This window comes from Pteropus medius, unplaced genomic scaffold, assembly GCF_902729225.1.
Source record: "Pteropus medius unplaced genomic scaffold, Ma_sr-lr_union100, whole genome shotgun sequence".
NCBI classification, from domain to species: domain Eukaryota; kingdom Metazoa; phylum Chordata; class Mammalia; order Chiroptera; family Pteropodidae; genus Pteropus; species Pteropus medius.
This window is the reverse complement of record NW_024350319.1, coordinates 9990593-10112488: the sequence shown is the minus strand read 5'-3', so window position 1 is coordinate 10112488 and position 121896 is coordinate 9990593. Positions and strand designations below refer to the sequence as shown.

General features: G+C 38.1%; 1 protein-coding gene, 2 long non-coding RNA genes and 1 pseudogene across 3 annotated transcripts; all 4 read right to left on the bottom strand.

Moving 5' to 3' along the window:
- Positions 1-7422: 7422 nt before the first annotated feature.
- On the bottom strand, positions 7423-24479 carry LOC120583245 (alpha-N-acetylgalactosaminide alpha-2,6-sialyltransferase 5). Its single transcript, XM_039838625.1, has 3 exons — positions 23988-24479; positions 17781-17888; positions 7423-8821 (listed from the first exon to the last, which is right to left on the bottom strand). The coding sequence occupies exons 1-3, from the start codon at positions 24386-24388 to the stop codon at positions 8590-8592; spliced, it is 741 nt and encodes a 246-aa protein (XP_039694559.1). The 5' UTR covers positions 24389-24479; the 3' UTR covers positions 7423-8589.
- Positions 24480-34929: 10450 nt separating this feature from the next.
- On the bottom strand, positions 34930-84893 carry LOC120583247 (uncharacterized). Its single transcript, XR_005647742.1, has 2 exons — positions 84498-84893; positions 34930-35150 (listed from the first exon to the last, which is right to left on the bottom strand). It is a non-coding gene; the product is annotated as an uncharacterized LOC120583247 (long non-coding RNA).
- Positions 48325-48443, bottom strand: LOC120583389 (uncharacterized; annotated as a pseudogene).
- On the bottom strand, positions 63005-64282 carry LOC120583246 (uncharacterized). The gene is made up of 2 exons (XR_005647741.1): positions 64204-64282; positions 63005-63255 (listed from the first exon to the last, which is right to left on the bottom strand). It is a non-coding gene; the product is annotated as an uncharacterized LOC120583246 (long non-coding RNA).
- Positions 84894-121896: the final 37003 nt, after the last annotated feature.

The following is a 121896-nucleotide window of genomic DNA, read 5'->3' as shown; positions in this document are numbered from 1 at the left end:
AAAAATGGTACAGAATTCAGAGTCAAGAAATAATCCAACATATATATGGTAACCCGAGTTATCACCAAACACCACTCTAATTCTGTAAAGAAAGGGTGGTATGTACAATTAATGATGCTGTGTCAATTGAATTTCCTTAAGGGAAAAAAGAAAAAAACAAAACACCTTGACCTCTACCTCACATCATATACCCAAATCAATTTGAGGTGGATCATAAATCCAAATAAGGAAAGGAGACAAAAAGAAAACTTCTAGAAGAAAACATCAGTGATTACCTTTTTGACACTGGGCTACACAAAAAGTTCTTAATTAAGATACAAATTCTATTATATATGAAATATGGATTAATTAAAATTAAAATTATTAAATTAACATTGTTATCAAACTATTAAGACATCTTGAAGATAGTGAAAAGACAAGTCACACACTGAGGTATATATAACAAAGGACTTGAATCTAGACCATAGAAAGTGTTCCTATACATAACAAAAAAACAAGACAACCCAATTTAAACAATGGGCAAAAGCTTTGAACAGGCATGTCACAAAAGAGGATACACAAATGGTTAATATGCATATGGAAACAAGCTCAACATCATTATTCATCAAGGATATATAAATCTAAAACCATAATGATTTACCACTTTATAGTCAGCAAAAGGATTAAATTTATAAGACCCAAGCATTAGTAAGCATGTAAAGCAACTGGAGCTCAGTTATTGCAGGCGGGAGTGTAAATTGGTGCCACTACCTTGGAAAACTGGCAATATTTAGTAAGGCCAAGCACAGGTGAATCCTGTGACTCGGCAATTCCATTGCTTTCTACATACTCAATAGACTCACTATGTCCATCAAAATACATATTCAAGAATGTTCATAATAGGTGTATTCATAATACCCCTAAACTAGAAACAACCCCAAAGATCACCAACTTTAGAAATGGTAATTCTAATGCAGAGTGACACTACACAGCAATGAAAAAGGAACTACCGCTATATGCATCAACAGGGGTGAATTCTATAAATATAATTTTGACTGAAATAAACCAGACCAAAAAAGTACATACCACACATGAAATTTAAAACAGGCAAAAGAAATCTACATTGATGGAGGTCAGAGAGTGATTACCCTTGACAGAGAGATCGACTGAAGAGAGCACACATGAGCCTTTGGGAATGCTAGAATTGTACTGTATTGTCATCTTGGTAGTGGTTACATAAGTGTACAGATATATAAAATTTCATCGATCTATGCACATAAAATTTGTTAAATGAAAATAATAAAAATGAATGACTTAAAAAAATAAGCAAGACAGTCTTCAGGAAGAATAAAGTGAAGGGGAAATTGCCCTACAGCATATCAAGACTTATTATAAAGCTACGTAATTAAGATTGTGTGATATTAGTACAGGAATAGACAATTCAAATGGTGCAAAGAAACAGAATGCAGAGAACAGAAGTAATTACCGACATACATGGAAATGTGATTACAGATCATAAAGAAGAAAGAATTTTCCAAGAAATGGTGCTGGTACAGCTGATATCTATGTAAAACAAAAGTGATTTCTACCTCATTTTATATAAAAATATAAATCCCTTACTGCCCCAGGAAAGACAAAAACTTGAAAACTTTAAGAACAAAATATAGAAAAATAATTATTGATCAGTGGAAGATTTATTAAATAAGGTATAAGATACATTAATTAAATAAGATGAGAAATATGACTACATAGAAATTAAAAACTTATCTGTTCATCGAAAGGCATCGTAGAGAAAAAAGACAAGCTGCAAATTGGAAGAAGATATTTGCAATGCATACAATCAACAAAACTTAGTATCTAGAATATATTACGAATTCTTTAAGAGAAGAAAGAAAAAGTAAAGTAACCAGTAGAAAAGTAGACAAGGATAAATAGCCATTTCACAGACGAGGTAACGCTAATGGAGAAGATGTGCTAAATTTCATAGGGAATCAAGGAAATACAAGTTAAGATCACAATGAGATACAATTTACATGTACCAGATGGGTAAAATTTGCAGTCTGAAAGTACGAAGCCAAGTGTTAGCAAGGGTGTGGACAACTACTGTCAGGAACATAAAGCGTCCAACCACTTTGGAAAAACAATCTGGCAATGGCATGCACATGTGAACCGTTTTTCTCTATTGCGCAGCTATTTTATTCCTCGGCAAATACTCTGCATAAAAATTCTTGTGCATGTGCACTAAAAGAACTTTTCAAGAATGTTCATAAAAGCATTGTACACATTAGCCCCACATTGAGAACTCAAATATTTACTGAAAGAATGGATAAAAATAAAATATGGTATATTTACATAATGGCATTGTACAATAGTGAAAATAAACAAATGAGTTACATACAAGAGAAATGAATAAATCTTGAGGGAAAAGCAAGTTTTAGAAGACTATGCACAATATTGTAACAATCTTAATGATTATTAATATGCAAAACTAAACAATAGATTATTTATTGATATATCTGTATGTAATAAAACTACTTAAAAGCAAGAAAATGGTAAATAGAAAATCCAGGACAATAGAAGAAACTCTCAGGTAGCTTCAAGGCTAGTGGTAATATTCTCCTTATCTTTGTTTCATAATTTATATATTTGTCACTTATTATTTGGTATATAGTAAATATTACATATACTATAAATCTGATATGATAGAATATGATAAATATTCTAATGGAAATTGCTTCCTGTAGGGTTAAATTTCTGCCAGGAGGTACATGGTGACTGAGGGCAGATTTTGGAGACAGACTTTGTGGCTTCTAACCTGACTTTCTCTCTTCCTAGATGCCTGACCTTGGGAAGTTACCAAAGGTAACTTGTGCCCTGTATCTCAGTTTTCACATATATGAAAGGAGAATAATAAAAGAACCTATGTATTTATTGGGATTATCGTGAAGATTAAATGCATTTATACATGTAAAACACTTAGGATAGCGCCTGACGAGCCATGAGTCCAGCCTCACGTTCATCAAACCTGAGGGCCAAATACACAAACTCCCTTAGTCTCTGTGTGCTTATTTGGACAATGAATAATAAGGTTACGGTGAAATAATACACAAAGAACAAAATGACATTGTGCAAAGCACCCAGAAGATATTCAGTAGATAAAATATGATTGAAAGATTTTGATTTGACCTAATGGATTTCCTATATTTGGTTTTGAAATTAAAGTAGTTGGTAAAGAACTAAAGATGCTAACCCTTAAGATGGTTTATATGGTGAGCAAAGACACTCTTTTAAGTCTACTTAGATATGGCATATACTAGTTTTTTCCTAACATCCCAATTGGGATTCCATTTGAAATTCTGTTCTAATGTTTGTCTTAATAGTTTGTGAGATAAAGTTATGTGATGATAATAAAATTTTTGAAAATGTGGGAAGATCTATAATCCTGTCCATTCAGAAATAAGCATTCTTCTGTTTCATGTAGTGTCTTCCAGTGCTTTTCCTACATTTAAAACAATGAAATTGAGATTACACAATTAAATAAGTATGCAGAAGGGTAGACAATGAAAAAAAGAAATTCTGTGCTCAAGAAAGTAATGACTATGGTCCCTTGTAGAGGCAACCATTGGCAGCTAACTCCCTTTTAATGACTTTATGCCACTTTGCCCTCTCCTGTAACCAGGAGGTAATTGCACACCAGGTGCTGGCCAGATGGTGACTTAGGAGCGTAGGATGCTCCCCTTGAGAACACCTTTCCCAAGTGTTCTTTCCTCTCACATTCTGGTAGAGATAAAACCATTTTGGATCTGCTTCATGACAAACAAAAGGGTTTCTGTTGTTGCTGTTTGTTTCATTTTGTATTTAAAATAAACGTATGCTTAATTGTTATAGATCCTCTGTATCCCCCAGTTGAAATACTTGTAGTGTTTGGAGCTGTCAAGTTTCAGGCAGGCTATAACTTATCTCATTTTAGTTTCCTTTTTGTAGTTGAACCACAGGAGTCAGAGCCCAAGCTGCCTTTCTCCTTTCTGCATATGGTATAGCATTTGTCAATATTAAATTTAATTTGTGCTATGAGCAGCTCACTAACAGCGAGGCCCACAAAGCTTGCTGAACCTCACTTTGTCTGTGTGTTCAATACAGCCAGCATTTGCAAACCTAACGACTTCAGCAACATTATCCTGCCCAAATTTAGGTCAGCTCAGCTGATTAAAAATATTATAAATTTAAGGACTGCCCCTATAAACACTCACTTAAAATTTCACTATTTTGTCACCTATTCTGTCTCCTGTACCTCTTAAACAAAAGAACATATATCAACCAGAAATCCAGTAGGTCGCCATTAGGAGGTTATCATGAACAACAAACATTTATTGAGTGCCTACTGTGTGTAAGGCACTGTACTGGGCATGGGGTTACAAAGAAAAGGAGAAATAGTCCCTGCTCTCAAAGAGCTTACAATCCAATTAGACTAACAGGACACATACATAAAAAGACAAAGGACACCCCCAGGGTAGTATATAACATTAGGGCACTGAGTAAGAAAAAAACAGGAGCGCAGCCTTTTTTTTTTTTTTGGAATTTCTATGGTGGCTCAATACCCTGAGTAGGTGGAGGCAAGAATAGAGAGGTTACTCCTGTTCATTTTTAAGCCTGTAGACACTATCTCATCTCTTTCCATTCCAAATTATCATTTTTCATGTGCTAGAACCTAGGCAACTGGTTCACTTTTTCCTCCAAAGTCTTAATATTACAGTTCTTTTGGAGGTGGCATTTTGATAGGGTGATCCACTATCCCAGTTTGCCTGGGACTATCCTGGTTTTAGCATCGAAAGTCCATGTCTCAAACCTCCTCCCCTCTCTCTTACTTCAGCATTGGGGAAACCAGGATGGTACTTCTACAGTATCTTGTCCTGTAGCCAAATGTAGGTCTCTAAGTTCCCCAGATAGATCTCTAGTTTAAAAACCTACAAGGGAGACCTTAACAGCCCCCGAAGACTGCTGGTTTAAGAGCATGCTGTAGACAAAAAAAGACAATCAGGAGGGACTGATAGCAACAAGACAAAATGAGATTCGAGAAAGAAGCAGTGAGGATGGAAGAAGTGATTGGGTCGGACATGACATGTGAAGGCGTGTTAACATCACCTAATATTACAGAGAGAGAGAATAGAGACATAGGTCTTTTTCTTACAGTAGGTCTATTTGACAATCTGAATCATGGCCCCAGTGGAATCCAGAGGATATTTCTGAAACGAGGTCACTCCTACATAAGGGCAAATATTTGGGTCTATTATAAATAGGTACATATGCATTTAAGTAACACTGTCTTAATCCTAACAGAATTTCAGCTTTTCCCTTCCACTTTTACCTAACATTCACTTAGCTTCCAAATCAACATTTTTAATCTTTGAGGGAGGTTTTGATTTCAAAAAATGAGATTATATTCTTCCATGTAAGTGTAATTCAAAAAGATGAGTAATAGAATTTCAGAAAACAAAAGGTACTCTGACTTGAGAGGGGTTGTTTGGGATCTGACATAGATATATAGTAGTAGCCTAAGGATTCCAAGAGGCCACTCATAAATTTCTCTTTCAGGGACGGCCCTTTATGCTTTGCTTTCATTTATTTTTTGAAGAAAAGCTCTAACTCTGAAATCTTAGGACGTTCCTGAATTGCTCCGGTTTTATGCCTAGCCCTTAGGAGCACATCCCACGGTTAGTGAAGCAACGGGACTTAGTTAGCCAACACCCATTAACTGTAATGGAAATCACACAATGAAGTCCCCACACAGCACACTGAATGTTCACCCCCTAATGTTCTTTTAATGCACGCTTTCTTGGGCAAATATTTACTGTAGAATATTAAATGCAAGATTCCTCTTTTATGGGCCATTTGAAGTGATCGATTTTGTTTGTGAATTCTTGTATCTTTGCCCATAATGGCTATCTATTGTAATGGCCTCTACCAAATGTTCTTGTTGAAATAACAGACGCCATGGATCGTCTAGCTGTGGCTTTGTGTTACTGTGGTCTTAAAGCTAGGAGGAAGCTGATGACACAGCTGGGGAAAAAGAAAAAGGTATGTAACATAACAAATATGACTTAGGCTTCAAACACAATCAGATATTGAAAGTGCTGAAGTCTGTAAACATGGTTTTGTAGTCACCTTTTATATCAGAGTTGATGTTTAATGGTGTTGAATGGTGTTAAGATTGATAGTTATGAAATAGTGGTGATATAAGAACTCAATTGCCCACAACCAGGTCTATCAGCATGATCTATCAGAATTCTAGGCATTTTCTTGAAATGCTGTAATAAAACCACTGCCTAAGCGATAATTTCTTACATTTATTTATATCATGTTTTAAAAAATATAAACACATACTCACATATCCTAGCTACATATATATTTAAAATATTTTCCAGTGAAGCCAGAAATTTCAGAATTTCATTGCTTTTCACTCTTTTGAGTATTTGAGAGGGAGAAGTTACAAAAAAGATGGAGCTATCACAAGGTTTTTTAAAAACAAACAAATGAATCCTAAAAGTTGAAGATAACACAGACATTTGAGATATTAGTAGATTAGGTAATATGATTACCTCTTTGCATTTCCCAAGTATGCCTTCCCAATTATCCATAAAAATAAAAGTAGTTAAAGGTGCTACTTACATCTGAATAACAATCTCTTTAAGTTATGGTAAGGGTGGCCTATGAATCAATTATATAAAATTCATACACTTTTCATACATTCATAAAGTACTGTGTATTCAGAGTCCATGCTGCAGAAGAGACTGTACTAGAATAAAATTCTTTTTACAAGCTACGAGAAAATTTAAAGAACACATTCCAGTGTATTTTGGACAGACATTTCAATCGTACTGGCTTTTAACAGCTCAAGCCACACCATGATTATCCAACTTTGTTTTTGTATGTAAATATCTAGACTGTTTTCATCTCAATAATAGTACTCCATATAATTAACAGTACCAGTTAGTGCAAAGGAATGGAATCTTAGTACTAATTAAGAACAGGGGAAAAAAGTGGTAATGTGAGAAAACTTCTTTAATCACAAGCCAGGTCATGTTCTGCAAAAGAACGTCAGTCTCTATATGACATATTTGCTGGTGCCATCAAATTTGGCATTAGAAAAACTAGTGCTTCCTAAGCCATGTGTAAAAAAAAAACCACTGCTGTATTTTTTAAAGACCATTTTTGAACAATATTGTTTGCTTAAATGAAAATCTTTCATACCAACTGATCTTGGCTCTGAATAAAATAAATTCTTATACTCCCCTAGACCAGGGAATGGTAATGTTTGTTCTCTTCTCTCTCTCTCTCTCTTTCTTTCTCTCCCTCCTGCTCTCTCTCCTCCCTCTTCTCTCCCTTACCCTTTCTCCCCACTCCCCTCTCTCTCCCTCCCTCCAGCCCTGCCTCCCTCCTTTCCTCTCTCCTTCTCTTCTCCCCCTCAACCCCTCTTTTGGTGCAAAAAGCTCCAGAAAAGCAGGGAGTAGATTTTAGCTAATGAGGACCAAGGAGAAACTATGTTTTAACCACAAAAGAAAGTTAGGTTGTAGGGGAATATAAAAGGCCCCCTAAAAAAGGCTCCTGCTACTACTATAGGAGCCCCATCATTCCAAGTGCAAAGTCCTCAAAGGGTTCAATGAGAAGTTCACATCATTCTGTGGAATAGGAAACTAGGGCTTAAGTGAAATGACCTACATAAATTATTACTAAAGAAAACTATCTTTAAGTTTCTCTTGTTAGTATCTTTTTGTGTTAATGACACAGTTTTTGGTTTTCAGTTTTGTCATTTGGAGCATTTCTGCACCTTGGAAAATGTCACAGCTTTTCTTGAAGCCTAAGGGTTTAAAAATGCAAGACAAAATTTTCAAGCTAAATACCAACTGCATGCTACCAATGAGCATGGTGGATACAGTAACTCATCAACCCAATGCTAGGCCTTTTCTGACCGTCATTTGGGATCCAGGAGTTGGAATAAATTACCTAAATAAATATAAAGATAAATTACCACATAATAATCTATAAAAATACTGGCCTAGAGTACACTACAAAACTGTCAATAAATAAATACCGGGCATTTGCTTTATGAAAGTCGGTGGAGATGTGCTCTTTAGAAACAATGTCCACACTTTCAGGCTGCGTTTTACAAATCACACACACAGAGTTCAACAGGTGACAAAGGTTATAGGTCAGGTTAGGATACGACTTGATAGAAAAGTGTCTTTTGACATGGTATTTCTATAAAGGAATATACAACTAATATTGTTGAGTTGCTCATGTTTCTGTTCCGAAGGCAACACTTAAGGAGATCCAAAATGTTTTTAGCCACAGCAGCATCGCTGAAATGAGTACTCAATTCCGAAGATAACCCCTTTTGAATGAGACAACATTCATTAAGATATGTTAATTCTAGAATTCTCCCTATCAGCCAACTAACTGCACTGCTTTGTAGTTATGTCTTATGGGCATCTGTACATAGTACTTCTTGAGGAGTGAGGCTATTTCCTGCTACAGGTTCTGTTCCTCTTTTGTGTCTGATGGCCCAGGGAGTTTAGCAGCTCGTTGTCTGATTTGGTCTGGCATGCTCGTTCCTCAGAGTACAGGTTTATTCTCAGGATGACTTATAGCAAGTGGTTCTGGTTTCCAGTCTGGTTGAAAAAAGTGAATATTGAATGTCCTTGCCCAGTTCTTAAAGACTCGTTTCTCTGTGATAAAGCGGTGGTGACTACCCTTCCGTCCTCGCTCATGGGAGAGGTACATTGTACATTCATCTGGTCCAAAAGGTTCATAATAATGATAAGGTACCGAAGGATGATTGGGATCCCTGTAGGAGGAAATGAGATAACTGATTAACGCAGAAAAAAAAAAAAATCCTTTGACTGAGGAGGTAAGGTATTATCTTTAAAAAGCTGATAAACACAACTCATATTTTCAATTTAAATAAATTTCAACAAATATTTTTTCCATCAAACAAATAATAAGCAAGTGGAGGGGTTTTGAGGGTATGAATAAGTGCAATGAATGCCATTACCAAACAGAGAGATTAAAAGTGTGCTGTAGGACGTTCAGGCTTTTGGGATTCATATTTCTAAGGCCAACTATTGTTCTTATTTCTACTCTTGCCCCCATACAGTCTATTTACCACAAGCGGCTCTAGAGATATTTACAAAACAAAAACAAATCATTCTTCTTCACCATTTCTACTCTCAAATCCTTCAGAGACGCCCAATTATACTAAGAGCATGGCCTACAGGGTGTTATGTGATCTGACCTCTCTCCAGAGCCTTCTCCTAACCCACCCAGCTTTGTCCTCTATGCTTCAGCCTTACTGGCCTTTCTGGTTGTCATCTCCAAGCTCATCCCTACCTTGAGGTCTTTGCACTCAAAGGCAGTCATCTGGCTCTAACACTCTCTCACCAGTTCATTCTTCTCACCTTTGGGGATCTCAAATGCATCCTCCTTAGAGAGATTTTAGCTGATGTCTGCTCCCTTCACTCCCTCTCACTCAAATCTATTTTTATAGCATCAATCACTCTCTGAAACTGCTGTTGTTGTTTCTTTGCTCATTGTCTTTTCATGACAGCCGGCCTTTGTCTTGTTCCTAGTAGGTGCTCAATAAATAATTTTTGAATTTCTGTTGTTCAAAGAAATTTACATGGAGTTAGCAGTTACACAGCAAGCCTCTAAAGACAATTCTCCTCAAATATGGAAAGTTGATGATCTTAGTTTGATTCCACAGGAGAGAAAGAAGTTAGCAGGCACGATGCCACCGGTTTTCTCTTGTTGCTCTAGATAGACAATGTATCCAGAAATACCAAATCCTCAATCCCTGCTGTGTAGCCTGACAGTCTCCAAATTTTCAATTCTCTGTATCCGCATCTCCACCTCTGATAATGAACACTGGCTCATTTCTTCAAGATAGTGTGCACAGGATAAACGTGGGGGGTGGGCAGGTACCTTTGTTCCTAGGTTACTGAAGATTTACTAAAATTCCTTAAACCCAAAGAACTCTTGTCTCAGGTTGGTTTCCATCTAGGTCAGTCCACTCCATCTCTTCTGTCTTGAAGCCTCAATGATAAGCTCAGTTAAGATATCCCAGCAGGTAAAACTTGCTACTTTGAGCTACACTCACTAACTGGCCTTGCAGCAGAGACTATGCTCTTAGTCTCTTCTTAGCTCTTCTCTCAAAAGGCTCAGGCATCCCAGCAAACTGCCTTTTAGCGCCTGATGCACTGGGGCTCCCCCTCTGATCACTAAGGCTCTATTCTAAGTACAGTAACTTGGCATCCCAAAGATGCTCAACCTGCTAGACACCTATTCGTTTTCTTTGGAGGAGATCAATACACAAATGGTTTTTAGAGTAGCAACTTTATTGGGGTCAGAGATCGAAGTCTTTTATCGAGAGGGGTGTTGAGTCTGTGGTTCTGACAACAATAAACCTTTGAGCTGCTTTTCCTCTGAGATTAAAGTTTTTCCAGAAAGAGAGATTTATTTTCGTCATGCAGCATTTAAACCTGCCTGGGTTGGATGCTGTGCTAAATTAATACTTTGCATCTCTATTATGCCTGTCTCGAAAGTATCTCTATGTTCCACAGTAAAACATTAGAAACTGTGCTGTCTAGTTATTATAGATGATCACTTATTTACTTATCATAGAAATTGAAATATTTTAATAGAAGGTATTTCAATACAGAAAATGCATGCTAGGAAAAATTCAAGATGGAACTCTTATGAAAAAAAAGAATAAACGAAGAGAAATAGAAACGTGTGAGACAAATCTCCCAGATTCAAATGGCATAATTTGTGGAACTGTGCCAAATTCATGCGACCATGGTACACTTGAGGTTAAGCTTTTATGCCAGTACAGATCGAGTTTTAAATTTGATTCATCAAAGTTTTGGACATATTCTTGGCACCAGTCTGACTAAAGAAACAATTAGGTTTCTAAAAATAATCATGAAATTGATTTGGCATCTAGGATAGAGGGAAACTGTAAACCAGCTAAAAGATGCTAAAGGATCAATTTCCTTATTCAGGATGACCATCTCTTTGAATGAAAACTTATCTGGCTCTGTATTGATCACCTAAAGGGAGAACTAAATTTACACAGTTGGTAAATATAATTCTTGATTTCAAAGGTGTCCAAATAAGTGGAGGTTGTTTTCATCCTTTAAAACTTTGTCCAGAAGTGAACATGCAATGCTATGTATATATACCTTATTGTTGAATTGTACTCCTGAAACTTAGTGGATTTCGTTAACCAATGTCATCATAAAAAAAAATTAATTAATTAATTTCAAAAAAAATTTCCAAAAGGCAGAAACATGCTTTGTGGGACTGAGAAAGCAGAGCTGAAGCATCTGCAGGAACAGCCCTCTGGTTGTGAGCCTGCCATCAGCTGTAATTCACTGTTCCGTTCAGAAAGCCCTTCTCAATTTAAGGTCATAATTTCTTAGTTCTTTTCTCAAACCTGACTTTGTAAAGGCTGCCAAAGCCTTTTCTTCCTCCACCTGAGCCCAGTGAAAACAACAATAAATATCAGCAGAATTTTTACATCAGGAGGCTACTATTATAAAGGAAGGGTTCTGGCATCAGGTTCCTGTTTTGGACCAGGGAAAGCTGAGGGCGTGAAGGTGTGAGAGCAGAGGTGGGTATGATAATCACAGAGCCAGTTACCCCAGTGGCTGCAGGCTGTCATCAGCACACCAAGGGCCAGAGCAAGAACAAATTCTGCAAAACAATGTGAAGGCTTTTTTTTTCTTTATGAAGGAAGCAGGTGCAGAGAGTGAAAGAACTAACATTTAGTGCACACAGGGAGCTTTAAAGAAATACCATTGCCTGTGTTTCATCTCCATAGATTCTGGTTTAATTGACTTGGAGAGAGTTCCAAGCATGGGTATTTGAAAAAGTGCCTTAGGTTTGAGTATCAAAATAAATAATGGCAGTACTGGATTATCAAACCCACAAAATAAAATAAATGAGTTCGTGATGATGTCAGTAAATAACCGAATAATTAAATGAGGGAGAAGAAACAGGATTTTCTTACAGAAGAATTCCAATTAATAAATCTAGAAAGAATGAGGGAATAGAAAATCTCCATTACAAGAGCAGAGTAATTGTGGTAGGCAAGATGCACCAATGAATAGAACATCAGCGGGGATAAAGATGAGGCAAAAGAGGTTATTTGTGTATAGTATCTCCCCCAAGATACTTATAAATAACAGAGGGAAAATAGTAACTTTACAATGAGTAAATCCAGCAGACACCACCTCAACTAAGTGATATAGGTTAACTTGGCCAGTAATAAGACATTTTGACATCATGTACCTCTGGATATGAGAGGCCTAGAAGGGCTTATTGCTTCTGTGGTATCTTTCCTAGTAATGCATAACCTCAAACTAATCATGAAAAAACACACAAATCCAAAGTGAGGGACATATATCCTACAAAAATGACCAGAATTATTCAAAAGCATCAAAGTCGTGAAAGATAAGACTGAGGAATTGTCACGGACTGGAGGAGACTAAGGAGATTCTAAGTAAGTGCAAAGGGATCCCAGATTGCGTTCTGAGGAGATAAAGGACATCAGTAAGAAAAGTACTAAAATCTGAATAAAGTCTGTAGTTTGGTTAAGAGTGTTGTACCAGTGTTAATTTTGATATTTAGACTATAATTATGCAAAATGTTAACATTAGTGGCAGCTGGGTAAAAAGTGTACAGGAACGCTGTGTATCATTTTTTGCAACTTTTTCTGTAAGTCTAAAATTGTTTCAAAATAAAAAAAACTTAAAAATATAATAATGTCCAAAAACTCCTTAGGAGATTTTAATACGCAGCCAGCTTTGAGATGGCTGATTTAGTTAAATATCTGTTAAGCCTTAGTGCTCAACTTACATTATCTCCTTTATTTCTCCATCAGGCGTCTAAGGTGACTATCACTATTTTGTGTGACAGGTGAGCTTGCAACATCCAGGTAAAATCTAGTGCCTTGCTTTAAGCACACAGCCTCACTTATGGACCATCTGAGTGCAAGACTTGTCCCTTTCAGCCCAAACCCAGTACTTAGCACTTCACGCAGACTAACTTATTTAATCCTCACAATGCCTCAGTGAGAGAGATAATGTTATTACTCTTATTTTACAGATGAGAAAACTCATGCATAAAGGAACTGAAGAGTCATGGTCCAGTTTTGTACCAAAGCTGTCCTCCGGAGTGACGCTCTATGTCTTGGAAAAACTCCTGTCCCACTAGGTGCGTTTCCTTACTAATGGCACTCCAGGTTTCCACTGGAGTTGGCAGCACATGGCTGGGAGGAACTTTGTCCTTGCTGCATTTTTCCAAGCACCCATCTATAGAGTTGCCCCGTGCTTGGAGTATGCAGCTGGTCAGAGTGAGAAGCAGAGACCTCACGTTTATGTACAATCCTGTCCACTAATGTTAATGGCAGCAGGAGTTGGTAATGTTCCATTTTTGAATCTTCTAAAGTTAAGCTGTACAATTGGAAAGAAGTCTCATAATATTAACAAGCAAGAGAGGACACTTCTACATTCAGGTACAATCTCGGTTCACTCTGCTCTCTGGGTTTGGGGCTGGACTATCTATAAGGAAAGAATGGTGCCTTTGCCTTTCTCTAGAGCTCTCAGACACTCTCTAAACACATGTCTATTTTTGGTGTGGCATCTGGCATAGAGTAGGCTGTCAAGAAATGTTTGAGGAATAGAGTTGAATCAATAGCTGTCAAGTGTCTACATTGTTCTGAAATTGGCTTGCACAGGGGGTCTTTGAGAATATTATGTAGCATTCAGAAGAAAATGTTCCTACAACAGGCCCTTCTAAATGTCTGCCTTGAGCCTATGAGACCCACTGAGCCACCTTTATTCTGCTGCTTGATTTCTTGTCCTTGGAGCTTCTTTTGGAAGGAAAACTGCTGCATATCTTGGAATCTGTTGGAATAATACTTGTGTACCTGGTGCAAACTGAGCATCAAGAACCTACAGCTGTTTATCTTTCATGGGGCAAAGAACCAAAGTGAGTCACCTGAACGCATGCCCTACCACTCAGGCACCTCAGGTGGTGCCATCATCTCATAAGATACCAATGGTGCCCACCCACGGGAGAGAGAAGGATGTAATGAAAACACCCAGTGGCTGTTATGAGTTGGCCAAATTATGGCAAAGAAATAAGAAACAATAAGCATGTAGGAGGAAATACAACAATACATTTTAAAACGACTTCATAAAAGGTGAACCACATGGGCACATTATGGCTCTATAAGCGCCTGATTCCACACGGTGAACTGTTGCCGTGTAGAAGCTTTCCCCTTTATGCTAGTAGCTTTATTAATGTTCACTAGCTAATAATTCTAGCAGAATCAACTCTCTGATATTCATGATACCTTTGAGATGTCCTTCACATTATGGATGAGATATTAATTTACTTCCATGACAGTGATCACTCCGAGTCATTACTCCTCTAATTAATACTCAAGAAATTATGAGTAACTAAGAGTTGTAAACTTGGTAATGTATTAAGTATGACCAGAAAAAAAGATTATTAGATAGAGTTTAAATGCGTGGCCCATTATTATTGCAATAATTTACAATGGGAAATGAGATTAAAAATACTCACCATAATTTAGTTTGGTAAGCAATGATAACAGATCTTTTCACTGCAATTTATAGTCCACCTAGAGAAAATGGATTTGGTTTCCCGTATGTATATGGCATAATTTAAGGGTCTACTGTCTACATAATATACTAGATGCTGTCTCGGATGCAACATGGGACTAATTTTCTCCAGCTTTCTGAACACCAATGAACCTGGAGTCTGGTGATGAAGGCAGGATGGAGACTGATGTCTGATGCCTGAGCACCTCTTTTAGGACCCTGTGCTAGCCCTGATTGAGAATGAAACAAGCGGCCACCACTGACTTCTGAGAATTCTCAAAATCTGAATTTGCCATTTGCTGGTTACACTTTTCATTCACCTGATCCTTTTGGTCTTAAAATAAGTTTAGAATCAGTCTCTTAAACATGGCCAAGGAAAGAAAGGCTTTTAAAGTTTATTTATTCATTGAGTGCATCAATACTGAATACATAGTATGTGCTAGACACAATGACAAGTGCTAAAAATATAAATGTCGATTGAGACACAACTCCTCCTCTTAAGGAGTCTACAGGCAAATGGAAGAGATGGAAAAATCAATCAGTGACATGGGGGCAGGGATGGAATTCACACAGGGCCCAGTAGGGGCACAGGTAGGGTCTGACTCAGACAGGAGGTCAGAGAAGGCTTGGAGGAGGAAGACCTGCTGCCTGTGAAACAGTGAAGTGAGGGATTAGGAGTTTTGGCTCTTGAGCCCTCCAGATCTGAATTCAAATCCTAGCTCTGTTCTTCAACCTTGGCCAGCTGTTTCATGTCATTAAGCTTCCTATGTAAAATGATGATAATAATAATGTTCACCTCATGGGATTATCATAAAGTTTCACGGAACCGGCACATGTATTCATACTGAGTGCAGGCCTGGCATATGGTATGTGCAGAAAAAATATCAACCATCGATATTCTTAGTAAAATACTAGTAGTAATCACCACGTTAAGAAGGAAGGGATAGTCATTCCAAGCTGAGGGCAAAGGGACAGGTATCTACAGGGCGAGTCCCTCTGTAAGTTTTTCAGTGGCTAAAATAAGTTTGTGTGAGCAGAGAAGATGAGACTAAAGTGGACCCCTGAAGGGCTTTTGTGTGCTAAGCTAGGGAGTGTGAACTCTTTTCTAAAAGCTTTTGGGAGTGACCAAGGGGTTTAAGTGACAGAGTCAGATTTGTGACACTCAGGCGACTGAGGCAAAGACTGTCTCATTCACCTTTGATGACATCCCCAGTGCCCAGTATAAGTTGGTTGAGTGAATGACAACCTCCCTGATTAATTTAGTAAGAGACCTTTTTTTTGAGGGTATCAATTGTGCCTTAAGTTCCAAAAAGATTAATTTACCAAAAATGAACAGTTGACTCTTTTTTGCTTGCTGAAATCTGGTGCCTTGTGGCTAACTCTTTATTCTCATGAGGAACTGGACACTTGAAGGAAGCAATGGAAGGGGTAGGCACACAGTGAGCAGCCCCACGTGATGTCCTGCCAGCTGCTGGAGGCCACATGAAGCCAATTCTCCATAGTGAAGAGGAATGGGATCTACTTCATATAGGAGGCCACGCATGTCCTCCTCTTCCCAGCAACAAGGCCTCCTCACCACGGAGCACCATTCCTTAGTGCTCTTTAGACATCTCTTTAAAATGTGCTGATAGGTGTTGGACTGCAGATCAGTAAGTCCCTTCACCTGGAAGATTTGTGCATGCTTAACTTATACCAGGGCTGTGCCAAGCACTCCTCATCTATTACTTCATGGAACTATCATATAAACCCTAGAGGTAAGTATTATTGTCATCATCATCATATAGATATGGAAGCTCAGGCTTCTGAGACCGTCATTAAGCAACTTTCCCATGGTCACTAAAGTTCAGTGAGGTCAACTAATTTTCTCAAAGTCAAGAACTTCTGAGAGGCAGAGATGGTTATTTTCACCCATAGCAACACCTTTTTACTACAGCACTAGAGAGAGAGCAGAGGACAGGGCCATTCATTCACTCGATATTTATAGACCATCTGCTGTGTGCCAGGACGGTAAATATCTACTATCCTTGCACTAGAGCTCAAATAGTGCACCAAACACTCAAAACTCTCTGCTTTTGGGGAGTTTACATTCTGGTTGACTCAACAAGTGAGTCCAGGCCGTACATATCAAAGTCCTGCTCTGTCCATACCTTTCCTTTTCTCCTCTCTGACCTGACTCTTACATATAAACTACTATTGCTGCTGTATTTGGCCTTTGGATTAAAAAAGGTGGGAGAAAAGTGGCCAAGTGGTAATAGCATGATTAAATATCCTTCTTATCCTTGCTTTAAACCTCCAAATTGCAGATTTTGCCTAAAGGTCCATGGCCTTTGAGAAGTTGTTAGGTTTTAAACATAATGCAAGCATAAATTTTAATGAGCAAGCTTAAAATAATGCCACCTTAGGTTTTACCATTTGAAGATCAGGATTGAGGTCACATGCGGCCCATCAGACATTCCTGAACTAGGGTACTTTCTGAATGTATAGGCATCACGAAGAAATTACATGTGAGTTTTCAATAGGGCTTCCACAAACCAGTGCATTTGTTAGTACACACCAAGCTCTCCCTGGGCACATGCCAGAAGGTAACTTAAGGTAGTAACAGAGATGTGTATCTGTTCCCTTTAAAGCAATACATCAAAATAATTATGCCTCTGCTTTGGCCTTAGAAGCATAAACCAAGGCTACTGATATAGTGAGAGAAAGAGGCTCAAAGGAATATTTTAATTTTAGAAAACAGGCATTACTGTCAAAGAAATTGCCCTCTTTAATTCATTAAAAATTACCACATTCCTTTCAAATGAGAATAAAACTAATATTTCTTAATGCTTGTTCACTGTTAATATTATGCCAATTATTGCATTACTTTTGGTTGATAAATATTCAGAGGATAAATGAAGCCCACAGGATGGATTAATTCTCCAGCAGCACAAACAAAAACTTTCAATATTTTATATCACACAATTAAATGCTGTTTGTTGTTTCTAGAACCAGAACTTGGGACATGTTAATTAATTGCTTCAAGAAGACAGACATATTTTGTGGTTGACATTTGGAATCAGATATTTATAAACGCTGCACAACACTGCTGATGAATTACACTTGTAGAATAAATCCTACCTGCAGAAGTCTGGGGGCACCATGCCATAAACATTGATCCTGTCACACAGCTCCAGTGCAATCGTCATTGTGAACCAGCCAGTGCTGAGCCAAGTGTTGGAGATCTTCCTGGAAGGAACAATAATTAAGTTTGCAAGCTGGTAAAATAATCATTGTACCCAACTACCTTCTTAAATCATTTCTGGAGAGAGGCTGACTAATCTCTCTCTCTTTTTCTCTCTTCCTTCCTCCTCTTCCTCCACCTTCCCCACCCCTCCGCTCTATGTGAGAAATAGCTAGAACTTTACCAGATAGATATCTCTCACCAACAGCACCACTATATTCCACTGTACAATGAAAAATGATGTTGATGCACCATCATGCCAGATCTGTGACACTAAAGGATGCTCAAGGGACTTTTGCATCATCAAAAATGATGATCGATGTTCAATGTTTAAGTGCATATTACCACAACTCAATTTCTTGTAAGATGATAATGCACTTGTGTCAACCCTTTATTAACCAGAATACTTGACTAACTAGAACTATTCCTTGTTCTTCAAGCAGGGTGGATAATAAGGAGCTTATTAAATATGAATAAACAGATGTGTCTGACTATGTATCAATCCATCGATAGATCAAATGATCTTAGGGTAAAGGCTTGCTTCCAGCTAGACTAACACCAATGTCTTGACTGAACATCTTTTCTTGGCAGTTTAGTAAGACCTCACTTAACATCATTGATAGGTTCTTGGAAACTGCCACTTTAAGACAAACGACTTCTAAGAAAACCAATTTTACCATAGTCTAAATGATATAAACAAGAGTGAAGTTCCTAAGACATATTTCTGTTAATAAAAACATCACCAAACTTCTAAATAAAGATCCAGAACATTTCTAATATTAAACACTGAAATAAATGTGAGTTATACATACATTTAAGAAAGATTAATAAAAAAGTAAGATGATTATTTTCCAACCATTTATTCCAGTTCAGGGTCACAAGTGGCCAGATCCTATCCTGGCAGCTAAAGGCACAATGTGGGGCCAACCTTGGACATGATGCTCTTCCATCACAGGGCGCACTCACACCCACACTCACTCAGACTGGGACAATGTAGACACGCCAATGCACCTCACATGCTCACCTTTGGGATGTGAGAGGAAACTGGTGTATCTGGAGAAAACTCACAAAGACATGGAGAGAACGTGTGAACTCCACACAGACAGTGGCCCCGGACAGAAATCCAGTTTTTTCATCAACGTTACAACGAAGCAATGTTGAACATAACAATGTTATTTGAGAACCTGCTGTACATTCATGTGAGAAGGGGCTAATGACCAAAGGAAAAGGACCACAGAAATGCTTTGTTTAAATGAGCATTTGCTTTATTTTACCTCAGAACATTTAGAGGCCTGAAAATTTTTATTAGAAGACCAAAATTGACAAAATTTCAGAAATGAATCTGTGCCTTCCAACATTTCTTCATTTACCCATTCAAATATCTGTATTGAGGTCCAACCACGTACAAGCCTAAGGATAACTGTGGCGACACAACGTCAGGGTCTAATTTGACCACAACTATGCAATGCTGCTGTGAATATTAATTCAATTCTTTGGGGATTGTGCTTTTACGTTTCTTTTTTTTTTTCAGTGCTTACGGCATTCCTCATTAGCCAGTTTCAAATGCCTACCCCCCAAGTCAGACTGTCTGACTTTGCCTAGCCATAGAAACATATGCAGTGTAAATGACAGGACTGCAGAAAAGCTTTTCTACTTGCACTGTATAGCACTCTTCTTTGAGAAGGAAGAATTTTTGTTAAGCAGTTTGCATTATTTCCATTTCACATATGAAACAAAAGAAAAAGAAAAAAGAAAAAAGAGGCATTTTGTTTTGTCAAGTACCTGACAGGAATGAGTGATTTAGTCATTCCTGAGTTTACTGCTTCAACTTTCTAGTGCTTAATCCCTTTACTCATTTTCTTTTTCCATTCTAGTAATAGCCCAGAAAGTACATATAAAAGCTCTTAAAGATGGGAATACCATGGGCTTGCATCTTACCAGTTTCTATCACTTACTAGCTGAATGACCTGAGGCAGGTTTTGCTGGTCTTTGAGACTTGATTTCCTATCTATAAAGTGGGCATGGGAAGCTCCATCGTCCTGGGCTCTTTTGAGACTAAATGAGAGAACACCATAAAGAGTATCTAGTCTGTTATAGTGATACATTGAGATCCCTTCCTCCTTTCTTCGTAGTTAGTTTGGAGCAAATGAAGTAAATAATTCAGCCATCCCTTTCAGTGCTTTTTGGCACCCACGAAGACCTTGATATCCTTCCTATACTCTGCTACTGTCTCTAGTGTTGGAGCCATCATCAGTAGTCAGGACGGTAATTACAAAATCCTGGAACCTCTGGCTTACATAGACATTAACAACCCCCTTTTCTTCCTACCAGGACTATATATTCATAAGACCTTTGAGAATGAAGGAGGTGGGATGGAGCAGAAATGACCGAGTGGGGAAGGGTAAGGGAATGAAGTACCTTTCTCAAATTATAGCCTGTCCTTACCTATGTGGCTGTGACTATATGATGGCCAGTTGTTCTAGACTTACACAGGGTGAGTGAATAACTGGGATGTAGAGCCCAGGAAGAGAATGACGGCTCACATATACACCCAGATTCTTGATCAGGAAATCACGCCTGTGTCCCTGTGCTTTTATAGTTGTCAGAAACACCAAAAAGGCTTTCCCACTGGCAGGAACTCCCCCATAATTTTGGCTTTCTTTTGTGTGATATAGTAGAGATCACAAGCTGCAGCCTGAAATGCAGGAGGATGTGACTCTACAGAAAAAGGTTTCATGGGTAAAAATGGGAAGAATACAAAGTGGAAGACTAAAGGTACTAAAATGAAGAGTTCTTTAAAATGTCACTTAAAATTCCCCAGACTTTCTAAATAATAGTCTTTTGGGATCACATGCTATAGAAATGCAACGCTTTGTGCTGTCTTTCTTAAAAAGATTTGAACTCTTTTCCAACAAAGGAATATCTATTGTTTTTATACTTAATCAGCTGTAATAAAGGAATATGAAGAGCTGTCATGTGCTTATTAGGGAAAATTATCAGATATTCTTTTATATGATGAAGTAACACACTGAGCTGATAATTCTATAGTGAACACTAAATTACAATTAAAGGCCTTTCTGCTCCACCAGAATCTCATTTATAATCTCTATGGAAATATTCTTCCTGCAGTTATTTCATTTATGCTTCCTTTATCTAATTACTATAATATTGGTTCTGAATCATATTTTCCTAATGTACCCTTATTCAATTATAAAGTTATTTTCAAGTACAGTTACTTTCTAATGTCAAAGAATACCACTTGGCCATCTATGTCATTTGTCATGCTTCTTAATTGTAGATTGTTCCTGAGCCATTTTTACCCTCTGCTTTTAAGTAGGGTGAAACTTCTATAAACCAGAATCTATTGAATTATGCTATTTCTTTAAAATATTAGCCTGATATGAATGTCCTGATCATGAGATGTAGATGTATATTCAGTACATGCTACATTTTTGTTGGGTTTCAAGAAAAGCACTCATATTGTTGGACTCCAAAGGAGAGCTGTTTCTGACTTAATTCTTTCAGCTTGGAGTAGGTTGCAGGTTAAGAATATGGACACATGAGAATATCAAGTCAATACAACGTTAGCTTCTTTAAGATAATTTCTTAAAGGTAAGAGACACAAAGATCCTAAAAGTGACAATATACTTTGGCACTCTACAAATCCATAAGTGTGATTTCCTTGAGTAGGGACTATGTGGACTCGTGCAGATGGATGTCTGCACATGTGAGGCCCAGTACACGACCCACAAAGATTTGGTTCCCTCCTTACTAGCTGGGCTCACCAGAGGGAGACAGAGCTATTGAGTAAAAGGGTTCCACTGGTCAAAATTTAAGAAATTTAGTGAGGGGGATTGGTCTCAGTGTGAGATTTTTCCTTAAAGATCTAAGTGAACAAAAGGTGGAATGACTAGTCTCTAAGTTTCCAATTTAAAATAATTTCTTAAGAAGATTCAGAGCAATGTGTATTTACCTTAAATAGCTAACACTGCAGCAGTGTTTCAGGAATACTTAAATTTAGCAAAACCTCTCAACATTTGGCTAAAATGAGAGAAGTGTTTTCTGTTGAAAAGAGCGTGTCTACTTATTTTGGGTTTTCCAACCAGTCAAAAGTAAAACTAAATAATTCCCCTCTTTCTTCTTCCTTTATAAAATGCTCTCTTGGTTAAATAACTCATTCTTGAGTGACAGTCTCTCTTTTTTGTGTTTATTAAAGGGCAATAAATGACTGGATTTCATGGCACCTTGTAATAAGAACCAGGATCCCCTATGTAATCTACTGGCTGAGCTGACCATGAGGTCCCCTGTGCCTCCAGGGAAGGAGGCTACAGCACCAGCAGCCAGCTCCCCCTTCCCTCACTCACTAGATGTCATGCCCACTCCTGCCTGGCCCAGCCGTCAATGGTCATAAGGCTTCTAGGACTTAAAAAGAAAGCTCTTCCAAGCAAAGAGTTTGGGGACATTGGGCTTTGGTCTTTCTTTAAGATTCTGTTCTCCAATAACGAGCTGCCTAAACTTACCAAACAATGCATTTAGTACTTTATAGTCTTTATTTTGCTTATGATATTTCTTTAGTTGTAAAATAAGAAAACAACTCATGGACAGTTGTTGTAAGGGAGGGCGGTAAATTATATCATTAAAAGTATGTCAATTATAAAAGTACATGTTTTAGAATTAAGGAAACAAGGAAATGTAATCATTAGACCAGTCCTATGAGTCCTAGTCACTATGCCCTTTTCACACATGAGGTCACTGAAAGATTAGGTAATATACCCAAGGCCACACAACTTGTGAGGGACAGGGTAAGAATTCCAACCTAGAGCTGTGTGTTTGGAATACACTGCACTGCTATTTTCGATACTTGACTGTCCTTTTCTTTGTCTAGATCTGGCCAGTTTATGAGTCTGCATCTCTGCCTCATCTTGGGCCACACACCCCCACTGCCCTCCTGACCACAGCCATAGGAGACTTTTCTCCAATCCACTGCACATTCTCCTACCTGTGATCCCTTGTACTCACAAGGAGGTTTCTCTCTCCCATTCCCTGGTTCTCCTTTACCTGAATAAATACACAGTGGCTTAGGTCTCAGATTAAATTACAGATTAAATACACCTTTTTGAGAAAGGCTTTCTCTCATTCCCTCATCTCCTAGACCAGTGCTCTTCAAAATAGTTCAACCTATAGTGAGAAATACATTTTACTTCATGACTGGGCATATATACATATGTGTGTGCATGATTTTAATTTAATTTAATTTTCTAAAGTGTATAATTCAGCGGTTTTTAGTATATCATGGGGCTGTGCAATCATTATCACTATCTAATTACAGAACATTTTTAGCATGTCAAAAAAAAAACAACCCTTTCTATATATGTATATTTATATGTAAAAACCGAAGTACATATTATTTCATGAGATCATACTTTGCCTTATTTACTATGGGAGATGAATGTTGATATTGTCTGTTCTATTCCATTCTATGACTTTTTAAAAAAACCTTGCAGTGACCCACTATGTTGATTTCATGTCCCATCATTGAGTTGTAACTAACGATTTGGGACAATTTGACTGTGGCAGGATTTCTGTTCTACACGTCACAGAACCAGTTTCCTGCCCACGATGCTGAGCACACTGCCACCCTGTAGGCTTTACATTCCGGGAGGGCAGGGTCTAGATCTGTCTTGTTTTTCACTGTATCCCTGGTGCCTGGTGCTTAAAGTAGTAATTATTTAATAAATATCGGTCGAGTGAATAAATGGTTGCCTTTGGTTAGTGTTTACACAAGTAAAATGAAATGCAATAAAGCTATTATTACCTTTCACTTATTACCTGTGTCATCCAGCAGCTGTGTAGCCTCTTCTTCTAAAGTAGGGATTTGTCCCTGAATTGCCCATGCAATTGTCTCAGTGATTCATTTCACTTTGTCTTATGTATTCAGCTGGAGCAGCCCAGATTCCAGGAGGACTCTACACATGAACTCTGCCAGTGGCACGAGCAGTGGGGCCACAGCAAACCCCTTGGCAAAAGCTTTGCTTTTGGCGAATCAGCCAGCTACGACATTTCCCCACCCTCCCCTGTGCTCCTGCCACCCCGCACCTCCGTACCTGTCTTTGCCAGTCTCCTGCTTGAAAAGCTCATCAAACTGCAGCATCTTCCGGCGTGTGATCATGAAGGCCTTCAGCCGAGGCAGCACCTGGCTCAGGAGCTGCAGGTTGTTGTACACCCGGCCCTTGCCATCACGCCGCATATAGCTGCTGGGGCCCCAGAAGATGAACACGGTGCCCTGGCTCACGTTGAGCAGGTCGTGGCGGTTGCGGAGGATCCTCTGGATGCTGGAATGTGCGATGACCCTCAGGCTGGTGCGATTTCCCACGTCCCGCCCATAGCCCCGCGTAGGGGCGTCATTCATGCGGATGACGCACTCCGTCTGGTCAATCTGGGGGCCTCGCCGGCTGCGCAGGAGATGCCCGGAGCTGGTCACCAGGGCACAGTCTCTGCAGTGCATTTTCAGAGGCTGAAAGGCAGGAGGAGAAGGACATCATCAGCTGACAACGAGCAAGTCACTTCCTTGCCTCGGTAGACTGCCCAACTCCCATTTCTTCCCTCCCATGAAAGAATATATTCTGTCTGCTATACCCTCATCAGCATTCTCTTCCAAGTTGGTGACAGGGAGCAGTGGACAAGAGGGAAAGAGAACTAGCATTGACCCGTCAAACACTGGGCTCAGGGCTTTGCTGACATTAAATGACCAAGTCATCACATCTACCCAGCAAGGTTTCTGTTACTCCCATTTTACAGACAAGGATGCGCAGGATCAGAGATGTTAAGAAAGGATGCAGAACTAGCAAGTAATGAAGTCATGCTTTCAAACCTAGATCTTTCTGAATTCAAACTTACCCTCAAGTCGAAGAAAAGACTACTACAAATTGCTGTGATACCAGCTTTAATACTCTTAATTCGCTTTATTGAAAGTTAAGCATTTATCAATATTCTTGCATGCTATACAAATAAGTTTATCCTAAATAAACATTATCTAAGAATCACATGGGAAAAGACATGCAAATTGTAGTCCCTCAGATGCCATAATTTTGAAATGACAATTAGTCAGTTTCTCCCATTTTGAGGGGAGAGGGAGAGAGATTGAGCTGATCCATCTTTAAAAATGTAAAGAAAGCTTCCAGCTCAGAGCCACAGACATCATCCGGTGAACAAGTGCATGCCCTGCAGAAGCCCTGGCCTTGTAGTGCCCGCCAGGGACAACTGCAATGACAGTGCTCATTTCAACACCCCAAACCAATGATTTACTTTCTGAACACCTGCGTGCTAACAAATTAAACATTCCCCTGTTCATGTTTAATGAGAAACATTTCTTAGTTGCTGTTTGAAGATAATGTAATTAGGGCCCGAGGCCAAGGCCAGCAAGTGCACAAGAAATGACAATCAAGAATGTTTTAAAGGAAAGTTGCATTGTTAGATTTTCCCCTAGAGCCTCTGCCCTTCTTCTCCGTTAACTTTGAACAGGACACACTGGCTTCCTGCACAGTCTCAGGAAATCAGACCCCGTTTAGTGCTGCATACATTCAGTCTTATATTTACTCTGTGAGTTTCCTGAGTCATAGCTCTGTCACCTTCCCCAACTACGCAGTGGCCAAGGGGGATTCACAGGATGGGTCCAGCCTTGTCTCCACCACCTATTAGCCATGGGACCTTGGTAAGCTACTAACCTCCCCAAGTCTCAGTTTTCTCATCTTTAACTGAGGATAATTAATGCCCCATTCTACCTTGGTAAAATTAAAATATACACAGTATTAGATTGAGTCATTTGAAATTGCCATTATTTGACCTGCAAGAATAACAATTGCAGGGGGTTGAGCCCAGTCCTTACCATAGGACCTGGCACAGTGATCATTCAATAAATGATAGCTGCTAATGGGATTATCAGTCCAAGTGGAGCACATTGTAGGTACTCACTAAATCAGTACTGATCACTTTGTGTCGATAATTGACATATGGGCTTATGAAATGGAGGTTATACCATTGTACATTCTCATCATTCATTTGACATCTAATTATTCTTAGGTGACAGGTACTATGCTGGGTAGTAAGAATGCAAATAGAATGGAAAAACAACCCCTCAAAGTGAGAGACAGTGGGTCAGGAAAGGCGTGCAATAAAGTATAACAGGATGAGAAAGGTGGCTGTGCTGAAGTATCGGTAAAGGGGGTACTTAGAGCAAAGCAAGGCTGGGGGTTCAAAGGAAGGAGTTTTAACTAATATTTTTAGATGTTCTCTATGTGCCAGGCACTGTTCTGGGCTTTTTCTACAATTGCATTAATTCTATCAATAACCCTTTCAGAAAGATACTGTATTGTATCCTCTATTTTACTAATGAGAGTATTGAGGGATATTTAGAAAAGTGAAGGGACTTGTTTAAGACCATACAGTTAGAAAGCAGCAGAACTGGGATTTGAATCCAGGAAATTGACTGCAGAGTCCATGAGATTCACCATTATGGGTTACAATGCAATAGAATGAATAGAATAACTGTCATGGGATGTTTGCTTAGCTCATCATCTATCTCCTTTCCACCCTCTCAGAAACTCGGTGATCTTATTTCCTAATCAATAGTGTTGCTATTGCACTTAGGGCACTGGGTTGGGTGGATGCAGTAAAGTGGCAAGTGTCTTCTATTCCAGGAGTCCCCAACCCACAGTTTGTGACCTGTTAGGAACTGGGCTGCACAGCGGGAGGTGAGCAGGTGAACAAGCAAAGCTTCCTCATTAATTGCAGCTGTAGCATCACTGCCTCAGATCCACCTAAGATCATCAGGCATTAGATTCTCATAGGAGCACTGGTCCCTGGTGCCAAAAATGTTGAGGTCCACTGTAATCTATCCAACGCCTCCATTCCACTGAGGCCCATTCGTGAAAGGCTCATCCAACTAAAACATTAAATTAATGATGAAATGTGGTTAAGATTAAACTTTTCCTTTGAAGAAAGTGGCTCCTATTCCCCTCAAGAAACTGCTGGAACCTAGAGTAGGGAAACCTTCTGAATTCCCTGGGTGAGCTGTTGGTGGTGAGGTCTCAATAGCCAAAGGCAGAGGGAATACTCACTTTTCCTTTTCTGTATTTACCTGCTCATCCATACATAAAGGATGAAGAAGAAAAGTTCAATAACAATCTACTCAACAACAGAATTCCTATTATGTATCAGGCATTGAACTTGGTGATACAGATAAAAAAAGAAAGATAAAGCCCTCTCAATCTTCTTAAGGGACATACGGTCTAGGGCAAGGGTGCCCCCAGACAACAATTACAGGACTGTGTGGTAAGTACTATAATATGATTGGACACAAGGGGCCATGAGACCAAAGATGAAGGAATATTTGAGCCTATCTAGAAGAGCTAGAGGGGTGGGAGGACAACCAGGAAAGAACTATGCGAGGAGAACCAACAGCTGAGATTTTTAAAAAGAGGGAATGCTCTATGCTGATAGGACAAGTGAAACTAGACGTGGAAAATGTGCTTAGGATTTGAACATTTGGCCAAAATAGTCTCAGTAGAAGAGGCGAAAGCATCTGATTATGGATGGACATGAGGAAGTAGAGGCTGAAGCTTGGCTGCAAGGGGCTGATGGAAGGTTGATGATGGAGCAAGGCAGGTCCCCGGGACAGACTCTGACACTTAGGGTGACCACCCGACCTGGTTTGTTAGGGGCTGTTTGGATTTTAGCATTGAAATTCCTACATCCTGAAAAATCTCTGCTTATGGAGAAGCCCACTAAAAAATTCCTGCAAAGATGACGGGGGCCTTGCAAGTGGCATGTTACTCAATGATGATTAGGGTCAGGAGAATCAGCATTTAAGACAAAGTTTATCACAAATCAGGCACTTAACCTTCTCACCTGTAAAACAAAGAGATGACCAACTAGATACCTGTGGCCAGATGACATTCATTCATTCATTCATTCATTCATTCATTCATTCATTCAAAAGACATTTCCCAAGTACTTAATACATCCCCGAGGTACTGTGTAACTCAGTACATTTGCTTAATAAGGTCACTTTTTAAGATTTCATTCCACTGGACCTTAAGGCCACTGGGACCTGCTTTTTCTCATCAGACTCACCTATAATTATCATCCTGAATTTTCCATTTTGATTTATAATTTGAAGATATTATGCTCATTTTTACAGGGAAAAACTTTCCGAAGATCCCAGCATCTCCTTCACCTGTAATTAATTACTCTGAAGTGATTCTTAGAGCACAGGCTGGCTGATAGGTGAAACCTGTGTCACCTTATGGAGATTCCATGGCCTTCTGTCTGTCTCTTTCTCCTATGCCCATGTGAGTCCAGCTGAAGAGTCTTCCAAGGAAGACCAAGGTTCCTGACTGTACCATACTGGCCTTCTGTGATTACTGGGCACCACGAGAACGCACTGGGGTCCACCCAGTCCCAGAAAGCCCTCTCTCATGATTCCTTCCCATCTGCCTTAGCTCTAAGGTATTAATTATCTTGGGCCCCAACAACCTCTCTTTGAATTGTGCAGATGCACCAAACAATGCAAAAGAGAAGGAAGTCTGAATTATGCCTTAAGTGCCCTTTGGTAAGTGGCGCCAATACAATAACAATAGCTATTCTACACAGAATGTTACACATTCTGCAGCTGACAAGAGCATGTACCAAAGGCTGAATCACTTCCAAAGAAGGAAATGTAGTCTGGTTTCTGCATTTGGAGGGACTAATGATTTCTTGGGAGGCAGAATGATCACAAACTATACAAACGGCGTGACTGCTTTTTGGGATGTGTTACAGTCCTCTGAGAGAGCCATGGTCCTTCTCATCTCAGCATCATAATCCTCCGTGTCCTAATAATATGGGTAAAGATACTCATGCTCTGGTGAATTAAGATTCCTTGCTATATTTACATGTTCTTCCCTTGAGCACTCAGATGCTGGGTTGAATCACTCACTCCATGGAGTATGGGAAGGTGAAATTTGAGCTCTGCTAAGCAGTCTAAGAGATAAAAGTCCACAAAGACAAAAGAGGGAAGGTAGCTTCCAGTGAACTCCCACCCAGAAAAGCCTCTCTCGGACTTTTTACTTACTGTATTCAGTGTCCCTGATTCTTGGGGGACATTTTCCTTAAAGCCCCATTTAGTGAGATATTTCATCCTTTGGCAGGAAACACGGGCACCCACATTAAGTCATTTCAATCTTAGTCATCTTTCTTGCTCTCTGACCCATAAAAAGCACTCAGTTAATATTGAATAGATGAATGGATCAATAAATGAGTGAATGAAACTCAACCTCCTGCCTTCTCTGTCCTCTGAGAAAACCTGCCTCCTGAGACATAAAAAGAAGACATAATGTGGTGTCCTAACCAATAACTTGCCTGCAGACCCCAGTCCTTTGTACTAATGCCATGAAGAGAAGGGGAAAGTGCTCTGTGGAAGCCTCTGTCTGCAGAGAAGGAGGCTCCAGCCATTTGCCTCAGGGCAGCCACTGGGCCCAGGGAGCCATAATGGCCAGAGCCCAGAGCACTGCTTCGAATTAATGGCTGGCTGGGAAAATGGCCCAGGACACAGTAAGGGCCATTAAGCCCAGCCAGTTATTAATCCCCAGTAAGAGCTTGATGCCAAGGTCATTAGAGCTGTTGTGAGGTGAAAAATGCCCAGGAAAATCTATAGCACACGTAGGAGTTACCCGTTCTCCAGGCCGCTGATGCTCAGAGCAGCAGGCCAGGCCCCAAGAGCGTGAGGTACAGAAACCTGTGGGAGTCAGGCCGGCTAGCTTTCTAGAGGGCACGCGCGTGCACACACACACACACATGCACACATGGAGCTTACCATTTTATTTTTTCTGTCACTTTTGCTTTATAATGACCTGTAAGCATTTGTCATCATCCCGGTACCTAGGACAGTGTCCTCAACTTAGTGGGGGGGGTTCATGAATATTTTAGAATGTTTTAAAAGGTGTGAATGAGTCTCTTCTTCCACCATCCCCTCCTCAATTCCCCCCAGCCCCCAAAAATCAAGGAATAGGGGAGCATGACAACTTTCATCAGAACTTATTCCTTTGGGCTGTGGCGAGAGGAGCCATCCCTGCTTGAGAAAGCACGCTCAGGGAATCAAAGTCTGATTTCTGTCACAGCCCAGAGAGCCAGAGCAGACAGAAGGAATTCTCCCTGTGACCCAGCTGACGCCTCCGGAGCCTTTTTTAAGAGAACAGAACAGACTGAATCAAATTAAACTTGACACCTAAAACACCCAGTGATGTCCTTGCGAACGTTTGCAGCACGGCAATCTCAGGTTTCACTTTTCAAAATTCTGATTTATTTGGCAGAGGGAAAGGTACCTCAGAGCATAATGCCCATTAGTTGAGTAATGAGACCGGTCTTGCTCTGGGAGCTGCCTGTTGGTCTGGAGCAAACGTAAGATATATTAAATGGCTTCAGGTGTTTCGAGAATCTCTGTACCTTCTAATTTGATGTTTTCCTGTAATTACTGGGTTTTCATTAGCTATCAATAAAAACATTAGCTGTCAGTCTGGTTCAGACTGACACTGGGTATAAGCCACTGATTATTTAATGTGATTCACTAGAAAAATGTTTCTCTTCTAAGCTGCTCCTCTCCCTCTACTGCAATAACAAGCCCACTCACCAGCCTTCACTGCCAAAAAGTCCTCTCTCCACCACCTTCCATGATTTTCATCTACTGGCTGGTAAGGATGAAAGTGCTCTGTAGGCAAGAGGCAGCACTGAGCAATGTTTAAAATACAGCCTTTGGAGTCACTGGCTTTGAATCTGCTTCTTCCACCCTTAGGTGGATAATTTTGGGCCAAATGGCTTAGCTTTTCTGAGGCCCAGTTATTTCATCTGTAATCTGAATATCGTAAAGCCCATTTCAAAGGGAAGGTTTGCCATCTCAGTTAATGGCGCAACTTCCACCCAGTTACTCAAGACAAAATTTAAGGATTGTTTTCAGTACCTCTCTTTCTCTACCCCCTACAACTCATCCAATTCTACCGGATCTATCCTCCTACACATATCTGAAATCCTAGCACTCATCATCTCTGCTGCCACCACCTTCACCAAAGCCACCATCATCTCTCTTTAGATCCTGCTGCATGCAAACTCTTAACTATACTTTCCTCATTCTCTCCCTCCTGACTCCATGAAGTTCCTGGAGTGTCCTTTAGATCAGATCAGTCACCTGCTTAAATCCTCCAGTGCCTTCTTATTGCACTGGGGATAAGAAACCAGACCCTAAATCAAACTCCTTATCACGGTTCTTAGGATCTGCAATTTCTATCCTTGTCTCTCTCACCAATATCATCTTGTACAGAACTCTCTATGATTACACTGGCATTTCTTCATCACTTGCTCTCTGATGTGGTTTATATTAGCCATTCCCCCATCCGGGCCACTCTTATTCTGATCTTTGCATGACTGTTCCTTCACCTTCTTCAGGTGTTACCTTTAGTCTCCCAGGTAGGCCTTTCCTGACCCCTTAATCTACACTGCCCTCCTTTTCCATTTCTTGTTACTTTCTGTTATCTAGATTTATTTTTTAAATAAATGTGTATCACTACCTAAAATAATCTTAATTATGGCTTGTGTATTTACATGTTTATTGCCTTTCTCCCTTACTAGAATCTAAGCTCCATGAAAGCAGGAGTTTTGTCTTATTCATGCTGTATCTTTAGCACCAAGAATGATGCCTAGCATAAGGCAGGAGTTCACCAAATATTTTTGAATGAATGACTGAATGATAAGGCATATAGAACTTACCACAGTGCTTGGCACATCAAGAATATAAAAGAGATATACTTATTGTGTTTAAGTGTCACCATTCTGCCACTAACCAGTTCTTGATCTTTTCTCTCTGGGTAACCAGGTTGATGTTTTCTAAAGCACAGTATTTAAATCTCCTGTGTATGTCATAACCACTTGCAGCGTAGGTGACCTTCAAAGAGAGGCCCAGGAAATCTCATTAGTTTTCTTTTTACTTATTTAATTACATTCTATTTTTCAAATGTGTTTTTAACAACTTTATTGATATATAACTTACATTCCATAGAAGTCACCTATTATTTTAGTATATTTACAGAGTTGTGTAACTATCACCAGAATATAATTTTAGAATATTTCCATCATCCTGAAAAGAAACCTCATGCCCATGTATAGTCACTGCCTATTCCCATGGCCAGCCCTAGGCAACCACTAAAACACATTTTGTCTCTACGGATTGGCTTTTTCTGGACATTTCACATAAATGGAATCATACAGTCTTTTGTGTCTGACTTTTTTCACTTAGCATAATAATTTTGAAATTCAACACAATATATCCCATTTTTGTTTACACATTCACCAGTTAATGGATATATAGGTTGTTCTAGTTTTTAGTTACTATGAATAATGGTATTATGAGCATTCTTATACAAATCCTTATGTGGACATGTACTTTCATTTCTCTTGCATAGATACCTAGGAGTAGAATTATTGGGCCGTATAACAACTTTATGTTTAATCTTTTGAGAAATTGTTAAACTGTTTTCCAAAGTGGCTATACCATTTTACATTCCCACCTGCAATACATAGTGGTTCCGAATTCTCTACATCCTTGTTAGCATTTATTACTGCCTCTCTATTTGATTATAACCATTCTATTGGGTGAAAGGAAGTATCTCATTGTGCTTTTGATTTGTATTTTCTTTATTTTTTTAATTTTAATTAGTTTCAAGTATACAGTACATTGGTTAGACATCTATATAGTTAGTAAAATGATCCCTCCAATTGCTCCCTCCCTCCCCTGACCCTCCACCTAGCCAATGTATTAATGCTAATTGCATTCCCTATGCCATGCTCCCCATCCCCATGACCATCGATCAACTACTAATTTGTACTTTTTAACTTTCACCCCATTCTCCCAGTCTCCCAACCCTCCCTCCCTTCTGTCCATCACCAAATTGTCCACTATATTTATGAATCTGTTTTTGATTAGTTCTTTTTATTCCTTACATTCTACATATAAGTGAAATCATAGTGTTTATCTTTCTCTGTCTGACTTAAATACCTTCTAGGTTCATCAAAGTAATATCTTTTTCCATCTCCTTCCTTTTCATATGTAGGGGTCTTGTCTTCTTATCCTCGCAGCCACTTTATCTTTTTGTTGGAATACTTAATTCTTTTCCATTTAAGGTACTTATTGATAGGAATGTAGTTGTTACCATTCTTTATTCCTGTTTTTGATACATGTTTTTTCTTCTTAAATAAGTCCCTCCAACATTTCCTGTAATACTGGCTTAGTGGTGATAAATTCTTTTAGCTTATTTTTGTCTAGGGAGCTCTTTATCTGTCCTTCAACTCTAAATGATAGCTTTGCTGGATAAATTATTCTTGGCTGTAGATCCTGGGTCTTCATCCTGTCGAATATTTTTGCCAAGCCCTTCTGTGCTGCATAGTTTCTTTTGAGAAATCAGCTGGCAATCTTATGCGTGTTCCCTTATAAGTAATTATTTCTTTTTTTCTTGCTGCTTTTAATATTCTTTCTTTGTATTTAACCTTTAGAATTTTAATTATGATGTGTCTTGGTGTGGGCCTCCTTGGGTCCCTGATTTTTGGAATTCTCTGAGCCTCCTGGGGTTATATGTCCATTTCCTTCACCAGTTTGGGGAAGTTTTCCATCATTATTTCTTCAAACAGCTGTTCAACACCTTGATTTTCTTCTGTTATACCAATCAGATGAATATTTAGAGCCTTAATAGTGTCCCATATCCTCCTTGAATTATTTTTATAGTCTTGGCATCTTTTTTCTTGCCATTCTGATTGAGTGTCCTGATTGGCTTTCCTGTCCTCTAGATAGGGCATTTGATCCTCTTCTTTATTCACTTTATTTATTACTTTGTTTATTCCACTCAATATACTTCTCATCTCAAATAATGTGTTCTCCATTTCAGACTGGTTCCCTTTTATAATTTCCATTTCCATTTCCATTTTTATCTCTTTGTTGGAGTTCTCTACACTTTCCAAAAGTTCATTGAGTATCTTTATAGCTAGTGTTTTGAACTATGCATCTGTTAGATTACTTGACTCCATTATATCTAGATCTTTGTTTTGTTCTGTCATATGGTTTCTGCTTCTTTGTCTTCCCATTTTGGCTGCATTTTCGTGTCTGTTTCTATGGACTAAGCAAAGCTCTTAAATCTCCCAGTCTTATCAGTGTGGATCTGTGATGTAGGTGTCCAGTGGCATAGTCCTGAGAGGGGATGAGCTGCAGGCCAAACTTAGCCTGAGCCTCTACCTCTCTGGGGCCACCTGTTAAAATTTAGCAAGCAATCCACAGATGCTGTGCTTATAGTTTCCTCAAAAGGCCACACCAGAAACTGAGGCCAGCTGCGTCCACCAGTGTGAGTCTCAGCAAGGAGCATCTGACTCACTGAGGATACATCTGGATGTGGCTTGGGTGGGGTCTGAGTTGCGGTAGGCAGGGTTTTAGGGAATCCTCTGGGCAGAGCGACCTTCGTTTTCCAGTTTGATGACGTCACAGCTCTAGCGGTGCTATGTCCGGTGCACTGATAGTGGGCAGGGCTCAACAGGGAACAATGGATACCTCTGGCACTTCTGTACAAAGTGAGTCTCACCTAAGCCCTCACTCGGACAATGTCTCCTTGTAAGTCCCTGGAGCCCCCTGTGCGCTGCCGAATTGGCACTGGTGCTCGGAGTGAGCAGGTTCCTTACCATGAAAATCTGCTCGTGGAAGTGGCCCCTTTAAGAGGCATCTGCTGCTGCCACAGCCTCCGTCTCACTCAGCTGCTCGGGACCGGGCGGCCCCATGTCCTCGCCTTGTCCTACCTTCTGCTGTTGTTGGGTGCTTTCTTGGATTTCTACAGAGTTGTATGGCTTATTCATCTAGATCCCAGGTGATTTTTCCTTGCTGCTACTCCTTGCTTCTGTCGCAACCTTGATTTGGTCGTCAGAGGGATGAACAGAGCCTCTATCATCTACGCCATTTTTTTTATCTCCCTCTTTTTTTTTTTTTTGATTTGCATTTTTTAAATGACTAATGATGTTGAGCATCTTTTCATGGGATTATCTATACCATTTATTTTCAGGTTTCTGATTCCATCTGTTATATTCCACCTCCACCTCAAATAAATCACATCGAGGGTAGGTGATTTTGTTGAACTCTGAGTCAATATTCTGTTGATTTCTGCAGGAGTCTTGTATGTGCCAGACCCACTAGCCAAAAGAGAATGAGTGATCTACATGTATAGAGAATAAAGAGAAAAAGGCCATTTAATCAATTCCTTTAAGTCAAGAGAGGTAAATCCAAATTAAAATAAGGTGAGTGATCTTATATTTAAATCAGATTTTAGAAATCTGATTTACCATATGATCTAGCAAACTCACTTCTGAATATATATCCAAAGGAAACAAAATCAGTATTTTGGAGAGATATCTGCACTCCTATGTTCTTTGCGGTATTTCCCACAATACCTAAGATACGGAAACAATCTAAGTGTCCATTATGGATGAATAGGTAAAGAAAATGTGACACACACACACACACACACACACACACAATGGAATAGCATTCAGCCATAATAAAGGAGGAAATTCTGAAATTTACGACAACCTAGTTGAACCTGGAGGACATTATGCTAACTGAAATAGGCCAGGGCCTGGGGTTGGGGGAAATGGGCAGATGCTGGTCAAAGGGTACAAATTTTCATTTATAAGATAAATAAGTTCTGGGGATGTAATGCACAGCATGGTGACTCTAGTTAATAATATGGTATTGTACACTTGAAATTTGCTAATACAGTAGATCTTAAGCATTCTCACTACACACACATACACACACACACACAGTAATAATATGAGATGATAAATCTGTTAATGAACTTGATCGTGGTAATCAGTTCGCAACATGCATGTATATCAAATCATCACATTATACACTTTAAATATATATAATTTTATTTGTAAATTATACCTCAAAAAGCTGGGAAAGAATTAAATAGATTTTGATAATTAAAGTTAGAAAATTCACTTTACTTAGTTATATTATATTGAAATGAGTTTCATGAAATTATGAACAGCATTACTGGCAGAAATCTCAGAAATTATCTATGCCAATAATTATAAAAGTATGGTTCCCAGACCAACAGCAACAAGAAAGTCTAGGAACTTGCTAGAAATGCAGATTCTCAGGCCCCACGCTAGACCTTCTAAATCTGATGTTCTGAGGTGGGTTTTAGTCATCTGTGCTTTAACAAGTCCTTCAGGTGATATTGATGCATCCTACAGGTTGAGAACCCCTGGACCTGGCCAGTACTCTCATTTTATAAAGGAAGAAGCTGAAATTCAGGAGGTTATGTGAATTACTCAAGGTCACATGCTAAAGGAAGCACTTTGGATAAACCTTAGGTCTTATTCCTAAATATTTAAGAAAATCTACCTATGTCTATAGACTGTTCAAAGTCATTGGGGACTCACCAAAAAGGAATCATGAATTAATAGAGCCCTTACAATGGAACCTACAAATGGAAGTGGTATGGTGGAGACAGATGAGTAAGAAGGAACATGCCACCCTCAGCAGGGCTCCCTGGCTCTGCACCACCTGCCTGCTTATTTGGAATAAGTTTATTTGGAATAGCTACGTAGAATCTAAATCCTTTATTACAGGGAAGATGCCGAATGCCTCCGTGCATGGCGGGCTGGGGGCTGCTTCTGCCCCAGAAGTTGCCTCAGCTTCTCTCCAGCCAGCACAACCCCTCAGAGGTGTGGCCAATCAGGATCCTTCTGTCTGTTGTGAGTTGAATTGTGCTCTTCCCCAAAATGATATGTTAAAATCCTAAACTCCAGCACCTGTAAATGTGAACTTACTTAGAAAAACGGTTTTTGAAGATATAATTAGGATGTAAATCAAGATAAAGTCATACTGAATTAGTGTGGGTCCTAAATCTAATCACTGGTATCCTTACAAGAAGAGACTCAGAGACACAGAGAAACACAGGGAGAACACCTTGTGATTGATGGAGGCAGAGATTTAAGTGATGTGTCTACGAGCTGAAGAACACAGATTGCTGGCAACCTTCAGAAGCTGGAAGATGCAAGGTAGAATTTTAGAGCTATCAGAGAGAGAAGGGCCCTGCCAAAACCTAGATTTCAGATTTCTAGCCTCCAGAACTGCAAGAGAATAAATTTTTGTTGTTTTAAGATGCCCAGTTTGTGGTAATTTGTTCTGGCAGCTCTGAGAAACAAATACAGTGCCACCCACGGGTCTTTGCTTTCCGCCTCCCACCCTCCCACCAGCGTTCCTCCACCCACCAATGTTCCTTCCTAGTATCTCAGCTTTCACCCGTACAGTTCAGTATCTACACAGCTGCCAGAGTGAGATTTTAAAGCATAAAGCACCTGCTCGAAGAATAAAATCCAAATTCTTTACCTGGTTGGAGTTTTGCCTGTCTCATGGCCCTCAACTCATTCACACTCCGTTCTGCAGCCCCACTAACCACTGATCTCCTTTCTGCCTCTGGGAGAGACAAGATGGCCCTCTTTTTGTCTTTGGTCTTTTCTTCCTCAGTTAGTCACCTGCTTGGCCCCTTCTCTAAGGTCTCAGATTAAAAGCCCTTTCCTCCAGGAGGCCACCTGGAGGGAATGGAATGGGCCTCCACCACTTACTATAAAAAAGATATTAACCACTCGCAACACTGAAAAAAAATGTTCAGCTTATGTGCCAGGCACTGTTTTAAGCACAATACATCCATTATCCAACTTAATCCTGAAAATAGTATTTTCCTTATTTTATCAGGTGGGGAAATTGAGGCTCAAATTAATCATAACCTGTCATGATCCCGTTTATTTCCTTCACACCACAGTGTAGTGATTTACATTTTTAAAATTTCTTTATCATCTGTCTCTACCACTAAAACATGAGTTCCATGGGGCCAGGGATCATGATGGATGTATGGCATTTAGCAGATGTTCAAGAGGTAAGGAAATCTCTTCATGCGTCACTACTTTACTTTTTTGGCAAGCAGTAGATAATTTTTCTCTGTCCAAAGGGGGCGTGGATGAGTTGTCAGTGAGACAAGTCTGTTTCAGGAACCCGTTTCTTCTCTGAAATGCAAGTTCAACGGTCGCCGTTACACACTGGCTCACCTCACAGCCTTTCAAGTAACTCCCCGATGTGATTTCCTTCAAAGGTCACTCATATGCAATTACCTCCACTAGGAGGAGATTGGACATAAAGGCCCCCCTGTGCTCATTAAAACAAACAAAGGGATGCATTTTCATTAGAGTAAGGTGATATTTAATGCTGCCAGACAGGCCTAATTCCACAAAACTGGCTTCTTTGGCGTTTGCTACATTTGAAAAAGCACTAGGATAAATACATGGCTCGAATCTGGGAAGATAACTGAAAATTGATGGTCAAAGGCAAGAGAATTATGAGAACTTGGAAGTTTCACATAATAGCTGAATTAAATTGGAGGGAAAAAGCTAAAGTTTCAGTTGACGAAATGAAAAAACTTCTAATTGAACAGAACATTAAATTTATAATGTTGAAGTAGAAAAAGCACTGTCTGGGGAGTCAGACTTGGGTTCACACCACAGTCCAGTCATTTAATGGTAGGCACTACGCTACTCTCAGCCTCAGTTTCCTCATCTGCAAAATGGCCACGGTAGACACTAAGTAAAGACTAACAATTACTGCATTGTGATTTAATTATTACAGATACAAAAAGAACCCTCCTGAAGAACATGCTACTCTCTCTCCCCTCGTGTCCAATCAGTCGCTGAAACTGCTAACTCAGCCTCCTTTATCTCTGTTGAATTTGATCATTTCTATCCATGTGTACAGTTCTTCCCCTTGACCTGGTTCAACCTGCCATCTTCACCCAGTCACTGCGATGCCTCATAGCCAGTTCTCTCATATCCACTTCTGTCTATTCTTCATACCAGGAAGAATGGCCTTTCTAAAATTAGTACATGCTTTTGCTTATTATCCCTAAATGGTCTCCTGTTGCTTTGAGGATCAGATCCTTCCAGTGGCTTACCAGGCCCTGGTAACTTGCCAAGTCCTTCTGTATCAACCACCCTCTCAAGTTCTCTACAGTCCAGTCACACTGACTTTGACTTTGTAGCTCCTTATAGTGCCAAGTGTCATTATTCATAAGGCTTGGCTTCAGGACTATTTACATGCTTTCCTTGGAACTTGAGTTTCCTTAATTGTAAACCAGAACAATAATACCTACCTTGTAGAATTATTTTGTGAGATAATAACAAAGTTTCCCTTCTTTGCCTCTTCTCTCCATCTATGACTTGTATCTCTACCACTCATTCAAAACATCATTTCCTCAGACAGAACCTTCCCTAAACTTCAAGACTAGCTTAGCATCCTTTTCTCCCTTTATAATTCTTGTCATATCTGTAATCATTGATTAAGTGTCTCTCTCTTCCCCACAAAGTGGCAAGGTTCTTAAGAACTGGGTTCATGTCTCTGCTGGGTTTAGGTCACTAAAATGGATCTAGTATATAGTAGGTGCTCACGAAATATTTGCTACACAAGTAACTAAATTAGTTCATGCAGGTGAGGGGCTCATTCCAGAATCATAACCTCTCTCAGGCTTTCTGTTTGGGTTTCCATTTCCATTTGATATGTCCAAGTGTAGACCAAAAGATAAACTCTTCTCAAATAGAATATTTAATTTGGTGCAAATACTCATTCTTCTCATAGAAGACTGAGCAGTACAAACTAAACCGATTACACTGAAACTTTACTTCTATTCAATTTATTATCTAAGCATAAAGGAGCTTCCCGAATGAGTCATTACCTGAGGCTCTGGACACTGACTACTGCCAAATAGCAAATAACCAGATTGTGTCAGTGTTGACATTTTGGGTCAAGCTGATGGTTTGTTTATTGAACTGCCTACTTTAGGGGCTCTGAGACTAAAAGAATGGTAATCAGCAGCCTGGATAACAACTCAGCACCCCAGCTGGAAACGCATGAGTAAACAAAATCATAATTTTTTACTTTGCCAAGCCCAGTAAACACCACCGTGATGAGCTACCAGTGAGGCATCCATTAACTAAGTAAATAATGCACAGGGCTAGGAAGAGGATTATTGATGCAGGCACAGTCTAGTCATTTGCTGACCATTGATGGACATTAGCCGTGATGTACAGACTAAGGAGGTACTTTGCCACCTGCTTTAATTTGCTAAACATGATGCATCCTCAGGGCCGCAGAATGACTTTGTATTAGTGAAAAACCACCTGTTTTCTCCTTTTCCGGTTTTATTTTCTCAACACATAGTTATCATGTACCTACTGTCTGTATAATGGAACCTCTTGGGCAGGCTGCCCAGTACATAACTGCCTTCGCTCCCCTGGCTATACCCAGATTCAGAGAGTGATTCTAAAATGCAAGGAAGCTGATTCCTGGCAAGAAGAGACGGGTGCCCCAGCTCCTTCAAGAAGCCTGGGAGTGGGTGAAGGCAGATAGCATTGATAACTTCAGGGTTTAGAAAGTTTTTTGTTTTTTTTTTTAAGAAGCTGGGAAGACATTTTACCCAGTCTTCTTTTTTTCTTTATACCCCTCTTTTGGCTTTATTCATTTACATTAGATTTTTCTTTAGCTCAGCCATAACTCTTTGGAGACTTTCAGGGTCCAGATTCATGGCTTCGGCTCTCCACTCCACTGAAATGTCTCCCGTATTCTGACTCTTCCTCCATCTATTCTTATGTTCCAGCTCCCTGGAGTCCTGTGGGTTGTTTTTATTTTTATTGAGGGTGCCAATAAAATCCAGGTTTCATAAAGTGCCAAAATAACAATAATAATGGCTATCGATTTTAACAGGAAAACTTTTTATATTATTATTAGTGTCTTAGTTAACCCCAAAGCAAACCGATAAGGTTTGTATTGCAACCTTGGTTTTTATTTGAGGAAACAGAGGTTCGAGGTTCAATTGCTCAAGGTCATGGAGTTTCTGAGGAACAGTCTGTGTTGAATCCCACTCCCAAGTGTGTGCATGTTCTGTCCACTATAACAGGCAAAACAGAGTTGAGTAGAAAAATTGCAAAGAAAAGATGATTGAAGAGTCGAAGAAAGAATAAGAAAGCCTGGAAGGGAGAGGGACTAGTTGAAAACAAAATGGCAAGAAAATATAGAAAGCATTGGAAAACAGAAATTAGAGGCTTCGAGATGACACAGCGACTATGAAAACTTTTAGGGGGCCAAGGAAGTTAAAAAGGATATTTTGTAGAACAGCCTGAAATTCTGGAGGTATTTGGCGTAGGAACAAATACTTCAACACCATCAAAAGCCATCAGTATACAGCACACTGCATTATAATGAGTGACATCCATAATGGGGATCCAAAGTCATCAAGAAGAGCTTAAATTAAGTTAAGCTTTGTTCACTTAGGTAGAAAGTATAAAATCAATTTGGAACCTTCAAAAATAATTTAGACAAATACAAGTTGGTGCTAAAAGGGACTGTGCTTTTATGTTATTTTAAGCCTCATTTGCTCATAAAATTCATTCCCCAACCATGCTTCAAAATGAGGTGCTAGACTACTTTGAAAAGTTATTGCTAAAGGGTAAATTAGCTTTTCTTTCCTCACTCAGGTGTTGATAGACTTCCCACCGAAAGTCATGCTTCCCTTCTATTATGTAGACATAGATGGAAGAGGCTGCTCAATCAGGGTGTCTATTTCTCATCCTCAGGCCTCTAGAGGGTGCCATGTGCCTCCCAATGAAATTGGAGCAAAGGTCATTGGGGAATTTAAGAAGCAGTTGCCTTCTCCAGTCTTTTTTGCCTTCAGACAACAAGGTACAGTGAACTTGTAGGCCATGTGTCAAAGATGGCAGAGCAAAAACGGAAGGACACCAAGTCCCTGAATCATTGCTTGGATGAGAAGTATTAGGAACTCTCACGTTTTTAGTTATGTGAGCAAGAACCATTATATGTTATTGGATCTGTTTATGAAGCAGGCAGTATAACTGTAATTATTATATCAGGCAGCCAGAAAATTTCCTTTTTTGTCCACTTATTTTACTCAGTGGACAGAATGCAGTTTTCTTTCTAAAGTACAGTTCTGATCATATCAGTCCTGCTCAAAGATCTTCCATAACTCCCTGTCAACTACAGAGGGAAATCTACTACAAGTGACCATTAAATCCCTCAAACTAGAACCCAGCTTATTTATCCAAATGTGTTATGTCCTTGTCTGCTCAAAGAGGAGCCTCCGTCTGAAATACACTCCTGGGATTCCCCTGGCTCCAATTATTGAAAGCCAACCCACCTTTCAAAGTCTTCTGTAAAGGCCATTTGATCAACAAAGTTGACCTTAATTTCAATCACTTGGATTCAGATCCTATCACTTACCAACTATTTACCTTGGGCAAATTACTTAACTTCCGTATGCCTTAGTTTCTTCACTTATAAAATAATGGCCATGATAAAACCTACTTCCTAAGACTGTGAGGGTTCAATGAATTAATAGACAAAGAAGTCTCAGTCTGCTTTTCTGCCACCAGCATATGCCACTTCATACTGCAAGTTATTTCTTCACCAATCTTGACCATTCTTGTGTCACCTCCTTGGGAGGCAGAATGATTTTTTTATCTTTGTGTCCCACTCTGTCCCAGAAAGTGGCTTAAATACAGAAGATGTATTTGTTGAATGAATTAATATATGAATTTCTAAAGCTGCAGGAATTGGGTTTCATCCTCCCATTTACTTACAATTTGCTCAGAGGACTATGATATTTTCCTCCAGTTTGAATTCTAGTCAGAAAATGACAAGACTTTAAAAAAATATCCTGAAGTTCTGAAGAAGCTCTGATCATTTTTCTGACCTCTGATGAAGTTGTCCACCCCTTAAGCATGGAAGTTTTTGCTAGGAAGTTTTGTTTCAGTTTTGAAGGCATGAGACAGTGAGTTGCTCTGGTCAGGTTGAACAGAGGTAGACATTTTCATCTTTTGTTCTTATTCTTGGACATGCCTGAGATGTCCGAGATATCCAGGATTTGTCCTAAGGGGCTATAGAAAGCTTAAATAATTTGAGGCTAGAAGGACTAAATATCCTTTAAAGCTGACAGTGCAGGAGGCCAAGGCAGGGGTTACTGAAGGAAGGCATGGTAAATACAGATCATGACAAACCATATTCCCCACTGATCTGGCCCAGCTCATTTTCAGCTGCACTCACAGCTGACGGTACTGTTTGTTTCAAAAATAAGACTTACTTAGGAGGAATGCTTAGACTGTAAATCAGTCTTCAAATGTAGAAGGACATGTCTATCTAGAACATTATTGGTGTTTAAAATATTAAACATTGAAACTCTGCCATTTCTTAACTGCTATCTTGGATTAAATGATCTCACTTCCTAATGGACTTTTCTAGTTGGATGGCACATGGGAGCCTCACCCTCAACACACCTAGAGCTGAGCTCGTTTTCAGTCTTTCTCATCGGTCATTCTTGTGTGGTGAAGGCCCCAGCCTCATCTAGCTGCTCAAGTCCCAAACCCGGTAGTCACGCTAAACCCCTCTCTTTCCTCCTCCACCTCAACCAAGAAGGCATTAAGGCTTGTTACCCTTCATCTTCAATTTCTCTCAACTCTGTTCACTTCTTTCCATTCCTACTCTAAACACCTCAGTTCAGCCCTCCACCATATCTCACTTGAATTACAACCATGGTTTATTTATCAGGGTGCCTTGCTAGACTATAAACGCTTGGGGGATGTTGTCTTATCCACAGAGCTTAGCTCAATATCTGACTCACGATTGTTGCTCAGTAAATGGTCACTCATCTTAAGCTCATGCTTGCAGCCGTTAGAAGAGGCCAATGGGAAACCAAAGTAGACCTTTACCCCTGCCCTCAAGTAAGTACAGCTTCCCTGAGTCCGGGTCATAAACCCTGCATTCAAGTATAAAGAAATACATTTCAATCCATCTTCAGTATAAAAAACAACACTTGTTTTTATTGTAAGTGATTAGAGGTCAGGGAATATATCTTTTGGGATTAATTAAATTATAGAACTGTGAAAAGACCCATAAGCACTGCGCAGTGGGAGCTGGCCCCATTTTACTCCCTTCTATGTCATTAACTTTCTGTCTTTGGAGTGAAGGTGAAAGAACTCTGTCAGCACCACTCCTCCCCAATTCCTCCCATCACCTGGGAGAATATTCACATTGGAGCAAAGGGTCCTTGGGCAGCTGATGACCCAAACTACTCTGTTCCTCCTGCGACCTCTGCCTGCCTTGCTTTCGATCAATTTCAGGATGGCCTGTGGGGTGAGGGCCAGACTCCAAGAGTGTGTATTGTAGCATTTCATCCATTCTTTCATTCAAAATATATTTCTTAGTAGTTTACTATGTTCCAGAGACTGTTCTACATGCTGAGGATACACAAGTGAGCTAACAAGACAGAATTCCTACCATCATGATGGCTGCATATAAACTGGGGAGACGACAGTTAAACTGATTAATAAGTAAAATAAGTGCAGCGGTTGACACCTGCTGTGCCCTCTCTGCTGACTTTGGAGAGCTCTGGCCATTATGCTGCTCCTTGACACCTGGAGCTGGGGCTATATTTCCCTTGCCCTGGGGAGTCACTGAGGTTAGCCCTGTGAGCCCTTCTCAATGACATCTCCGCAAGTCTGTTCCAAGGCTGGAATTAGGCCTCTTGAGATGAATCAGTCCCAGGTCTACACAAAGGCAGCCCAGCCAGGATGCATGCTTGTGCCTTTTAGAAAGCAATTTTAAATGCAATCAGCCATGCTGTGCCCTTATACAGAAAAGCGGAGTTGGCGAGAAGGAGGAAGAAATTAACATTAGAAGAGCTGAGGTTGATCCAAAGTGTTCACGAGATCTAAGCACGAGGGTCCCCTCCCCTGGCTAAGAGGCTGGGAGTCTGTCCTTAATCAGATTTCCCAGGGTGCCTTTCTCAACAAAAATGGCAGCAAACAGGCCAAAGGTGGCATGACATTTACATGAAAGGAAGAGCAGCCCCTGGAGGTGAAAGAACTTGCCCAAGGTCACGCAAGGGCAAGTGCCAACAAAGGGACTAGAATTCTAGTTAAAATTTCCAGCTCAGCTCCCTTCCCATGATGCAATGCTGCCTCTTCACAGAAAATATCTTTTTCTGACAATAGTTTGGACAAGTGCAGGACTTTCTCTGGAAATGAGCTCCGTGAAAGGAGACTGAGCCATCTACCTGTATTTACATGTTTATTATTTTATCATCCGCTTAGGGGAGTTAGGTCTCTGAGCCAGCTGGAGTAGGAAAAAAGGAGACTGCCTCTGGGAAAGAGGCGGCGTGAGGGAGGGAGGCTTGGGGTAGGGCTGGTGATCTTGACACAATGGATAGTAGAGCTGTGAACTGCCTGACCTCAGTCTTCTTTTGGCCCCTTCTAACACTTCTCTCTTCTTCGCATCACTTGCATTTGACCCACCCATTTCTCACCCTACCATAGAATCAGCATGTCGCTGCCGGCCTCCTGGCCACGCAAGGATCTCACTGTGACTGTAGAATCACCTCATGTTCTAGGCCTTTCTTAAATACATTTTTCTGATCAAAATTCATCTAGTCCATGATGCGTTTTTTTTCCAAGAGTATTCCAGGTACCCAGAGAAAAGTGATTCTCACAAAGTAAATTGTGCCCAAGGATAAGAATGGTTTAATTGTAATCTTTTCAATTCCTTAAGCCAAAAGAGTGACTGGTGGAATAGCAAGCATTTTAGTGTCCTTGGAGTGGGTGGAGGTAGGTGGTGTGCACAGGTGTGTGTGTGTGTAAAAGTGAAAAGGTCCCATGCTTGGTCTGCAGTGTGTGTGTGTGTGTCTATGAGGGAAAGAAAGAGAGAGAAAGAGAGAATGATTTCAGATTTATGGACTTTTTCAGCACCTTTTAATGCTTATGATGTTTGTACCTAGGACAAACAGAATCTATAAAGGGAGAGCTGGGGACCAGGGATAGATATAGAAGTTAGGGATGCGGAGGGCCTGGAAGATGATCTGACCAGTTTTCAGGTGACATAGAAAGGTAGGTCCCAGCAGATGGAGTCAGGGGATAAGAAGCTTTCTGACTCTCTGCACTGGGCAGCCAGAGATCTGGTGTTCCCTGGACTATGATGGTCCTTATTTGCTCTATCACTTCAGGCTTGGAGGCTGCTAAACAGTTGTCTGTGTGGCGCCTCCTTCTGTTAAAGATCATATCCTGGCCTGGTCTCCACAGGCAGATCCACTGCCCTTTTTTTCTCTGCAGAGAGTTTCTGGGCCTCCCATGTCAGAGTCTATTCTGAAATCCCCATAATCAGGCCCAGTCACTGAGACCTTCAATGGTCTTTCAGATGTGAGGTGCTCTCCCAATCCACATAGATGCAGCTGCGACTCGAGGCCCTAAGGCCGGGTAAGAGTGGTTTTCTCCCAGCTTACCCCCAGGAGGATACCACTTTCTATCCTTAACCTTCCATGCATCGTACAACATTCCATACCAGAAGCGAGGCTCTGACAGCTTAAGGGCATCGGTATGAATCAATTCATTCACCCACTCAGCAAGTATTTCTTGAACATCGACTCTTGCCAGGGGCCATGTTAGGTTCTGGGAATTCAATGGAAAGTAAAATAGTCACCACTTCTGCCTTCATGAAACATACAGTGTAGTGGGGAAGACAGATGTTGTTAATCAAATAATTGTAATTATAAACTGCAATAAATGCGAGGAAAGAAAAGCACCGAGAGTTTTGAGAATACTTCTGAGGAGCTGATCCAGGTGGTGTGCAGTGTCAGAATCACAATGCGGTCCTGGCTTCTGAGAAGCACCCGAGCTCCCAAGCCCACAGGAACCACGCAGGCCTCTCCTCTGCTGCCCGGGGCTTGTTGCTTGGGCTCTCTCTGAACTCTCACCCTGACAGTGACCACCTTACCTGAATGGGCTATATGTAGCCAGCTATATGTAGCACAGGACACCCACCTATGACGCCCGATTACTTCCCTTTTTGCAAACTGTCCCATCTGCTTTGTAGCTTATGATTTTCTAGTTGTCACTGCAATGGCCCAATTCTGCCATACCCCCATGCTCAGCCTTTCACTTCTCTGCATAATAAAGTACAGCAGGTACAGAAAAAAATGCGAACCCTAAATTCTAAATTTGAATGCTCCTACCTCCTTCCCCGATTTCTGAGCCTGCCCTAGATTTCAGGTCTGCTTTTATGGAGTTTCCTCCTAGACCTATGTCATCTCACAATTCAGAAAGGCTCTGGATTTCATTACTGGATGGTGCTATGTCAACAAAAACCTGTGGTTCCTTTTCATGCCTCTCAGTGCTGGAAGGGCTTAAATAGCATTTGTCAGCACATAGGCTCTGCTTGACTCCGGTGGCCCTTGACAAAGATTCCTTGATCAAACTTTGGCAATGCTCCTCAGAGCCTTCTTCTCTACTAGGCCTGTGAACCTTTGCCTATAAAGACTTGAACAAACACTAACATAGTTTGAGGCTGTGAACCTAGGATAACTCTAGCTCCCCTTAAAGTGCCTGCCTGAGAAAACTCAAGGCTGTCAAAGGAATGTACTGTTTGTTTCAGCCAACGCCTAAAGATAGGCCCCTGTCTCTCAGCCTCTGAAGGAGGACAGAAGTCTAAATTCAATAAGTGCCAGTTAACCCAGATGGATTTCACATGGACCAATCCCCTGTTCTTGATTTTTATAAGTTTTCACGTCCCTGATTCTGTCAAACCCTGGCTCAGACCCCTTCCTATGCCCTCATTTTCTTTTTAAAACTCCCCAGTCATTTCTGTACAAGTCGAGTTCAGTTTGCGTTGGACTCTTCTCCTTATTGTTTCCCTACTGAACCAGTGTATTACTGATTAAAATCCATCCTTATCACTTTAACTAGTGTCTAACTTTACCTTTGACACCTTGAAACTGAGACCAGGCTACTCTCACCTTGCTCAGAGCTGTACCTAGAAATGTGCAAAGCATTTTTAGTTACCCAGAAAAATGAGTTTCTGTTATATGCAGGATAAACGTCCAGTGTGTTCATTTGCTAAGGCTGCCATAACAAAATACCACAGACTAGGCGGCTTAATAAGAGAAACTAATTTTCTCACAGTTTTGGAGGCTAGAAGTCCAAGATCAAATGTCTGAAGGTTTGGTTTCTTCTTAAGCCTCTCTCTTTGGTTTGCAGATGGCCACCTTCTTGCTGTATCCTCAGAAGGCGGTCTCTGGTTCTGTTGTCTGTGTCCTAATCCCTTTTTATAAGGACATCGGTCATATTAGATTAGGGCCCACCTTAAAGACCTGATTTTAACTTAATTACTTTTTTACTTATTTATTTATTTTTAGGCGAGGCAACCCTTGGTTGACCTCACAGATTGCAAAGACCTTGTCAGTTTATAATCTCTTATTTTTTTGTTTTTATTTTTTACGCCTACAGCACCTGGTCTTCCTAGGTGGTCTCCCATCCAAATACTAACCAGGCCCGCCCCTGCTTAGCTTCCGAGAACAGATGTGATTGGGCTTGTTCAGGGTGGCATGGCTGTAGACAACTTAATTACCTTTTTAAAGTCTCTATCTTTGAATAGAGTTATATTTGGAGGTAATGGGAATTCAGATTTCAACATGCAAGTTTTTGGGGGGGGATTCAATTCAGCCCCAAACACCCAATTTTCTTAGAAATATTTATTCCGAAAGAACACAGATATGATAGGAAGGGAAACAGAAAGGTTCTAAAATATCATCTCTTCTAAAACATCCAATCCAGGGGAGAGTCTCACTTTTGGATGTGAGAACAAGATTGGGAGCGATATCTAACTACTCACAGGAGTAATAAGTTTTTGCATATTTATTTCCCCCCATACCTATAACAAGCTCTGAATTTTCATGTTAAAATATCAAACAAACCCAATTTTCATAACGATTCACAGTGTGACCATACCAAGGTAGAAGAGACAGAAACCTTCTTCGAGTTTCATGTAAACTGATTAACAAATCATGCATCTAGCTTGTGTTGCTGAAAAGCTTTGAGTCTGATAAGCACTTCTATTTTCTGGATGCAAGCATTCATTTGAAGAACACAGTGGATCTAATAATGTTGCAAGAAAATACTGGATTGCATTGGTTTCCTTGGCCTGCATATTTTAGGAGTACAAACTTCATATGAAAGATCAAAACTTTTCAGAAAACAATTTCTTGAGTCTGGAAAAAAATTTCAACCCAAGCATATGTCAAATGAAGAGTTAGGTAACATACTGTGTTTGTAAATCTCTCAGGAGCTCAGTTGTCTTAAGAAAGATGCAGTAATATTATGGCGCAAGTCTGCTTCAGTGAGGTGTTTGCAATTACTTCAATTTTCTGTTTTTATGGAATTGGTGGCAAGTGAAATTTTCATTAAAGTAATTAAGATACCACTTTCCTTAGAAGAGAGGAATGAGGCGTGCTGGGCTTCTAGGAACTGGCAATGTCTCAAATAACATAAAAATTCAGATCTAGTACTTAGTTGGCTGGAAAAAAATTTAAAAAGCAAACAAACAAACAAACAAACAACAACAACAACAAAAAAAGAGATGTAGCACAGACTGCTGAGTAACATGACAGCATCCGTACATGAAAGGCATTTTTGTTCTTATTAGGAGGTCTGATTACATAGTCTTCAAATTTCCCCTTATGCCTCCTGAGATGAGTGTGAGGTGCAACCTTGTAAATTGTCAGCACATAGAAAGCTAAGATTTAGAGAGTGGTTTCCACTGTGCATCCTATAAAATGTGTCCCATGAGGAGGATTAGTATCAATCACAGCCTTATTGGAGAGGGAGATGGGAGCCAATAATAACTGGCACTATCAACTAGAGTAATGGTCTAAGAAGAAAAAGCAATCAGAGAAGAGAAAGGAATATCCCGAAAGAAAGAGAGAAGTAGAAAATCAGAGTGCGATGTATCATATTGATGAACAGGAGCTGTTATGCAGGACAAAGGCTTGTGTGAACAATGTGTGTTCTCAAACAATGGACATCGCCTCCTGCTCAGCTTCAAGCAAATGAGAGGAGACTTACCTATTACACCTAGCAGCCTGAATCTGGGCATGGAAGCACCAAAGTGTAACGAAGTCATTACTACTCAGGAGTCTTGCCTATCCTACTTGAGAATCATTTGCTAATTTCAGAGTATTCTAAAAGAGGAACTGCTATTCTAGTTTCACAGGTAATTTCATCTTGGAAAAGAAAAAAAGCAACATTCTCTAGCTCCAGCAAATTTGGTTAGTTAGATTCTGGTAGACTTATTTTGAGTCATTATTCCTCAGGGAGTGAGTAAAAAGGCGGGGCGGGGGGTGATGAGAGGCGGGTGGCAGAAAGGCTTGACTCCTTTTTTTAAAAGACTGATTTGAAGTTTTTCATAACTTAGAATCCTTTGACACTCCTCTCATCAAGAGGGACAGTCTTGTTGCCCTACCTGTGGGCTGACCTGTTGCCCTATCTGTGGGCTGACCATATCACTTCACCTCCAATGAATAGAATATACTGGAAAGTGTCACTGGGTGACTCCAGAGGCTAGATTAGAAATGGCGATATGGTTTTTGTCTGGCTCTCTGTTTTGGGAAGAAGGACCCTGAAACCCATAGCCCACTCTGTGAGGAAGTCCAGGTACCACGAAGAGGCCATTTACGGGTGTTCTGGCCAACAGTTCCTACTGAGGTCCCAGCCAACAGCCAACATCAGCCCCTAGAGGTGTGGGAACCTTTCATGATTCCAGCCCCAGACTCTGATGGCAACTATATAAATCTCGATGGAGATCTGCTCAACTAGGTCCAGTCAACCCCCAGAACTAAGAGATAATAATAATAATAATAAATGACTCTTGTGGTTTTATTCCAAATTCAGGGTAGTTTGTTACTGATACATTCAGTCGGAGATGTGGCATGAACACTATCGCCCTCTCTCTCCCAAACTATAAGACTATAATGGGAATGAAGTTGAAAATTCTTTGAAACTGCCTCAGGAGTTCGACACCACAGCTTTTCAATCACATTCCAGGCGCTTTAAAAACTACCAATTAAACACAAGAATCCCTTCCCAAGCACACATGCAATCTTTACATGGATCTTAAGGAGATGCCACAGTTGTAAAAGCATCCATTATGGTTCAAAGTTATTGCTGAAGCCTATGCTCAGTGTTATTAGAAGAAAACAATTAAAGTTTTCTTCATTAGCAAAATAATGTGGATACTTGACTCAATTCTTCACATTATTTTGATAGTATAAGTGCAAAACGAGGGATTTTCATGTGGAATATGATCTGGGTCTTTTTCCTAAACTGTTGTGTTTGCACCAGGCCCTGACTTGACTTCTGTGGTCTGATTTCAAGACCTTTCGGTTTTCAGGCCAGTGTAAAGTCTAAGATAAGAAATCTGGAGGAGAGAAATGAAACACGAGACACTCCTACATTCCCATAATTATGAGCAAAATGGCAATTTTTAAATGTGACAAGCACATTTTTAAAAACATGCACCATGGCTGCAGGCACATCCGAAGTGGGTTTTTTAGCAAAAGGAACTAACCTCCTAACCACTGCAGTAGCAACTGGGCAAGAGCTTTCAGCAACCTTTCTGCTATTCAGATCATGGTGGGCAAAGGACTCAGGGGTGACTTTTCATTAAGCTGGGTTAATCATAAAGTCTGTTCCGAAGTCCCTCCAGGCCAGGCTTTAGAATTAACATTGAGCATGGTGCATGGAGATGGTGCTCCGGACAGGGTGGGGAACTTTCTGCTGGAATCATCTGCATGAACTGCTTTCACTTCTCTGCTCCCCTTTAAGATGCAGCTACCTCCATGGGAACTCATGGGGGTTTGAGCATCATGCGCTATAATATGATAAACATAGCAGCAAAAGCAAACCTGACTGGGACAATCCTCACTGCGCTGAAGGGCTTTCTCCTGCCCAACGTCATCTGTGCTCTGAGGCACTTTGGTGGTAACAACAAAGCACGCTGCCTCTACCACTTCACTCAGCTGGCAGGAAGAGGCAGTTCTTTTCCCTTTACACGTCTTATATAGAGAAAGGATGTGTTTTCCAATGTTCCATGCCACTGAGCTGTGGGGAATGTTTTAATACTTCTGCCTCTAACAAATTACACTTGGGAAGATCCAGGTATATTCTCCCCCTTCCCTGTCATCCAGAGGATGACATTTCTTGCAATGGAACAGTTTAAGCAGAGATGGCATTTTTTCCTTCCCCAGAAGCTCAAGGGATTTTACGTGGTTTCACTTCTTCCTGGGGATTCAAAGAATCAATGTGTCCAACTGGCAGGGCCCAGGGGCTGGGTGGAGGCCCCCCACCCCCCTCAAATCTTCTGACAGCCCTTGTCTCTGGTTCCCTGGGGGAAATGTCATGTTCATCTGTTGTGTTATTTCCTTATTTTCCTGCTTTCCTTACCTCATGCTCACCTCTTTCCATACTACTGAGATTCATAAACTTTCAATAATATACAGTAAATGATCACTTTTCTTTCTAGCAAATAAGGATACAAACCAGGGGTTGCAACATTTCAAAATCAGAAGTTTCTAATTAAAAAATATAAGATACATGCAAAAACCAGAATATTAACTTCTTTGAAAACTTATAGGATCTGCATTACTGGGTCCCTATTCCCTCATGATCTCAATCATATGGAGCTGACACTTGGAGAAGGAATTTGTCACATGCCCTTGGCATTCGCCAGGCCGGACTCATACATTTATAGCTCCTTCCTGGCTTCTAGAGACATCTGCATTTGCATCCCCTAAAACCGTAGCTACCAGCTCTGTTCTCCGGTGAACAAAGAATAACACTATCTGTCATTTTAATATCTTGTGGAAACAACCCCTATTCTAATTCATTGACATTCTAAAGTTGAAGGAAATAGAATTTGGCGACATGTACTTGAAGAAAGGCTCTCACCACAAGTGCTCCCGGCATTTACTGCTTGGGAGCGAGCCGAGAGGTGCTAGTCTCCACTTTCTTTTTGCCTTTTCCTGGTTACACAGTCTGTAACACAAGGCTTGGACTAGGTTTGCTCCCCTCATGCTCATCAACCCTGAAATATTATAAGAAGACCCAGTCTCCTTGTTTTGAATGAGCCTATCCAGACTTGTAGCACGTAATGTCCTGTTCATGCCAATGCTAATTTCCCTTCCTTTAGAACTGCTCATGTCAGTCAGGAATAAAAGGTTTTAATACTGAGGCTTACCACACTGTTTTTTAAAGAATTATGAGTATATTACTTTTACTCGATTAAAAGGGAAACATTTAAGAAGTTGTTGAAGAGCCTAATTTTAGTGCGATATCCCACTCCTTTTGTGGATGGAGGACAACTTAAAGGCTTGAGAATAGTGTTACTTGAGAATGGTGTTATTTTCTCCTACGCATTTGGAAAAGAAAGTAATGTAATGTAAAAGAGAGTTTTCATCAAGTGAAAAGACTGACATACTAAGAAGTCAAAGGCAGTGTTAAACACCACAGTGAAAGCAGCTTGGACAGGAAGCCTGGCCTCAAATCTCAGCTCCTTCCCTGACCAGCAGCAAGTGACCTCGATCAAGCCACTTAGCCTACACAATTCTTTTTGGGAGAAAAATGTCTGTGCGAGCAATCATCATTGTGTGCTCTGTGGCAGAAGCATTACTTCTTCTCTGGCCGCTCAAAGAAGTACTTGACAGTGACCCAAAGTCAATCTTCCTTCCTCCTGAAGAGGAGCAGGAGGAGGAAGATGGGGCCAGAGGCCTGGCTCTCCGGAAGCAGCCAACTTACAGTTTACAAGCTCCTCCATGAATAGACCAGCCCTTCTCTCCTCTTTTCCACCTTGCATTCTAAATACCAAACTGCCTGTTAAGCTCTGTCTTGCCTCTGGGGCTTCGCATATGCTGTTGCCTCTGACCTAAAAGTGCTTTTGACTAGCTCGCTCTGCTTATCCTTGAGGCCTTATGCCATATCCTCAAGAAAGACGTTGCTAGACCACCCCCAAGACTGAAAGAGGTGCCCCCTCCAGACCCCCAAAGCACTCACGCTCCAACCACTTCAATAATGTCGACCGATACCATTTGCTCTCTTGCTAATCTGTCTCTCTCCCTAGACCATGAACTCCTTGAGGGTACAAATAGTAAGTGCATGGCATATAATGAGTTTTCAATAAATTTCTGTTGAGTGAATGAAAGAATAAAGGATGCGCATATGCATGAGAAAATTGTTAAATTGGAATCTGCTGATTGAGGAAATATAGTTTGGGTAAAAAAGGATCTTGCTCTGGATATCTGGAATCCAAACCCAGTTTCATTGTTAAGTAGCTACATGACATTAGGGAGATCACTCGAATTTCGAATTTCCTATGCTATAAAACAGAGATTTAAAAACTCTACCCTTTTTACATCACAAATTATTGGGAGAAAAATGTGGAAATTTTTGCACATGGCCGTGTTTCTTAGAAAATTCCATTCTGGTTACCTCTTGGTGGTCCATATCCAGATCCTAGAGGTCTTCTCTGCCTAAGTCTCTATCAGGTCCCATGGCATAAGGAAGGAAGTGAGTTGGTTTGGGGACCCAGTGGAGGTAAGGAAGCATGTATATAAATATGAGTCTGTGTCTCTTCCTCCACGACTCACTGGCCCACCCAGTAAGGCTCTACCAGCCTGGGCCAGCAGTAGGTTTTAGAGGTTGCCAGTCAACTTATTCAAGAATACATTCCATTTTCGAACATCTTCTGAGAGGGTAGTGGTTAAAGTCGCAAAATTCATTGCTTGGCTCTATCCAAGCCTTTTTTTGGGGGTGGAAATCTTCCTCCCTACATCCTTTATTCATAACTCCCAGAAAAGCTATACTAAATCTGCCATTGCCTCCTGCTAATTGCCTGTAAATCACCCATGTGTGAAGTTCCACATGCCTATCCACAGGCATAAAGTTGAAGGGCCCCACACATTCAGAGGCCCTGATGGGGAATCCTGTCATTTGGCTGATGGAATGGTAATAGATGTGGAAGTAAGTGATGCATAATGGATCATGGGATTTAAAAACCAACTTTCATATCCGAGCTGCCTGACAAGGTTAGGGGATTAGATGGCTGCAGCCGCATCAATTATGAAAAAGAAAATATTCTCTCCTTCCCTTCCATCTCAGAAGGTGGTAAACATTTTATATTGGCTCCCTCTGTAAGAGCAAAATACCTGCTTTTATCGATCGGTCTGAGGTCTAAGTAAGTGGAAGAGATAGAAAAAGCTGGTCCCAAGAATGACGGGCAATGATCCTTTACTTATGACTTTATCCACAATTTGGCTTGACAGTTGATGGGAAATGAAGTGTGATCAATTTTAGCTGACTGAAATTGTTTCCCATTGACTGACCTGCCAAATCGTTGATTGAATAATTAGTTAAAGTTTAGTCTGAGCAGCCATATTGCACAGCCCTCTTCTAGACAAGTTCTAATGGCATCTCAGAAAGGTCAGCCTGCCACCTCAAGCTGGGACATTAATTGTTTATCCTTTCACTTAAGGGGGTGAGCCATCACATCAACATAAATAATTGTAATAGGCAGTTGGGAGAAGGGCTGTAAGGCAAGTCACTTAGAGAAATACAATGTAGCATTAGGATTTAGGGATGGCTTTTCACAGAGGAAGGTGTATCTAAATGCAAATAGAAGCCCAGGAGAAAACAAGTCACATCTCTGGTTAAAAGTGGATGCTTCTAGTGATTAAGGCAAGCAGCTACAGTTGGTGAGAAAGTTGCTGGTAAAGGCAATTATATAATAAACAAATAACAATACCCTTCTCTCCCTATCCCCCCGAAAACCAAAAAGCACCTAACCCCATGCCTGGAACATAGAGACTGCTCAAGAAATATTAGCTCCTTTCCTTCTTAGTAATTCTAATTTCACGAAAGGGGCTGAATGAATTTTAATATCACCTATTGTCCAGGTGGTATTAACATGAACTTACACATAGAATCTCAGAGGAAGCTCTAAAAACAGGGAGTCTGACTTTATACTGAGAAATAGAGCCCACTTTGGGGTTTTTGAGACTCTGGAACTGGGTTCCCACACTCCATCAAAGAAGTTGGAGTTGGGTGACCAGTTGGCTAGTTTTGGTTGTTCACGATGCACTTGCAGAATTGTGGGGCCACCTCTGCTTTGTGTTTTCCAGTGCACACACTGCTCCCTCTGCCTGGGATGCTCGTCACATCAGTCTGCACAAATCTTTCACAGCATACAGTAAGGCCTCCTTTAAAGGGCTTTCTTGGACTTGGCTTTCCCACTCCTAAGAGGGACAGTCACCTTGCCTCACAGATGCCATACTTACTCTCAAACACATCTACAGAAACACCTCATGAAGCTGGTTTTCTTATCTGTCTCTACAACTCAACAGTGAGATTCTTGGGGAAAAGGACTGTTTTTTTTCTTTATTTCTATTTCCTCTTAAACTATAGCCCTTTCTGCATCCCCTACAGTACTGCCTGGTTCATCAAAAGCACTCGATAAATGTTTACAAGTGAATAAATGAATCTAAGATGTATTAGAAACCTCTCCTACTTTACCCACGATCTGCTGGAATTTTAACTAAAAACATCAAGGCCAGTTTATCACAAAAGCCCATCTATCGGCTCACAACCACCAGGGGCTCACCAACCAAGAGTAGGTCTGTTCGATTAGGACTCGTCCTTCTAGCTCTCCTGTCAGTACAGAAGGATTTCCACAAAACAGAAAACCTAACAAGGCTTTTAATCAGAATCTTAAATTATTTTAGCACATTTTGTACCCTTCTACTCTTACTCTCACTAGTTTTAACTGGCATTCAGAAGCAAGACTCCCTTCCACTCCCAGGTTAGGTGAAGCCCAGGAACTGCTTCAGATTGATGCTTTTCCGCTCTTATTTCCAGAGCAAGTACTGACCTGGAGCTCCTGTGCCTTCCATCGCCATCTTGACATCTGATTGCTGGTGTTCTGCAAAGTCTATATTTCTACGGGTTTGGACATTAATCAACTAAGTATGCTCCTGGCCACAGATAGATGGTCTAAGTTTCTCTAATGCACAAAAACCTCCTAAACGTTATTTCTGTGGAGGGAGAAACTTTCTTTCCCTTCCCATAGACTTTCGTATCTCTCTATTGCCCAGTGATGCAATTTCCTCCAGTCAAATTTCCAAAATCTTCTGGTAACTTTGATCGGTGCAGTTTGGTAGTTTAAAGTCTCAGGCACCACAATCACCAGGTTTGGGTTAAATTTCAGCTCCACCACTCGCCAAATATGAGATCTTGGGCAAACCACTTAGCTTCTCACATCTGTAAAATGAGAATAATACCAACTCTTTAAAAAAAATGTGTTATCATCATAATGATAACATATGTAAAGCACTTGGAACAATATCTTGTACATGATAAGCAGTCCTCAATGCATGTCAATATGTTATCATTATCATTATATTACAAAATAGAAATATAATATAGATACTATATACAAAATAATTGTATACTATGTACACAAAATGTAAAAATAAAATTATATGCAAAATGAAAATAAGATATTATTATATATAAAGTAAAAATAAAACAAGTTCAACTAGTCTGAGGTACAACTGTGTAAACTACCAATGGGAATTGCTCTCAGGGACAGTTATTTCCACACCTTTAGAATCATTTAGGGTACTTGATAAAAACCAAAAATAAAATGGGCTACATCCTTCCAGAATAATGGTTAATGTCTAATGGTTTTTCTGTCTCTGACAGTGACTTTGTACTCTGTTACTCCAGAGGTTAACATGGTGCTGCTTTCACCAAAAACACTTTTATGTCCCTAAGTCTCTACTCCTGTTTGATTGTATGGGTGACCTTGTACAGACCAGAGAAATGAAGACACGTAGAATAAAAATGTTTCTACATCTCTTAATTCTGTCTGGGGAGTCAATGCTTCCCACGGTAAAAGTTCTCATTGCTCTAATCACTGCTGTCCTACTGAATGCCACTCATAAGTTACTGCTCCCGTCACGCATGGCCTTGGGAAAAGCCAGAGCTTATTCCCAGCAAAGAGTCACCTACCAGTCAGAAAGTGTTAGGGTATCCTGTTGTCTGCTTTAAAGAGGTCAACAGCAGTAGCCTTAGATTTCAAGGAAAGGAATCAAAAGCTTTTATTTGCACTGAAACATCGGGGATGAAGAAATTTCTGCCTCTTGAGGGTCCTCAACATCTAAATGACACATAGATTTTTGAGGGGTAAAATAGAGGCAGCTCAAGTTTCCTTTCAAACATCATTTTCAGAAGAACTACTGAATTGAATCAATTTGTCCCCACTTTGCAGTTGCTTCTGGAATTAGTCTAAGAATTTTCATTTCCAAATGAATTATAATATAATCTTTGACATATTTAAGGAGGGGAGTGGACAGATATTCAGTCCAGAGTACCCAGGTGTCCTGAAGCCATAGTTTCAGATGACCGTCACATACTGGTTTGCTAGGGGAGAGACCATGGGCCACACATTTAAGTGGACAGTGTCTCAGGCTGAGGGAGTGTGTTCTGAGGAAGGAGGGAAACACTGCCCAGAGCAGAGCTGCCAAAGACCACTTGTTGGAACTGTTAACCTCAGTGGTTTCAATTGTACCTGGCAAGACTATTATTTTTCATCATAGTCCATCTCTCCAATCAGTAGTGAATAAATATTTATTGAGCACTGACTGTACACCAGGCCCTGAGCTTTTGCTTGGATAAAATGGACACAGTGAAGCTCCATGTCTTCAGTGCTGTCACTTCATGGATGGTCATTGGTAAAAATGCCCAAGAGTTTTGCTTCAAGGTCTCTTGGAGCAAACATTGTAATGCTGTCAATGTGGCTATTGCCAAGCTGGCTGACAACTCCTTAAATTCAATTTTTCTAGCTCTAGTCTAGAAATTAGAAAGAACGGCACATGAGAAGAGATCAAGGTCACTCCATTAAAGAAAAAAGTATGTTAGTATTTTCCATAAAAGAAGAAATTGACAATTTGTCCTAAGAAAATATCCTAAGACTAGTAAAAAACTTGAAGACACTTCAATTTCCACTGTGATAGAATTATGATTTCCTCAGGAGAAAAAAATATCACCCTATAACAAGGAAGAAAGTGAGACACACACACACACAAAAGTGAGGAGAAAAATACAGTCCCAGAGAGAAATAAATCCAGGCAGGCAGATCAACTTCCTGTCACATGGCGGAGCACAGGAAGATGGTATTTTCTCACACAGCATCACAGTTAATGTTGCTCATATAACTTATCCGAGAAGTTTACCTTTGTCCCTCATTCATTTCCTCTCTGGATCCCTCTCCTACCTCTAATTTCTTTTTCTCCGGGCTCTCTCCAGCACCAGAGAGCAATGCCCCTGGCAACCCAAAGTTAGTATCTGACTCTCTTCTTGGTGTCTCATGTTTATGGTGAAATCAGATTGTTCCAGAAAATGCAGGTAATACAGTTTCTGTACCTATGATCCAAAATTCTTTTTCCCTTCTCCTCTAACCTCATAAAACTCCGGTTCCCATTCATCACAGTCGACTCCCAAAGAAACTCCCACCAGGTCAGCCGCTACCTTCAGCTAAGTCCAAACGGGGAAACACATGATTGAATAAATTCACATTTTGGTAATGGGCTCTCCTAGAAAGTCTGGTGGAAAACCTCCCAAGAGATATTTTAGGGAGTTTCTTGCTAGCAACCCTGGAGTTATTCCAGGCAAGGTGCTAGTGTTTGCAGTGCTAGTTTGCGTCGTTGTTGGGGAAAACTGGTTTTGGGTTGTTTCTGTGGCAACTCCAAGTCATAGAAAAATTGCTCAAATACTGGGCAATACCCTAAATAGGAATCCCTGACTGGCTATGGATGAACAGCAAAATTTAGTTTCTTGAATGTCTTTGTCACAGTTTAACATGGTGCTAGGATGATTTACAGAGTATCTTCCCTGTAGCTTAGATTCTGGTACCAAGAGCAAGGCCAGAGGTACCTGTCTATGATGATAAAATTGTATTTATTAAGATAACATCCTTTAGCTGATATTTGTGTCAAGTGCTTACTACAGGTACTGTGCTAAGATCTCTACATGCCTTCTGCTAATATTTCCAAATTTCATGAGGTAGACAGTATTAGCATCCCATTTTGTAGATAAACAAACTGAGACTCAGAGAGGTTAAGTCATTTGCCCAAGGTCAAAGCTAATAATTGACACATCTATCTGATTCTAAAGTGTATGCTTTGAACTCTCCCACGTGCAATTTCTTAATTCTCTCTCACTGAGATGTTTGATTACACAGAAACATGAAGCTTGGTTGCTACCTATAGAAAGCTCTTGTTCATGTAGTGAGTTTCAGTTGGCAAAGGTACTTAGTGCTGAGTATCCCAGCATCTCCGAACCACTGGTTGGGCATCAAGCTGAGCTCATCTGCAGGTACTGAAAGATATTTTTAGTCTATAACAGTCAACTTTTCCAACAAAGTAGTGTTATTTTAAAAACATAGACTTCCACTCTATACCCACAGGACTAAACATACACAATAATAAAAAAAGAAAGAAATTTCCAAAGAAAATGTCTGTCCTAGCCATCCATCACTATGTGACTCCTTAGTGCCCTTTGAGCTGTAAAGTTCAGCTGCCCTCCCTCAGGCAGCAGTGAGGCCAAAAGTTTTAGCTACAAAACCTTGCAGAAAGCATAAAAGAGGTGAGAAACAAATCCATCCGTCTTGTATAAAGATTATAAGTTAAAAGTCAATCCTCATGTTCTTATAGAGCTTTACATCTGCTCTCTGGCATTTAAATACCTGGAACTTTTAATTAACCAAACTATTTTCTTATATTCTAATATTTATAAAAGCACAAAGGGGTAGAGAAATGAGAAATAAAGAATATTCTCTAGGCTTTTTTTTTTATATATAATTTTTACACATTTATTCTAACTCCCAAAACTTTTCCATCTACAGTAGAATGTAAGTCCTGAGAGAATAAGAACCTGGACTATTTTGTTGATGGCTTTGTTCCCAAGGCCTAGAAGAATTCCAGGAACAAATAGATGTACAATAAGTATTTCTTAAATGAATAAATGAACACACAATGGAGACTATTTTAGAGCAGCTGGAGAATATAGCTCTTGAGGCCCGCGTGCAACTTCAGAGACCGTTATGTTTTACTTACTGATTTATGATGGCAGAAGAAAATTTTCAGATAACCCTGAGTTCATCAGAAAATTGAATTAAGCAGGTAAGTTGTGGTGATGTGATAACAGTAATGATATCAGCTCTTTTTCTGCCTCTTGATATTCATACCCTTTGGTAGTATCCTTTATACTGACTCCGGGCTTGGCCAGGTGATTTGCTTTGGCCAATGGGACAAGTAGACATAATGTGAGCAAGGACTTGAAAAAAAGCATTTGTGCATTGGGGCTTGCCTTTTTGCTCTTCTTGGAACCCTGCCACCACATGAACAGGCCTAGGCTACACTGCTGGACAATGAGAGATTCTAGGCCTAGTCACTTCATTGCCCCAGCCAACAATGCAACAACCACCATACATATGACTGAAGCCATCTGGGACCAGCTGGCACCCAGCTGACCAGCAAAGTGACAACAAAAGCATGAACTAGATCAACAGAGATCAGATAAATCTATCCTAGTCTAGAAGAGCCAACCAGTAGAATTGCGAGCTGAATGAATGAATATTGTCTTGAGCCATTAATTTGGAGGGCAGATTGTTTTGTAGTAATGTGTAACTGATAAATAAGTGTTGGCCAAATTACCTGATTACAGGACCCCCTGCAGTGTTGGATAAAAACTATAGATTCCTACATTATCACAGCTCCTCAAAAAATTCAACATAGAATTACCATATGATTCAGCAATTCCACTTCCAGATATATAACCAAAAGAAATGAAAGCAGAGACTTGAACAGATATTTGTACCGCAAAGTCAATAGCAGCATTATTCTCAATTTCCAAAAGATGCAAACTGCCAAATGTCTATTGACGGATGAATGGATAAACAAAGTGTGGTATATACATACAATGGAATATATTCAGCCTTAAAAAGGAATGAAATTCTGATATGCTACAACATGAATGAGACTTGAAAACGTGCCAAATGAAGCAATCCAGATACAAAAGGATAAATACTGTATGATAGCATGATTTCGTTTATATGTGGTACATAGAAGAGTCAAATTCATGAAGACAGAAAATAGAATAGTGATTATCAGGGGCTGGGGAAAAGGAGAATGAAGAGTTATTGTTTAACGGGTATAGAACTTCAAAAAAGTTCTGGATGTAGATAGTTGTGTTGATTGCACAATAATGCGAATGTACTTGATGCCACTGAGTTGTACATTAAAAAGTGACTAAAGTAACAAATTTTATGTAACATAAATTTTACCACAACAATGAAAAAAATCCCCTACACATTCCTGAACCCCACCATGGACCTACTAAGTCACCATTTCCAAGACAGAAGTGGGTTTGTACTAGACCTTCCAGTCTCCCGAACTGTTTTAGTGTATAATTTACAAGAACATACTTATACATTAGATCTGAATTAAAGTAAGTCTCTTCCTTTTTATGAACCAAAGCAATCTCTGCAAAAGTCACAAAACATTGGCTTTGTTTGAAGGATTAAGTTCAGGATCTAAATCCCTCATTATTATGGAAAAGAACCACATTTCAGATAAAACACAAGGGAACTCCCTTACTAACCTGGAGCCCAAAGCTAGCAAAGCTGCCTGTCTTCCATTTGTTTAGGCATCAAGGGGAAATACCATATTGAATCCAAAAGGTAATTCTAACCTTTTTATTTTCCTACAATATTAGAACAAGAATAAATTGAATCACTCTGTCTGAAAAAAAGTCAGCTGTGTGAGTTTACTTCCCTTTCATAGTCACTAGATTTAAGTAATAATGAAAAAAATATTTCATGAGAATGATTCCGAAATAATTTCCATTCCAGATGTGAATACACTGCTGCTTTTCTATAAGACACTGACTGTTATTTATGCAAGATAGAACTTCCAAATAGTATCCTCAGGTAGGTAATTCACACAGCAGAAATTATTCCATATTCTGCAGTGTATAATTACAAAAGAGAGTTTCATCTTCAAACATTTCACACATATTAGTCACAGAACTTTTAATGCCTCTGGATTTTTGATGGATTACTCAATGATGGTTCAAAGTCTCTGGAGAATTTTAAAACTCTAAACTTTAAAAATTTAAGTTCTAACAATGAGAAAAAAAAAGCCCAACATGTAAGTGGTATATAAAAGAAACTAGATTTTCTTTTCCTGTGAATAATACCCTTCATTCTGTTCGGCACAGAATATAATTCATCTCCTCGTTCATAGTACTTGCAGATCATCATTGGATCTGAAATAAGAATAGATTTTGTTCAATTACACAATGCAATTGTCCTAAACATTTTTTCCTTTAAAATGTCATTCACAGAGTGTTTCATATAAAATGCAAGGGAAATCCTTTACTGTAATGGTGGTAGGTACAACTCCAAATTGTTAGCTTCAATGTAACCTGTATTATAGGTATCTAATTTTATTTCTTTGGTAGAAATGAAAGAACAGATTGAATCTTGATATGATACCCACTGTAGTATTCAATGAGTGGTAATTTAGTTGTCTGGATCCTGTTTAAGAGAAATCAAATAATAAAAGTCTTAGAAAAGCTTCAATCCATATGGCAAGAAATAGCACTGCTTGGTTGGAAACCTTCTATACAAGATTTTCAGGTTGTTTTGAGCCAGAGCTAGCTGAATCTGTTGTTGCCATGTTCCATATTCCATGCAAAACTACTTCTTTTAGACCCCTCACAACTTTGTCATGTATCTTCATGCTTATGTACCACTGTTCACATGTGTCTCTTCCATGAGTATTCTTCTACCCTTTCTTGAAACTAGGAGTTATTGTCTCCACAAAATTCTAGACACTCTGTGTATCTCCTACATGTGAGAACTAAACTTTTATCTCTTAGTTTACTTCCTCATTTTCTATTCACTTACAGGATTATTTTTATCTTTTTGTTTCAAATTCATGTATTGTGAAACAAATAAAAAAATAAATTTGTTTTGTAATTTGCACTTCTCAGGACCTCACCTCACCCTGCTCGCTTTACCCAGCACATTCAACCTTCGAGTGTGATAGCCCATCAACCACCTATTCTCCAGGGGCTCATGTGACATTCCTGAAATTGACCCGTCTGGGAACTCTTCTTGTTAAAATATAACACATCTTGGTACAAATCCTGGAAGATTACTCTCATGCATTAAAGTGCCATTTTCTTTCCCATCATCTCTGATGATCTCACCTGCTCAAATGTTGTAATATGATTTCCATCTCACACCTTTGCAGGTTCTTTTCTCACTCACCAGTCTTTGGAGACACTAACACTGGAAAAATGGAAAAGGGAAGGTGCATTTGCTGCCTATATTTTCCAGAACAATTCCTTGACAATGCCATCCTGGTTCCAGCTGTACATGCTGAAAGAAGTTCCAACATTGTTTCATAAATTTAAACCTTCTGGCTTCAGCTCTGGAAATATGTACTATCGTGAGGATCCCTAATACATGTGCAGAGTGGTTAAAAATCTTCTTTCAAACCCGAAGCAATAGCTGTTAATGTATGTTCAAGCCACCATGCCTTGCTTTTTCTCCCATTTAACCTGCATGATACTGTAACTGTGGGCAGGGTAGAATTTCAACCAGAAAGAAATTTAACTAAGTTGAAAATTTGCATGTTCAAAACACTATGCTAGCATTAAATCATCAGTGTTTTCGAGGGCAAGGACCCCATCTCACCCAGGTTTGCCACCTGGAAGCTTTGTGCAGTGTCTGGTGCAGAGTGGGCGCAACATCTGTACTGAGTGAGGGATAAGACATGATCCCCGCTTCCTATGCACAGAGTCCACATACCCTGATACACAGAAGTCCCCATATATGTAGGAGAGGCCACCTCGTATGAGAATACCCACTGGCCTGGTTCAGGCTTAGAAGACAGGGATTCAAAGTCTGGTTTTGCCAGGAGTTAGCTGTGCAACTTTGTGTAAGTTGCTTAACCTTTCCCTGTCTCAGTCCAGTCTGTAAATAGAGTAGGGGCAATCATATCTGTCACCTTTATAATAAGGACATGTTTGTGAAAGCTCTTTGTAAATGACAAAGGTGTCTACAGCCTTGCAACACAATTGGGCACATTTATTAAGAGCAGAACTTTCAAAGACAATAAAACCTAGTGGTCTCTCTTTTCTATTTATCCACTCGCTTAATATATACTTATTCTACTCCTCCTGGACTCATTGCTAGTTGCTGAGAATGAAATGGTTAACCAAAAGAGACGTGGTCCCTTTCCTCTTGGAGCAAGTCTCATTGATGACATCAACATATATCCAATAAACACATATATAAATGTCAAATAGAGATGGTGGTAAACAGTATATATAGGAATTTAATAGTACATATAGGAATTTATATATAGGAGAGAGAGAAAGCAGAGAAAAGCTAGGGGTTGGGGAGAAAAGAAAGAGAAATAATAATTTGAAAACTGCAGCTAAATTAGCTGTCAGTAAGAATGGCTAGCAAAAAATAAAGTGAGACTTTCCTGCTTTTGGCTGATTATTGTCCTGTGTGTTTCTCTTGACATTGAAAAAAATGACTGCTGTGATCTGAGATAGAATGGGGCATTCCTTAGTCCCCTCCTGTTGATGGCCCATAAGTAGCATCTCAGTGTCATTTCAATTTCTAAAATTTCATGTACAAGTTATCCAGAATAGGGGTTCTAAGTGTGTGTTCATGGTTTTTAATACATGTAGTTCACATTCTTTTTCTCTTTTATTAAAATAAATCTTAAGAAAGGCGTGCAGCTCATTCAACAGGAAGCCACAATACGAATAGCTCTGAGAAACTTTGGGAAATCTGTTAACAACCCCTGGTCATGTCATTTTGAATCTAGTCATGAATGTTTTAGTCACAGGAAAATTCTCACCTTACAGAGTAAAAAACAAGTCATTTTGGAAAAAGAGCCAAAGACCAAATTAATTCTTTTATGGAGCTGTCTGATTTGATTAAGTTGTTGTACCACATTTTAAAACTCATTAGCAGGAGCCATCAAGACACTTTGTAAGTGATTTTTTTAAACGTCTTTACATTTACTGTCCTAGAAGGTTTTTGGTGTCAATCAAAATAGATGACAATACTAAATTCCTGGCTTCATAATATAATTCAATAGTGGGTGAATTCAGCTGCCTCTGTGAAATATGACCTTGTGAGAGTGGCTGATTTGTCTGTTGCCTTCTCTGATAAGAAAAATGTATTTATAATAACATGTGGTCACATGTATATTTCACAGTGTATGTTAGTTTATAACAAGTTTGTTTAATATTAAAAAAATTTCCTCCAATACTAAGCAAAAGGGGAAACCTTTAGAAAAAAGTGCTTTTCAACCAAATCTTCCTCAAATAGATTCTATGTCAGGAGGCTCCAGTGCAGAGAAATTCACAGCTGAAAAAAAAAAAAAAAAAAAAAAAAATATGGCCTTACTAGGAGAGATTACTGAAAGAAAGAGCAGATAGTGGCTAAATCTGCACAAAGGGAGTGAACAATGAGTATTTTCCAGAGCTGAAAGCTAAACAGAACAGAGTAGAGAATTAACTGCTTAGATACAAGGTGTAGAGCCTGGTAAAATCAAGCTTTGCAAATTTCTCCAATGATAACAATTTCCTTAAACAGCAATCTCAGAGATTCACCTCTGTAGGGAAAGTTATTATTTCTAGTAATACAAGAAAAGTATAAACAGAAATTAAACTCCCATCTATCTGAACATTTCATATTTCTCTCAAAATTCATTAGAGAAAGCTTCAGTGAAACATAACACTGAGACATAAGAGACATGGTACTGTTAAATGAGTACTAAGGATGCTCAATAAATTAGGTTAATAAAGTGTCCATTAATTTAATAAACACTGATCGAGCCCTTACTATTTTTCAAATTTTGCACAGAGAAAAACTGTAGTATTGTTCAGGTCTTTGAGGCCTGTGAAGTAGCTGAGCAAACAGAAATGTAAAAATGTAATTACCGTCAGCGCAGAGATAGACAAAATAACTACAAAATCATAGAGGAAGGAGCAACTAACACTAGAGAGTTCACAAAGGCATCACGGCAGGGGTAATGTTTGAGGTGTTTCTTAAAGTATCAGTAAGAACTCCCCAGAGAGAAGCATGCACCGCATACAGAAAACATTTTTGGGAACTGTGAAAGGCTGAGGTTCCAAGTCCAAGTGAGTGAATGGGTAAGGAAGGAGAGATGAGGCTAGAAAGGCAAGTTGATTTCCATGCTAAGGAGCTGAGACTTTATCCTATGGGTAAGAGGCAGCAAATGGGTTAGGTAGCTCAGGGGCCATTGGGTAACTAGATGGGGCACGCCTTGTCTAAAAACATGTGAATTCAAATGCACACTGTTGGGCAAACACACAGGAACCATTTGTGGGCCCAGCAAACAAGGGAAAGCTAGTGGTGGTCTTGATTTTATCATTTAAAAAAGAGGGTGATGAGACCAAAATTTCACTTTGGAAAGGTAATTGCCTGGAGTGAAGAAAAGAATTGATGGTGGGGACTATTTGGAAGCAGGAAGGACCCTCAGAAGGCTCTTCAGTGCTCTAGGAAAAAGATGATGAGAATCTATGTCAGGGTAGTAGCTAGGATGAAGGAAGAGAGAGTTAGAAGGTAGAGTTGAAAGACAGAGTCATTCATTCGTTCCAGAAATATTTACTTCAATGCTAGGCACTGGGGATATTGTACCAAGCAGAGAAGACGTGAGCTATATGTCTTCACCATAGACTATGACCACGCGGGTGTAGGAAATGAAGGAGGTGTTGAGGATTACTTTTGGGATGTGTTTTTGGAAGATTGACTCCTATATAGACTATAAAAATATCTGATTTCTTCTTCATTATAAAAAGTGCCGATGAAAACTTTTGAATATTTTCTTATTTCTCTGCCTAAAAAGAAATTGCTTCTGTAATTTATCTATTTTTTGTCAGAAAACAAAAATTAAGGAAGCCATAGACTGTTAAATACATTTGAGAATTCAGAAACAGACACAGGTATGTATGCCCGGGAGTGGGGGGTGGGTGTTGGGACACTTAAGATAATGAGTTAGGTTTTTATCATGTAAATTTAAGATGCCTGAAAAGCATCCAAGTGAAAACATCCACTAGGCAACTAAATCTATGGCCTGGGAGTTCATGAGACAGGGCTGAACTGAAGAAAGAGTTTGGACTCTCATTAGAAAAGATGTGAAAACTGATGTCAAAGAAATGAACAAAGAGAACATAGGAACTAAACTCATGGACCTTGGACTTAGAGAGGATTGTATGAATTTGACCTCAAAGGCAAGGGAAATAAAAACAAAAATAAATGAATGGGACTACATCAAACTAAAAAGCTTCTGCACAGCAAAAAACTGTCAACAAGGTAAAGAGACAACCGTCTTAATGGGAGAAGATATTTGCAAGCCACGCCTCCGATAGGGCCTAATATCCAAAACATGCAAATAACTCATACAACTCGATAACAACAAAAAACAAAAGATCCAATTAAAAAATAAGCAGAAGACCTGAACAGACACTTCTCCCAGGAAGACATACAAATGGCCAACAAACATATGAAAAGATGTTCAACATCACTAGCTGTTAGGGAAATGCAAATCAAAACCACAATGAGATACCATCTCACACCTGTTAGAATGGCTATAATCAACAGGACAAGCAATAACAAATGTTGGAGAAGATGTGGAGAAATAGGAACCCTCATACATTGCTGGTGGGACTGTGAATTGGTACAGCCACTATGGAAAACAGTATGGAAGTTCCCTAAATATCTAAGAATTGATCTACTATATGATCCAGCAATCCCTCTACTGGGTATTTGCCCCAAAGACTTGAAAACCCATATCTGAAAAGATATTTGAATCCCAACATTCATAGCAGCACTATTCACGGTGGCCAGGGCATGGAAGCAACCAAAGTGTCTTACAATAGACGATTAGATAAAGAAGCTGTGGTACATATATACAATGGAATATTACTCAGCCATAAGAAGAGATGAAATACTGCTATTTGCGACAACATTGGTGGACCTTGAGCTAATCATGCTAAGTGAAGTAAGCCAGAGAGAAAAACGTGAAAATCACATGATATCACTTACATGTGGACTATAAACCTAAAAGCAACAAACGAATAGAACAAACAGAGACTCATGGACATGGACAGTAGACTAATGGTTAACAGAAGGTAGGTGGGGGAGTGGGGAAGAGGGAGGTAGATGGGATAAAGGGGGTCAAATATGTGGTGACAGAAAGAAATCTAACTATGGGAGGTGAACACACAATGCAATATATATATATGTGTATATATATATATGTATATGTGTGTGTGCATGTGTGTGTGTGTGTATGTGTGTATATATGTATATTACACAATAACACATATTATATATATATATATATATATATATACACTTCTTTATATGCCTTACTGTTAAATTGTACACCTGAAACTTACTGGATTCTGTTAACCAATGTCACCATAATAAAAAAATAGAAAAGTAAATGAACAAAAATAAAGAGTAGAACTAGCATAGAAGACATCTGAGGTAGAAACCTGGGTTTAAAATTAGGCTGGGAAGAAGAGAACCGTTTATGGAAACTGAATGACGAGTAGTGGGGGATTTAGGATAAAACGGCAATAAAAGCTTGATGATTTTCAGATGATGTTCAGTGAGTGTGTGTTTAACCATTCTATGCCTTGCTTTTAAATCTGGATATTTGTTCATTTGTACATAATAATGAGTAACTGTGCTGAGCACTAATGTTCACCTTTTAATTGACCTGTGGCCTCAAACTTATGTTTTCTTTAGAATCACCTTGTAACATGTTTTTGCAACATGTTTGCTGTAGAATAAAGTTTGTTTTGAATTTTGTTTAGTTAATTGGTGGATCCATAGAGTGCTGCGTATCTACTGTCTGCCCTCCAGACCCACTCTCCTTTCTCCTTGCCTTGTCCAGAGAGGCTAATCTTTAAGGATCAATCAGTGGGCTCTATTTGCCATCTGGCTTTTAATTGGGTTTGGCCAATGAGAAGGACTGCAGAGGCTGAGAGTGAGAGGAGAAAGGTTAGAATTTTCCCTCCATATGGGGTCTATATCTCTCTATTGAAAGCCACAGTTCTTTCAGGAAGCTCTCTCTATATAATGCCTTCTGTGGGTTCCTGTTCTACTCTCATGCTTGGCTCCTTCAGGCATAAAGATGGTAAAAGGCTTCCTGCCATTTATAAACCCCAAGATACTGCACTATTGCTTGACTGCTCTCCTCAAACCCTGGTTGAGGGTTCATAGTCCCACAGAGTTAATTAGTAGTTCTTTTACTGAATTCTCAAATCACCCAGTTTGAGTGTACTGTCTAATTTGTTGCCAGGAACAGGCTAGTGCATAAAAGAATTTTCCAATTGTCAGTGATCCACTTTTCCATTGCCTCATAGTATAAATGAGGAGTCTCTTTGAGAAGATTAGGTGAGAGAGGAAGCAGGAATAAATCTGGGAAGGCACAGGTTGCCTTCTTTTAGAGTCTGTATGTCTGCACAGAGCCTTGGGGCAGGCACTAGGATTATTCCTCCGGAGTATTTCTACTAAACCACTTTGAAATGAGCAACAGAGATAGCAAAAGCCTGAGAAGGTCCACATTCCAACCTGATGGAATGAACATACTGGGAGATTAAACTTCACGTGTCTGGATTTTCAGGTAAAATCACAACAAAAACTCACTTTTAATAGAAGTTCAAGACAGATTCTTATGTTTTTAATATTTCTAAAATATTTCTAAAAATTTAATATTTCTAAAAGCAACTGAGTTCTCCTGGGAGGAAGTAGAAAGAGGCTGAGGGAAGATCTTAAGATCTCAGTAGTAGGAGCCCAGCCTTGGCAGATCTCAAGAAATGGCACACACAAAAAAATCATTTCCAAAAAGTGAGAGTTGTGCCTTGAAGAGGCAGATGCTGAACCCTTTGTTGGCAAAAGTATTTGCAGAAACAGAAGGTCAATTTCTACCGCCAATAGAACCATAGTGAGTTCAATGAAAAAGAAGAAGCAAAGCCAAATGAACATTCAGACAGACAAGGTACATTTCTAGGAGGTATTGTATCTTTGTAGAAACTCTAGGGGGAAGAAATCTTTGCACTGTGAAGCTGTGCTAGACAGGTATGAATGCTAACCTGGACCTGTCTCAATAAAATGCCTGGTCTACGAAAACAAAAATTGTTCAGTGACTATTAATAAAAAAGAAACGATACAAAGATACAAAGATAATCTAGGACAAAAGCAAAAAGGAGTAGAATTTTTGAACAAAGTCCATCTCTTTGTAAAATATTTCCATAGAGAAGATAAAAATTGTGAACGAATGTTTTCCTATGAATTGAGAGGTAAAAAAACCTCCACAACGAAGTGATCATCTGGCTGAAAAAAGATAAATAATCATACAGAAATGGAAGAATTCAGGGAAAATATGTCTTTAGTGACAATATTTCCTGCCTATCCAGGCAAAAAAAAAAAAGAAATAAATGAAAAAAAAAAAAAGACTGTTAAGAGATACAATTCACAATGCAGTTACAAACTGTATATGTACCAAAAAAAATATAGTATCAAGATTGACAGAGTAAAAGCCTAAAAGGGATATTTACAAGGATAAATAAGCAGAAAAACTATAGGAAAGAGGACTTTAATTTTTTAACAGCTATACTGAGATATAATTCAAATACAATACATTTCACCCATTTCAAGTGTACAACTCAGTGGATTTTAGTATATTGACAGAGTTATGCACTTATCATCATAATTGACTTTAGAACATTTTCACTACTCCAAAAACAAACTCTGTACCCATTAGCCAACACTATGGAAATCTACATATATTTCTTTCTCTTTTTCTTAAAAAAATATTTTATTTTAAAAAATGTATGTACTTAAGGTATACAACATGATGATTTGATACATGTATATACAGTGAAATGATTACTACAGTCAAGCTAATAACGTATCTTCTCACATAGTTACCATTTTTATGTGTGATAAGAGCACCAGAAATCTATTCTCTTAGCATATGTCCAATATTCAACACAATATTATTAGCTATAATCACGGTGCTGCACATTCGATCTTTAGACTTATTCATCCTAAACAACTCCAACTTTGTACACTTTGTTGTACCAACATTTTCCCTACCTCCTCAGCCCCCTGTAACCACAATTCTACTCTTGCTTCTATGAGTTCAATTTTTTTTTTTTTTTAGATTTCACATATAAGTGAGATTATGCAGAATTTGTCTTTCTGTGCCTGGCTCATTTCACTTAGCATAATGTACTCCAATATCATCCATGTCGTTGCAAATAACAGAATTTCTTTTTTATAAAGACTAATTTATTATTGTGTATGTGTGTGTGTGTGTGTGTGTGTGTGTGTGTGTGTGTGTGTGCATGACATTTTCTTTATCCATCCATTCATCCATGGACATCTTGGTTGATTCCATGTCTAGGCTCTTGTAAATAATATTGCAACAAAAGTGGGAGTGCAGATATTTCTTTGATATACTGGTTTCATTCCTGTTGGATATCCACCCAGAAGTGAGATTGCTGGTTCTATTTTTAATAACTTCTATACTGTTTTCCATAGTGGTTACAACAATTTACATTCCCACTGACAGTGTACAAGGGTTCCTTTTTCACATTCTCACCAACACTTGTTATCTTTTGACTTTGAAAATAAGTCATTCTAACAGATGTGAGATGATAGCTCATTGTGGTTTTGATTTACATTTCCCTGATGATTAATGATGTTGAGCATCTTTTTATATAGCTATTGGCCACTTGTATGTTTTATTTTGAGAAATGTCTATTCAGGTCCTTTGCCTATGTTTTAAATGGGTTATTTGTTTTCTTGCTATTGAGTTGTTTGAGTTCCTTATATATTTTGAATATTAACTCCTTTTCATATGTATGGTTTATAAATACTTTCTCTCATTCTGTAGGTTGTTTCTTCACTCTGTTGATTTTTTTTCCCTTTGCTGTTCAGAAACCTTTTAGTTTGATGTAATCCCATTTGTCTATTTTTGCTTTTGTTGCCTGCGCTTTTGTAATCATATCCAAAAAATAATTGTCTAGACCATATCAAGAAGATTTTCCCCTATATTTTCTTCTAGTATTTTTACAATTTTGAGCTTTACATTTTAGTCTTTAAAAAACAGATCATTGTACAGTGATCTCAACACTTTTAGAGCCCAGACAAAGAAGGAAAATCTCCAATTTATTTTCATGAAATCATCATACCAAACTTTGAAAATGAATAAAAGCATGGGGACACTATAGACATCTCATTTCTGAATATTGATATAAAAATATTAAATAAATTATTTGTAAGTAATTTAAAAAAACCTTTTCATAATCCAATACACACATATGGAAAAAACTGCATACAAATAAATACATAACTATAAAGAAAAAGCTCCGCAAACTATTATAAAGCACATTCCTATGCACATACTACCTAGTTCAGGAATTCAAACATCACCAGCAGCCTAGAAGCCCCTCAGGTAACTCTGTCCAATCACCTCTCTCCTTTAAAGGTAACTATTATCTTAATTTTTATGACAATCACTTATTTTTCTTCATATGTTTATTACCTAAGTATTCATTCCTAAACACTATGGTTTAGTTTTGCCCACTTTGAACTTTAAAAAAATAAAATCACACAGTATATATTCTTTAGTGTCTTGCTTTTTTTGAGGGGGGGGATGCAATTCTATATTTGTGAGATTTATTCACCTTGGCATATATATTTATAAAGTTTAACTTCCATCGATATATAATATTTCATTCATGAAATTACTCCACTTTGTCTATTATTCTGTTGATGAACTTATATATTATTTCCAATTTTTGAATGTTATAAAGAATGTCACTCTAAATTTTCTTGCCCTGCAGAATCAAAAATCATTATGACCAAGTGAAATTTATCTCAGGAATTCAAAAATAGTTCAATACGGGGAAATATATAGATACAATTATCATTTTAATGGATCAAAAGGGAAAATAGTATGGAAATCTTCATAGACACAGAAAAATATTTAAAAGATTCAAATCCATTCTTGATAAACGCTCAACAAAAAGGTAATTAATAGTTAGTTGCTTAACATGAGATGATATATCTAACTCTGTCCCAAAGGCAATGTCATTCTTAATAGATAGACATTAGAAATATCCTTGCGAAAAATACCAAATATTAACGTTATGATTTAACAATTTACCAGACTTACAATCTCATAAAATTATTATGAGAAAAAATGAGAGGTATAAAAATTGGAAAAGAGAAGGAATAATAAGATTTTATATTTTAAAAACAATACTAACAATGAAGAAATGCAGTAATGTATCAGCTTATAAAACTAATACAGAAATCAATAGCCTTTATACAAGACTTTATTTACAACAGATAATAATAATACACCTATGAATATGTTTACCAAGAAAATTTACAAGCTTCTGTTAAGGGGGAAAAGCCTCTAAAACAAGCGTAAAAAATATAAAACAAGACTTCAACAAATGAAAAGGCATAGTACATGTTTTGATATGAAGATTCAAAACCATAAAGACGTCAATTTTCTCTAGTTTATCATTTGAATTGAAATCTAATAAAAATACCAAAATGTAATCAGATAAGCTGATTTTCAGTTTTTTAAACTAGAATCATCAAGAAGCAAATAAGAGCAGGGGGGAACTAGTTTTATTAGAAATGTTCTATAAAGCTTCAGTAATTAAAGCAGTCTGGTTTTGGTGCATATTAAGGCAAAGGAATAAGTCCCATCAGTACGTAAAAACACTAGAGAAAATTACCAAACAATCTCACTCATGACCATAGTGTGTGTGGTAGTGTGTGTGCTGCTAGATTCAGCTCTTACACACAAAAATCCTGAATTAAATATTAGCAAACCAATTCAGCAACACACACACACACACACACACACACACACACACACACACACACACACACACACATACCTCACAGATCAAATGGGATTTATTTCAGGCATACGAGCTCGCTTTAATATTTCAAAGATTAATTAATATAATTAACCTTATCAACAGTATAAAAAAAGAAAAATCAATGATATGATTATCTCAGTAGATCAAACATACATCCATGTCCAAACACAGGAGTGTAAAACAACACAATTTATTTTACATTCTGTGGTTCAGAAGGCCGACATAGGCATCACTAGGCTAAAACTGAGGAGTTGCAGGGCTGTGTTCCCTCCTGGATGCTCTAAAAAGAACCCATTCCCTTGCCTTTTCAAGCTTCTCGAGACTACATACATTCTTTGGCTCATGGTCCCTGACCTCCATCTTCAGAAGCAGAAACATTGCATCTCTCTCACCATTCTTTTGTAGTCACATCTCATTTCAACTCTGACTTCCGCTGGGACAGGTTCTCCCCTTTTAAAGACTCACATGATTAGGCTGGATTCATTTGGATAATATGAGACAATCTCCCTATCTCAGGGTTTCTAACCTTAATCACATTGGCAAAGTCTCTTTTAGGTAAGGTAAGGTAAGAAATTCTCAGGTAACATATTCACAGGTTTTCAAGGAGTAGGCTATTTATTAGGACATCTTTGTGGGCTTTTATTTTGTCTATCACAGAGGTAAATGTGGAAATAGAGAGAAAAGCACATACAGTATTTGTCTGCTTTAAGAAGCAGTTTGAATGCCCCTGAATGTCTTGACCTACCTGCTGAATTAGATCCCTAACCCATTCTTCTACATGATGATCATCTAAATGAAGCTATCCTGTAATTAAGACACCCAACTCTTCAATTCTAGCCTGTCCTGAATTTGTTCCTTAGTCCTTGTCTTGCTTAGTCTTATTTATTATCCCATCTCAAGGACAAAGACATTCAGACCAACTCAAGCCTTTGGTTATGCACGATTCCATAGTGTTTTGTAGCCTAACTGTATCTACTCTAATAGGAATGGTTGTAAATGCAGAGCATTCACTGTATGGCCTTAATCTATTATCAACAAAGCATTGGTTGGTCATGTTAAATTTGATTTATTTTCTAGCTGGAAACAATGCATGATGATTTGAGCTTTTAGCCACATTGTTTAATGTGATAAGTAATTGGACATGTTCTAGGTTAATGGGTAATATCTCTCTGCTACCACAGTCTATCACCTTAGTCTCTAGCTCTGTCTGTTCCCAGTCATCCTACCAACTATTTTCTTTATTCCCACTTGAGCTTCTAAAAATGTTCCTAATAATCCTATGCACAAATTCTTGAAAGGATGGAAGAAGTATATTTCAAGAACTGTTTGGATAAGCTAGTGCCATCTTTATCTATACCAGTATGAAGTGTAACATAAACAACTCTATAAAAAAGTCAATGTTCAGCTATTCCCTCAAAGCCCCTGTTAAACAGTAAGAAATTATAGATCTCCTTTCACTTTTGGAGTGAATAGACTACACCAGTGAGTAGAAAACAACAGTCATCGTTTTGTTTCTTTTAGACAAAGAAAAAAGAAGCTGACTAAAATGTAAGAAATGCAAGGTGAATATGTAGTATTTTGGTTTAAAAGATCAAATTAACTCCATCAGTGTTACTGTGTTATACACTTCATTTTAATATTTTCCTTAAACATGCATGCGTGAGAGAGAGAGAGAAGAATTTATTCACAGATGTAAGAGTGCTTTATCCTTAGATATCAATTTCAATACTCAACATTACCATATGCGTTTAGGTCCCTGAGAAGCTATTGATTAAAAAAAAAAAAAAACACTTCATAAATTTGCTTTGAATTTTCTAGACCTCCACTCTAGGATCTGCATTGCATAAACAGGTCTTTGTTAAAATGAAAGTGGGCGACATTATCACACACAGCGATTGAGCTTTTGATCTATAATTACATCTCCTTTAAGTCCTCTTGACTTTCCACTGCAAGTCTCTACACTTTCTATGAGTTGTTAGACATTCGATCTGAGATCATCCAAGCTGTCCTTCCCAGGCTCTTCCCTTTATTGTGTCTTTAAACTTCTTGTGACAGTGATGTGACTAGAAGTGAACCTTTTGCTTTCAGATATAACCAGCAAGTAGCTTGGAATTTTTTATCGTGTTTGCTTCAATTCTTCAACTTTCCCTCTTAGTTATTCCATCTGTCTCTCAGACTGTGTATAGTTCTTTCAGCACCATTTTCAGAGAATACCAAATAATGATTTTTTTTTAAAATCAGTCGACTATCTGATGTAATGGTCACAAAAGTATAACTGCAAGAATGATCCCAGAAGTACAAGTTACTGTGAGAATGTGTGATAGCGCATTCAAAGGAAGATCATCATCTTGAAGAAGTGCTATTTGACCTGAGATCTGAAAAGATACAATCAATAACTGGGGAAGAGAAATGGGTGGGTGACTACATTCAGAGTGTGGAAGAGCCAGGGAGTGGGGAGACAGCATAAACAAACATCCTCTTGTGGCAAGAAAGCACAGAATGTTTGAGAAATGAAATGAGGCCAGTGGTGGTTGGTGTATGGGGGCAGAATTTATTGACAGATGATGCTGGAAAAGCAGGCTGGGTGGGCAATGGAGAATCCTACAGGCCTTATATAAATTTGTTCTTTATCCCCAAATGGAAAAAACTATTGAAAATCTTATCACAGGAGAGGCGACATCATCAATTTTCATGCCTTTCTTCTCTCTCTCATCTCTCTCTGTCTCTCATTTCTTCTTCCTTCCTTCCTTTCTTCCTTCCTTCCTTCCTTCCTTCCTTCTTCCTTCCTTTTCCTTCCTTCCTTCCTTCCTTCCTTCTTCATTCCCTTCCTTCCTTCCTTCCTTCCTTCCGTGTATACTATGAATAACAACTGTAAACAGGATAACTCACAGAACTTTATGAAGGTCTGATCATTTTTTAAATTTGCAGTACAGAAATGCTTAACTGAATTCATCATCTTGTACCTCTAAAAGTGCTTTATGGTCAATGCTCAGACAGTTACTTGGGCGGCTGTTGTTGGTATACCCCATATAATAAATATTTAAAAGGTCAGTATAGGCAGCCTTGCTTTTTCACCACTTCCTGAACAAAATGAAGAGGACTTAGCATGTTACACAGTCGGCTTCAGAGAGGATAAACAGCACACAAGTTCTCCCACATTTAACTTCTGTTCAGGTGTCTTTCTTTTCTTATTAGTCTCCAAAGAAAAAATAAACTGCTTTTAATGTAACACCTCTTGTGATCTCAAGGTAGACGTTTTCAAAGGTGATAGAATAGTTCCTGACAACCTACTTTGGGCAAGGTTCTAGCTAGGTGCCCTGGAGATGAGGAAGTTGTAGTTGCTCATGAGAAGATTAAATCTTAATGAAGAATTGGGGACATAAAAAAGCAACTAAGAATGTGACAATCCATAAAACTGTTCTGAGAAATCTGATGAGTAGCCAACTTTGAAGGCAATTGGTCCTCAAGAAACTCAGCAGAAATGAGAACCTCAAGGGCCAAGAGTCTGGCATTCAACTTCTGTGAGAAATTTACAAGCAATACTTCCCCTGCCCCTGTCCATTTTGTGCTTCAAAATGCATCAACCACCTTTGGACAAGGCCCTAGCTTGCTCTTCATTTGTGTAAGCATCTATCCATTTATAAGCAAACTAGGCCATGATTCCTTATGTACTATACTGTGCCCATAAGCCAGAACAGGAGTAGATAAACAAGCCGAACGCATTAAAGAATTAAATGTAAAAAACAAATAACAAAAAAATAGTAAAGTATAAACATTATATTAGGCTGCCATGATAGATATAAAAATGCAAAATACGTAATTGTATTTATATTAAAACACCAAGAAAATAAGAATAAATAAATGCAGGTTTTAAGTTTCTATACATTAACTAAATAGGATCTCTCTACATGTGCCCTCTAAAATCCGTAGAGATCAACACTGAGAGCAAATAAAACCACCCACAGCTCCTGTCTACAGCATAACTAGGAGACAGAGAATGCTACAAAACTTAATTTACTCGGAGGAAGGGAAATAAAAATCTGGAACCTGCAGAGCCAGCACTGAAGTCCTTGTTGAAGCCGAGAGTGGAGTAGAGAATGCTCTGGAAAAAGAAGAGGCAGCAGGGTCTTGAACTGGCAGAGCATAGATAAAACCATTCCCAGTAAGAAAATGTCACATTCTGACAGGATAAATACTGACAAAGGTCTATAACCTGATATATCAGAACACCACCACTAGGGACGCAACTGGAGAGGGCTTGATAGTGCACAAACACAGAGGTACCTTTTCTGGGAGAGGAGAGGTGTCCTTGGAGTGTAGGTGGTGGAGCAGAAGGAGGAAGTGAGTGTTTGAGATTAAAGGTCCTTCAGAAAAAAATTAGAAGGCATCCTTCACCCGCCAGAGGTACCATCTATTTTTAAAAAAGTATACTCCACTATATCAACACAAGACAGTGCTCTTGAGCTAAGAAACCAAGTGAACCTCCCCCAAACCTTACCCCAGACTACACAGAATCACCTGGTCTAGGAAAGTACAAGATAATTTAAAGTTAAAACAACAGATAACATTCCCACAAAGACACTATAAGACCTTGGAAAATGAGAATCAAAATATTTTGGATGGTAAAAAATCCCTACCCCCACCCCGCCCCCAAAAAACTACAAAGCAGAAGAAAACTGTACACAACACCTAAACCAAGTAAATGTCCATAAAATGCACTAACATATATTTAAAAAACACCTCATTGAAATAGGAGAAGGGGGTTAAAGTACAAACTTCCAGCTATAAAATAAATAAGCCATGGGGATGTAATATACAGCATGGTGACAATAGTTAACAATCCTCTATTGTGTACTTGAAAGTTGCTAAAAGAATGGATCCTAAAAGTTTTTATCACGAGATAAAATTTCTAACAACATATGGTGATGAATGTTAACTAGACTTATTGTGGTGATCATTTCACTACACACACACACACACACACACACACACACATACATATATATATCATTATGTTGTGTACTTGAAACTAGTATAATGTTTTATGTCAATTATATCTAAATAAAAAAATAATAATGCACATTAGCCAAGAAGTGTAAGTGCTCAGATGCCTCCACAGCTTCTGTCTCAGCTTTCCCTTACCTAGGCAGTAGACACTGGTTCTGGTTGCTCCGTAAGTCAGAGAAGACTTAGCAGAAAACCAGAAAAAAAAAAAAAGATCTGAAATTGACTTTAGTGAATTATTCTAATGAAAATACAGAAACTCTAGCAGGAAAGCAGAAGGACATTAACAAGTTTGGATGTTTATTTAATGTAGATTTATGGACTTCATGACAAAAAAAATTGATTAACAATAACTCACTTCCAAACAAAACCCGATGTGTATAATAGTTGAAAATAAAATTGATAAACACTTCAACAGTCATCTCGTTTTCTCATTTTTCAGGATTCTAGCTCCCTAAGTACTTTTTCATAATTAAGTCCATTTCACAAAAAGACACAATAACTAGGGAGTATAGTAGAAATGTTATTAAAAATATAAATATATACAGCATCTGACCTAGTGACTAACACCGATTGTTAAATTTATCTGAATTTCTGTGTAAACAAATTAAACAAATCCCTGCCTGACACATGCTGGTCACAAATTTTTAGAGTAGAAGAGGACCTATAAAGTACATCCGATTCAACTTTATATACAAAGTGGGCATTATAATGTGCAACATAAATGACAGGTAGTCAGGCTCTCAGATAAGGTCTCCAGACCTCTGCCTGTGTCACCCTAATCTTACTGAAATCTGTAATTAAGGGGAAAAAAAAATCTACCACTTAGCAACCTCTGTGTGCTAGGAACTGTGCTGGGTTTTTTGTTTGTCTGTTTAAATCATATTGCCTGCTTTTTGTCCCTTATGCCAGAAGGCCAAATTATGATGACTTTGCACATACTGTATCCCCAATCCCTTCTACATCGACTAGAACTCATCGAGTATTCGTTAGATTAGTGAACACAGCTTTTGATTCCTCTCCCCATTTTAACACTGTGGGAAACTAAAGGTCAATGGGGTGTTTCTTCAAAGCTGGTAAATAAATGTCAGGACCAAAATTCAGACCCAGCTTTATTGAGCCACAGGGGCCATGATCGTCCTACCAAGCTTCCTGGGCACCCCATTAGTTTGAAAGAAACCTATAAATTGAGAAATTTCATATTAATAGCATGAGTTACATAAATTCCTGCTCCCTCTCCCCAAAGTTAATGAAGTGTGAGTTTCAAACCTGACTTTTAATTTTCTACAGGATGGTGCTAATGCCATCTCTGGGCCCTGATGCTTTTATAATGTTTTACGTTACATATTTCAGTGTTTACACACATGCACCATTCTTAATCATCCCCATTACTGATTTCCTCCCTAATCAAAACAATACAGCACAGTTTAAACCAACAGTGTGCTGGAGCTAGCCTGTACTGGTACCCAGAACTGATTTTTAAAAATTTTCAGGGAGTTTGTGAGCTGGATGTTAAGCACAGCCATTATTAAAAATTAAGCTTATGATGAGATAAATTATATGAGGAAAAAGAAAATTTCAGTAATAAAAGGATAGTCTTTTTAACAGTGGTTTTGGAACAATTGGACATCCATGCGCTAAAAAATGAAATGACTTAAAACCTCACACCATATAAAAAATTAATGTAAACTATAGATCATCGATTTAAATGTAAAATGTAAAATGTTAAAACTTTTATAAGAAAACACAAGAGAAAATCTTCCAGATCTAAATTTATGTGAGATGTTCTTAGACATGACACAAAAGACATGATCCACTAAAGGAAACACCAATACATTTAGCTTCATCAAAATTAAAAATTTTTTGTTACAAAAGACCTTTTTAGAGGACGAAAGGACAAGTTACAGACTGAGAGGAGAAACGTGCAAACCACATATCTGACAAAGTTCTTACATCTAGAAAAGATAAAGAACTCTCAAAACTCAAGAGCAAAGAAACAAACAATCCATTTCCTAAGTGGGCAGAAGATACAGAGACATTCCACCAAAGAGGTGATATGGGTGACAAATAAGCATGTGAAAAGATATTCGCTATCATTTCCCATGAAGTAATGCAAATTAAAATTACAGTGAGGTATGAATACTTATCTATTAGCTAAATAAAAGATAGCAATAACACTAAATAGTGGCAAGAATGCAGAGAAGCTTAATCTCTCACACACACTGGTGGGAAAGTAAAATGATACAGTACTTTGGAAAATAATTTGGAAGTTTTTTGCACTTATCATATGACCCAACAATTATACTCTTGGACACTCATTCCAGAAAAATGAAAAATTATATTCACACAAAAACTTATAAATGAATGTTTATGGTAGCTGAGAGATCCATAATAATGAAACATTGGAACAACCCGAACATCCATCAGTGGGTGAATGGTTGAACAAACTGGGACGTCCATAGAATGGAACAGTACTCAGTAAAAACAAGGAATGATACACACAACAGTGTATAAACATTTCAGGGAATTATTCTTAGTGAAAAAGGTCAGTCTCATGAGTTTACAGACTGTATGATTATATCTTTATAACATTCTGAAAATAAAACTATAGAGATGGAGAACAGATTAATGGCTATCAAGGGGCAAGGAGGGAGCAGTGACAATATAAACGGAAAGCACAACCGAGTTCCTTTGTAGTGATGGGACATTTCTGTCCCCTGAAGTGCTGATGGTTACACAAATCTGTACATGAGATAAACTTTCACACCACACACTCACATCTCAAATGAGTGTATATAAAAATAATGATAACTGATTAAAGTCTGTAGTCTAGCAGTACTGTATCAGTCTCAATGTCCTGTTTGTGGTATTGTACTACAGTTATATATGATGTCAGCACTGGGAAAACTGGGTGGGTGAAGGCTATGTGGGACTTTGTACTATTTTACAACTTCTTATGTGTTCATAATTATTTCAAAATAAAAATAAAGATAGAAGAAACAAATACTTAAAACTTATCACTTCCTGATTATTTTACTACATTTTACTATTAATCATTTCATGAGGTTATTTACATTATCTATATGTTGGATATATTAGTCTGCTCAGGCTGCTTTAACAAAATACCACAGACTTAGTGGCTTAGACAGGAGATGTTTATTTCTCACAGTTCCGGAAGCTCGGAAGTCTAAGATCAAGGTGCTGGGCAGATCGATTCCTAGTAAGAGCTGTTTTCCTGGCTTGTAGATGACAGTCTTCTAGCTGTGGCTCTATCCTCAAATGATGGGAAAAGAGTGACCTCTGGTTTGTCTTTCTCCTCTTCTCTGGACCACCATGGGGGCCTCACCTCATGACATTATCTAAACCTAATTACCTCCCAAAGGCTCCACCTCCAAATAGCATCACATTGGGGGTTAGGACTTCCACATAAGAATTTTAGGGGGACATAAACATTCAGTCCACACCAGTGGAAACACTATCTAGGGTCTGCTGCTGTGGCTCTTTTCCATACTCTGCATTTAGTGATATCTCACTGGTAGCTGGAAACCAACCATATGGGAATATTCACACCACAGAAATAAGCAAACTCTACACATCAGAACTCGGTTTATTATACTGTTGATTGTTAAGAAAATAATGGTGAAAATGTTAATATTATAGACTAAACTTAAAAATGTGTCATGTCTGTAGCCATTATATCATGAATAGCATAAGATTGAAAAAATAGTCTTTTATTATTTGAAAATTATTGTTTGATTCAGCAAAGTCACTCACGTTACTGAAGACTGAGTAAAGTTCAAAGACAGGTCTTTCTTGTTTCACTTTCATTTTACTCATTAAGTAACTAAAAATATCAACCATGTTTATGTTGGAACTATTAGGCTCATTCATTAATAGCAACCACAGGTTGGCTACAGACACAAGAATTTGGCAAAAAAAATCAATGAAAGCATTCTGTGAGAATTAATGGGCTAAGTGGAATTTGCAACAGAGTATTGTATGTTTTATCATTACTTGTAAATTGTATGCTCCCTTTATATTAGTAAAATTCAAAATAAACTTAAGCATGTCTAAACACATATTTTTAGAGAGAGCCAGTGTTTAAACATTTACCAGCACAGCACTGGTTTAAATCCAATCTCTTTACTTGATTTTTTCTTCAGTGGAGACAAATCACCACTCCTCTTTAAAGTGGTGATGTGGGTTCTTGTTTTTGACTCCCCTTTTGCAGACACCCTGTTTCCAGGAGACTGATTTGACCCATAATATGTTCAGATTCGTGGATTCACAGAATCAACAACCTAGTACAACTATGAGCCCCATTGACTTTCCAGGAAAATGCTCTAGTTTCTCCCATGAAGACAAGTTCACAGTGGGCTGGGTCAGTTCCATTTAGCTTCTAGTTGAGACACCAAGTTTACAAATTTTCTAGTGATTTTTCTATTTCTTTTAACAAAATCAAAAACGGAGGTTTCTTTACAGCAGATCGTTAATGGGATTAGTCATACTGGATCTTTACTTACCAAATGTTTTATACTCACTGTCCCTTTCTGTGGCCATGTACTGGTAAGTGATCAGACTTCCTAGCTGATTTCTGTTTGGTTCCATGCATGGTTAGGGATTTTCAGGTTTTGGCTTCTGTTTATTCTGGAAGGCCTTTTACCCCAATGTCAGTGCACAGCACCTGCTCTTTTTTTTTTGAGGTTCAGTTCAACTAACTCCTTCCTGTCTGTCCTCTCCTAATCCATTCAATATGGTAAAAACACATTCCTTTCTCTGTATTCCCCTGGAATGTAGCTAAATCTTTCTTCTGACATCAGTTCTATTTCTCCCTTATGTAACTGTTACAAATGTCTGTGGCTTATGTCATATGTTACTATTACCCTCTGGGAGTACAGCTCTTTACTAATTTATCTCTAAATTCTCCCACAGTGACTAGTTTAATATCTGCACATGGTTAAGTCTTTAAAAAGTTGGTTCAATTGAATGAGTGGGTTATATGTCACCCAATGAATGAGTTAGTTCCTCTCTCTCAGCTTCAGTTTTCTTACCTATAACTTGGGAATAATGATAAAGAGATTGTATCCGATAGAGTTATTGTTAAAAATGGAGCCAAGGTGTATAAAATGACTAGCACAGTGTCTGGCTAATGTTGACTCCTCAATAAATAGTGTGTGCATAATATATATGCTATACATATAAATATAAGGTATATATAATTACCAGTATTGGTACTACATTATCATATGACTGTTCTTGATACCATATTTAGGTTTCAGGAAATGTGTCTATGACTTCTCTAGCACAGTATGATATAAGAGCACAGCCCTGTGAGTCAGGAATCAGAAGATATGCTTTTATTTCAGTTCTGCCCACTGTTCATGATCTTGAGTTAGTCAACCATTCTGAGCTTCAGTTCCCACATCTGCAAGATGTGTGTGAACATGGGGAGAAGGCTGAGCCTTTCTCAAGCTCTAATGGTCTACAATTCCACAATGCTGTGCGACGAGTCCCCTTGGGCTGAGCTGGGGTCCCAGTGACAGGCAGCACTCTGCCTTCCATAACTTCCTCTGTCTAAATTCATTGACTCACTCTCAGCAATGGGCTAAATATCCCTTGGCAGGGCGGTCTCAGTGACACCCAGACATTCCACTTTGTGACTTACTAGCTAGAGAAGGATTATACAGTTTGTGACCATAGTGAGCATTTAGAAGTTATAGGGAAAAAAAAAAATCAATGCCAAAGAGTTTCAGAGGTGATGCATCTAATGGTTTTTCTCTTGGCAAGTCACTGTGGGAAGGGTGTCTCTCGAGTTGATCAACCTGGTGACCCTGCTCCAATATATCCTCCCTGCAGACCTTGTATGACACAAGGCTGGTGACCTCAATTACAGAGGCAGAAGCACAGATGCTCAGAATAACAGGGTGTCACAGCTGGCAGAGGCCTGTCTAGCCCAAGCATTTGATTTTACACATGAGGATACTGGAGCTCAGAGGGGCCAAAGGACTCCTTCAAGGTCACAGAGCTGCTTAATGGCAGAGCAGGATCTAGAAAGCCCACTTCCTGGAGTCCCAGCTTACAGCTTCTGCTCCCACTCCAGTCCCATCCACCACGGACAAGGAGCATCTCTGATGGCAAAAGTGAGCCCAAACAGGCCCAAACACTTTTCAGAACATTGCTCTCTTCCCTGCCCCTGGTTCTCAAATAAAATCTGATATGTAGACTGTTGGAGAGAGTTGAAGTTAGTTTGGGGAAAAATTAATTCCAATTCTTAACTTCCATGAGAATAGCAAAGATTTTTGTCTTTAATATATATGTACCATACTAAGTGATTATTCGGGAGCAATAAGAAACTGGTGCTCAGAGTTCCTTCTCTTTTTATGGCTTAGCACAGATCCAGCAACACACTTCAGGGCATGGATTACAAGAAACGGTGGTTGTTTTCTCCATAATATATCTGCCCACACTCAGAAGGCAGCTGCTGGACCATGAGCTCCTGGAGAGGGGTGTAGCCTGAAGATTAAGGCCTGGCACTTGAAAGACATTCAAAATGTTGGTTGGATGAATCCAGAAAGTGTCACACATCCTGATGACCACAATGTTACAGACTATTCAATAGAATATGAAATGGCTCAGTAATAGCTATCCTTTAAGAAATGAAGATAAGTTTGATAATAAGTTGCTTAAGCTTGAGGTAGCTTAAGGAACTTGATGTATTTTTGGAGTAAATAAATCAGATATGTACTTTATCATATTTACTACAGTGGGAGTAGTTATATGGGAGGAAGGGAAGTCGAGTGAGGAGTACATTCTTATTTGTATTCTCACTTATTTCAATAGTGTAAGCATATATTCTTATTTTGACAGTTTTCTTTCTTTTTAATCTTTAAGAAAATGATGCGTAGGGTGACCTGGAGTCTCTAACACTGAAATATGGAATTCTGGAATTCTACAACCTCAGGAATTGGTATGAGAGCTAGTGCTCTCATTTAATCTCTCTTTCTCACTGGAAATTTTTCTTTCTTTGGAAGGACTTTGGTTCTGAGGAGCAAAAACAGGGAGCTGACTGCTAAGAAAGGATGAGCTTAAGAGAGTTAGAAAGTTTTTGGTGACAGAGATGGTGTAAGTCTCACTTCATGTCCTCTTGGTGGCCCCACAGTGCCAAACCTCTCTTGTGTTAGGTTGCGATAAGGTAGCTGACTTATAATCAATGAAATGTGGGAGGAAGTGTCATGAGGCACTTTCAAACCCGGCCTTTTTGGACATTGGGAGTGAACTTTAACTCTTTTTATGACAACCTTATAGGCTACAAGATAGAAGAGGGTCGTCTGATTCATTTTGGACTTTGAGTGAGTACAGAATAAACCCTTAGTATGTTAAACAATGTACTCTTTAGGTTCTCTTTTTATTTTTCTTTTGTTACTGAAGCATAGCCAACCCTACCCTGACTTTTCTGATTTTTCAAGCCTATTTCATCTAAAGATGACATGGATGGGAAGTGGGTGGTAGGATAAAGGACAAGAAACTTGTGCAGAATTAAAAATTGTGAATTTGTCTAGAGCTTCTCTCCTGCTATCCTGCTTAGGAATATGAATGTGTTGGCACAGGATAAAGGGATTGGAGGAGAATTTACACACATGCCCAAACTCACTCTTCTGCTTGAACACTTTACAAGTCCTAGTTTTTCCTAATTGTTCCTTTTTTTTTGTTTTAATGTGTACTAAAAAACCTTTTAATATAAAAGATAGAATTTTAAGTGAATTAAATATTTCAGATGGTTTTGAATATTTTTGTAACTTTTTAATAATCATGATCTTCATGATTATTGAGTTAAATTTCTACTTACTTCCTGTTATGTGATAGAAAAAACTTATTAAAAAGCTACAAATATAGTTTTTAGGTCAGAATTATTTATATTATCATCGACTTACATGAATAGAATATATTCATTCTAAATTTTGGTTAATGTCTAATTAAAAAGAAATCTGATTCATGAATTCTGGACCTGGTTGCATTTTTGTTTTCAAAGTTAATCTGTTGCTAATAAATAAGTTATTGTTATGAATTTGAATTGTTAGCCATCAAGATCAGAATCATGGAAGACTGGGTAAATAAAAATGTTTGAGTTTGGATTAGCATGTTTCATAAACCTAATTCACAAGAGGAAACTAGACTCAGCTAATACTTCTACATACTAAAACTATATCATTCATATCTACTTAAATTAATTTTGTAATCAGGTAGCATGCCAACCTATCCATTCAGGGATAGGCAGATCCATCTGAGAATAGGTAAGTTATACGTACAAAAAAGTGTATGTGTGTTTATCTTTTCATACATGGAATGCATCATCAAATTTAGACACAAAAACATAAATCCAAAATCACTTAAATTCCTAGGTAAAGTCACTTAAAGTGTTAAAACTAAACACTTTAAACTTTTTATCACCTACAAACCATTTCAGCCCACTCTTGCAAAAAGCTCACAAGGCAATTTGGGTTAGAGGCATTTTTCTTCTTTGACTCTTCCAAATACAGCTTTGTATTAGCATGTTCAATAAAGCAAGTAACACTTCCACTTGATTGTTTGAAACCATTCTTGACCCTCATTCTCGTTGGAGGTAATTACTTGCTGCTAATGCAAAGTGCTAACGACAGCCTTAAATTCTGTTGAATTATTATGTAGATCGGGAATCAGACCTCGATTTTTCTCTTAAAACAGCACCATAATTCTAATCTCTACTTTGTCAAAATTTAAAAGTCAACCTATTTTCCTGAGTGAAAACTCCTTACTTAAAATAAGATATTGGTCCTGAACCTGCTGGAAGAAATGAGTGAGTTGCCTTGGCAATGAGGTCAGAAAGGAATAAATCAAAAATGGTGGAGGTGAAGAATATATTTCAGGATCTAATATACATCAGAATTGTGGAACATGGCTTTTACTCTCTTTTTTCATATTTGGTGCACTGAAAATACCAGCTTTTGTTTAGGCAATCTAAGGAACAACTCTAAAATTGAACTACAGTCACGGAATAATTTTGTTTCATCTGTGTTTCAATGGAAACTCTGAACATTACCTCATTTAAATTCAAATCAATCATTTCTGTAGACTAAGAATGCATACTAGATTAATAGTATTTACGGTAAAATGGAACAGGGTTTCTCTTATAGCCTCCGTCCTGGAATCAATGAAAACAACAGTAAAAGACTATTTTTTTCTGTGAATACCTAAAAGACTTCGCTACCATTATTCTACTCAGAGGAAACATTATTCTTATATCACAGCAAGGGGGAGAGAATGCATGGCTTCTACTAAGACTAATGGAAGTTGGGATGCAAAGTTCAGTTTGTCAGGAAGGAAGTCAGTTGCCATAGGCCTAGAGAACTGGAGGGAAATTACTAATTAGTTCTTCCTGAACCAAGGAGCTTATTGTTTTCCTTTCTCCCCTTCATGAGAAAGCAAAACACAGGATCATCATATATTCCAGAAAAGGGAAAATGAAGTATCTTCCAAGAATTAAAAGATGGCAAATATAATAATATAAACTAAAATATATGGGTTTGTTTGTTAGTTATTTTTTTCACAACTTAGAATACTTAAATCTACAAGTGTAGAAACATCATACTGGAAAAATTGGAAACAGTGGGGCATGATTTATGACCACAGTTCATCCCAGGAGGGCAGGCCCCAGGCATATTTTCTCCTACATTTCTACTACTTTTCATTTTCTGAAATTACGCTGCTGGTCTAATCAAAACATCACTTAGACACAGCCTTTTTAATCTTCCTTTTTTTTTTTTTCTCCTAAAAAATCTCCTCGGGCATCACGGATCCATTTTATTGGAAACCATAATCAATCTTGTACTTAAAAAACAACTTAGCATTAACCCCAGGCCTTCTGGACACCTTTTATCAGGTTTAGATGAGTCACATATCTTAGAATGGTGATGGGACTTGGCCAGGGAGAAGGGTTTTGTAGCCCCTTGCCATGGTGTGGCCCACCACAAAGCCTTTTTACCCAGTGACTCTGGTATTGCCCTGGCTTTTCTGCTGAGCCGGGAGAGCATCCAGAGTCAGTCCTAATTTCTCAGGAGAACAACTCCGTGCCAGGCCCAAGCTGCCAAGCATCCCCAAGGCAGCTGTGGTAGTCTCTTTCAAGCTTCCAGGCCTCTTATGTTTCAAAAGATGGTCAAATATTCACCTCAGTTGGTTTTACTCAATTTGCTGAGCTTTAAATGTAAGGAAAACACAATTTTTTCCTCAGGTGAATTCTGAGGAGAAAAAGCTATAGTTGCAGATGCAAAACAAATGCTAGGGGAGAAAAATTGGTGGAGGGAAGCAGAGAGCAGCTTCTGTGGAAGAGCAAAGTCATTAGGCTGAATGCTAAAATCGCAAACTCCATCTCATGTTAACCTTAAAGCCTGCCCTTAAACGAAGAAACTGCTTCATAAGCAACGTGCTAGCTTATTTCAACAAATGAATTCTTTTGGAAGGACAGTTCTTCAGATTGCATTCACTCATTCATTCGTTTGCTTGTCAACATACATATAGTGAACACCGAAATATGTCAGACTGTGCAAGGAACTGGGGCTGCCACAAGGAACAAATGGACAAAATTTCCTGCCTTTATGTGACTCACATACTTGGACGAAAGTAGAGAGTGCAGAATAAGTAATTAGGGGGATAAGAAAGGGAGCTAGAGAGGGACAATCTAATTTATTCTCAGTACCCTTTAAATACCATTTTATACTAATCTCCCTTGGCCCTGTGATTGAACAAAAATTCTTTACCAAACAAAACTTTCTCTTTTTTATGCTGTATCATAATGAATATTACGTTTCTTAACTCCAGATCATCTTGACCTGTAAACTATTAGCTGTGGAAGTGATACAATAACCATTTATTCCTATTTTTTTAAAAATGAAAACAATTCCAAAGGAATCGCTGCCAGTGTTCTCAAGACAGAGTCAGAACACCTTTACTTTAAGATTTCTTGTACTGCATATCAGAGAAAGCACTTCTGCGTCCTATCAGGATGAAAACTATTGCCTTGGGTCACCCTAGGTTAAGAGAAGTGGCACTAGGGACACGTGGCCTCCTCCCTTTTGATCTACCTACACTTGGTCTGTTGTGCTTCTCAGAACATGACCACTAAATAAATTAGCTGCTGGGCATGTAAAATTCTGCTATACTCTACATGTGCAAACTCACACCCTGCCTTTGTTAAAGAATGCAATATTCAGGTATTACTGTACTTCATAAAAAAATGTTTGAAATGTGTACTAACTGAAGCTTTAGGGCAGAAATAAGAGAATTTATGGAATTTATGATGGCTCAAATTAGCTTTTTAGAGGGATAACTCTTCAGATTGCTCTGCATCTGTGACAAATCCAGTGCAAATTGGCTATTGTAGATTTTGAATCCAGTTTTGTCTTGATTAGGTTGGGAAGAAACTCCATATGTCTGTGGAGGTGGAGGGTGAGAGGGCAGGAGACACTGGCCTAACTCATCATCCCACATCCCCAGCGGCCCCGTGGATGTCCTCATCAGTTTCATAGCTTTCTTTTGGGAGTCCAAGTTGCTCTGATTTGGGCTGAGAGAGAGAAGGGTCTGAGACTAAACCAATGAAGTTAGATTCGGAAGGGATCTCAGAGAACACCAAGTCCAGAGTCTGCCAAGACCGAGATGTGCCGCTGTGCTTAGTGCTCAGGAGGGCAGCACCAGGTTGGCTCTGTACATCTGAGCACTCTGTGCCAAACACAGTGCCTGGCATTCATAGGGCCTGACAAATGTTTCCACAAACTCAATAAAGGAATAAACAAATGTGTGAATGTTAATAGGCATTTCTCTATATGCTCTCAGTCAATGATATTGGGAATATTAACTGCTCCAATTATTTTGAAAAGTAATCCGGTAGATGCATCTTGACTAATTTATCTACCATTAAGTGCATTTCCCAATCCTAAAAGGACATTGACCTGTTATGTGACAGACCCTTGTGAATGAATGGTAAAGGAAAAATGAATGCTAAATTAAGTGAGTGATAAAAAATAGTTGCAAACAAGTTAAGAAATATTGCTTGCTAAAGGGTTTGGCTCTGAAGTCCAAATTATTCTTCTACTAGAGATCAGAAGAAGAAGGCAAATTTTGGACATTCTTCCTTCACATACACACACACATGAGAAGGAGAAACTAGAAGCATATGTGAGAAAACAAACAAACAAACAAACGAACGAACAATCTTTTTAGAAGTAAAGCAACATGCAGAAGAATATGTAAATACTTCCTCTGGAATCTCAGTGTCAGGCCTCTGCATACTTTCGTCTTGCTCATGCAGGCATGACCATTCCTATCCCACATGCCCATGCATCTCTTTGCCCACAAAACTAATATTCTTCAGAACTGACTCTGGGAGACCTGCCTTGTCATTCGGGGAGCTCTGGATTTGCACTTGGCAAATGTATGAGTTTCTTGGGGCTGCTGTAACAAATTAACAACTAATTTGGTGGCTTAAAACAAGAGAAATTTATTCCCTCACAGATCTGGAGGCTAGAAGCCCGAAATCAAGCTGTCAGCCAGGCAGAGCTCCATCTAGACTCTAGAGAGAGAACCATTCCTTGCTTTTCCAGCTTCCAGTGGCTCCAGGCATTCTTGATTTGTGGCTGGATCACTCCCATCTCTGCCTCCATCTTCACACAGGCTTCCCATTTCCTCTGTGTCTGCGTCTTTTCTTCTTATGTTTCTTATAAGGACACCTGTCATTGGATTTTGGGCTCACCCATGTAATCCAGAATGACCTCATCTCAAGGTCTTTTACTAAATCACATCTGCAATAATCCTTTTTTCCAAATCAGGTTACATTTACAGGCTCCAGGGATGAGGAAGTAGACATATTTTGGGGGAGAGCCACCATTTAACTCACTATAGCAAGTGAAGACAGCAACTAGTTCTCTTAATGCAAATTGTGGGGTTTAAGCAGACCTCTGTGCATCAGCTCACACAGAAAGTCAATGATGACAGTGCCTTTTATGTTGATGATAATGTGAACTCCTCGGCAGGGAAATTACATGATACAAAGATAAATCCAGGTCCACTTTAGGAGCTGCTGATTAGAATCTTTCCTGAATGCTGCCTGTCACATGTTCGATGCAAACAGCTGAGCACAACGCTGGATATCTAAGAATGCACAAAGGTGGTAGTTAAGAGGCCTATGTGATAAGAAATTACAAAATGTCTGACCTATTACCCAAGCTTACAGAGTTGTCAATCCCAACATCTAGTCACCACAGCCACGTCTTCTATGTCTAGTCTCCAGCTGTTACCTAACTAGAGTTGTGCCCTACAATGACAAATTTTATTTAATACCCACAATTAAAATGCTAATTTTCTGAAGCTCCAAACCAAAGTTTTCAGTGAATTTATACAAGCATAAGTGAGCCACAGCCATCCAGTGAAATCTGCTGTGATTGTTATTCTTACAATTTTTGTGTTTGGGTTTTATTTTTATTATGAACCTGGAAAGACAGGTGGCAGAAAGGTGAGGAGCCAGAGAAAGCAAAATTGGTACACTCCAAAGCTTATAAACTAAGCTTGGCATGAAAGCAAAGGTGTTGCCATCTTCACTTGTCATCGTTGTCATCGGGTACAGGATGAAGTGGTTAGAAGGGAAGCAGTGTGGGGTATAGCAGAACTTTTCCAGCTAGGGTAGAAGACCAGATTTTACTTCCCAGTTTGCCACTTACTATGTGACTTGGGCAAGTTATTGTACTTCTCTGGATCTCAAGTTTCAGCATCTCGAGGGAGCCAGATTATATCATTTCTAAGGTTTCTTCCATTTAATACAAACTTGAAACAGCTGCCATAAAAATGCACACCAACATGTGTGTGTCAGCGAACTTTTATTGATTATTTGATATGTACAAATACCACAGTGGTGCTCCATTATGTCAGTCTTATTTACTTATAAAGCTTTCAGGGCCTAATAATCATAATAACACTAACAACAACTAGCATTTATTGAGCAGTTATTTCATGATAGGTAGTAGACTAATGGTCTGATCTATTATTGAAACTCAGAAATCTATACTCTCTAACATCTGGTCACCATAGCCACACCTTCTGTATCTTGTCTCCAACTGCTACTTAAACTAGAGTTGTTCCCAGTAAAGATAATTTTTAATTTAATACTCATATTTAAAATGCTAATTTGATTAAATGCCTCAAATACAAGTTTTTAGTGAAACTATACATGTGTAACTAAGCTACAACTCGGTGAAGCCAGCTGAAAAATCTTATGATTTCTGAGTTTATTTCCATGTATTTGCATATAAATAATAAAATAACCATCCCAACTACCCTGTGAGGGAGGTACTCTCATTATTCCCATTTTACAGTAAAAGAAGTTGAGGCTTGGAAAGGTTAACTGACTTATCCAAAGTCATTCAGCTAGTAGGTGGCAGTCATGACTCAAATCCCAGAGCCTTACATTCCCTGGAATGTGAGTTCCATGAAGGTAGTAACCACATCTGTTTTGTTTGCTTCTGTCTCTCTGGCTTCCTGTTAATGCGTTTCCAGCCCATACAGAAGAGAAATGAGAAGGGAGATGGCGTGAGTGTCCCAGCGGCACTCAACCTGCTAACACTAATGTGGAGCAGGGCAATCCATCCCATTTAGAGCATCCCTGAGAAAAAATGGATGCGGCAGCTGAAGCCGAAGCCTCCTGCGGTGCAGCCACCTCCAGAACACTAGTGTGCGAAGGAGGCCTCCTGGAGGAAAGATTTGCTGCAAATTGAAAACATTTAGCTCTGTGGAATCCAAGAGGGTTGATTGTTTAGTAAATATTTCATCAAGAACATTAGCTGTGGAATTCAGATGCTTAGATTGTAATGCAGATTATTAAATGTAAATAATTAAAATTAACAGTGTTTGAAATGTTAAGCATAATGAGACAGGCGATCTATCAGTAATAAATGGGTCCACTCATCCTGAATACCTGCTCACTACCTTTGGGGCTGTGTCACAGAAGAAACGGCCCGATTAATTTCTAGTTTTCCAGGGAGTCAACTTTTCACTCCAACGTGGCAAAAAGCATTGTCAGCAGATGTCTTTGGGTAGAAACTACTATATAGTCTAGGTATCTTTACAAAGGAACAACACAGAACAGTTACTGGGGTGTGTGTGAAGAGGGGGTAGGGGAAATTATGTGACTATATTGCCAGAAATCACACTTGCAGTCAGAAGAAGCTAGAAATGAAACAAAGATGAATCTACATTTGTTTAGTGAATTATGAAATGGAAATAAGCTCTCTGGAGAGTTATTCCATTTAGTCTTTTCTCTTGCTCTTGTTCTCTCATCTTCAATCACTTCCCTTTTCCTCCCAAGTAGCTACTTGTCTTCAGTCTAAAAATAATACGTTCAAGTATTTCTCGTTGAACAAAGAGAATTCTCTCAACGTGTCTCCTGATAAAAGCAGGCCTCCGCTCTCCCTCCTTCTTCATCAGCCTTCTTGAAAGAATGAAGCACATTCTCTCTCTCACTCTCTACAATCTCCTTGCCTTGGCATGGCAGCCTGGCTCTGCCCCATCACACTGTGCAAAACCTGTCCTTACCAAAGTCATTAACGTTGGACTACTGGGTAAATCCAGTGATCTCTTTGTACCTCTCCATAGCATTTTATACTTGTGACTCTGTTTTTCTGAAATCCTCTGCTCTTTGGTTTCAGCTCTAAAATTTTCTCCAGATGCTCTGATGATCAGGTTTTAGTTCCTGGTTTGCTCTTAAATGTGGAATTTCCCCCTAAATTCTTTTCTTCTCTATGCAATGGCCTGCAAACTAAAATCCAATGGAGACAATTCAGGAAACATAAATGTGTGATATGGAAGGGAGATGAGACAATCTGGTAGTTATAAGATAATAGGAAGTGGTGGAACTTGTGGCAAATGGATATTGAATACCCCAGTCCTAAAGGCATCCAAATTGGAATATAGTCAGTTTTGATCTCTTGAGGGGCCTTACTGAGAGCAGAGAATTATAAGCATAAATATTATTCACCAGGTAGGTCAGAGGAGAAATAAAGCATGTTTCTTTTATGTGTTCCTCTGGTAATGATGGAACTGACATCAGTATCAAGTACATGTTCATGTCGGTTTTAGGTTGTTTTTTTTTCTCATCATCTTAACGTCTTGCACCAACAAGTAATAGCAGCTGAGTACAAAGTGCACTGGCCAGCTAAATGCATTTATTCCCAGTTCTTCCTTTAAATTCACTTGTACTCTGTATTGGAAGTGTCTCTTGAGTATTTGTTTTAATCAATGCATTTTGCTCTGTCCTCTACAACTCAACCCTTTCTTACACCACCTTCGGCTATCAATCTATTGAGCTATCGATCATTTTATTTTAAAAAATTTTATTGAGACTTTAACATGGTTTTTAACTGTGCTAATAATTTAATAAGATTATTGTTATTTTTGTTAATGTTCTGGTTACAAATTTATGGGTTTTGAGTAATCTGTCTCATTTCTACTTCCCGCATAAGTGTTTTAGTGCACAATTTTACAAAACTTAAGGTTTTTCGGAAAACCTGTATAGTCAAACATCAAAAGCAATAATCGAAAAGAAACCACTTGTGGGGTCAGTTTGAGACCTCTGCTCTGCACCCATCCTGCAGTGATTCCAACCTATATTCTCTACCCAGACTACTCTCCTAAGAGGCAGTTGATATTCAATTACTTATAAAACATCTCGGTGAGGCATCTCCAAGGAATGTGTCCAAAATAAGCCTCTTTGAGTTCCCCTTTCCATATCACCACTACTACCACACACACACAGATACACACACATACACACACACACAGATACACACACACACGTACACACACGCACAGGCCTTGCTTCTCTTCCTATCTCTAATTTGAACTGTGACTTCAGAGTCAGTTTTGAGTCTCTATTTGCTCTCATCTTCCACCTTTAGTGGGTCACGAAGTTCTATTGATTCTCATTCTGAAATAGCTTTTACGTTTGACTGTTCTGCATTTAATTCTGTTGTCACTTCCCTCACTGAACACCTCATCTTTAGCTCGAAGAAATCTCCCAAACTTGAACTGCTTCTCTGACGTCATTTTTTCTTTGTGCCAATGTATCTTGCACACTGAGATTTCAGAGAGGCTTAACAAACAGACAGTAAGGGGAATAGATGAGAGATGAAATGAGGTGTTCTCAAGCTTCGATTTTGGTTGGGATTAGCCTTAGCTCTTCAAGGGGAATGAGTTATGTGGATAAAAGTTATTGGTCAGGTAGATCAGAGGAGAAAAATAAAGCATCCTGAGAACCATCTAATTCTTTCCATTTGATGACTATAAATAGTGGATGAGGCTGATTTTCTATGCATCTGATACCTAGAAGGTAGCTGGTAGGTATTTGCTGAATGAAGGGTGGAACACACTACACTGACTGGTGCCTTAGAGACCTGGGAACTCCCTGCCAATTTCACCCGTACCACTCTGATTTTGAATTCTGTCTGAAAATCCTTCCATCAACAAAGAGAAAGGGGGAGCTATTTGGTATTTAGTCAGAGGTTGTTTACTTTCCTTCCTGGAAAAATAAACACAAGGTTGACTTTAAGGGATCACCATTTCTTGGAGGAGCCAGGAAACTGATGATGGGGTATAGAATGACCTTGTAAACATAAGGGAATACTTCTGCCTTTTCTTTTAGTTATGCCCTCTGTCTCTACCCAAAGGAAACTTTCTGAGTCTGAATATGTTCAAGCACTAGTTAATTATGCTTAATAAATAAGTTATAAATTATTTGTCTACTTCTATGATTCGCGAATCTCCATTTTAAATGGTTAGCTACTACAAATTTCTCTACTTCAAATTTATTCAGTAACTTCCAAATACCTGACTGGTGAAGAATAAACTCCTCACCTGGCATTTAATGCTTCATAGTAGGGCCCTATCTACGTGTCCATCTTCAGCCCTCAATTCACTTACATAAGGACTGGCTGGAGCCTGCTCAACCCTACACTGCTTTCTGAACATATCCTATTTATTGCCTTTTCCTGCTTTGGCTTAGTTTTTTCCCTCTATCTGGAATGTCATCAACTTTGGCTTCTCTCATCATCCTTTTAGGCCCAGATTAATTATTTCCTCCTTCATGAAGAATTTCCTGATCCCCTTTCCCTTTAAAACTGGATATGAGGCCTCTTTCTTCTAAATCCTAAATTACACAGGAATTCAAACAGCAGTTATATCTGTAAGGTATGTTACACAGACCTTCCAATACCTTGATTACTATATCATTTTTGTCTACAGGTCTTTGTTTTTTAATTTATTATCTGTTAATTTCTTGACACTGACCATAATGTTATAATCAATTCTGCATCACATGAGACAACCAAATGGCATCTCCAGTTCCTGGACATGGTGTCTCATCTCCTTTTCCAGTTCCTATTCCATGGAACCTGTATTAGGTCTTATCAGAGTTCCATCCTAAATTCTTCTAATTTCATGTGCTTTTCATGTTTTCTATTTTCATGGCTTTAACTAACATTTGTCTATTAACAACTTCCAAATGTGTATCCTCAGTTATAATTTTTCATTTGGACTTCAAACTTGTGTATCTAAGAGCCACCTCGGATATCTAAGACTCAACACGCACACCTGAATTCTTGAACTTCTCTAAATCTGGGAAGGAGAGGAAAAAAGAGAAATCATAAAAAAGAGGACAATATCCCTATTTAAAAAAGGAAAGACTTTTGCAATGGTCCTAGAATAGCACACTCTTAAAAGACCTTGGAATCATCCAGTTCATTTCCTCATTTGTGGGTGAAAACTCACATCTTCTGGTACAAAGTCCAATGTTCTTTCCACTATATCACCACATGACCTTTGCTGTGGGCCTTAGAAAAATCTTTAGTACCTAAGATTCATTATCAGTAGTGCAATAATTAATACGATTTCAAAAGAAAAGTGATTATAAAGCTGAAAATAAATTTCCCAGATTTATTTTATTTGGGTAACCTCACAAATACTATGTAATTACTTTATAATAATGTTCTCTAAATTAAGGGTTGACACTGCAAAAAGAACTACTCCATAGAAAGAATTCCTTCAGCCTCAGACTCCAATAGCACATACACATAATGTCTCAAAAAAGAGAACATCTTTCAATGAAACTTGCCCGTGAACTTTTCTCCAAGGAAAGGCTCATTCACAAGAAGAAATAAGCCATAATAGTTTTGGCTTATTTCTTCTTTTCTTACTATATTTTAGAGTATGAACAACTAAATAAACTGCAAGTTTGGTTCTTCAATCTCAAGCTAGATCTTTTGCTTCAAATAAAAGATGATGCATCACCATTTGTTTTAAAGAGCTGTGTACCACCAAAATAAAGAGAATAATAGACAGGGACACTACAGTATATTAAACAAGGACTTAATATCTTATTTATATAATAACCTTCAAATGAATGTAAAAATACTAAGGCCCCTGGAAAATAGTCAAAGAACAAGTGGCAAAATGAAATAATACAATAAGCATACAAATATGTACGACATTTTCAACTTGTCTTTATCGCCTGTTACTTTTCCTTGGAAAAAGATTAAGGAGCACACTACCTCATAAAAGTAACCTTTCTGCCACACTAAAGGGAAGTTCAGAGTGCTTGGGGAGTCAGACAGGAGCCAATTTCTGGTGCTTTCCCATACTAACAAATGATCGCTCAGTCTCAACTTCATTTGGTGAGAAATTGGTACAATGCCTCAAAGAGTTATTTGCAATTCTATCTGAGATGTTCTACACAGAGTCTGGCACAGAATCCATACCTAATAAATGTAAGCTCACAAGAGTAGGATTTAATTTTGTTCACGACTCTATTCTCAGGAGATAGAAAGTATGTGGACTTTTCAGGCATTTAATAATAATAATAATTCTTGAATTAAGTTACATCAGAATGATTTGAATTACTACCTTGTTATAGGTCTTTTATACAAATACCAAGTGTATGGCTATAAATGTTAGGGTCAGAAGTCTTTAGTTTTTGGGTTAACTTTACAGTTCAATTGTTTGACATCTGGGCAATTTCTCCTATACAAAACAAAACAAAAAAAACAAAAAACAACAACAACAAAAAAACCAACCAAGGAATTTAAATCACAATAACTAATATAACACCAATTTCATTTCCAAATTATTATCACTACTAGTTATTTAGCACTTCATAGCAGAATTAACTTGCCAAACTACATTTTTACATATATATATTTATTCAATTCAACAGGAGTATGCAACACCACCTTAACTGAATATTGCCACAAGTGATCATTTGTGCCCAAATAATAACTCCTGAACAGAGCTCACTGTTTTATGGGTCTTTAGTGGGATTTTTAAAAAATGAATTCTGCACAAGAGATGGCATTAAAAAGGGAAAAAAACCATAATCTGAGTTTTCCCCCTATCGGGACTTATATTAGTTTCCTTTTATTAATCTAAGCAATAAAAACACTTTGACATACTATTGTTATTCATTATTTATTTCCCACGTATTTCCAAAAAAAGATTTATGGTAGTGCATTTTGGCATGCTGTTAGTGTCTTCAATATGTGGTTCCCTGGAAGCAGCTGTAAAATTGAATATATACAGCAAACTTAAGATAACATACTACAGAACCAATTATTCCTGTGACAAATAAATCAAAGTGTTTATTATATGCTCACATACTTATTATGCTGAAGTAATTTCTATTAAATCTATAATTAAGTAAAGTAAAATCTGACTTCTGAAACAATCAATAGCAGAATGAAATGAAAGTAATTATAGTCTAACTTGTGAATACTGTATATAACCCTAAAATATTAACTACAGATTCATGATGTAATTGATTAGCTCAAAATTTCAAAAAAATGAAAGCCTCTGTGAGGCTTTCTAAAGGGGCTGTCTTTTTTCTTTTTCTTTTTTTCCCCCTCAGAATTACTTCAGAGGAACCAGCTAGCAAAAGCTTTTCTTTTAGGCTGTAAATAACTACCAATATATACACAGTATTCCCTGGGCTTTGACCATCTTCAGAGTTTAGCATGCAGACCTTATTCTCAACCCAATTACCTGGCTACAAAGCAGGAACTTCGCAGCTGCCACAAAACACCTATACCATTTTAGAAAGGCATTGCTATCAATAACCAAAAAGGGGATTTTATCGTAGATACTATGTGAAATTGTACCTCGCTGACAAAACCATCGCAGAACCCAGGGTGATATTATGATAGTAATTACCATATGTCTTACATCAAATGCAACTCTGTTTTTATTATCATTCTGATTTTCTAGGAGATAGGAGGGGGCTGTCAGATAGATAGGGTGTCCTCTATTCAACTGCCAGTTACCTTCTGAAAAACAGGCCTTCCATGCTACTAAAGGAAACACAATTATAACTCCATTTGCATTGAGAACAAGAGAGGCCCCAGGTTAATTACAGGTAAGGTTCTGTTTACATTCCCTGAGGCTAGCCACAGCCAGATTCCATTTCTGAGGTGAAAAAAGCAGCTGGAGTTTGAACTAAATCCACATTTTTTTATTCTGTTCTTGAAATTCTGTGTGGCCAAAGGGAGCCTGTCACTCAAAGATCTTTCAAATGTAACCCAAGAAACCTCCATTTTCTAGAGTCTGAATGTAGTTAAAGTAAGTTCAGAACCCAAAGCCTGAACAAAAGAAAAGACGATGGTTTGAGGCCATCCATATGAAGAGCGAGAAAAGAGGGGGTAGCAATATGTTTATTATTAATGTTATATAATCGATTAAATGTAAGACACAGAAGTAATCACAGGAGAGAGGCCGAACCAATACACTAAGGGGACTACTTACTGACAAGAGGCTGAATTTTTTAAAAAATTATTTTCCTCACCCGTAAGGCTTCCTGGCCCCTTCTTTTCTGGCTTATGGAACTTTTTTTTTTTTTTTGGCTGAGGAAAGGATAGACTGGCTGCATTATCCTCAGCTGATGTCAGAGGTGCATCTCTGGGATCCCAAGTTCACAGAGATAGATATTTCTCCTGATTTAGATTCAGCTTTCCAAAAATTTGGACATAGCCAGTCTTATGCCATTTATGTCCTTGCCAAGGTAATCTCAGACTGTTTAGCTGTCTGATTGCAACTTGATAATCTTTTGAATTCTGTGTATTCTAGATGTATAAAGCCAGCCTCTTCCCAGTCATTATTTATCATAGCTCATATTTCATTTTGCTCAGACTTCACTTATCACTATCTGATGTATCTTTTTTATTTTACATATTTAATTTTAATTTTATTTTTAACTTCACTGTCCTTTCCCTCCCCTCATCACATGCACATAAAGATCTAGCTCCCTGAAAGCAGTGGTCTTTATTTGGAGCCTAAAAATTGCCGGACACAGATACTTAATCATTACGTGAAATGAAAGAATAAACTGCTATAATAATTTCAGAAGATCTGAATGTTGGCTTTGGCAGTAGCTATTGCCAGAGCTTCATCCAGACACAAATGATCTAGATATGGAGGATGCTTTATTTATAGACCATTTCTCTAGGAACAAAATTTTAAGATTCCATTTAAGAAATGAAATGGAAAACAATTCCAGTTTTATGATCTTAGATTCTCTGAAGAAAAAACCAGTTACCTCTAAAGAGTTGTAATGCATGCATGGTTTATAGAAGAAACAACCATAGAGAAAAGTGAGGGATGACTCTGACCTCTTTTCTCTTAAACTGGGGGAAGAAAATAAAGTAGTAGCACTCCTAGTGAGAAAGACAAGCATGCCATCAAATTGCCAGGAGCAGGTCCTACAAATGGAATTCCTTACTTTCAACCTGAAGACCTAAATTTTTTTCTTTTGTGATTATGCTAAATTAAAACAAAACAAAACAAAAATCTAATTTGTCTACCATGAGTGCAAGAGTGATTGCCTTGGCAAGACCTTTAGAATTTGGGCTACAAATTATTTCCCAAGTTCAGGTTTCTCATTCTCAAGTAGACAACCCAAAATCCCTTCACTTTCAACTGCAAGGGAGACTTCATAATGGTACTACTTTCAGCTTTGGTGAGAGTCTCAGCTGTTTTTAGAAGCTCAGCTCGCCTCAGCAAGACTATCGTTTGTGTTTAGTGAATTTTCCTTTTAATTTCCATCAGCAGTTGTACCCATTTATCCAATTCCCTAAAACCCCTACTCAACCCTACTCCAGTTACTCTGAGCAGATAGGAAAACTGAAGTCACTTAAATTTCTTAACTTCTCACTCCCACTGGTGAATGTCTCTACTTTCACACATAGGTTAATTTATTTCCTTCTAGTCTGAGAGAAAGATGTTCTCCCCCATCTAAGTCTAATTCTTCATGTTGTCCACACCACCTGTGCCATCTTACAAACATGGAATTTGTTTTAACAATGATCCCCTTCCTTTCCCATACTGACAACCTGTCTTCTAGTAACCCTTCACGGCCAACAAACATGAAAGTCTCTTCCCTCATTTAAGAAAAAGTCTTTCTTTGACTCAACGTTCCCTTTTAGCTATCACTTAAGTGAATATTTTCCTTTACTTCCTCATTTTAAGTTATTCAGTGAGTTGCTGAAACCCAACTTCTATCCCACCTTACTAAGGTCAAAAATCACTTCCTAATTCCTAAATCCAATTAACTCAGGTCTCATTTTGTTGTTGTTTTTCTTCTTCTTTTTTTTTGTACTCTCTTCATTTTGTAACTCTTAGCAGTTGACATCAATCTCTCCAAAAGCTCTGCTACCTTCCTGACTTGGTTTTCCTTTTGTCAATTCCTCTTCCTTATGCTCCTTAATTGTTGTTTCTTTCTTGGGCTTTGTCCTTAGTCTTCTTAACCTTCTACTGACAGCAAAGTGATTTAATCTATTTCAATGGTTCCAATTACCATCTGGAAGATGCTGATGATTTGAAAAAAATCTCTCTCTGGTCCATATCTCTCTTTGGAACCCTAGACATATGTATCTGACACATTCTGAACCACAAAACAATATATCAGAAACTGAATCATTATCTACCAAGCAAAAGTCTATTATATGTAAACGTTAAAGTGCTAGAAAATATTGTAAATGTAACTGATATATTATTAACTATCACACACTTAAATCCCTCAATCAGACTTGCTAAGATGGCAGAAGCTACTAAAATGAAGAGAAGGAACTAGTTCCAATAATTGCAATGAATATATCTTGCTTTACTCACAAAATATACTTAAAGGTTAAAACTCACATAAATTAAAGCATCAGTATATTAGTTACATATTGCTAAATAACCATATCACTACAAATTAGCAGCTTAAAATAACACAGTTTCTATGGGGTAGGAGTCTGGACATGACTTTGCTGAACCCTCTGCTTAGGGTCTCACAAGGCTGCAATCAAAGTGTTGTCAGGGGCTGTGGTTTCATTAGAGGCTCGACTGGCGGAAGATCCACTTCTAAACTCTGGTTGTTGGCAGAATTTAGATGATAAGATTGGATTAGGGAAATTGAATTCATCAAATATAATCTTGTGCTAGAGCCCATGATAAGCACCAAGGCTTGAGGATAAACAAATGAGATACCTGAATTCTGCCCTTAAGATGCACACAAAGGTGAGAGACACTTTAACAATGCAATGTGGGTGTAAATAGGGAAGAGAACCCTAATAGCTTTGAGAGTAATTAATTGACCCTGGGCAGAGGGTGGAGATAGGGATGTGGGAATGGCAAGAGACATCATCCTCACGAGCAAAGATGACAAATTCTGAGGCTGGGTAAGAGTAAGCATGCACATTTCCAAAATAAGGCACCTTTCTCACTTAGAGCTATTCGGTGATGCACTTGACCCTTACCATTTGGGGTAGACCCACCCGTCTGATTTAGTTAGATGAAATGCCATGGAAACTATGAGCAAAACCTTCAATGGTTCAAAGCTCTACAACCTAGGTAAGGCAACAGAACCAATGCGCTGCATTTATTGCTATGAAATTGGAAAAAAACGCCCCTGCCGAATTACAGTATATTAAGGACTTGATGTGACACAGTAGATATGGCACAAATATTCACAAGCATTTTCTTTTATTAAAAGTCACACTTACAAAGCATAATTTTGATGCAGCACACTGTAATGAATATGGCTGTAATACATCACATCACGTTAAAAATCAATGAAGGATGAAAATACAAGTACAGTATTAAAACAATTCAGATTAGGATAAAGCGGTCGACCTTTAAGTTCTATTCCCTGGTCTTAGTGAAAAAAAGAGAGAGAAACAACAGAGTTGGTAGTAAAATGTGAGACTATATTTCATTCTGTTTGGTGCTAGAAGTCCCACAATATAAATTGTTGAATAACAGTCAAGTAATACAAGGTCTATCTGGGGGCTCCCTCCCAATTGTGTGCTCCCAGATTGTACCCATCAAGCTTCATTTTCCTCCAATAAATCACACATTGAAAAGATCACCACTTCCACTTTGAACCCCAAATTAGGCTTACAACATATGGTTAATCTTCTGGAAAGCAGCATTAATACTGGCATACACAATTATACTGGAATCACAAATAAATGACTTTAACAGATTTATGAACAATCTTTATGGAAAAACTCATCAATCAAATTTAAATGCTTGAATAATGCAATAATGCCACTTATTAGACAAGTCTAGAGAGAATGGATACATTTTACTGTTGCCAAGAGTAACAAAATGCAATGGAGATCATGAGGGACTCAACAGTTAAGGAAAAAAAGACCTCATGTCTCATTAAAACGAACGGGACAAATACAAAGAAAAAAACTTAAAGCCCAATAAAAATCATAAGTCAACGAAAACGCACAAATTTAAATTACTACTGTCCTCTCTTAATTTATTTTTCCCTGGGGCTATTTTTTCTTAACATGCTTCTCATCATTTTTAAGGTATCACAATTGGGCCTTTGCTAAATTCTTGTTCCTTTCCCAATAGTGATGAAAGAAAAATAGTCTCACTTCACTTTCAATTTCTCCTGTTCATAAAAGTTTGAAAATCACAGCTACTTTATTTTTCTGTCGACTTATCACTTCACTGCTCTCTAATACAGCATTGTTGATAGAGGTGAGAAACTAAAACAATATAAATATACCCAACAGTAAGGAAACAGATAAATGATGGTACAATCCTAAAATGTATTTCATACATTCATTAAACTATTTTACTAGAATCTTTAATAATAAAGGAAAGGCAATATAATATTAAAAAGACAAAAGCCAGATATAAAATTATGTAATAGGTGTTATTTGAATATATTCTAATTTATACCTAATTTTAAAACATCATAAATAAAAGACAAATGACAAATTGGGAAAATATTTGTAATATATGATAGACATGAAACATATTTATAATATAAAATAATTTATATTACATATTTTATACTATAATATTACATATAACATTATATAACATATATTATAATATATAATGTATAACACATTATATATAATATTGTAATGTAAAATCTTTGCAAAGCAATATTTTTTACCCATCCAAGTAAGTACTTTATATCATTACAATGGAAAAAAGACTTGGCTTCTTTGCTAACCTTGAATCTATTTTTTACCTAAGCAATGTTTACTACCTGAAAGATCTTGAAATTGCCCCTGTAACAAACATATAACTGCCTTTTATATGAATGGATCATTTTCATAGGGGTGGTAGAGTAATATTGTTAATATGTTTACTGATACATGCATATGTACACATATACATATATGGTACATATATATGTGTACATATATTTCAATGAAACCCTATTTTAATGCAAAGCAATTTAAAATAAGACAAAAATCCCAATTTGAGAATGAGCAGTTCACAAAAGAAATAACATGGTCAATAAATATATGGAAAGATGTTTGACTGCACTATTAATGAAAAACTACTAGTAAAAATGACTTATCACTTTTACCTAATGAATGGAATAAATATTTTATTTTCTCCTAGAAAATTAGGAAAATATTATTAATACTCATAAGGACATGAGGGATCCATTTTTCTTATACATTAATATGAACATACATTCTCATAACCTTTCTTTTGGCAGTCCTAAAACCCAAATTGAAATTGTCTCAGTAATTCCTCTTCTAGAAATTTATCTCCAGAAGCTACTAAGCACAAGAACACAGGTACGAACAGCTTAATGGAAGCATTATTTTGAAGAACAGAAAACCAGAAATAACCTACATATTCATAAATACGGGATTGGCTGCATAATTTCTAAAATATCCATCCATCCATTTAAAAGAATTATTCGCATCCATTAAAAAGAATGTTTTTCTGTATTTCTTGATATGGAATGGTCTCCCTGAAATGGAATTGAATAAAAAAAGCCAGATGCAAGGCATAATACAGAAAATGACCCCTTACATAAATTATAGTGATAATTATTTGTGTAGGTATTAATAGAGAGGACTGAATAGTCCCTGATATATTAACGAGAGTTGCCTGTAGGTGATGAAATACTTTTTTCCAAATCACTTGAATTTTCTAAATAAACATGCTACTTTAATGTTAGAAAATATTTATATGCAAAGATAAAAGTATTATCGATTGATAGCAGGGTTATGTAATTTTTTTCTTTTAGAGCTTTTGATCTTTTCTAAGTTTTCTACAGCTTTGCTTTATTTCCATAATAAGAAAAAATGAAATAAAATAACAAGCAAGAAAGAAAAGAGTAACGGAGTTGTTGGTGCCTGCTTCCCCTGATCCTACCAGGCAGACCCTTCTGCTGTTTTTCCCACAAAAATTTCAGCTGGAGTGGGAGGTGAGGAAATGTCAGTGTTCTGCTGACCTGGCCAGGTGTCAGTAACCAGGTGGCCCATGAAAGCTGCATGTGAGTTAAAAGTCCCAGTTTCGGCATTGCTGGCTTATGGATTAAAATGTGTCAGTCTAGGTCCCAGGATCTCTTTTAGAGAGTTTTGTCAGTCTAGGTCTCAGCATCTCTTTTAGAGAGTTTTGTTATCTTTTAAAATATCGTCTCTTTAAAGTTGACAAAAACAACACATGTGGATTGAAATGGCAATTTGTATCTCCTACAGGTGCAAGGAATAGAATAAATGTTTACATTTATTACTAGAACTCTAGAAAAAAATTTGAATCTAGATTTTTATTTATATATTTGTTTTCAAAACATATAACTAATGATGGAATGTATCATGTAGGACACACAGACTTCTTTATTGCTTTTCTTTTTTAGAGGTCAAACATTTGCCTTGGGTGACTGTCACTAATAGTGGAGCTTTAAAACTCTTGGATGCATTTCCAAGAAAGGCTTTGTCACTTGAAATTTTAAAGCAAACGACAGACTGCTCTAATTCTGAATTAATGTGAGTACAGTATTGACTGAAGTCAGAAAAAATGGACTCTGTTCTAGTCTATTTAGCCCTATGATCTTCAAATATAAGTTACTCTGATGACAAAGACAAATATGTCTTTGGCTTTGAATTGGCAAATTCAAATAGATTGCTGGACTCTTTAATGACACCAGGCCAGCCAGAATTACTTACTCTTTTTAGTTCCAAAAAAGTGAGAAAAAAAATCTAATTACTGCCAATGGATCTGTACAGGTCAAAAACATTCGGACTCAAAAGACGACACATTTTTTTAACCCTTCGAGGTCTCTTGGAAACTCTTGGTTCCCTTAGGTGAAAGTGCCCTTGGCCTGGAACCCTGGATGTAAGCTAATAGAATGTAGATGCTCCACTGTAGTCACTGTTGAGCATGGGGGAAAGGCAGAGGAACCTTACTAAGTGTGTGACAGTATGTGAGAAAGCAAAAGAAACATGTTTGAACTAGACCATAAATAAAATTTGCACTATGAGGAAAAGGAGACATGTAAAAATTTGGTTATAAACATTTTAGGAAAAGGACAATTTATTAAGTACTTTGCTATCCTCCATAAAGTCCAATAAACTGATAGAAATATATTTTGATCTCAACAATATGTGTAGATACATTTAACATTAAATGTGTCCCTACATAAAAGTAATTGTGGTTGAAGTATCAAGATGTAGGAGATGGACCTGTCATCAAAAAACATGATTTGAATGAAACTCCTCAAATAGAAACATTGTCTCTAGGTACTTAGGCAGTGGAGCAGTCCTTTAATGTTCTGCCTTTCACTTCTCACAGTTGGAATTGGCGTGGAAGGGCTTAGTGGAGTGTAAAAACAATGCCACCGAAGAGACCCTAGTTTGCAGGCTTTGAAGACATAAATATTTCTTGTATCTGGAAGAAAAATTCATTAATTCAGGCCTCAAATCACCCACACTTACACAGTTACATATACACACACACACAAACTCATCTACACTTATATACTTACACATACCCCACCACACACACTCACATCCTTCCCCCGCCTCTCCCCTCCCCACCAAGACCACACAGCAGAAATCTCTCTCTCTTACTGTTTGGTGTCGCAGCAGTGCTGATTTCCCCCTACCCGGCTCTATTGCTCATTTTGATATCATCATGCTGTGTTTATTTGACCATGTTTTCAATAGCACTTTTCACTTCAGGCATTTGCAAAAAAGCCCAGGAGTACAGCATGCAGTATCTTTTCATTGGAATGGCACGTTAATTTTTGAAGTATTGAGATGATACATTATATTTTCTGTGAATATCTGTATAGTATTTACTAAATGTGATATGGGGTGATCATATCTTAGGATCATGATTTTTCATGACTTAATTATGTCAGTTATTCTGCTGCAAATCCATAAAATCGAACCTCGGTGGGGCTAGTAATGGAACTGGATAATCCTTTTATTCATCTCTAATTGACAAACAAATACTTTCCACATGAGCTGTTACAAATCCTTTCCTATGGCTACAAGTTTCCAATCTCCATTCCCTTTTTTATTTTTTCATTATTGTAGTATTATTTTTTAAAAATAAACTTGTTTTGAGGTAATTGTAGATTCATATGCAGTTACATGAAATAACACAGATAGATCTTGTGTCTTTTATCCAGTACCCCTTAAATCGTAAAATCTTACAAAGCAATAGTACAATATCATAACCAGGGTATTAACATCGATATTATCAACATTCAAAACGTTTTTTTGACCACGAGGATTCCTCATGTTGTCTTTTTATCTCCACACTGGCCTCCCTTACCTTCCCAATCTTTTACCTCCTGGAAGCCACTAATCTGTTCTCTATTTTTAAAATTTTATCACTTGTAGAATATTATATAAATGGAACCATCAAGTAGGTTATATTTTTTCCCTCCCATTCAGCACAATTCCTTGTAGATTTTTACAAGTTATATCAATGGTTTGTTCTGTTTATTGTTGAGTAGTATCCCATGATATGGATATGCCACAGTTTATCTATTCACCTGTTGAAGCACATCTGACTTGTTTTCAATATTTGGCTATTATGAGTAACACTGGTATGGACACTTTTGACAGGTTTGTGTAAATGTTAAGTTTTTTTATTACTCTGAGATAAATTGCCAAGAGTGTTATTGTTGATTGGTGTAACCAGTTATGAGAAACTGCTAAACTGCTTGCTGTGGCAAACCCAGCAAGCAGCTGTATCATTTTACTTCTCTACAGACAATGTGCCAGTGATTTGGTTTCTCTGTATCCTTGCTAGCATTTTGTATGTCACTAATGTTTATTGAGTCATTCTGGTAGGTATGCAGTGATATCTCATTGTGGTTTTAATTTGTATTTAACTAATGAATAATGTTGAATATCTTTTCATGTGTTTATTTGCCTTAAGTATATCTTTTTCAGTGAAATGTCTGTTTGTGTCTTTGCCCATTTCCTAACTGAATAGTTTGTTTTTACTGCAGAGTTTTGAGAATTCTTTATATGTTCTATATATTAATCCTTCATTGGATATGTGGTTTCCAAATATTCTTTCAAATCATATCTTATTTTTTTTTCTCATAACAGGGTCTTTATTGAAAAAAGTTTTAAATTTTGATGAGGTACAATTTATCAATTTTTCCTTTTATGGATCATGCTTTTGGTGTCAAGTCTAAGAACTCTGCCTAGCCATAAATCTCGAAGGTTTCTTCCAAATGTTCTTTTCTAGAAGTTTTATAACTTTTACATTTTACTTTAAGTCCATAGTGCATTTTGAGTTTCTGGTTTATAATGTGTGAGATTTAAGTGAAGCTTCACTTTTTTTGGCCTATAGATGTCTAGTTGCTCCAGCACCATTTATTAAAAATGTTATCTTTTTTCCATTGAATAGTTTTTGCACCTTGGTCAAAAATCAGTTAGGGATATTTGTGTGGGTCTATTTCTGGGTTCTCTATTGTATTTCAATGATTTATGTGCCTATTCTTCCATCAATACCATATTATCTTGATACTGTAACTATATAGTTGGCTTCGATATCAGGTAGAGTGATTAGTTTCATTTTATTCTTCTTTTTCAAGATAATTTCAGCTCTTCTAGGACCTGCGCCTTGCCATATAAATTTTAGAATAAGCTTGTCCATTGCTACAAAAACCCTGGCTTGGATTTTGACAAGGATTACATTAAATCTATAGACGAATTTAGAGAAAGTTGATATTTTTACTATGTTGAGTCTTCCAGTTCACGAACAGAGTACATCTCCCCATTTATTTAGGTCTTCCTTGATTTTTTTGTCAATATTTCATGATTTCAGCGTATAGATTATGCATATGTTTTTGTTATATCTGTACTATTTCATTTACTTTGGAGTGACTGTAAATGGTTTTGAGTTTTTAATTTCTATTTCCACATGTTCATTATGAGTATACAGAAATGCAACTGATTTGTGCATGTTGATCTTTTATCCTGTGACCACACTGAATTCACTTATTAGTTCTAGAAGTTTGTTTTTTATTTTTCAGTATATTTTTGTTGGAATTTCCTATATAGAGAATCATGTCATCTGCAAATAGAGGTAGTTTCATTTCTTCTTTTCTAATACATATGCATTTAAAATGTCTTTTTCTTGCCTTATTTGAACGGCTACAACTTCCAGTACTATGCTTAAGAAGAGTGGTGCCAAACATCCTTTCCCTATCTTAGAGGGAAAGCAGTCTTTCACTGTTGCATATGATGTTAACTAAATGTTTTTGTGGGATTTTTTTTTTAAATCGAGTTAAGTTCCCTTCTACGCTGAGTTTGCTGAGAGTTTCGATTGTGAATGGGTGTAGGATTTTTGTCAAATGCTTTTCTGTGCCAATTGATACTATTGTGTTTTTTCTCTTTTAACCTGTTGATATGGTAGATTACATTGATTGATTTTCAAATAGTGAGTTAGTTTAACACACCTTGAGATTTCCTTTCCCAGAGCTTTTAAGTTACAAGTTCAATTTCATTAATGGTTATAGGGCTACTCAGGTTGAGGCTTGGTAGTTTGTGGTTTTCAAAGGATTGCTATATTTTCCCTAAGTAGTCTAATTTTTGAATGTGAAGTTGCTCATAGTATTCCATTATTACTGTTTTAATGGGTATAGAATTTATAGCAATAGCCTTGTTTTATTTCTGACATTGGTAATTTGTGTCTTTTCTCTTTATTTTTTTGTCAGTTTTGCTTGAGATTTATCAATTTTATTGATTTTTTTTTTAAGAACCAGCTTTCTGTTTCGCTGATGTTCTGTGTTTTCTTGCTTTCAGTTTCTGACTCTTTTCTATACTGAAGATCAAGTCTCGAAGACAGAAAAAGAAGAGCTTTTGTTCTCAATTTTCTTTCCACTTCCTGGTGTCCATCCCCCTCCCCTGTTTGTTTTCTTTATTCCATCTATGTCTGAGGTGGTGTTGTTCTTCATCCTTTTTAAGGCTAATCATCCTCTCCCCAGTTTTGTTTCAGTTTTATCCTCTGGGTTCAGGCCATATTCAGTAAGTTTGCTTTCTTTTTCATCTTCAAGCTTCTCCTTAGCCTGCAAGTTTGCTCCCACCTCCATTCCACCCTAAATAAAGTCCTTCAGGCATAATTCCCACTTAACTATTGCTTCCTTTCACCATCAAACTTCTCAAGCAAGTAGTCTACATTATCTGCCACTATCACTTTGTTTCCCATGCATACTAACTGCTCCCTGTCTTCATGACTTCACCTTAATCATGTCTCACTTTCTTTCTGATTCTGCTTGTTGGCTTCTACTTCTCTTGACACTAATCTCCAACTAAATGATAGTTTCTGCTGTCTTACACAACTCTGGCTCTCTGTTCTTTCTATCTTATGTCTTTTGTTTTCTTGTGGCTTCTGCCTACTGACCGCCTGTTACCTGTATGTCTCTGGGCCTTGACATCACTCTATTATTTGTGTTTCTGCATTCAGACTCTTTAAGAAGAGTATCTAATTGGTCAGCCAGTCACCAGTGCAAATTGCCTGCTTGCTCACATCTATTTTGTTAAATTAGCTTCTAGGCAGACTTTAGGCCAGCCGGCGTTCCCTGGTCCCATCAGCTGTAGCTATGCATAAAAAACTTGTCAAAAGGGAGCTGGGGGTGGGGGTCTATGAAGCACTCAAGAGTAAACTACAATTTAAAACTCCAGATTTGGTATATTTGTTTTAGTTTGGGGTTTTGGCCATTTGTAATAAAGGAGATAGTGGACTATTCAATGATTGACATTATATCTGAACTGACAGGCTTTTAAAAATAAAGCCTAAACATTACTGCCTTAAAATTTCATCACAGTTTCTATGGCATATTAGTCTAAAATTCACCAAAGATTATCAGTCATATGGCTGCTTTCCTTTAAGCTGTCAAAGAATAATGCAATCGATTCATGGGAAGACACTGAATTTACAGCAGCTGAGATTTTTAAACTTCTAAGTTTTGTTATTTCTTTATAGAAGGTGAGATTTAAAAATTCACCAATACTTTAAAAGGCTGGATATATAGAGCTGACTAAAGAAGCTACCTAAGATACTTGATTTTCCTTTCCTGGACATGACATGATTACACTTTCCTTTCCCTTTTTTTCTAATTTACATGTGAAATATAATCATCACCAGAACGATGAATACAGCATGTCAAAACATGATACAGAACATTATTTCTCACTGTATTATTTTTCTACAAATATTTCCATCTCCAAGCTTCAGCACAGCTTTCTACCTTATTTAATACCATATTTATGATGTTTTCTCTGATTTTTATTAGCAGTCCTCAGTGAAACTCGTTATGGCTCTTTTCTATTATTTCTTGCACAATGCTAAAAAAAAATTCATCTATGAGAACACTATGGTTCTCATTCTCACTGTAGCTTCTATTCTTTGATTACAAAGTTATTTTAGAGTAAAGGTATCCTGAGTTTGCCAAGATTATAACGAAGGAGGGTCAGAAGTTTATTAATTTATTTTTTAAGTAACTAAGAGCTCTTGGCATCATCTTTGGGAATTTAGCTTAGTTCAGCCCATGTTTACTCGGTGCTTAAACTCTGTTAGGCACTGGGGATGTTAAGATGAATTAAAACGGGTTCTAAAATCAAAGACCTTACACCTTAGCATATGAGACAGTTGGAAATAAGGTTCGTTTATGCTCAATGTGACCACTGGTAAATTTCTTCTAGATGATAGAGGAAAAGCACCTTGTCCTTTTGAGGGACAGAGAGAGGGTGTCAGAGAAAATGTTTCAGACAAGAAGATGACTGAGCCATGCCTAGAAAAATTAATAGAAACTCATTAAAGAAAGAAGATGGGGATTTGCGAGGTGCAAGGCAGGGCGTTAGTTTAGGAGTGGGAATAAATAGTATGAACAATTCATGCGTGAGAAAAACAAGCTGTTTAAGTACCAGAGAATAACGTGGCTGGCTGGGAGTATACAGGGACCGAGGGGCGAACAGGGTGAGACGGGATGGCCTTTTCAAGCTGTGAAGGCTTAGGAGCCTTCACTCAATCCCCAGGGCACTGAGGAAGCTCAGAAGCTGTGGTCACATTTTTCTTTAGAAGTTTTACTCATCCAGCTGCACGGAAGCTGAATTTGAAGGGGTAAAACCAAAAGCGGGCAAACCAGTGCAGAAAGTTCTGTACTCAGTTATTGAAGAGAATGATAACAAAGGCCTAAGAACAAAGACATAGATAAAAAGAGTAGAGAGGTACTTACCTGAGGAATTTAAAAGGTAAGATTTTAATGCTATTTTACAATATCCTAATGACATCCCAGTAAATCCAACTTATGAATACTAAGAAGTGGAGAAAACAAATAGTGGGCAGAACAGAATCTTTATGACACTTTCTGTCAGTAAACCTCACTTTAAATCTGTGTATGTAATAGATACAGTCCATTTAACAGTTATTTGTTTTGCTCTCCAGCTAAAGAGAATGTTTACTAAGGTCCAAAGCACCAAACTTTGACAAACACTAAAACAATGAGAAGGACAAGGAGTGTCTAATGCATGGCACGGGGCCTAATTTTTCTCACTTTCCTCTCCAACACATTCCATGGTAAAAATGACTCCCATATTTAAAAATACTTTATTGAGATCTTTTCTGCATTTTCAAACTTTTTTAGAGATTTCAGGCACACCGTAAACTGAACTCATCTATGTCTCTAACTTTTAGAAAAAAAATTTCTATCCAATGGATTGTCTTTAAAAAATAATTTTTGTATATTTAATAGATAATAAGAAATAAAAAGCTTTATTTATAACCCCAGTAACCAGAGGCAACAGGAGTGTGTGTGTAGGTTGACAATTTAATTGAATCACAATGAACATATTTGTTAGAGATCCTAGTTCAATAATAGATCATAAATAAATATAAGAGGTTTGATTCTGCCGTTAATATTTAGCCAAGTTTTTCCTAACTTGATTTTTAGTAATGTTCAATGTTAGACACATATCAGGTTTTGTCTATCACAAACTTTACTCTGTGCTTTTTAAGTTTTTTGGCTTTATTTTGTGTTGATTATTTATAGCAGTAACATTAATTGTAAATTGAAGGAAAAATACCCTTTTTGTTTTTATGTATATGTAAAGAGCAATTGTAAAGCACATGCATATGGTCTTAGTTACGAGCAGGGGCAAATAATGAAGTCAAGATTTCCTTTTCCAAATCAGAATTGAGGCTCAGTGCCTTGCCCACGTGACTTTCCACTCTCCCTGAATAGGTTCCCTGGGAAACTCCACACTTAACCCAGGAAGAACTAATTTTGGAGAAGTACAGCAATTCCGCTTAGTATTAAAAAAATTTTTTTTAGTTTGTTTATTATAATTATTTATCAATGTACTTTGTTAATATCTATACTAAATTTTAGTGGTATTTAACAGAACAAAATTTAATTTACAGGGAACCTATGCTAACATTTTCATTTAACCAAACATAAGGAAAAACTTATTGTTTGGACCGTGAAAGTGTAGGCAAGATAACATTAGATATATCCCAAATGCAAGCAGAATACCTAGAAGGAAAGAAAAAGCCTCAAATTTTGTATCGACAAACATAACCTTATTTTTTACAAAGTTAAAAATCAGCTAGATTTTAACTGGAGCATTAAAAGAGATATATGGAAAAGTTCATTCATGCCTTGTGGTTTCTCCTTCCTGAGTACTGAAGATTGCATCAAAATCCTATCCATTACTAATTTCATTCATTTTCCAGTGGATACCAAAATCTTGATGTTTAAAGAAACTTTACCTTTTCCATTCACCGAAAAATAAAATTTAAACCGAGATCGAAATTGGAAGAGAAAATTTCTGGACCATGAAGTTTTTAGTTTCAGCCCCTAAGACCAATGTATGACATTTAATGAGGCATGAAGAGTCCCCCCTGCCTCTCCCACCCTCTTTGGAAAGGAACTAAAGACACAAGAAGACTGAGAGTCTCTCTGACTGTTCTGAAGATGCTGAACAAGGGCTAGGTTGTTAGAGATAATGGGAAGCAGCTGTGTGAGGCGGCTGAGTCACTTCTCTCCTTGATGTGTCATCTGTCTCAGCCTCCCTGCAACCTCTGTGTCTCAGAAACACTTAGAACACAGGTAAGACATCGGAAATTTTGTTTTCAATCCAAATTTGGAATCTTTTCTTGTTTCAAAGGCAAAAGAAACTTTCATCTTAAAAACTGTGAATGCAGCCAATCAGTGGAAGATCTATTCTACATGAATGCTTAAGGAAAAAAAAACAAAACTCTTAATGTAAATAGCTAGATCAATCTTGCCTTTATTTTGGTGAGAACATGTTTTCTGTTCAACTTTCAAGTTCTTAAATACACAAAATGATTGTTATTATCACCAAGGAATTTTTATAAACATGTTAAAATCTTAACAAAGAACTTTACCAGGCTCAGTTCTTCCCTAAGTGAGCATATTTGCTTACTTGCTTGTTTCTCATCTTCTAATAACAAGGGCAGTTCTTTAATTAAAGATGAATGTGACTCAAAGGATTGTGCTCTCTTAGTGCATAGGGAATCTTAGAGGTAATGGGGTTAGCTTTCTTAAGTCCTAGTTTTAAACATCTAGGATTTCAGCGCATTCTGAAATTTGAATTATACTATTTTTTTGGCCTTGACAACTTATTTATATTTAGTATTTACCTATTGTGTAATCAGAGGAAGAAATTTTATAGTCACAGGGATTCTTAAAGGCATATGCCTCACCACTCTCTGTATTAAGCATACTTCTTTTATCTACATCAACATAAACATCTTTAATTGTATAGATATAACTGTTAATATTGATAATATTCATCTAATTCTAGGTATTAATAAATGCGTCTTCAAACTCACATTGATAACAACTTACAGGAAAGATATCTTTAGGAGCATATGATCCTCAATGTTTTATGTTTTAAGGTTAATATTGAAACTTTCTTTATAAGTTATCAAACTGGTTATTTAAAACTAAGATGTCTAAATCTCTTAGTTATAAGTAGAGGCAAAAACAAAATCTCTTATCTATGTCTAAATAAAAATGTTTGGTTGACTTCTTTGGGCAATCAATTTAGACAGTTAAAATGCTCTCCCCTGAAATTGCTATATTTACTTAGCTTTTTTCCCCAAAGAGTAAAAAAAAATTATACATCTTTAACCACTGCAATTGTGACATTGCATATTACCACTCGTATGTTCTAATTCCATGATTGCATATATTTATGCAAATTACATAATAAGATGCAATTACAATAATTACAGAGAAATAGGTAACAATTGAAAAAAATTACAAATTCCCACTAAAATAACACTAAATGATACGAAAATAATTTGACAAACCAGTACAAGGAAATTAACAGTTTTAAGATGAATAAAGCAATATCATATAAAAAAATCCAGCAAAATGCCTTAGTCTTAGCAAATGGAAGCTTTCTATGGTAGGAAATTTGAGGCTTAAGGTTCAAGGGTAAAATTCTTTTTCCTTTAAATTCGCTTCCCAGTCCTATAATGTGAATGTTTAACATTTTGACTTTCCAAAACACATTATGACAGAGAAAATTTTTCCTTGATAATTTCTCATTGCTATTTCAAAGAAAAAAGGAAGAATAAACAATAAAGACTAAATAATAAAATATAAATTAAAACTAAAATAAAATAAGAATGATCAAGTAATTAATAAAGATGAAAATAATAAAACATGAACACATTATAGATAGACAACTATGGAATTTTAGTTAGGAAGGAGCAGGTCCTTGGTATTCTTGCCCTTTTTTCTATAAGCTGTATCTAGGTGTACATCTCATTTTCAAAGATTTAGAGTCTGAGAATATTGTTTGTCTAATTCATTTTCCTTTTTGAAAGGAATATTCGTAAGACAAATCGTACAACTGATACATTTGAGCTCTCTATAAATTATAGTGTATTTTATTTACATCCTCACATCTCACTTTGTTTTCTGTTTCGGACAAATATCCTTAAGACAAAACTTGAGAAACTTGCCTATTTGGCTTCTTTTGCAAAGATTTTATTAGATCTGAGATCGTGTTTTGCCAGCCTATGACAGAAAAATTGACATTGTGACACACCACAACTTTTCACTAAGGAGCTTAGATTTACCCTTCAATCTAGCTTATTCATAATTTGTATATGTTGCAGGCACTTCTTCACATTATGTAATATATGTAATATATTTTATGTAATATTTCATAACAATCCTGCAAGATGATCTTTTATACTAGGAGAATCCGCTTTTACAGATAAAGAAACTCAAACTGAGGCTTTGAATGCTACAGTACAGACATAGGTGTCAGAGATAGAAAGTACTTAAGCCAAGATTTGAATTCTGCCTATCTTAAACATTTATATAAACATTTGCTGACTGCTGACAATGCACTGGATATGAATTGTGAGGAGAGAACGATGAATTCAACCTGGTGACTGCCCCTGAGGCACTTAATGTCTTACAGGTTACAGAGACACAAATATGAACAACTTCAATATAAAGCAGAAGGTGCTGAGAGGCCTGAAGAGTTTTTACTATGGAACAGGTTTCTTAAGGCAATATTTGATGCCTCATATTTGACCATATAGTGGCATGGCTTTAATAAACATGATGGTAATGATTTAGAGATAAATCTGATTCTTTAAGAATTAAAACTAATATATAATTTCAGAAAATAAAATTTCCATTTCTTAGAGCATCAGTGCCTTGCAAAACATTGTAAATTCATTGATTCACTGATTAAATCCCTAATGGAGTGATCTGTTTATTCACTCATTAAGAAATGAGCAAGTAAGTACTTGCTCGGGGCCAGGTACTGCAACTGGCTTTGAGGATGCGAGGATGAATAAGAAAGACAAGAATCTTGCTGTTATGGAGCTTACAGACATTCAAACCAACCCAACAGAGTGTGTTAGGTGCTACATAAAGGGAAGGGGGAGGTTCTATGGAAGCACACAGGAAAACCTCTAACCCAGATGTTCTGGAGCAATGAGGTCTCGACTGAGATTATACAGTAGCCAGGCAAAGAGGAGGGGTCAAATCTCAGTGGTCCAGAGGCAATGCATAGTGTAAAAGCCTTGAAAAGAAAGAACATGGCAAAAATCAGAACCTGAGAATTTAGTCTGCTTGGAGCTGTGGGTGAGAAGGAAAAGTGGTGAGATATGAGTAATAGGTAGTATCAGCAGAAAAAAAAATACTACATTAAAAGAGTGTTTTAGGCTAATCATGAATATGCAAAATGAACCCTTCCATAGGCTCTGCAGATGGCCTTGCACTCTGGAAATACCCCGTGCGTAACTCTAATAAAAATATAATGCATTAAATTAAGGTTTTTAGTGTTCCTAGTTAATAAGATATAAAAATAACAAAATATAAAGGAGGGGACTGGGACCATCTTGGGACTAAAACTAAGGTGAGCTAACAATATCCATTTAGCTGGAATCTAGTAAATGAAGCAAAGTCAAAGGCTAAGTTCAAACACCTATCTTGATGGTCCCAATTAAGACATCTCTCCCCGCCATGCACAGTAAGGAACAAAATCTTATGAGAATGAAGCACGCAGTAACCAAGACTAGGATAAGGTGGAGTGGACTCTCAGGAAAAGTAGGGAGAGTTGGAGTTTGGGACAATTTATCACTTGGTAAAGCACTTGGGTGGCAAATGAAAGGGGCTGCCTGGAGCCTGCTGATACAAGAAAATGAGGAGAGGGGTTTTCTCTCACCAGTGTAGTTGCAGCTAGTGAAAATCAACTAAATGTCTTGTCACCACCACCCCATGGAAAGGACCTTGTCTTGGACTTGGTGGCTTTTATGAGTTGGCCTGGGCTATTAGCAAACAGACAGCTTTCTGCCTCAGTTGATCTTTTTGTCCCTTGCTACCAGCAAAGATAGTTGGGCATGTCAGAAACAGTAGGAATGGGGAAGTCACAGAGGCTAGAGTCAAGGTCATAACTGAATCCTATAAGCCATGTTAAGTATTTTATTCTAAGAACAGAAATGCAGTCAATGGGTAGACACAAGAAACGAGTTGAGTTTTAGAAAAATCCCTCCAGTGGTAATGGAATAAAGGGGGCAAAGGAGTGGATGACCACAGCAAGACCAGTTAGAATAATGTTGATGGAGTCAGTGGAAGAATGATGGTGGCCTCTTTAGATAGGGACACAGAGAGTGGGTCACTTCAAGATATATACGAGAGGTGACTAATTGGTGTGTGAAGCATTTGAAATGGCATAATCCAGGAATGGTACCTAAACATATGATTTTACAAACTGGCTTACCAATGATTAATAGAAAATAGAAATAAGAAACACTAGTAAAGGTCCAGTTATGGGGGGACAAGAGAAGGTTGAGGTTATGAGTGTTTTTCTGATCACGCTGAATTAGGGTACATGTAGGGTATTCAAGGTAACGTATCTAGCAAGTCATTGGATGTGCAGGTCTGCAGCACAGGAAAGAGACCTGGGGTGGAGATATGTCTTGCATTAATCTGCACATTTCTAAGCAAAAAGAGACAAATTTAAGTTCCAAATGCATACGCCTTACTACTTAAGAGAACTTTCTGTTTATACTCCATCTTATCAATCAAAAGTATCTTCATAAAATCTTGTCATGCCTGTACTCAACAATCAAAAACTAACGGGAGAAGTACTATATTTAATGACAGTATTCCTCTAAAATTCAACACTTTAAGTGGCATTAATTCTCTTTCCCATGATGTACAGACTTTCAAGAATAATTGTCTGATCAGGAAGTTCAAAAGTTCAGATAATACTTGAACTGCCTTTCTCAATTTAAGATCTTGCCTCACCTTTTGCACAATCTATCACCCCCGTATCTGCCACTTTATTTCCCCCACGGAGCAAGTGATTCCTGAGAAGTGCTGCCCACAAAAACCACTGCGTGAAACCTTAATGAGAGTGGTTTACTCTAGAAGCTCTTGGAAAGCCTGCTTTGGTTAGGGAGTGTGTCACCCTTCTTGTCACACCCTCCATCTCAAAATGGCTTTTTACTTGGTTATAGTACAGTCCAGCAGAGAGGAATTTTGACAGGCATTTTTTTTTACATTCGTTTGGAATTTTTTTGTTATGA

Excerpts from the sequence above, each read along its gene's own strand:
- LOC120583245 (XM_039838625.1), bottom strand. The coding sequence starts at position 24,388 with ATGCACTGCAGAGACTGTGCCCTGGTGACCAGCTCCGGGCATCTCCTG. Across the intron at positions 17,889-23,987 it reads CAGGAGACTGGCAAAGACAG|GAAGATCTCCAACACTTGGC; the intron begins GTACGGAGGTGC and ends TGTTCCTTCCAG. Across the intron at positions 8,822-17,780 it reads GTGCCCCCAGACTTCTGCAG|GGATCCCAATCATCCTTCGG; the intron begins GTAGGATTTATT and ends TTCCTCCTACAG.